Source organism: Balaenoptera musculus, chromosome 11, assembly GCF_009873245.2.
Source record: "Balaenoptera musculus isolate JJ_BM4_2016_0621 chromosome 11, mBalMus1.pri.v3, whole genome shotgun sequence".
Lineage (NCBI taxonomy): Eukaryota > Metazoa > Chordata > Mammalia > Artiodactyla > Balaenopteridae > Balaenoptera > Balaenoptera musculus.
In genome coordinates, this window is record NC_045795.1 from 100563227 (window position 1) to 100705430 (window position 142204).

The 142204-nt window shown below is 54.0% G+C and overlaps 1 protein-coding gene across 4 annotated transcripts; it reads right to left on the minus strand.

The window, feature by feature from the left end:
• Positions 1–9467: 9467 nt before the first annotated feature.
• Positions 9468–89285, minus strand: SLC6A6 (solute carrier family 6 member 6). Of its 4 annotated transcripts, none has more exons than XM_036868341.1 (16): positions 89041–89285; positions 76824–76861; positions 61137–61246; positions 50017–50259; positions 47956–48090; positions 46647–46881; positions 37058–37190; positions 30184–30318; positions 28924–29027; positions 28667–28791; positions 24844–24956; positions 20070–20207; positions 19028–19130; positions 18338–18438; positions 15972–16142; positions 9468–13328 (listed from the first exon to the last, which is right to left on the minus strand). In XM_036868341.1, exons 3-16 carry the CDS (start codon positions 61153–61155, stop codon positions 13188–13190), a joined length of 1896 nt encoding a protein of 631 aa, XP_036724236.1. In that variant the 5' UTR covers positions 61156–61246; positions 76824–76861; positions 89041–89285; the 3' UTR covers positions 9468–13187. The 4 variants fall into 4 exon arrangements, with proteins under 4 accessions (XP_036724236.1, XP_036724235.1, XP_036724238.1 ...); XM_036868340.1 differs by having other exon boundaries at positions 88994–89285; XM_036868343.1 differs by lacking the exon at positions 61137–61246.
• Between the last annotated feature and the right edge of the window lie 52919 nt (positions 89286–142204).

The following is a 142204-nucleotide window of genomic DNA, read 5'->3' on the forward strand; positions in this document are numbered from 1 at the left end:
CATCCCCTTAAAGCTGTAGTGTCTCTTCCTTTCTGGGTGGAATGAAAACTTCAGAATCCAGGTGGGGCATCCCAGAGCTAAAATGAAGCCAAGCGCACCCAAACCATGGGGGACCGTCTGGGCTGCAGGAGCTTCAAAAAGTGACCGAGCCTCCACGGCTGCTGGTGGTGGGGTTCCCACATCCAGCCTCCTTGCCAGGAGTCACCCCACCTACACACCGCAGGAACCCCAGCAGAGTGCTTTAGCCACGGTTCAAAATGTTCGGGTACGTGAGGCTTAACGGGGAAGAGGTAGTGATACACAAGCCCTTGGGTGTTACCTCTGGCAGCTTTCCCTCTAATTGACAGCCCAGTTAGATGAATTTTCCTAAAGCTTTTGGTTGCCGAGGAGCCAGACTTGGGCACGAAGAAATGCTGCCGCCTTGTGGACATTTCCTGTAACAACAACTTTACAACCGGTGCTTCAGGGCACCTCATATTCACGAAGCCTGTGAGGCTTTTAATGACACGTGTCCTCAAAAATCAGCTGGGTTAGGTAACCGTAAAAAAATTCGACAACCACAGACTTTCATTCAGCCAAATTTCAAGACGGAATGTTTACTCACACTGTTTAAACAATGAAAAATACACACCGCGACAAGATGCATAACATGGCTCATTATTGCAGAAATAAAAATCCAAAGTGTAATGAGAGATCGCCTCCCAGCAGGCAGAATGGCCAGAATCGAAAAGTCTACAAACAATCAATGGGGGCGTGAGTGTGGAGAAAAGGGAACCTTCCCACTCGGGGAGTGGACATGTACATTGGTAATCGCCACTAGAAAGCAGTGTATCCCACTTCCTAGAGAACTAAAGAGAAAGCGACCCTATACTTCAGCAGTCCCACTCCTGGTCGTTATTCGAGAAAATCTGTAATTCAAAAAGACACATGCACCCCAACATTCATTGCGGCAATATTTACAACCGCCAAGACACAAAAACAAATAGTCCAGCGAGTGATGAATACATAAAGAGGAGGTGCTACGTGTATACAAGGGACTGTTACTCAGCCAGGAGAAAGAATGAAATAATGCCATTGGAAGCAACATGGATGGGCCTGGGATGCCAAAATACTGAGTGAACTCAGGCAGGCAGAGGAGGACCAAGAGCATATGATATCACTTATAGGAGGAATGGAAACATACATACAACTGAACTAGTTTACAAAACAGAAAGAGACCCACCGACTTTCAACGTAAACAAAGGTTTACCAAAAAAGAAAGGTGGCGAGGAGATGTCAGTTAGGCGGTACACATGAACACATAGAGAGTAAATTACCTAGAAACATATATATAAAACACGCACTCGACAAGGACTACTGTACAACACCAGGACCTCTACTCAACGTTCTGCAATAACCTATATGGAAAAGGAATCCGAAAAACAATTGATATATTACATGTGTAACTGAATCCGTTTGCTGTACACCTACACCAAACACCACACTGTAAATCACCTCTACTGCAACATACTATAAGAATTAAAATAACTATGAACGCAAATGGAAAGAAATGGGTACGCTTTTCGCCTCCGGCCTCGGTGATATGCGCTGGTGACATATCCTGGCAGCCTGAGCAGCCTAGGGTCCCTAGGGAGCACTGAGGTGGAGCGAAGAGAGCTCTGTAGGATGTGCCTGCAAATGCATCCCCTTAAAGCTGTAGTGTCTCTTCCTTTCTGGGTGGAACCAAAACTTCAGAATCCAGGTGGGCCAGCCCAGAGCTAAAAGGAAGCCAAGCGCACCCAAACCATGGGGGACCGTCTGGGCTGCAGGAGCTTCAAAAAGTGACCGAGCCTCCACGGCTGCTGGTGGTGGGGTTCCCACATCCAGCCTCCTTGCCAGGAGTCACCCCACCTACACACCGCAGCAACCCCAGCAGGGTGGTATAGCCAGGGTTTGGTATTTTCTGGGGCGTGAAGCTTAGCACGGAAGAGGTAGTGACACACAAGTCCTTGGGTGTTGTCTCTGGCACCTTCCCCTCTAATTCACAGCCCAGTAAGATGACTCTTCCTGAAGCTTTTGGTTGCCGAGGAACCAGAGTTGGACACGAAGAAATGCTGCCGCCTTGTGGACGTTTCCCATAACAACAACTTTACAACCGGTGCTACAGGGCACCTCATATTCACAAAGTCTGTGGGGCTTTTAATGACACGTGTCCTCAAAAATGATCTGGGTTAGGTAACCGAAAAAAAATTCGAAACACACACACTTTCATTACCCAAATTTCAAGCGGGAAAGTTTACTCACACTGTTTAAAAAATAAAAAATACACACCACGACAAGATGCATAACATCGCTTATTATTGGACAAAGGCAAATCCAAAGTGTAAGGAGAGATTGCCTCCCAGCAGGCAGAAGGGCCAGCATCAAAAAGTCTACAAACAATCGATGCGGCAGTGAGTGTGGAGAAAAGGGAACCTTCCCACTCGGTGAGTGGACATGTACATTGGTAATCGCCACTAGAAAGCACTGTATCCCAGTTCCTAGAATTCTAAAGAGAGAGCGACCCTACACTTCTGCAGTCCCACTCCTGGTCGTTACTCGGGAAAATCCATAATTCAAAAAGACACATGCACCCCAACGTTCATTGAGGCACTATTTACAATCGCCAAGACACAAAAACAAATAGTCCAGCGAGTGATGAACACCTAAAGAAGAGGTGCTACGTGTATACAAGGGACTGTTACTCAGCCAGGAGAAAGAATGAAATAATGCCATTGGAAGCAACATGGATGGACCTGGGATGCACAAACACTGAATGAAGTCAGTCAGGCAGAGGAGGACCAATAGCATATGATATCGCTTATAGGAGGAATGGAAACATACATACAACTGAACTAGTTTACAAAACAGAAACAGACCCACTGACTTTCAAAGTAAACCTAGGGTTTCCAAAAAAGAAAGGTGGTGAGGATATGTAAGTTAGGCAGTTCACATGAACACATACACAGTAAAATACCTATAAATATATATATATATAACACGCACTCGACAAGGACTTCTGTACAACACCAGGACCTCTACTCAACGTTCTGCAATAACCTATATGGAAAAGGAATCCGAAAAACAGTTGATATATTACATGTGTAACTGAATCAGTTTGCTTTGCACCTACACCAAACACCACACTGTAAATCACCTCTACTGCAACATAACATAAGAATTAAAGTAACTATGAACGCAAATGGAAAGAAATGGGTACGCTTTTCGCCTCCGGCCTCGGTGATATGCGCTGGTGTCATATCCCCACAGCCTGAGCAGCCTAGGGTCCCTAGGGAACACTGATGTGGAGAGCAGAGAGGTGAGTAGGAGGTGCCTGCAAATGCATCCCCTTAAAGCTGTAGTGTCTCTTCCTTTCTGGGTGGAAACAAAACTTCAGAATGCAGGTGGGCCATCCTAGAGCTAAAAGGAAGCCAAGTGCACCCAAACCATGGGGGACTGTCTAGGCTGCAGGAGATTCAAAAAGTGACCGAGCCTCCACGGCTGCTGGTGGTGGGGTTCTCACATCCAGCCTCCTTTCCAGGAGTCACCCCACCTACACACCACAGCACTCCCAGCAGGGTGGTATAGCCAGGGTTTGGAATTTTCGGGGGCGTGAGGCTTAATGGGGATGATATAGTGACACACAAGCCCTTGGGTGTTGCCTCTCGCAGCTTCTCCTCTAATTCACAGCCCAGTAAGATGACTCTTCCTAAAGGTTTTGATTGCTTTGGTTGCTTTTGTTTCCTAAAGCTTTTGGTTGGGCACGAAGAAATGCTGCCTCCTTGTGGACGTTTTCCTTAACACAATTTTACAACGGGTGCTACAGATCATGTTTTGTTCACAAAGCCTGTGGGGCTTTTCATGACACGTGTCCTCAAAAAATGACCTGGGGGAGGTAATCAAAAAAAAATTCGAAAGAGTAGACTTTTACATAGCCAGTTTCCAGAGGGAAATTTTACTCACCCTGTTTGTAATAATGCAAACGCATATGACATGCTGGTCAATATTGGTAATTATTACAGAAATGCAAATGAAAACTACACTGAGGTAACTTTGCACTAGTCAGAATGTGTATCATCAAAATGAGTACAAATTATAAATTTGGGAGAGGATATGGATAAAGTGGGAACCTCCTCTGCTGCTGGTCGTAGTGTACATTGGGAACAGCCACTATGGAGAAAAGTGTGTAGGATTTTTAAAAATCCAAAACGTGAGCTACCTAGTGATCCAGAAATCTTAGTCCTGGGCATATATCTGGAGAAAACCATAGTTCGAAAAGACACATGCACCTCAGCCTTCATAGGAGCTATTTTAAAATAGCCAGGACATGGAAGCAACCTAAGTGTCTAGTGAGAGATAAATTGCACAGAAGATGTGGCATGTGTATGTATAGATATATATACATACACACAAAATAGAATACTCAACCATCAAAAAGAATAAAATAATGCCATTTCTGGCAAGATGGATAGACCTAGTGATTATCATACTAAGTGAAAGACGTCAGAGAAAAGAAATATTTTATAATATCACCTACATGTGGAATTTAGAAGAATGATACTCGTGAACTTATTTACAAAACAGAAGTAGACAAGAAACTTACGGTTACCTAAGGAGAGATGTGTGGGGGAAGGATAAATAGGAGGTTGGGTTTAACGGATACAGACGACTATACACATAATGCATAACCAACAGTGTTGTAGTATACACACTGGGAATTATATTCAATATCTTCTAATTACCTATAATGGAAACGAATCTGAAAAAGAATATATATATATTTAAATTTATTTTATTTTTTAATTTTTTTAAAATTTATTTATCTATTTATTTTTGGCTACGTTGGGTCTTCGTTGCTACGTGTGGCTTTCTCTAGTTGCGGCGAGCGGGGGCTACTCTTCGTTGTGGTGCACGGGCTTCTCATTGCAGTGGCTTCTCTTGTTGCAGAGCACGGCCGTAGTCACGCGGGCTCAGTATTTGTGGCACGCGGGCTCTAGAGCGCAGACTCAGTAGTTGTGGCGCACAGGCTTAGTTGCTCCGCGGCACGTGGGATCTTCTGGGACCAGGGCTCGACCCCGTGTCCCCTGCACTGGCAGGCGGATTCTTAACCACTGCGCCACCAGGGAAGCCCTATATTTAAATTTATATATACATATATATCTGAATCACTCCGGTATATTTCAGAACCTAACAGTATTTTACATGAACTATTCATCAATTTAAAATAAAGAAGAAAGAAAATCAGAGGTTGGCAAGAGCCATCTTTCTTTTGGCTCTTGTCACATCTCACCTGCTTCTGATTAATGCATTAATTCAAAAAGCACTAACATAGTATGCATCATTCTAACCCCCTTGGCAAACTTCATGAACAAAACAGATGAGGACCTGTCTGCATGCAGGAGGGTTATATTCTCGTGCAAGACAGAGAACCAGTGAGTGAGTCATAAGGAATTATTCTAAGAGGTAGATAGTGCAGTGGAGAGAACCAGAGGGTCATGGGATAGAGTGACCAGGGGCTTTAGTTCAGGAGTCGGGAAGGTGACATTTGTGCTGGTATCTAGAGGTAGAGTGTCCCAGACAGAGGGCACAGCAAGTGCAAGGGCCCTGAGGTGGAATGAGGTTGGTGGGCTCAGGAAGAGAAAGGAGGCCAGGAAGAGGTGTGGAGCTCGAGGTTGCAGGGCCCAGGTGTGAGGCTTGAGTGGGGACTACGGATTTTGTTCTGTGTGCCGGGGAAGCCACTGAGGCAGGTGAGTGCTGGGTCTGCTGTATGGAGCCCCTTTAGCCTGGGTGGGGGCCCAGTGATGCCCCTGAGTCTCCAAATGGGCTCCAGGCCAGGATAAGTCCAGAGAGCAGGGCTGGGCCTGGCTGGAAGAACCACAGCTCTGTGTGAGCAGAGGAAGAGCCTCTCGCCATCAGCTATGCAGGAGGGAGGGAGCACCTTGTCTTGGAGGGTGTGCAAGCAGGCTCCGGGTCACACCGGGTGCATTTATGTGGCTGGGCCAGAGTCGCTGGGGGCCAGAGCTGTGCACAGGGCACTGCTGCTCTCCCTAGCGCTGGGAGGGGGACAGGCTTGGGGCTTTTCTGAAACAGGACGGAGGTGTGGGGCAGGCCAGGCAAGACAGAAGCAGCACTGGTCCTACAGCCTGGCTGCAAGCCAAGCACTGTTCTGAGTGCTTTGCAAGAATACCCTGTAACAAATAGAAAGATATACTGTGTTCTTGGATTGGAAGACTCAATATTGTTAAGATGACCATACTGTTCAATGCAATCTACAGATTCAATGCAATCCCTCTCAAATTACCAATGGCATTTTTCACAGCACTAGAACAAAATTTTTTAAAATTTGTATGGAAACACAAAAGACTCCAAATAGCCAAAACAATCTTGGGAAAGAACAGTGCTGGAGGAATCAAGCTCCCTGACTTCAGACTATACTACAAAGCTACATAGTGGGCTTCCCTGGTGGCACGGTGGTTAAGAATCCGCCTGCCAAGGCAGGGGACATGGGTTCGATCACTGGTCCAGGAAGATCCCACATGCCGCAGAGCAACTAAGCCTGTGTGCCACAACTACTGAGCCCGCGTGTCACAACTTCTGAAGCCCACGCTCCACAACAAGAGAAGCCACCGCGATGAGAAGCCCATGCACCGCAACGTAGAGGAGCCTCTGCTCGCCGCAACTAGAGAAAGCCCACGCGCAGCAACGAAGACCCAACGCAGCCAAAAATAAATAAATAAATAAATCTATTAAAAACAAAAAAACAAAAAAACAATATGGTACTGGCACAGAAAACAGACATAATGATCAATGGAACAGGATAGAAAGCCCAGAAATAAACCCACACACCTACGGTCGACTAATCTATGACAAAGGAGGCAAGGATATACAATGGAGAAAAGACAGTCTCTTCAATAAGTGGTACAGGGAAAACTGGACAGCTACATGTAAAAGAATGAAATTAGAACACTCTGTAACACCATACACAAAAATAAACTCAAAATGGATTAAAGACCTAAATGTAAGACCAGATACTATAAAACTCCTAGAGGAAAACATAGGCAGAACACTCTTTGACATAAATCGCAGCAATATTTTTTTGGATCTGTCTCCTAGAGTAGTGGAAATAAAAAGAAAAATAAACAAATGGTACCTAACTAAACTTAAAAGCTTTTGCACAGCAAAGGAAACAATAAACAAGCAAACAAAAAGACAACCTATGGACTCGGAGAAAATATTTGCAAACGATGTGACTGACAAAGAATTAATTTCCAAAATATACAAACAGCTCATACAGCTTAATATTGAAAAACAAACAACCCAATCACAAAATGGGCAGAAGACCTAGTCATTTCTCCAAAGAAGACATACAGATGGCCAACAGGCACATGAAAAGATGCTCAACATCGCTAATTATTAGAGAAATGCAAATCAAAATTACAATGAGGTATCACCTCACACCAGTCAGAATGGCCATCATCAAAAAATCTACAAACAATAAATACTGGAGAGGGTGTGGAGAAAAGGGAACCCTCCTACATTGTTGGTGGGAATGTAAATTGATGCAACCACTTTGGAGAACAGTATGGAGGTTCCTTAAAAAACTAAAAACAGAGTTACCATATGATCCAGCAATCCCACTCCTGGGCATATATCCAGAGAAAACCATAATTCGAAAAGACACGTGCACCCCAAGGTTCACAGCATTACCATTTACAATAGCCAAGACATGGAGGCAACCTAAGGGTCCACTGACAGATGAATGGATAAAGAAGATGTGGTACATATATTTAATGGGATATTACTCAGCTTTAGAAAGAATAAAATAAAGCAGTTGGCAGCAACATGGATGGACCTAGAGATTATCATACTAAGCGAAGTAAATCAGAGAACGACAAATACCATATGATACCACTTATTTATGGAGTATAGAAAAATGATACAAATGAACTTATTTACCAAACAGAAATCAACCCACAGACATAGAAAACAAACTTATAATTACAAAAAGGGATGGAGGGGATAAATTAGCAGTTTGGGATTAACATACACACTACGTAAAATAGATAAGCAACAAGGACCTACTGTATAGCAGAGGGAACTCTACTCAGTATCTTATAATAACCTATAATGGAAAATAATCTGAAAAAGTATATATGTATGTACAACTGAACCACATTGCTGTACACTTGAAACTAACACAACTTTGCAAATTAACTATACTTCAATAAAAAAAGAAATCCCCTTATAAATCCTCCCCAACAGCCTCGGAGGGAGCTGTATTATGATCTCAACATCAGAGAGGAGCGAAGGAGGCAAGAGGTTAAGTACTTTACACAGGTAGTCGGGGATGGAACCAGGATGTGAACGCAGGCCAGGAGACCAAGACACCCAGGGAAGAAGGGAGGGAGGGAGACAGACAGAAAGAGTGGGGAGGGAGATTTTACTCTAGCATTGCCTATGTAGAATGAGTTACTGAGAAAGGTTTTTTGGTCTGGGGATTTGGGGAAAAGACCCTGCAAGCCCCCTGACCTAGCACACTCACAAAGGTGGCTGAGCCAGTGGGCCCAAAGGCTGCCTCAAACATGGACCTGCTCAGTGACCCCAGGGAAGCCAGGCCCCTCTCCCAGCCTCCGTTTCCCCATTTGTAACAGCGGGCTGGGCTCATGATTCCCAAGGCCAACCACGTCTGTGCCAACCACTGACCTCTGGGGTCCTGACCGCCCTCGCTTCTGAGGTCCCAGTGTCCGCGGCACCATCCCTCCAGGGCTGGTCTCTTACCAGCGTCCCAGCAGCCTGCGCTCTCTTGGCCGGAAGGTCAGAGCCCTGGTTTGGGTGTAAGTGATACCACCTGGTGCTGGTGCGTGGTGAGCACCACCTCCAATCAGCATGAAGGGGGTGGTGCTTCACTCCAGATCAGGTGATAAGACCTCCCAGTCGCAGGAAATCAGTAGAAGCAGCTGGAGCAGACCCGGAATCTGGGGAGATTCCCCACTCTTTCAGGGACTCATGCGCCCTGAGGCAAACTGTCCCCTCCTGAACCTCTACCTCAGTGTCTCCAACCTCAGAGAATAACACCCCGCTCTGAGGAATGTCCAGGGGCAGAAATGAAAGCCCTTTGTAAACTGTAAAGTGCTTGCCAAACGTAAAGAGAAACAGCTGCATCAGAACAGAACCCACACGTTTCGGATTTTAAAAAGGAAATGTTTATTTTCATGTTATAAGGTGATTACAAACGCCTCTAAAAAAAAAAAAGCAAAGATGAATTTAAAATATAGGTATACATATTTATCTAAAAAGCCAAAGAGGAAGAGAAAACCCCTGCAAAATACAGGGATTCATATCAGAAAACATTTATACATAAAAGCTTGTATACTGCAAGACTGAATTACACACCAAGGATTTTATTCAAATACAAATGCTCCTCCTCAGAAGAGTCTCTTGTTGGTTGATTTTTTTTTTTTTTACAAAAGTTTAAAATATCTTAAAAATATTTTGAAGTTTCAAAAAAAGTTCTGGTGAGCCAGACATATTTCTGGAAGGAAGCAAGACCCACATTCTCAGCATTCTCTTGTGCTAAATACAGTCACAGTTGCTAGGGATTCGAAAATTAATTGGGTTTAAAAAAAAAAAATTAAGCCAACATCTCAATTTGAAGCCAAGTATATAACAAGATGCTCCAATCCCTCAGGGAACATGGCAGAACAGTCTGTAGTGACACCCATAAGAGAACAATGAAAGCCAGCTTCCGAGCTGCAGTCTGAAAGCCTGGCACTGAGAGGGAGCACGGAGGAGGGGGGAATGCTATTTCCTGGCTTCTGGGTACCTACACCCCTCTCCAGGTTTTGATGTCTGAGCTTTGTTGTTTTGTGGGTTTGTGCTTGCTGGATTTTTGCACAGTGATATTCACAGCATCCACGTGGACAGCCTTGCCTGGCCCACCTGACCTTGGGTTTGAGGGCTGGATGGGACCTCTAGCCGCCTTGAGGGGGTTTCTCTTGGGTCCTTTCCCAGACTGTGTCTGAGGCTTGGTGCGGAAGGGAGGCGCGCCTGCCGGAGCACTGGCTGCCCAAAGCATTGCCCCAGCTGGAGGGGTAGTGCTGGGAGACGTTGGCTGGGGCCCTGACCACAGTGCGGTGGCACCTGGGGACACAAGAACACTCTGGGCTAGGCTGAGGGGGGCTCCCTCTCCCCTCTGTCTCCCCACCGTCTTGGGGTGTGCTGGGGATCTGCGGTGAGAATGTGGGGCCCGAGCTAGAGAGGGAGCTGTGTATGGCCCAGAAATCATCCAAGGCCACTTCCGGCCACCTGGGAATTTCCCACGTGGCCTCAGGCTAAATCCTGTCTGAGGGGCTCTGCCTGGACCCCTCAGTTTCCTGTGGTGCAACAGACGTCTCAGTGCCTCGCTTCCAGACGGCTGCTGAGGGGAGGGGGCCGGGTGGACCGCTGCTCCCGTCCCACTAAGCCATAGCTTGGGATCCAGCTGGCCCATGAGCGTGGTCACAGGGTGGGTTGCAGCTCACCGCGTCCCTGAACTCTGGGGACGGAGCATGTCCCTTTTCATAAAGGCTGGTCTTTGGTCTTCAGGGAGAACACGCCCCTTTGACAACGAGGGTGCTGACCGGGGGGCCCAGGAAGCCTCTCTATCAGTGACCGTGCGGTTCCACCATAGGGACTAACAGGGCCCAGGCCCAGCTGGACAGAGCATCTCCCCAGGTGAGATTATCCTGGGGCCATTACCCATTTCCGCATGCTAAAAACATCCTCTAAACCTCTCTCTTGCATCCCTTCCAGATCTGGCTGCGAGCATCAGAATTTCCAACCCATCCCAGGCAGAGCATGGATGGGGGACTGCCCAGAGACAGGCGGACCAGAGTCGTGAGCTCCAATGACAAGTTTCCTTTATGTGGAGACATAGAAGTCACACACCATTACACACTGTACTCATAGAGCAGAGTTCTGCTGATACACAAGAGCTAGGGTATCAGACAGGAGGGTCACAAGTGGAGACAGGTGCTCCGGGAGAAGGGCGAGGAGCAGGCTTGGGAAAATGGCTGACCGTCCTTCCAGGCGGGGCCTGGGGACTTGGTCTGCATGTGTCTTTGGTCTAGAATTTGGTCTGGGAATCTTAGAAGAAGGGGCCTTTTTTGGGCCATTTCCAGAATGTTTCAATTTGCCTACCAACCCGAAACACTGTGGCCCTCCTCGCCCCCGCACGTAAGTAACCTGTCCCCAGTCATCGACAGTGGTTAGTTTACTAAAGTTCCGTAAGACAAAGGAGAACAGGTCACATTGCTACTTGATAAAATTAGGAAAAAAACCAAAAACAATACAATCAAATCAGACACAGTAGCAACCATAAATGCATCATAAAACAGGCACACAGACTTGCTGACGGTTTGGAATAGGATTGGGTGCTGTTTGGCAGGGTATATGTTTTGGAGACAGCGGACTGTGAATGCTTGCTAAAGATGAGAGGTTCAGAATTGTCTCTGCCCCTTGGGAGGGGGACACCCGAGACCCCCCCTGCCCGGATTTGGGGAGGGGGTCCCAGGATTCAGAGAGCTCCTGCTCTGAACGCCAGAGCCAGATCCCGCTCTCCACACCCCCGAGGCAGTCACTGCCGTTTGCGCGTGACCACGTTTCAGTTTACTTTAGACCCTGAACTTGGAAGTTTCTGTTTAAATGGCACAGTTTAGATCCAAATGCGGGCTGGGTGGAGGCGTGTCCGTACTTGGGATTTTAAAGGTGGAGTGCCTTCCGTCCTGGTTCAGGGAGGAACGCCGGTTCTGGGGTGCCTGCCCCCGAACAACCCTGACTCACCTCCTGACCTCGATCCCCACAGAGTGTGTACCCGACCCCAGCTTTTGCGGGGAAGGGGGAATAAAGAGTTTCCTTATCTCCCAGGTTACCAGCGTGGGTCGTACTTGTGCCTGAATTTGCAGGAGAGTTTGGGTAGCACCTGGCCCCAATGAAAGCTCGCTCCTGGCACCCCCTGCTAGGCGCCAGGGCGGCCCCGGGCTGGGGTCTTCAACAAGAGCCTCTGAGAGATGAATACAGAGCTGAGGGTGGAGAGATGAGGAAAGAAGAGCACCGCCCCCTCCGCCAAATCAGGTCCCGGGCGCCTGGGGCCACGTCCTTTGGTCCACTTGCTCACCCCTCGCCCCTCACCAAATACGTCACGCTTCCCCTACAGGCAGCTGCGAGAGAGGTTGGCTGGGGGAACAAGCAGGACCTGATCGGAATCCCCATCCAGGCAACAGCCCCATCTGTGTGAGGTCTGCAGCCCTGAGACCCCCAGCTCCTGCTGGGCGGCCTCCACTCGCTCCCTGGGACGCTCCAGGAAGGACGCCGCTCCCTCGCAGACGGATGCTTCTGACAGTCCTTCTGATGATCCCCCCCTCAATCTCGAAGTAAAAGGGACTCTGCTCTTGATGCAGTGCTTCCCGGCGCTCTTAGCATCAGACTTTTCCTGTTGGGCCTCATCTGTGGGCTTTGAGTCCCTTTATATTTGAGGGCTTGGTTCATTATTTTGGCATCTCTCTTGTTGGCTAAGACAAGTGTCGTGAGGCGTCTCCCGACAGCCTTCCTTTCTCCAGCCCCTCGGGGTCTGGCCAGATAGCTGTTTGCTTCACTTGAACCAGGTTGGTAAGGTACTACACCTTTAAAATGGGTCTGCTGTCCCAGGAAAATTCCACCCTGCATTTTGGGGGCAGAACTGTCTGCCAGCTACACAGCACCGAAGAATTGCTTTTGAAAACAAGATCTATTGCTGGCAAGATCAATTCAAGTGGTAAAAGTGTAGGACAATCTCTACGTGTGTACATAGTTATATGTTAAAAAAAATACGAAGAAAAATTGACCAAGTTCCCATAAAATACATCTAATTCCATATGAAAGCTCTGCCTCACCCCGGACAGCTGCCCGTGGGTTTTCTTTTTGTACAAAATATCCCCAAATCAAAACAAAATACACATACACACAACACCACACACACACACACACACACACACACACACACACACACACATACGCGCACACAGACACACAAACATTTTCTGTGACAATTAAAAAAAAAATCCTAGTGCAAATATAAAGCTCTGTAAACCTGGTCCTATAAGAATCTAATGTTAGTAAACAGCAGGAAAGCAGCCCGTCGACTGGGAGAGAGCTCACATCATGGTCTCCACTATGATGTGGGTTGGTTTCCTGAGCGCGCTGTTAACGGACATGCGAGAGCTGTAGGGCATCGCCCCCTCTCGCTCCACGGCCCAACGGTTGGGTTCCCTCGGGGTCAGCAGGTACTTGAGTCTCTGGAGAAAGAAGAGGACAGGCACGGGGAGGCAAGTCAGCGGGCCTGGTTTCCCTCTTCACCTCGGGTCCTGCCAGTGTGCTGTGTGGCCTTTGCCAAACTAGTACCCTCTCTGGACCACCCATTTCATCCACTGACAAATAGAGGACTTGAACTAAGGTCCCTCCAGGCCCTGAATGAGGGCAGAGTGCCCGCCGGTAGTTTCCTTGGCCAAGCCCTGCTTACACACCTCAGGGACAGGGGGACTCACGCCTCTAAACTCTTTCCCCATTCTTTCTTCCATGGAGCTGAAATACACCTCCTTGTGATTCCCGTTCCCCTATTTCTCTGACTTGCAAAGCAGCTGAGTTTCTGCAATTTGTATGCCTGAGGTTGGGTAAGTGTCTTGAGCCTCCCATGGCTCCCACTTTCCCCGAGGAGAACCTCCGTCTCCCACAAGCTGCATGTCCTGCCTTCTCCATTTCCCCCCTGAGGGCCTGGAGACCACTGCCTGGGTCTGCACTGCCCCTCCCAACAGAGGGGCCAGAGGCTGGACCACTGCCAGGCACGCGGCAGTTTGTCCTCCCCAGGTTGCCAGATAATAGGATCAGTGAGGGAAAGAGCCCTCCCCAGGGCACCCAGAAAAGCAACAGCAGAGCTGGGACTTGAACTCAGAGCTCCCGCCTCCCAGCCCACCTCCCGCCAAGCGTCCACTCAGAGGCTTAAGTAGGAAGCAGGTGCTAACAAGAAACCCTCTATCTCAGCATTTACATTCAATTTAGGTATATAACAATTTTTAAAAGCTGCTTGTTAAAAGCTACGATATTTCATTTGAAAATCCCGACTTCCATCTGCTCTTTAAAAACCACAGGTCTGGCAACCCCAGGCCCACATCTCCTTGAAAACGGGGCCAGAGCTGAGAGCCACACTGCATCCTGCGATGGTGCTCGCCTCCCCCGAGCCCCAGCTCCCCAGTCCCCCTCCCCACCTGGGTTGGCTGCCTGGGCCCTGGAGGAACCAGACCAGAGGCCCCAGGTACAGGGCGAGGGTGGAAGCCAGCCGGAGGGGAGGGCCCTGCTCCCCCTTCATCGCTTTGCCTCTCTCCGGACATCTGTACAATGGGTGTGCGCCCCGAACGGGGGACACGAGGCAAACACCCCCGGGCAGCTACCTGGGGCCCCGTTTCTGCAGGAGGTGCAGACATAATTGGAATCCTCCCAGGATGGAGCTCAGAGAGAAGTTCACGGCTGGGAGGACCCCTTGGCAACCTGTGCAGGTAGGTGGTCGAGGGGCACGTGGTGAAGACAGGTGGATGGCGGCCAGCTGCCTTCAGAGGAGGGGGCTTTGGTTAATGGTCAGGTTTGGGGGTGAAGACCGGTTGTGAATTCGGGGTGGACTCGAATCCTTCCCCTACACCAACCCCACTCTGCCCAAACCTCTAAACTTGGGATGGAACAATATTTTAAAATTAGGCTTTGAAGAGACACAAGTCAGTGATCTGTTGGGTATAGCTGTGGGCACTGAGCAATCAGGACAGACATCCAACACCCCCTGTTGTGCCCTCAATTAACCCTTTGGTTTCTGGGTGGTAGGGACATTCTGGAAATTCCTGTGGGAGGGCCTGGGTCTGTCCCAGGCCCAGTATTTCAGCATTTTGACAAACGATAGGGCCAATCAGCATTCTGGCTGAATACTGGGGTCCTTCCCTGCGTCCTCTGAGAAAATACAATGGGTCCAGTGCTGCAGGAACACCCCAAGGGTCCTCCTGGCTCAGACAGACCCCAGCCTCATGGTTTCCTCCTGGCATACCCCTGCCTACTTCCTCTGTCTCGGGAAGGCTGGTCTGGTCTCCTTCTGCCCGGCCTGGCATCTTTCCCCACCAACAACACCTCCAGGCCAATCCCCTGCCCACAAGGAAACCGGCCCAGCCCAAGAGGAGCCAGGGCCCCAGGACATCCTGGCTCCAGATTTTTAAGAGAATAACAATAAAAACAGCCCAGAACAAAACAGTGCCGTCTTGGAGCCAGCCCAAGCCCAAAGGTTAAGGGAGATTCTAAGAAAAGGATTTCTTGGAAAGAGCCCCGACTTTTGCCAGGGCCTGGAATCTCCAGGATTGTTGGAGGAATTTCTGAGAGGATGGTGGCGGGAGGGAGGCGCAGGGAGGAGACTGGCGGGCACAGGGGCCTGGGAGCTGGAGGGTCTGCTCGGTGCACAGGTGGCTTCTGAGGGTCGGGCAGCAGATGGGGCCACAGGTCTGGCGAGGGGAACACCAGCACAGGCTGGGCTCATCTGAAACTTGGCTCCAGGGCCAGGGAAGGCCTCTGGCTGGAGCTCAGCCTTGCTCATGAGCTCCTGTCTCCTGTCTCACTGCTTGGGAAACCTGGCCCCCACTGCTCCCAGGTGAAGCCTTGGCTCTTATCTTGGCATCCAAAGCCACCACCACCTCTCCGGCCCCCAGCCCAGCCCCTGAATGTGTCACTGCTGCCCATTTTCCCACTACACACTCTCCTGCCCACAATCTCAACCACTCCACAGGGCAGGTGAGGAGTCTGGGGCTCAGAGAGGGCCAGTGACCTGCCCAAGGTCACACAGCAAACTGAGAGCTGGCTGGCCTTCAGCATCCTGCTCCCACCACAAATCCAGACTCGGGGCCCTGAGTGCTTACCACGAGGAATGGCCCTTCCGTCTGGCAGAGGCGGATGACCATGACCAAGGGGACGCACACAATGGAGGACAGGGCCAGGCTCCAGCCCAGCCCGATGGCCCAGTTGGGGTACACGTAGACTTTGTTGTAGGTCAGGGGTATGTACTTGACGAGAGAGAAGATAAAACATCCCTGTGGAGAGACGGGGGTGGTCAGGGGGTTTCTGGGACCAGGGCAGGCTCCACCCAAGGGGCTCATACCCTTCTCCCTCTGGTGCAGGAGGGCCGCCCCCAGGGTAAACCTGATCAAGCCGCCTCCTTGCTCAAAACCCTTCTGCGGTTCCCCAGGACCTTCGCGATGCAAAGTCCTTGTCTGGCCGGCAATTCCCTGTCACCTACCCACTGCCTCTTCCTCCGCAACTATACTCCAGCTACCTGGAATTCCTTTCAGCTTCTCAGCCGCTTGCCCTGGGGCCTCTGGGCAGGCTGTTCCCACTCACTGGGAACCTCTCTTGAGCTCACCTTCTCCTCATCCTAAATTTGCACTAATGGTCCTGCCCAGGCCCCGCCCAGGCTCAGTCAGGTGCCCACACTTCCCTTCTCGGAAAGCGCGATTCTTCGTGGTCACAATTACTCGTTCCCCACCCAGCCTGAGTCAATGAGAGCGGGAGGTGTGTCTGTCTCATTCCCCTGTTTCCCTGACATGTGGTGTAGCTCCAGGGGCACACAGCTTCCCTTCCCCCACTGCCATCCCTCCACCTCCCTCTGAGCCCCAGGCCCAGCCCCCAAGGCAGGGTGTGGACCTGGGCCTTGCTGCCCTGTTGGGGGTCCAGCCTAAGCCACGCGCAAGCCATTTGTCCATCCAGGAACATCGGGGTGGGGTGGGGTGAGCTCTGGCCCCAAAGCCTGCACTCTAGGCTGGCTGGAGGGCTGCTTCTGGTCAGAACTACAGCCTCTCCGTGTAGAACCCAGTGAAAATGACTTAAACCTTCATTATCTAATAAGGGGGGTTTGAAGGGAAGACAAACCTATCTAAACCAGAATTGGTGAGGGGGTGGGGGGAATGCTCTTCATTAGGCACCTACTGTATGCCTGGCCCTGTTGTTGCTGTCCTACGTGTGGGGTGAAGCTTAGTGGGGGAGGGTCCCAAGGGAGGGCAGCTCTGCTCTCCCAACCCAACCCAGGAAGCAGCGTGTCTGCCTGTGTCACGTTCCTCTTCCCGCCACGCCACCTCGGAATGCAGCCTCTCACCTATCCAGTCCCCGAGGGAGGGAGGGAGGAGGAATCGGATGGTCAGACTGGTGAGGGGAGTTGCCCACAAATAAATCATTAAGTGAGGATGAGAACACGGGCTTTGCACCCACCTAAATTCACCTCCAACAATGCACTCCCCGATCGTGGTTATGGGCTGCCACAGTTTCCTTAATTTTGTGGGGGAACTCTGCATCTCAGATGAAAAGGCCGAGACCGCGCTCAGTAATAAAGTAACAACCTAAGACGGTCGCTGCCACTCAGCCCCGCATCAGTCAGTCTCCTTGTTTTACAAATGCAGGAACTGGGGCCCTGAGAGGAAAGGCCTGGAAACAGAGGTCACTGAGGGGAGGGCCCATTTATCTCCCGGTACCTGGTTCCTAAACACAAGGAACATTTCTGCCATCTGTGCTCCCCACGGTCTGAGCTGAGAGCAGCATTGCAGACATCTTTCCTTGCAATTAGCTCCAAGCTCACGATAGGTTTCAAACACCGGCAGGGAAGCAGCTTTTGCTGCAGAGGACCTCCCTTGGGCCAGAGCCTCCTAGTGGAGCCTAACGGGTGCCTGGGCCCCAAGGCCACATCCTGAGAAGGCAGGCGCAGGAACCCCGGTGCGAAGGGGTACGTGCACATCACTGCCCTTGGGTCCTGGCGGCTACTAAGCTTCCTTGTTCCTGGGAGAGCCCAGGGCTCCTCTCTGCTGGGACCTCCCCTCTCCAGGCACGAGCCCCGCCCTCCATGGGAAACACCACATTTCCAGGGTCTATGACGTCTCCATTCAACATTCCCCAAGGCCCCTCAACTTAATCAGGGACCCTGACTGTGCCCATGAACTCTGGAAGGGTTTGGGGAAAGGTCATGTACTCAGTGATGGAGCCCCTGAAATTTCTTGACGTGCCCAACTCACGCTCCTCTGCCAGCAGTGCCCTTCCTGCTCCCTCCTCCTGACAAGCTCCTACTCATGCTTCACAGGGAACCCTCCGGAGTAGCCTGGCCCCCTCCCCGAGCAGAGCTGTCACTAGGCTTGTCAGAGGCCAGCACTAAGCAGATGCTGAGTGAACGATGGGTCAGCAGGTGAAACTGTCAAGCCCCGGAGAGGAATGGCTACTGACCACGGCCGCGCGGAAGGACACTCACAAGACAGAGAAGCGGAGTGACCACGGCCCAGCTGTACTTCATCCAGGGCCCAGGCCGATAGCCGATCATGTCCTCAATACCGTCATAAAAGTTATCACTGCCTGCAAGAGACAGAGGCAGACAGATGTTGACCTGGTGTCCGATGCAGCATCCGCCCCGGGAACAGCACAGCAGGGGCTCAAGGGCCCTGGGGGTGGTGGTGGGGAGGGGGTGTCTCCAGGGCCTCATCCAGGTCCCTGCATCTCCACACCACATAGACCCAAGTGTTGGCAGACGTTTATCTGAAATGATCTAAAATTCACATGTCTCTGGGCACCCGGTATTTTTCTGGCAACTTTACGCAGACCCCCAAATCCCGGTGTGGCCATTCCAAGGTCTCGAGGAAGTCAGAATGGACCATTCCTGGACCCTAGAGTGGTTCACCAAAGACAGACCCCTGCATGGCCAAATTCTGTGTTTGTCAAAGCATCCACTCACACCTCGCACCTTTAGCATGGGGAGAATCTTCGGTGTGGCTACAGTCAGATTATTTGTGCTGGAAGGGGCGGCCTTGAGAGGAAAAGTCCAGGCAGGGAGCGCCTCTGTGTCTGACTCAAAATGAAATTCCCACTAGAATTCTGTTTCTGAAGCTTCTAGATAGAGAAGCCCAAAGGAGAGACTTGAGTAAGATATGCAAACATCTCTACTCACCATATATCCAGGCAATAGCAAAACATTCAAAGAATGCAACCCACAAAAGGCATACACCGCTAGCTGCATAGTAGTCAAAGAGCTGAAACACATACATGCCACCCTGCGAAGAAAAAACCAGAGAAGGTGGATTTGTTATTTGGCATCTCATTCCCTCAATATATAAAGAGATCTGGCCTGTCAATAAGAAATAGAAAACCCAAGGGAAAAAAAAAGTGCAGAGGGTGTGAGGACCAGATGCATGTCTAAAAAGACGCTTAACTTCATGTTTGACAAATTTAATTAAAAAGACACACACACACACAGAGAAAAGAAAGCAAAACATGTCTTTCTTAGCAAAAAATGATGGGTTCTCTGAAGTCTGTTTCCAAAGGAGGGGCTTAACACTCACTGTGGCCAACACAGAAGACTTCACTGAGACCCCGTTGCTCAGTGTGTGAACCTGTGGTCTGCCTTTCAGGGGGTGTTTCTTACAGACACTTCGAGAAAAGCATTTATGTTTACTTCTGGTAAGGACAATCGGTGATGTGAAACCCCAAATTTGGGGGCAATTGTAACCCTGTGCTGGAGAGATGGGTGAGGGGCACAGGGCGGATCAGCCTGGGCCCGGGCTTAGGCTCACACGCTCACACGCCTCCCTTGCAGGCCTGAGAAGGGCCACTGCACACAGTGGGCGGGGGGCGGGGGGACAGAGCTGTGGTTAAAAATGGATTTCGGCTGAAGCACCCCTTCCTCAGGCCTCTGGGGATGAGGAGGGACAGAGGGCAGAGGGTGGCCACTGTGTTGCCAGGGTAACAGGGAAGTGGGGCAGGGAGTCTGGCTCAAGTGCTGGGTCCTGAGCTGCCTCCTGCTGCCCCTGGGTGGGGCAGGACCCCTGAAGTAAGGTGGCCGGGAGTTCAGCAGGCCTGGACCTCTCACCCAGCTGCCTCCACAGGGGGGAGCGGGGAGGTGGCGTGGCCTTGAACTGACCTTTGAAACATATTTAGAGCACCAAGGGCCCTGCCAGGGGAGGCCCCTCATGCCAGGTGAGAGAGCCACCTACCTCCGTCACCATGGTCAGCCCCAGCAGGTAGCTGACACAACATATGGAGGCGATGAAGATTTCCCGGCGGAAACCCTTCCTTAGGAAGGATGGGTGAAGATCAACCAAGGACGTGATCTGTCCTTCCACTTCCACAAACTGGGGAGGAAAGGAGAGGGGTGAGTGGCGGAGGTCCAGCAGCCCCTCAGCTGAGAGACAAGGCCCCGGCGAGGTCGGCTGTGGGGTAGAGTCCACACCGTTGGGCTCCGTGTGGTGACTAGTCCTGCCCGCTGGCCTGCCAGGCCTGGCGGGCCACGTGCAGCTGTCCAAATACTCCACACCTCTGCGGCCCTGAGCGCTTCTCTGAGGCCCGTGCTGACCCTCCACCGGGCGCGCGTGCATCGACGCGGCAACCTCCCACTTTGGTCTGGGTCATCTTTGAAGCCAAGGGCGGTGCCCCATCATTTCTGGGCCTTGAGCGCCCGGCCGGGCCTGGCACAAAGGGCCGCATGGCAGCACGTGACCAATGGGTGGTAACCCAGGCAAGTCTGGGCCTTAGTTCCCCATCCAATTCACATGGTGGTTTTTAACCCTGTGGGGATCGTGGGTCCGTGGGGGGATTTTGCACACGTGCGTGCACGCCCACAGGCCCATGTGTGTGAGCCAAATGCTGCCCGTGACCCCAAGAACCCATCCCTGGGCTCCCAAAGGTAAAACAGCTGATGGAAAAGGCCAGTCCATGGGTAACTTTCTAGGGTGACCCTCAATCTTTCTAAATCTTCTCATCTTTGCACCTAATGATTTATCCCGGAGGTCATCCCACATCAGTCCATGCAGCTGCCTCGGTTCTTAAATGGTGGCATAAAACTCCATCCTGTGGACGCTTATCATCATGGATCTAACCAGTGCCCTGCAGACGGTGTCCAGCCTCCGCGGCTGCTGACCTGGGCAGGACTCTTCCCCCAAGTCTGTCTTTAGGCATGTGTGCACAAGTATCCGTAGCACAGTCTAGAGGTACACTTCAGAGTTAAAGGGCACGCAGACGCACTTATAATTGGGGTGGCTACAGCCAAATTGCTCTGCCAACCAACATACCCTCTGAGGCCATCTGACTCCTTTAAACGTTAAAAAGCTAAAACCTGTCTGCTCTTTCATCTGGGAGAGGCTTTTGGGAAGGAGGTTTCCCCAGCCTTCCTACAAGACATGGCCAACCGCTGACTCCTTTGGGAAGCATCACGGGAGGATCGAGGAACATACACAAGGAGCAAGTCCCTTTCATGTGCCCAAAGGGGCTGGAAATTCAGGGAAAAGATGATCAAGAGGCTCTTGAAAGGGGTCCAAAGAGAACAGGGGGCTGATGATTTGACCTCTGATTGATGTGTCAGCCAAAGGGGTTCTGAGCCTAAACTGCCACTGGATTATAGCAGACCCACAGCTCAAACATTAAGCTTGAAGAGCAGTTAAAAACAAAGGTTCTGGGACTTCCCTGGTGGTGCAGTGGTTAAGAATACGCCTGCCAATGCAGGGGACACGGGTTCGATCCCTGGGCCGGGAAGATCCCACATGCCGCAGAGCAATGAAGCCTGTGCACCACAACTACTGAGCCTGTGCTCTAGAGCCCACGAGCCGCAACTACTGAGCCTGCGTGCCACAACCACTGAAGCCCTCGCGCCTAGAGCCCATGCTCTGCAACAAAAGAAGCCACCGCAATGAGAAGCCCGTGCACCGCAACGAAGAGTAGCCCCCGTTCGCCGCAACTAGAGAAAGCCCGCGCGCAGCAACGAAGACCCAACGCAGCCAAAGGTAAAAAATAAATTAATTAATTAAAAACAGAACAAAACAAAAAAAACAAAGGTTCTTTCCTTTTTTGAGATTGGAAAATTAAAGACAGGAAGATCCAGTGTCACTGAGAGTCAGGGCCAACACCAGCACAAGCTCCTTGTTTCCAAGTTCACTGCACCTGTGGGGGACACCAACCCCAGCCCTCACCCCCTCCACCAGCCTCTCGAGACCTCCCTCACTTAATAGTGGTGTGACCCTGACTTCTCTGAGCCTAGCTTCCTGCTCTGTAAAATGGGAGCATCTTGCCTCCTCAACAGGGGTGATGAGAAAGATGGGAAATCATTAGAGTAGACTGGCAACGGGGTGATTCCTGCTAACGCACGTCAGGGGCTGGATGGGTGAGCTCCTGGGGGAGAGGGAAGCCAGCTCTCTTCTCCTCGTGCTGTTTGTTCACAGACTGTGTCCCCCTCGGGCAGGCCAGCTAGCGACAGGCATCTGCCTCCGTGTGGGTGACGGTCCTACTCCCTCTCCCTGGGAAACACATAGCGGTACGAGGGCCCCTCAGCCCAACAGAGCGCTCCCCCCAAATGCTAGGAACCCTCCCTCCTCTAATGAGCGAGGCTCACGCTCCCCCTGCCTGAGACTGGCTGTGGATCCCTGCATGTCCAAAGAACGGAGTTCTTTGGGGGGAACTCAAAGGAAAGGCCAACTAGCAGGGATGAACTGGCGGGTCTGGGGACAGGCAGCCGTGACTCCAGTCCTTAACCCACTGGGTGCGGCCTCAGCCCAGGTCCAGTTCTCTCTGAGCCTCAGTTTTCTCGGCTCTGGGGAACAGCTGTACCCAGGCATCGTGACCCTGTGTGCATTAAGGAGCTGATGCATAAAAGCTAGGTTAGGGGGGAGGGTTCGTGTTTAGTGGGGACAGCGTTTCAGTTTGGGAAGATGAGAAAGTTCTGGAGATGGATGGTGGGGATGGTTGCACAACAACGTGAGTGTACTTAACGCTCTGAGCTGGGCACTTAAAAATGGTTACGATGGTTGATTTTGTGTTCTGTGTATTTTGCCACACATGACACGTGAAGCCTGGTCCGAGTGGACGGCTCGCAGGGCAGGGCCCCTATCACTGCTGGTGCAGTACGAGGTGGTCGCTGGCATCTGCAAAACCTTCCCCCACATCCCTGACTTCACAGAGCACATAGATGCAAGGGAGAGATCCCAGGGTTCGAATCGCACCGTGCCCTTTCCCGGCACATCAATTAGGCAGGTCTTTCAGTGCCATGAGTTCCATGCTCTGAAGCAGAAGAGCACCGGCTCCCTGCGAGGCTGGCCTTGAGAGCTTTGAGATTCCCTAAATAGCCGCAGTGGGCCTGGCTCAGCGGTGCACACCCTCAACCAGGGGGAATCTAATGAATAACCACCTCCGCCCGTTCACGGCAGTTCCGCAGCCCAAGAGGCCAATTTTGGGCCCATGGAGATGTCATGCTTTCTCATTTATTAACCTCTTTCTGTTTTTGTCTTTGGTTTTCACTGAGAGCTCTGGAAGAAGTTATAAAAGCCATTTGCCTGGGGCCTCTGAAGGCCAAACTCATTAACTAGGAATGATGGATGGAGTCCTCTTGCTGTTTACACAGCTCAAGCCCATCAACAACCACACAAGTATTTTGTTTACAGTCTCCCAAATGTTTTCCTTCCGTCTTCTCTGATAATCCTGGTCCTCTTTCTGCCAAATCCTCCACTCTGCTCTTGACCTTGCTGGCGGACCACCTCCTCTCCGCTGCCTGACCTTCTAAGACTTTCCTCCTACCCTGACTTTCCTCCTCTGAGTCCCCGGGGACCATCTGGGCACGGGCTTTGAGGCTGCTGCCCAGGGGGCAGTGGCAAAGCTCTCTCCTGAACAGGAGCAGGCCCCCACCTCTCACAGGGTGAGACCAGACCTCTGTGAGGCAGCAGGACCCCAGCCTGCAGACGAGGCTGCCTTTCAGTGACTGACCTCAGATGAAGGCCTGTGTGGCCATGCGCACAGGGCCAGCCCACCCTGCACACCTTAACTGCCCACCCCTGGAGCCACACCTGTGCTCTCGAGAAGGCCTCAGAGAAAACACACCTATCTCCAGGGAAGGTGTCCCAGGGGCTCACTCTAAGGTCCTCCGAGCACCACTGACTGCTCCCTACCAGGCACTGTGCCCGGCATTTCCCACAAGGCAATGTAGGTATAATCATACCCATTTACCAGATGAGGAAACTGAGGCTCAGAGGGAGGGAGGAAATGTGTTCCATGACACAGAGCAGTGTGGGGGCTGGGAACAGTGTTACTCCAAAGCCAGATGCAGCCCCCAGCTGGCTCTCATTGACATCCCCAGGGGGTCGGGGGGAGGCCTGAGCCCTGGAGGGATGGGACGTGGGGGTGAAGAAGCACAGGAAATGACCATGGTATACGTGGAGTCCTGCCTGTTGTGGGGCGGGGGCAGAAAGCCGGGGAGGCCGGAGGGCAGGATGGGTGTTGGCAAGGCTCCGGAGGATCAGTTTCCCCGTGGGGGCCAAGCTCGCCGACCCATGTGCCCCAGGAAGCAGAGAACACAACCCGGGTTCCAGCTTCTGCGGCCACACTTAGGACTGCCAGTGATGGCCTGGCCAGTGACCACCTCGTGCCCTAGACAGAGGCGTTGGCCCCTTGCCCGAACGGCCTGTGTGCCATGTCCCTCCTTGGCCTGCCGGGTACACATGGCTCCCTGTGGACCACACCCTGTGGTTGTCCGTTTCCCCTTGCCGAGGTCAAAGACTCGAGCTTTGGGGCAGACAACATCCTGCTGCTGCCCTGGGGCTGTTTCCACTCCTGGGGTCCCAGAGGAACCCTCGCCGGCTGAAGCTGCTGCAGGTCTGCAGAGGGGTGTGAAGGGGTGTGACCAGCTCACTCACAGTACAAAGAGGGAGGCTCTTCCAGAACAAGGTTCGGGGGGGTGGAGGGGGGCGGAGGTGGTCCCACCCAGGGGCCATCCCCTCGCTCTGTACATACCTGGCTATCCAGTCCAAGCAAGAGAAGCATAATAAAAAAAAGGATGGACCAAAACGTGGGCAGCGGCATCATCGTCACAGCTTTCGGGTAGGCAATGAAGGCCAGGCCAGGACCTAACGGAAGAGAAGATGGGGAGGGGCAGAGGGGAGACATCAGCGCCCAAGCCGCCCCGAGCCCCGGAGCCACACAAGACACTCGGGTCTGAGGCGGGTCTCCCAAGCCCCAGATGCAGGGTCCCGCCTGGGGGAAGAGGCCAGGCCTGTCTCACTGTGGGGTGGGACGCACCGGGGCTCAGGCGGGGCCCCGTTTTAGCATCTGTCTCCTATGCAGCAGCACAGGTGGCCTCCTCACACGCCAGGTTCCGAGCGGACACCGGTTATGGGGTGGGAAATAGCACCAAGCCTGGGACTCAGTCTGCCGGCTCGGAAAAGGAGGACCTCCCCCCAAACCAGAGAACCACACCAACGCTTGCTGGAAGGAAGCAACAACAGGGATCATCCTGACTACTAGAGTTATCTGACTACTAACGCCCTGTTTGCAAAGAAAAGCTTTCTACTGAAACACTAAATGAGTGGCCAGAAAAAAGAACACAGAACCACGCCCCGCGGGGCCGATGTCTCTTGGGGGTGCATCTGTGCACCCACTGGAGCACCGTCACAGCCAAGGCCCAAAGCCGGAGGGAGGCGAGTGCAGGGCAAGACCCCAGGCGGAGAGCCCCCCAGGCTGCAGTCCAGTCCTCGGCCCACCACCTCCGCGTCAGGTCACCACACGCCCTCTCGGGGCCTCAGGCTCCCCCCAGAAGTGACGGGCAGGTTCCCGTACGTGAACCCCAACGAGGCTTCTCCTCAGATTCTTGGGTGCTGGTGCCATTTCCCTGGTAAAGGGCTCTGGTCTCTAGAGAGGGCCGGACTATTTGGAGGCAGAAGCCCCACCAGCTCTGGGGGTGCCTCCAACTGGAAACGTCCCCTCTCGCCTCCAGTCGGCCTGAGAGAAGACGCCGGGGGAAAGACGGAGTTGTAACCGAGACCTGTGGGTCCACCAGACGGTCGGGAGCCGCCAAAGAAAGGAGACAGGGAGGGCCTGGGCTGAAAAAAAATAGAGCAAAATCCACAACTCAAAAACAATTAAAAAAAGGCAAGAAACGGGAAATAAGGAGGGCTGGAGGGCAGGATATTTGAAACAGGTTATCAGGAACCAAATGAATGGTCTGAGAATGAAAAAAAAAAAACTTTGAAATAAATTGGAGCCAGAAACCACATCGTACGGCGTTGACCACACGCGTGGCGGCGAGGGCGAGACCCTGTACAGCCAGAGTCCCCCGACGTGAGGAAAGCCCAACGGTGACTGTGACCATGTCCTCGGAGGCGATGGTGGAAAACCCCCGGAAGAGGTGGAAGGGTGCTCGTCCCAACCCCAAAGCCCCAGCTGGAGTAGGACCCGCATCTCCACCTGGCTGGGGCCCCCTGGGCCCCCCAGGGCAGCTCCGGCCTGAGTGGTAGGCGGCACTGGGAGAAATCAATCCAGCCGCTGCGAGACAGATGTAAAATGGGGCCCTCACCCCACCTCTCCCCCGCCCGCCCGCTGGGCCCTGAAGCTTCTCAATGGCTGTTTCTGTATTTCAGTTTTGCCTTTTTCAAGCCAGCCTCCGGGGGAGGGTCTGAGCATCCTTCTCTGAAAGCACGGTAACTAGAGAGAGAAGTCGGGGAGACACGGCAGCCGCTGGAGCCCCTGGGGCAGCAGAGATGCCCCGCTCTACGCTTCATTTGCAATTTGCACTCCGTTCGGCTAAATAATTATCTTGTTCCAACGCACTTCGCTCAATATGGTGCTTGTTAAAAGCTTATTAGCGAAATAATCACCCTTGATGTGTCGGCTGTTCAGACATCACCGTGGGGAATAAATGACAAGGTCTTTGAAGTGGACGGGAATAAGAAACAACTTATCTTGACGATGAATACGTATATAAAAGTATCTAGCTGTCCACAGAGAAAGATCTATTTCATATATTGACAGATCTATTGAAAGATCTATTTCACGTATTTCATAATCTCCCACTGCCAAATTCCCTCCATGCTCCTGGCGATTCCCCATCAATCAGAATTGGTTTGCAAGCCCTCAACCGAAAAAAAAGCCATTTGCAAAGGAGATGTCAACTGTCTCTCCTTCGTCACTCTGCCAAACTCCCACATGGGTGCGGCTATTTCACTTCTGGAACTACTTTCTGTGTCCTCAGGCTCTGGCCTGCCTCTGGGGGCTCTCAGGGAAGGACAACTATGTCTGAAGGTCCGATCTGGGAGCGGGGGCAGTGGAGGCAGCTGTGGGGCTGAGGCGTGGGCTTGTCAGGCCTGTCCTGCAGCACTGGGCATGGGAGGAGGGGGCAGGGCAATGAGCATCTTCACCAAGTAAGGGGGTAAGCGGGGCCTGGGGCTCTGAGAGGCCAGAGGAACCCAGAGGTCGCATGTGTGCACGGTGGGATGGGTAGGCTGCAGGGGGATATCCTCGTGTCAGAGGGGCCTGTCCAGGAGACCCCAGCTCTGACCCTGACCAGCCCAAGCAAGGCCCTAGGTCTCAAGCCGTTGGCCTCATCTGCGGTGGTGACATCTGAAAGCATGACGCTGAGGCACCCAACCCCCCAACACTAGGGTCCCTGGCTGGGGAACCAGGACACCAGCCCGTTTCCAACAAGGGCAAGGGCAGCTCCATACAGGGACTCCAGCTGTGCCTGACCCTGGTCTGTGATCCCTGGAATTAGGACCTCACGCTCTCCTCTGGGCCTGAGAGGGGCCTCAGCCCAGGGCCCTCACCTGCCTCCAAGTGGCCCCTGAGAGGTCGCGGGAAGTCAGGTGGTCAGGCTGTGAAACAGCAACAACTACCTTCCAAGTGACCTGGGCAGGATGGGAGGAGGGCGCAGAGGCTGGAAAGGCAGACCTTGGGGACCCTGGGAATAAGGTTCGCACTCCCACATCGAAGCCCCTGCAGCTGTAGAGCTGGGGTCCAGGACCGGGAGCACCCACGGGCACGTCTTAGAACTGGGACACCTGTGCTTCTGAGGCTCTAGGATTCTAGCAGCTGAAGCCCTCACAATTCTCGGCTTCCAGAACCATCTCGCTGGAACCCCAGGATCCCAGCCTAAGACCCCAGGCTTTGCAGACTCTGATTCTAAGACTCTCTCTCCACTGGCAGGTGTCTTGCAGGAAGTGCCCCACCAATGGGGCCCACACCCCAGGGGGGTGATGGTGTCCCCAACAACCTTCCCCCAAACTGGACCTGTCACCGTCCCAGAGGGTGGCCTGCTACACCCCCTGTCCCTCCCCCACCCGGGCCTACGGTGGTGCCTGACACAGGGCAGAGACTCAGCAAATCAAGAAACAGCGGTGGAATGAATGAATGGGTTCGCTTAGAGGGGGCGTGCTGGGAGCAAAGTGCAAAATACAGAAACCAAAGCTGAGAAGGTGGTGATGGAATGCCGATTGGTGGCTGCCTTGGGCCTGAGTTAGGAAGTGGTTTCTGTTGCTGAAACCAGGAGTTTGCTGGGGAAGGACAGGGAGGGGGAAAGACCACATGAGAAGAGCTGAATATTCCCCAACTTAACCAACCCCCATGTTTCTGCCGCCCCTTGGGCAAAATCGCAATTAGAAGTGTTTAAAATTTAGCTTTTATACTCTTTGATACTTGGGGGACGTCTTGGTGGGGGGGGTCCATTTCAGAAACCAGGCTCATCCCCCCCACAAAGCCCCCTTGGGGGTCTGGCTTCATGCCTGCAGTACTCGGCTTACACACTAGGTGGCAGTGCCCACCACCACTGCCACCGATACCACCATACCTGACTCAGCCACATCAGCAATGTCCACCCCTTGCTCTTGTGCCATGAAGCCCAGGATGGAAAAAATTGCGAAGCCAGACACAAAACTGGTACCACTGTTCAGGCATCCCAGCAGCATACAGTCCCTATGTTACACATATGTCAGGGAGCAAGTTAATTCACAACACAAGGAAGCCACGCTCCCTACTTCTTCTCTTTTTTCTTTAAACATCATCATCATTTCTAAGGCCCACCAGGCCCGCTGGTGCAACACTTGCCTGTACGAGTTGTACTTGTACTTGTTGTAGCTCCCCAGCGAGGTCATGGCCCCCAGGCAGATGGCGTAGGAGAAGAATATTTGGGTCCCAGCATCGATCCATACCTGGGAAGGGTGCGGGGGGAGGGTGGCAAGGAGAAAGAAAAGGAGACATTAGAGCCGGCTGCCTGGAGGAGGTGGCGCGGGTCCCTGGCCACCGGGCCCCGAGGACTGCGCCTCGAAGTATGCAGGTTCTCGATGCAATTGGAGCGTTTGTGCTGGAATCCAAGCTGCAAGGAACCCCAGAAGTCTAAGAAGCCCCCCAGTCACTCAGCATCAGGGTTAAGAGGCTGGCTTTTGAAGCAGAGGGACCTGGATTCCAACTGTGGAATGATGTAAATATGACTCCTGGAGCCTCAGTTTTCACATCTGTAAAATGGGCTCCACTGCCCTGCCCCACAGCACTATTTTGCACGTTCAAAGAGTTAAGATCTAGCCCAGTGCCAGACACATGGTAAGCCTGTAAGTCAAGGCTGCTACCATTATTGTACTTGTTATTGTCTGGGGACCCCCGAGTTGGAAGGGGGAGGAATTCCCGAATGGATTATGCAGGCAAAGCTGTTCTCCAGAACCTTCATCAAGTGGCTCCTGACGGCCAGGAGAGCTGCCTCCCCAGCTGTCCTCTGATGATGGTCAAGCCCCTCCCACCTACCTCCTGCCCAGGGCGAGAGGACAGCGGGGAAGAGACCCGAAGCAGCCCAGGCCCTTGGAGGCAACCTAAAGGCTGAGGACCCTGGGGACAGAAGGTCCCCAGATCCCCAGATGGGCCAATAAACTCTTCAACTGCCTGCGGTCATGCGGCTGAGTGCCTGGAGGTGGACGTTTAGTATTTGCCCCCCCCCCCCGCCACGACCTTCTAAGTGGTCACCAACTCTGAATTCCGTCCTCAGACAAGGAAGCCCAACTCTCCCACCCCCACGATGCAGCCCTCAAGGCCACTGTGGCAGAGGAGGAGAACAGCTCATAGCGACTTCTCTCCCTTACCTGGCGCAATACCTAAAGAAGCTTTATAATTGGCCCGCCTCCGGAGTCCTCGATGTGGAAAGATACACGCAGGCGGAATGGCCCACGAGCACCGTGAACAACCCGCCACAGCCCAGTGGAAAAGTACCAGGGCTGACGGCCCGGCTAGATCTGTGTGCCCAGAACCACGGACACTGCTTCAGCTTCCTTTCCCCACACCGGCCCTGGGTGGGAGGGAGGCCGGGCTGCCCTGCAGTACCTGTGGGTCCTCCAGGCGGCTGATGTCGGGGTACAGATAGAACTTGATGCCTGCGCCTGCACCGGGCAGCGTCAGTCCCCGGACCAGCAGCACCAGGAGCATAGCGAACGGGAAAGTGGCAGTGAAGTAGACGACCTGCAAGGGATGAGAGCGATTTAGGGGGCCCGCTGCTGTGAAACTCGAGCATCCTCTCCAAGGCAGGCATTCTGGAGCTGAGCTTGATGTTTCCCTTGCTGGGTGACTTTGGGCATGCTGCTTACCTTCTCTGGGCCTCAGGTGCCTCACCTGTAACCTGGGTATAATACAAGTACCTACCTCATAGATGTACTGAGATTCAATGAAAAAAATCTATAAATATTTACTAGGCCCGGGAAATACAGAGAACCAATCTCTGCCCTCATGGAACTGACATTCTAGCAAGTGAAGAAGGAAAATGCACAATAAGAGAGTAAACTATTAAGTGTGTATGCCCAGTGGTTGGCCCACAGGATGTAGCACAGATCAGCTAACATTACCACCATTAGTATGACTCATGGTTCAGAACCAGGTTAAGAGTAGGTTCAAATCCCCGCTCTGTCCCCTCACATGCTGCATGAACTTGGGCATGATGCTTAACCTCTCTGGGCCTGTGGCCTCATGTGTAAAATGGAGATAAGAGTAATAGAAGGCCCTCATTAAGGGATAAGGCAAGGATTCAATGGAATGATGCTCGTAACATGGTCAAAACAGTGCGTGGCACTTAGGTGGCCGCTTAGGTGCTTGAGCAAGAAATGCGGCCTGTCGTTGGCCATGCGATTGTGCAGGAAGCACACAGGAACTTCTGGAGAGGGGAAACGAGGATGGGGAAGGCCTCCACTTCCTTGGGGGTGCAGGCAGCCACAGCCTTCCCTGGGTCACGCAGCACGTCCCAGGCAGGCCTAGGTCAATCAAGGTGGGGACCAGAGATGACCCAGGCCAGGCCTTTCCATCCCCAAGGGCCCTGCCCTACTTTCTCTACTCCTCCTGTCCCGAAAGCACCAGCCTTCATACCTCCTGTAGCCTCAGTTCATGGATGGATTTTCCCAACTTTTTTCTTCAACACAGGAAGTTCCCAGGCAGGGTTTACACCTGAGAGGAGCTCGAAGATGCCTGGCTGAATGGACAGTGAAATCCTGATATTTCAGCAGGGCACCAGCTGAGCCAGGCCTCCTCAACACCAGCCCACTTCATGCTCACCACACCCCCAAATCGGTATGTTGGCTAACCTGCCGCTGGAGAAGGAACTGAGGCTGGGCAGGGCTCCCAGACTTCTCCAAGTCACCACCGTGCTCAAGGCCTGCACCCAGCGGGCGGAGGGTCAGCCCCGAGCCAAGGCATGAGGCATCTTACTGTGCGGTGCAGGACATGCAAAAGTCCGTGGTGACCTGTGGAAATGCTAAGACTAGCTCACAGAGCCCCTGACCCCTTCTGAGGGCCTTGGGGCCAGGGGCCCAGGGAGGGACCACTGCATGGCCAACGTACCCATTTTACAGGTGAGGAAACTGAGACCGAGAACAGGATGAAAGGCCCGTGGCATTGTGGGAGGGGGCGGTGCCAGAACACTGCCAGGCACTTCTGGGACTCAGGCAGGTAACAGACACCGACAGGGGGGTGACAGAGCCCTGAACCTTGCCCAGCTGCCATAATGGAGCCCAGTTCTCGGACAGCCGCCATCCCTTTGAGTAGAAACAACTAGCAGGGGGCTTTGGAAAAAGGCAAGAAGGAAGATTTCAGGGCCTGCCGGGCTCAGCTGCCTTCAGTCAATACCACCAGCCAGCATTTATTGAGCGCTTACTGTGTGCCTAGTGCTAATCCAAGTGAAGTGACTTCTACACTCACCTGGTCCTGCCCCAATCCCATCTTGAAAGCAAGGAAACTGACGCCCAGAGAGTCTGTCCCTTGCCCACAGGTCACACAGCATTTAAGCAGCAGAGTGGGGGCAGCCTAGAACCTCCTCCAGTGACAACAGCACGGCAGTAAAAAGCCCTTCAACGTCTGGCAGTTCATTCAATCCTCCCAAAGACCAGAGGGAAGCTGGACTCCCCAAGGGCTCTAGGGCTCAGGTCAGAATTCAGGCTCAGTAACAAGCTTGCTGTGAGACCTTGGGCAAGTTACTGCCCCTCTCTGGGCTCCATTTCCCCACCTGCCAAGTGGGGGGGCTAAAACCAGCTGGGCTCTAAGGTTCCCTCCAGCTCTGCCAGCGGGAGGGGTGGAGTGGCCAAGAGAGTCAGCTGGGGTTGCACAGACTGGGGTCCGTATCCACCTCTGCACCCTCCCAGCGGGCGGCTTCCCCACTCACCCTAGCAGCGGGTCCTCCTGAGGATCCCAGGCTAAAAGGGTCACCCTCCTTCCGCCTCTGCCACACCCTCCCTGGACGCCCTCTCCCCCGGGCCTCAGTTTCCCCAGCCACCTTACTGTCTTCTCCCGAGGCAGAGAGCCCTCCATTTCCCAGGGACCAGAAGGCAGACGCGGAGGGTGGAGGCAGGTCAGGAAGCCACAGAAGGGGTGAGAGAAGAAAGAAGACCAGCCCGCAGGCCGCTCCTCCCTTCCTGCCGACAGGCCTGCCGGCCCCTAGCTCAGGGCCTGGAGAACAATGGCTGCTGACAGCGGGCCGGGTGGAGGGCAGAGGGCGGAGGGCGGAGGGCACCTGCTTCAAAGCCTGAGGGCCCCCTGGGCTGGGCTGGCGTGTGGGCTGTGGCCAGAGGGCTTTGTGTCACCGACACAGGACACCTCCCGGGGTGGGGGTGGCTTCCCTTGTTTCCATGTATTTAATTCGTTTCACAAGCACTTATATAGTGCTTGCTGTGTGCCCGGCGCTACGCCAGAGGTTTATGCGTGTTAACTCACAACTGGAAGAAGTAAGACTATTATCACCTGCATTTTCTAGATGAGGACACGGAGGCCCAGTGAGGTCACGTCAGCTGCCCGGGGGCCCAGGGCCAGTAGGTGGCAGAGGTGGGATGTGGTCCAGGCCAGCTGGCTTGTGTGTGTGTGTGTGTGTGTGTGTGTGTGTGTGTGTGTCCGCTGTCTTCCCCAAACCCAGAACAGGACAGCCCACCTGGTCATGCCACCTCAGCCACCTCTTTGGAAAGACACCCTTGTTTTGCAGAATTTGTCGCTGAGGACAAGCCCCTGAGAGCCATTCTCTCAACTTCTCGGTGACTCTCCGGGGATGCTCGTGGGAGACGCTGGTGCCAGCCGCCACCAGCGGGCCTCTGGCGGGGGCCCAGCAGGCCTTGCCACGGGCTGTGGTATTTTTCCACTCTTGCTGGCAAAGCTCCGTAGCTCCTCTGAGCCCTCGACCCAAAAGCCCTGTGGCCCAACTGCCCTGGAAACTTACAAGGACAACGCTTCCTCATTCCCTAGGGACGGTCGGGAGAGGGTGGCTGGCCAGGCAGCAGGGAGATGGGCTTGTTTCCTGCTGCCCTGGGCTTCCTTTGAGGAGAAGGCCTGGGCAGCATGGGTCACTCATCCCAGAGACCTGGGGCCGAGGGTCTGGGACCAGCGCCTGGGCAGGTCCTGAGGGTCCTCACAGCACTCCTGTTGGGGGGTGGGTACCGCTACTCTTTTCACACAAGGGGAAACCGAGACTCAGAGGGGGAAAAGGACTGGCACCCAGTCATGTAGGCTATGGGGGCAGAGCTGAAATCCCAAACCAGGTCTGGCTCTGCCGGCCGCCCCTGCCTGTTTCTAAGCACTGGACAGAAGAGCTGCCTTGGAGGCTGGTGACGGAGAGGCCAGCGCCTGTGCTCACGTCCGGGACCAAACGGCCATTTGGGTCCACAGAGCTGCACTTCCTGTGTGAGGATCTGGGCCTCTGTGTCACCTCCCTGGACCTTACGTGCTGGGACTCGCATCGGACACGACCGTCAGGCCAGCACAGGGCTGAGGGCGGAGAGCGGGCAACGGGCACGGAGGCTAGGAGCTGGGCTGCCCGAGTTCAAATCCCACCTCGGCCACGACAACCTGTGTGGCCTTGGGCAAGTTCATTAACCTCTCTGCACCTCTGTTTCCGCATCTGTAAAATGGTGGTAAGAGCCACACATACCTCAGGCATCAGGAGATTAAATGAACTAATAACTAATAATCAGCACTGAGAACAGCGCCTGGCACACACGTGCCACAGAGCATTTGCCGCCATTATCCCAATTTCCTGAATGAATGAAGCGGCAGCAAATTCGGGGCCAAGTGTCAGACCCTCAGAAGGCTGAATAGTACAAAAAAGGGAACTGAGACCCAGAGAGGCAAAGTGATTGAACTCAGGTCCTGAGCCTCCCAGGACCCGGCGCTCCCTCCTTCCACCCCCTGCCGCACCAGGGTCAGCCACTGGAGCGAGGCCATGGCCAGGATGAAACCGTCCTGCTGCCCGTGGGCCCAGCCCCCATGGCGGCTGCGAGCCTGGTCTGCAGCCAGGGCTGGAAGTCCCGGCTGGCGGTGGGCGGGCAGGCAGGCGGAGGGGCTTGAGGAAGTCCACTGAGCCTCACTGTGTTTGTCTTGGCTTCTCCGGGCTGGCCCAGGCCCTGCTATTGTTCTGGGAACCACACCCACCCCTGGGGGCCTGGAGCCTCGTCTCTGGGGGTGGGCAGGGGGACCTCTAGCAAGTCACGTCCTTCAGCCCGCCACCGATGCAGCCCTACACCCTCTCCTGCTCGCTCTGACTCTACTCTCCTGCCCCAGCAAGCGTCTCAAGCGCTGCTCACTGATCCTAGTGGACATCAGCTCCTCCATCAGACTGGGGGCTCCCCGAGGGTCTGGTCATTCACACCTCCGGGCCTCTGCACGGCTCACCCTCACTTCCTTCAGATCCTTGCCTCCAAGTGCCCTGCTCGGAGAGCCCTGCCTGGCTAACCCCCCTTGAAACTGCACCCAACACTCCTGTTTTCCTCCATAGCTCTTGTGGCCAACTGACTTCTGTATGGTTTACACCTTCCCCTTGTTGCAGCCAACAAGTCTGTCAGTTCCTGGACAGCAGGGATTTCTGTCTGTTCTGTGCACCCTGGGGCCCATGCCCACGGCAGCGCCCGGCAGACGGCAGAGGCTCAAAGCACGCGTGTGTAAGTGTATCTGCAGCACCGCTCGGGACCAGGGTCCACAGAGCTTCCTGATGGGCTCGCCTCCACATGGGAAGCAGGGACAGAGGGAAGCAGGGACTGGCGCTTACTGCACAGTCTGTGCCGAGCACTGTGCCGGGTGCTGACACAGCTTGCTTTAATCCTCACCCATCTCTGGATGAGGAAACTGAGGCTCAGAGGGAGGGGCGACCTTGGACAAGTCATTAACGTCTCCCAGCTCAGTTCCCTCACTGTTTAAAGAGAGGTGGTAAGGAAACAGCTCGCACACAAGACGGTGGAGGACATGGGACAAGACAGGAGGACGCGCGTCCCAAGGAGAGGCGGGAATACGCCACGTTCCCTCTTCCTGCCTGTCGGGGTGGGTGACGTCAGCGGGGCGTGTGCCCGTGCAGATTTCTGAAGCCTGGCCTGCTTCCTTTCCAGGTTGGGTTTTAGGGTTGCAGGTGGCTCTATTCCGAGAAACAGGCGGAGGGCGTGGGCGTGCAGGCCTCCGTGCTCATTCTGCCTCTACCACCGGGGACCCACCTCTTGCCCGGCGTGTCCCTGAGTACCGTTGGGGTCTCTTCAGATCCATGACTTTGCCTAAGGGCCTCTTTGTCTGGGGTGAATGTGTACAGCAAAGGCCCCTTCTCCAAATGACTTCACCCACTGCCCATCAAATGATGTCCCATTTGATGTCCCTCAAATGCCACCTTAACTTACTCTTTTGACCTTTGAGGGCTTTTTGATCTTAAAGAGATTTTCCCCCTATCGAGATGCAAATGACGGGGGTCGGGGCCTGATAGACGGGGGCACGTAGGGCAGATCAGCCAACACCTTTGCTGTGGCTTAGTTAGTGCCCTGGGTTCACACCTGTGATCCCAACAGAGCCCTCTGCACGGATTTTTGTCATCAGAAAAACTATGATATCGTATCAGCCAGTGTCTTGGTTATCAGGTAATTGCTGTGCTCTGCTAACAGGTAACATTTTTGTTACAGGCTAACATTTTCATATTGACAATATACCAGCTACACCTAAAACCTGAATTATAAGGTAATATTTTAATTATCAGCTACCACCTTTGCTAATAGCTAACATCTTGGTCATCATGTAACATATTAAACAGCAGCAGATACTTTAGTTACAACTAACACTTTGGTTATGAGAGAACGACTTAATCATCAGTGAAAGCTTTCCTTAATAACTAACATCTTAGTTACCAGCTGAATGCAAATCGTAAGATAATTCAGTTAATCTGATTTAGCAGCAAAAATCCCAGTTGGTGCTTCTCAAACCTCAGTGTGCATTTGGATTATCTGGGGAAAGTGTTCAAATGCAGCTTCTGATTCTGTTGGTCTGGGGTCAGCCCACAGGTCTGTGTTTCTAACGAGCCCCCAGGGGATGTTGAGGCTACAAGGGTGCATGTGGTTGGAGAGCAGCTGGTAATTAACAATGCAATTACCAGCTAACTTATCAGTGGCATCTCCAAGGTTTGTTATCTGCTAACATTCACACTGCTGCCCACTGCCTGATGGGGAACCAGTGGTGTGTGGGCGCTTGTGCAGGCTCAGGAGAGCTGACAGCTCAATTTCAGGAATTTTTTGAGCTGGGCGTTGAACCATCAATAACTTGGAATTGGAGCTGGTGGGAATATTTACATCATGAGGTGGGCACATGCCACAAACCAGGGCTCTGTATTTGCTGGGAGGACTGGTTTCGAGCAGGACGGCCTGGGGGCGCGGGAGCCGGTCTCTGCAGAGGGCCAGTCTCCATGAGGCAGGGGAGGGACAGGAGCACAACTTACTTTGCCCGTGGACTTGACGCCCTTCCAGATGCAGAAGAAACAGACCAGCCAGACGAGGAGAAGGCAGAGAGCAAGGTCCCACTTCAGAGCGCCCAGTTCGTCAATTCCAGAAGACAAGCTCAGCACATTACGCCTTCAAGCAAACAGAGCCACAAGTCAGACGGGGCCCGGTCAGGGGCCGAGAGAGCTGATGCCTGGATTCCAACAGGTTGGGGCTCAAATCCTGGCTCCAAGCTGTGGAATCCCATTGGTCTTGGGAAATAGTTAACACCTGTGTCACAGAGTCGTGGTGGAGGCCAACAAGGGGATAGCTTTGGACTCCTGAGTCAGGCGAACCTGGGTTCTACCCAGCCAGGCCTCGGGCAAGTTAAGTTAAACCCCTAAGCCTCAGTTTCCTCATCTGTGAATTGAGTGCTGATTCCTGTGTGATTGATTCTTGGCAGACCCTTCCTCAGTGCCCACTGTGGGCCAAACACTGCGTTCCAACTGGGCTCCACCACGCAACCACTGACTTGGGGCTAGTTACCCAACTGCGCGACCTCAGCCTCCTCATCTCTAAAATGGGAACAACTACCCTCCCCCAACATTCTCTGTCCTGTCCCTCTTTTATTGTACTCGCCCCTGTTTCTTACCTGGATCTCTCACTAAAAGGTAAGCCTCAAGGGGGCAGAGTGTTTGTTCTATCTGTGGCTGTAGGACACTCACACACCTTTTTACAGGGTTAGGAGAAAGCCCACTCGAAGTATTAGCTACTGGCCTGGGATGCAGCCAGCAGTCGGTAAACCTCAGCGGTTGTTACCGTCGTGGCGCAGAGACCCCAGAGCAGCTCCGGACACCTAAGCAGTGCCGTTTCCTCCCCTGCTCCCTGCCAGGGTTGTGAAGGGCTCAGGAGGAGGTGAGTGGACGGTGTGAAGGATAATCAGCACAAGGCAGCCACCAACCCCAACCAGCATCACATGGCAGAGCCTGGCTCTTTGGAGTCCAAGAAATTTGCTGGCCGAGGCAGACGCACACAACACCTACTCAGACACACCCCCGAGGGGCAGGAGCCTTCTGAAGGTGGGTTGGGATGACGCAGGATGCTGGCAGCCAAGAGACCACGAGACCTAATGCCCAGAAAGTGTCCCCATGGTCCCAGAGCTCCGACTGCTGTGGCAGTGACCAAGGGCAGCCACGCCGAGCACAGGGACATCGGTCCACAGGGGTCACTGCCACCGAAGTCACAGGAGTCACAGGAGATGGGGGCTCGTGCTCCCTGGGGAGAAGCTGGGTTCCCTCTAATGAGTCAGCTCCCGGTTCGAGGGCCACAGTCTCAGGCAGGAGAGGCAGGAGGGGCGTGCGACCTTGCCCTCAATTTCCTCTTTTGTAAAACATGAATACTAGCTCCTGCCCCCCAGACCATCCCCAGCTCTCAGTTAGCCTGTGGGATGAGCCCCACGGTCAGGGCTCGGAAGGCCCACTGACCCAGGACACTTTCTCATTGCTTTTTCCTTTTTTCCCAAAGAAGCTTCAACACGAGGACCTTGAATAAATCCAATATTCCCACCTCAACTGGCATTCAAGTGAGGCATTTCTTCCTGGTCACACCGACATCAAGGGGCTCCATCAACGAGCTTTTCTAATTTCTCTCATCTGGTCCAAGGACTAGAAGTCACTTGCCCCATTTTACAGATGGGGAAAACTGAGGTTTGGAGAACCAATCATCCACGGACACACAGGCACCAGGTGGCAGAGCTGCCACCCTACACCCGGGCTGTCTTGATCCCCAACGCCAATGCTCTCTGGACTCCACTACCTTGCCCCTCTGGTTAATAGAGAAAACAGAGCCTAAACTTTAAAAAGAACCTCTCCAGGCCTTGCTTCAACAGGGGTCACTGCAGCCTCAGGGCAGGGGGCCTCCTCACAAGGCAGGCTGTGGGCCAACCACGTCCCGGCTGGGGCCCTGCCAAGCACGTGGGTTTGGCGGCTACGGTAGCTTTAGAACAAAAAGCCCTTCCCTGTGCAGCCTCCAGAGCTCGGCGCCTTCAATGAAAGCCCAGGGCCTGCTGGGCAGCAGCCAAGGCCTCCTTGTGAATGGGCTGCGCCGGGTAGGCACCTCTCCACCGCCAGGCACACCATCCCCGTGCCTCCAGGGAGGCCTCCCATGATGCTCCGGACGACCAGCGTCCTTCTGTCTCCCAGGCCGTCCTCTCACACTGGACGTTGCCCTCAGGTGAGAGTCTGTCTTGCCTACCAGACTCTAGACACACCACGGCAGGCACACAGCAGGCGCTCAGCCAATGCCGAGGGGGTGCCCAGTCACAAGACGGCCTTTCCTTTTCTCCTTTAGGGCAAGTTGGCCAAGAGTTTGAAACCCCAGAGCCCCAATTCTGACCACACCCAGCCCGCGCTCAGGTCACTGGTGCCCTTCTGCATTCTCCCAGCACCGTGCTGGGCAAACCTGTGGTGTCCACTATGGACGGGAGGCTGCCACGTGGCCTTGCTCTGGGCAGCTGACCAGCCACGGAGGCCACAAGAGGGAAACTGAGTCACGCACTTGCTTCTCCACTGCTGGTGGCACTCCCCTTTGCGGTGCCCTCCTGCGACAGTTTAAGGCACGTTTTCTGTGACCCAGCGGTTCTATCCTAAGACTCTCCTACAGTTACATCTGCAGGTGTGGCCAACGACAGGGTCCACCCCCGCCTATTCATCTCCACTCTGTCAGCAGGAGCAAATGATTGGAAACCATCCAGATGGCCATGGGTCGGGGCCCAGCAGGCACGGAGCAGGCTCCTGGCGGAATGTCGCGCAGCCCTTAAGACCTCGGGACTCTCCCTGTGTGCTGATAAGGGGCGACGTCCCAGGGGCGAGATAAGTGAACAGAGAACAGTGCTGAGGCTGCCTCCCTGTGCGGAAGGCGGGCACACGTGCTCAGATTCGCAGACTCCGGCAGGACACACAAGACAATGGTGCAGTCGCTGCCCCGGGGGATGCAGGGGTGGGGGGTGGCGTGGGGACTCACTTGGCATTGAACATGTTTTTTAAACTATTTGAATGTTTTCAACGTGCTCATATCACCTTTATAAAAATTACTTTAAATTCTTAAAAATGCTTGCATGGGGCCATGCAGACATTCTAGGAATGGAGCGAACTTGTCTTATCAAACAGCGGTTGTCATAACAGAGCCCGATGTAGGCTCGGGGCCAAAGTAACCGACATCCTTTCCAAAGTCATCTCAGGGATAGCCGAGGAGGCCGGAGACTGTGTGAGTCCGTCTGAACCCTTTCTTGAAGGGACCCAGTTTGAAGGACACTTCCCTGTCGGGCCCGCACAGTCTCGGCCACAAGGCACAAACCAGGATCTGTTGACCCTTCTCCCTCTGGTGCATGGGAGTGCTCAGTACACTGTAGAGTACTGTGCCCCAGAGGGACTGCCATGGTGCACGGCCCCTCACCAGTGCCTCCTAACCTCGCCTGGAGGCTGCACAAGCTACCCCAAATCTGGCCATATCGCCCCAACATTGCCACCACCCCTGTCCAGGCCCCGTTGCTCCCCAGGGCTGTTTCAGCAGCCTCCTCACTGGTCTTCCGGCCTCCACTCTCACCCCCAGTCGGATTTATCAAGACAGAACCTGGCAATACCCAAGTCAGGTGACACCCCACTTCTGCTCCACAACCCCCATGGCTCCCACCTACCTGCCCCATTCCTTTCTGCCTCCCTGAATAAGGTGACCAAATACTCTATCATTCAGACCCAGACATCTTAAAGAGCGAGGGTGGTGCCTATTAATAAGAGGCTGGGACCATAGGCATAAATGGGACCTGTCCGGGACAAGCTCTGTGTGTAGCGGCCCCATTTCAAACCTCATCCTTGTGGCCCCTTCCCCTCCTCCTTTAGCCACACTGGCTTCTGGAATGTTCCCTGAACAGGTCCAGCACGCTCCTGCCTCAGGACCTTTGAACTGGCTCTTCCCTTGGCCACTCATTACATGACATGCCACCCCACCACCTTCAGGTCTCTGTTCAAATGCCACTTCACCAGGGCAGCCTTTCCTGGCCACCCAACGTAAAAAGCATCCCTGGTCACTCTCCTTCCCCTGCCCTGGCTTTATTTTACGTTACTTATCATCGCTTGTGTATTACAATTTTACTTGTATCATCTGTTTAATGTCTGTCTGTCCTACTAGAATGTCATCTCCATGGAGGCAGGACCTGTGTCTGTCTTGACCACTGCTGGATTCAGAACAGTGCCCGGCACATAGTGAATGCTCAACAGACATTAGTTGAGTAAATTAATTATACCCATTTGCTTGATGGGGAAACTGAGGCTCAGAGAGGTTCAGGAATTCACCTGAAATTACCCAGATAAAAATAATCAACCCTAGGCCTGGTTTCTTTTTCTGATCCCACCCTGGGGAGCAGCCACCCATGCGCTGGGTACCATGCTACCCTTCGAGAGGGGCCCCAGCTTCCCAGGCTTCCCTGCATCTCTCATACAGAGAGAAGGAGACCTAGAGGTGAGCTGCATTCTTGTCCAAGAATAGTAATGATTCATTCCAGGGTGGGATCCAAAAAAGAATCGCCTGGACGTCTGTTTTGAGTCGGCCGCCCCGCTGCCGTCCAGCCGGCACTCAGAGATGTAAATACGTCCTCCGAGTGGGCCAAATCGTTTCCTTTTGACTGCCGGCCAGCCATTTATTGGCGATGGCTCTTCCCTAGAGACTGGCGGAGGCAACAATTATAAAAGAGCCCATCCGCCCCAAGCATGGGGCCGCACAGGGCTCTCTCCGCCGTCTCTCCCTTCCGATAGCTGCAGGGGAAGATTGGCTGAGCAGGGCTTGTTTGCAAATATGACTCATTTCTTTGATTCTAATAAAGTCTAATGATATGTGCTGAGCTCCCAGGGGGCTCTGGAGGAACCGGGGAGGAAGGCATGGCTCCAGGATGATGGAGGGCATTTAGCCAGATCTGGCCCCGCCCGTCTTCCAGGGCTGGGGGCGAAGCAGGACCCTCGGGACTGAGGTGACCTCAGAGCAGCGGCGAGCAGGATGAGGCTGACTGGGGGCAGAAGCTCTGCTTCCCCATCACAGAGTGATTCAGAGTTAAATTATAAAGCCAGCGTGAAATGACTGTCTCAGGGGCCTGGGCGGCTTTCAAGGGAGGGGCATCTCACCAGCTCCCGCTGAGGATGGTGCTTTAGCGTTGCACACGGGGTAGGCGTGGGGATCCAGGCCAAGAGAAGACCCCATGCATAACCTGACAGTGGGGTCACACACACACGGCACAACGTTACCTGTGACCGTGGACTTGTCCTGGACTTACGGCTGGTGGGGATGTAGACCCTGGAGGTGGCGTCCAGTACTGGAGATCAGGGCTGAGCTCTCTGCTATGTCTAGCTGCCTATGTAACCTTGGGTAAGTCACTTAACCATTCTGGTCCTCAGCATTCCACCTAATAAGCCACGCCCAGAGGCTCCATCCTCAGCATATCGCTTGTTTTAGCACTTTAACACTCAGCCAGGCTGTGAGGTGTTAGGACCACGCTACCTCTGAGCTCTGGAGAGGTGGTGACTGCACCGAGGCCATGCAGCTGGGACGCCGGGCCAGAGTCAGTGTCCCTGCTCTAGGAGACGGGAGCATGGCCCATGGCTCTCCACTAGCTCCTCTTGTAAAACCAGAGGGGGCAGAGGGGCTGGCAGGGATGATCAACCAGGTCCTTTCCTGTCCAGAGCCAGGAGGAAGGCTTAGCTCCGTGGTGTCTTGTTATCTGGAACCCCAGGTGGCTCCCGAGCACTGTCAGGCCTCTTCTGCAGAAAGAAGGGCCAGCTCAGGGACCCACGTGTCTGGTGCAGATGAGAGAGGTGAAGGAAGTGATGGCCGGGGCTGGGCTTTGGCTCGAGGGGCCCGGAGACCAGCCTTGAGAGGATGCTTACTGCTCGGCAGCCCAGTGGGTACCAGCCAGGGACACCTCAGTCACTTCCCAGCAATTCTCTCTCAGTGGAAATCCCAGAGTTAGTCACTGCCGGGCTGGTGGCTATTTTCAGGGGAAATCATATAAGCTAAGTTTCACCTTAAAGGGAACCCACATACTGATGGCTGAGCCCTCTGAGGCCCTGTATACAGTAGGCGCTTAATATATGTCCCAGCCTCTCTCTCACCAGTGTGTTCCTTGAGCAAGTCTAGAAAACACAAATTCAATCGCATGACTCCCCTTCCCTTCTCCTTAGCTTCCGTGGCTCCCCCTCTTAGAGAACAAAGCCCAAATTTATCTGCCTAACATCCAAGGCCTCCAGCCTTCTTCCTGGCCCCATGTGTCCTATCCTCCGGCCAAACCAATGACTCGTTGCTACTCATGTGCTTTACGAACGCTGAGCCTCAGCATGGCTGTTCCTTCTGTCCAGGATGTCTTTTCCTCTCTCTTTTCCAGCCTAGTGAACTCCTACTCATCCCTCAAAGCCCAGCTCACATGGCCCCTCCATTTGCAGATGGGGAAATGAGGCCAGAGGGGTAGTGACTTGTTGCTCCAAGCTACACAGCCAGGTGGATGCAAACATGGAATGAATAAGAATCAGCACTCAGTGAGCACTTACTCAGTGTTGAAACACTCTCACTTAATCCTCCCTGGCTGGGCAAGATTATGATCATGGAAAAAGCCATGAGAGGGTTCTAAGCTGAGAAATGACGTGTTTGGATTCACAGCTGACTGCAGAGATGCAAAGGTAAGGTGGAGAGAGCAATTAAGAGGCCATGCTGGGTCTGGGAGAGGGATGAGGGGGTCCTGTGGGGGAAGGGCGGCAGTGCAAGTGGGGAGGGTGGCCAGGCTCTGGATATACTTTAAACGGAGAGCCAAGAGGACCGCGAATTGGATGTGGGGTTTGAGGCAGAAAGGAGTTTGGGATGATTCTTAGATATGTTCCCTACTTAAAGGGCCTCTGCAAAGATGGGAAGAAATGACAGGGGCAAGTCCCTGGGACGATGCTCACGGGAGTCAGTTATTCCACACGAGTTCTCTTTCCTTCCCCCTCTTTCATGCCCAAGAGAAGGGAAGGCCCTTGAAGGCAGGTGGCCTCAGCCTCTCCGCTCTCACAGGTGGCAGGCAGGTCCTCTCCTCTCCTCTGTGGACCCCAGTCCTCCCTAGGGTTCTAAAAAGAGGGAAGGTTATGCGTGAATGTTCAGGTGGGCTCACAGAGCCCTGCCGGGGCCCAGGGGAGGGTGTGAAGGCTAGAGCGGGAGGGGAGGCCAGGTGGGCGGCCGACATTCTCTGGACTGAGCAAGTCTATGTGGACCATGCGAGGCTTGGGAAGGTGCCTGCAAGCACCAGGATGTTTCCAAAGATTAATCCTGTCAATGTCTTCTGGCCCAGGAAAGGGAGCTCGGGCACTCAGAATGGGGGTTCTGGAAGGCAGGAGGCCTAGAACCCCCCAGGAGGGCCCAGGCTGGGGGACAGGCAGGAGAGGAGGCACGGGTAAGGACCTCACGGCTCACATGAGCTCCTTCCCAAGAGCCCTCGGGCCCGAGATAGAGGGCACAGCCCCTTTGTAAGAGCGGGACCATACGGGCACCTGAGAATGGGCCATTCTTAGTCCCTCTGAAGTTGAGTTTCAAATGTCCCCAGGGGGCAGTTTTATCCACAATGAGGACACTAAATTAATAGTAATGGCCCACATTTATCAAGTAGGCTCTCAGGGCTGGCCATACACGATCTTGTTCCATTAGGGCGGCTCTACAACCCTAGGAGGGCAGGGTTAAGATCTCCCCAAGTATAGCTGAGGACCCTGAGGCCCAGAGAGGAAAAGGCACCTGCCTGAGTTAGAAGTGGCAGAACAAGGGTTTCAACCCAGGTAGCCAAACCATGCCTGAGGCAACGAAGTCCCGGCGGGCACCTGAGTTAGCTGGGTGAATGCCAGGGCCCTGGGTGGTCAGGCTGTGCCAGGCACGGCAGAGAACGGACAGGGCTGTGGTCTCGGGCCCCATTCAAGCGAGAAGAATGAAGTGCCTGCATTTCTTTGTCTGTAAACTCAGCTGTCCAGAGGGTGGGGAGCAAGGGTGGGGGATGAATGTGTCTGTAACGGTTTTTGTCTGCAAGTGGGAAATATGTCCATGGAAAAGAGCCCCAGTTCCAGGAGCCCGGGTACTTGTGAGCACATACTGAAGGTCCGCGTGTCAGGAGACGGATGTGGACCACCTGGGTGAGGCCGACTGACCCTTTCTGGCCTAAGATTCCCCAGCCCTGGTCCTAACGCTTGGCTGGGACCAGCCAGCAGTTAACTCCCTCTTCCGTGGGCCTGATCCTGGGCCAGGTTCTAAGAGGTGGAGAGACACCTTGAAGCAGCAAATCCACACACAAAAGAGAGGGAGTCTCATCTTGTGATCGTGAGGGGCCACCCCCTTCCTTAACACCGTCCCCTGCCCCTGGCTCTCAACCCCACGCAAGGACTCATCTGTTATTTCCAGGATCGAAGGGACTACTGAGCACCCAATTTAATAGCTCATGGAGAGCAGGAAAAGCAATGCACTAATACATTTTTGATGCATCTCCAAGCACTGTGTTAGAAGGACTTCCCGGTATGTCAGCTAAGAGCTACCCAAACTTCAGGCCTCCATGTTCTGCCTTTCTGATGTTTGGCCTATGTGTATACTTCTGCAGTTATTGACTATATTGTGGAAAACTGCAAACATGCCCATAATTCTCCATTCCTCTCATCAAGAGACAGAGCCTATTTCCCCACCTCTTGAGTCTGAGTTAGTCTTGTGGTTCTTTTTGGCCAATGGGACATTAACAAAAATGCTGCAAACAGAGGCTTGAAAAGTGCTCCTGCACTGGGGCTTCCCCATCTGTTGTTTTTGGAATGCTGAGCCACCTAGGAACCAGCCCAGGCTAGCCTGCAGGGTAATGAGACCATAGGGACCAGTTGCCTGTGGCACCCCAGCCAATAGCCAGCCAATTTCCAGAAGAGCTACCCTGATGCCCTACAGCTGACCTACTAGTGAGGGAGCCCAGCAAAGACCAGAAGAACTGCCCAGCCAAGCTCAGCCCAAACTGCCAAACAGCAGAACCATGAGCCAAATAAAATAAATGGCTGTTTGAATTTGGGGATGGGTGTTACCCGGCAAATGCTAACTGATACATATTTTTCACTCTAGCTACTCACCTCTTGACTTGAGTAACTACTTCAGCTTCATATATGCATTTTTCTCTGTGCAATAACAGGTTTGATGTGCTAACTATTATTTTTTCTAAAATACATTAAGAAAACTATATCATTTTCAGACAACATAAGAACATATACCTGCCTTTGGGAAACAATCCTCACAGAGATCCCATGGGTGTAGGAACGATTCACTCCCCTCATTTGACAGTTAAAGAAACTGAGGCTCAGAAAGGGGCAGTGACTTGCTGGAGGTCAAACAGCCAGTAAAATGGCAGAACTGAGGTTCGATTCCAGGCCTGTCTGAGACCAAAGGCATGGATTTATCTCCAGATCTGTACCCCTCCTTCCACCCACCCCACCCCAAGAGAGTGGCTCCCCTATCCCTGGGGAGAAGACGAGGGAGCGGGCTGCCCACTGCCTCCTCCCCTGCCCCCTCCGTCCTCCACGAGGCCAGCCTTACTCCCAGAACTCGGTGACGGGGGAGGTGAAGTTGGCGGTGCTGAGGGAGATCCACAGGCTCTTGTTCCTGCGCAAGGTATCTTCCAAGCACTGGGGCGTGTTCCAGCTGTGGTTGCAGTTCGCCCAGGGCAGCTCCGACTGGAAGGACTGGAACAGGTAGTACGTGGCCCAGGCCAGGATGATGATGTAGTATATGTTCAGGAGGGACACAATCACAATGGAGGCATAGCCGATGCCTGCAAGTGCGGGTAAGCGAGACGAGCATCAGAGAGAGGCCAGACCCACCACGGCCACACCCGCCACCAGAAAACCCTGGAATCTGCAGGCCTGGGGCCAGAAGGGGCCCTTCAACAGTGCCCAGCAAATATGTGTAGGATGAATGGATGACTGGATGGATGGATAGGTGAAGGAACGGGTGCTTAGATAAATCAGATAGTTGGATGAATCGAAGGATGTATGAAAGAGGGATAGATTGATGGATGGGTGGACGGATGGATGGTTAGATGGACTCATAGATGAACGGATGGATGTTGGAATGATGGATATTCACTTTGTTGGATGGATGTACGGATGGTGGTTGAAGGGAAGGTTAGGCAGATGAACGGACGGATGAACGAGTGGATGGGTAGAGGGAGGATGGTTGGATGGATAGATGGATTGCCTAACTATTGACTAGTTTAATGAAAGAAAGGTTTAATGGATAGATGGATGGGTAGATTTACATGGATGACTGAGTGAAGAGACTCACACATTCTCCCGCCCCTGCCAATTATAATCATGACAGTATTATCTTATGAGGGCATACTAGGAACTAGGCACAGGACTAAATGTTACAATAATAATAAAGCTACCACTGGTTTGGGGCTTACTATGTGCACAAAGCACTTTTACATGGCTATGTCGTTTTGTCTTCATAGCAATCCTTGAAGTAAGCATATTATTTCCATGTTACAGATGTGGAAACTGAGGCACAAAGAGATTAAGTGACTTATCCAAAGTCACAAGAATTAGCAAAACGAGGAATTGGGACTTGAAGCCAGACAGAACGGTTCCTGAAAGGCTTCTCTTCTGCACTCTACTGCTTAGCAGCTACCGGCTCCCTTATCCTTTAACAACCCAGAGAGGCGGGAACAGCTACGTGGAATGAGTAGCAGCGTCACGTGTACAATGTGCTGGCCGTGACCTGCATCAGGCACGGTGCCAAGCGGCCTGCATGAGGCTCCACTGTACCCGGCAAACAGTAGGTGCTCAATAAAAATTTGCTGAACCAATGAACACCAGGCCCCAGGTGACCTTTGTCCCACACTCACCGGCAAACAAGGGGCAGATCTTCTCCCAGCAGGTGATGCCCCCTTCAGAGGTGTACTGGCCTATGATTACCTCCAGGAAAAACACAGGCAGGCCGCCCCCAAACAGGAAAATGAAATATGGTATGAGAAATGCACCTGCAGAGAGAGAAGAGCGGGGTGAGGCTCAGGCAGCGGCTGTCATGGGGCTGAGGCTGTAGGTCTCCTTCCCAAGCCCTCCCGGCCAATGGAATCAGAGGGCATGGGTGAGGGACATGAGGGTAAAGGCCAAACTCCTGGACCTGGCTGAAACTTCTCCAGGCCCTCCCCACCTGTCCAGCCGGCATCACCCTTCCCGGGTGCCCTCTTGCCTTCTGCAAATCTACCAGGTGCTTGAAGTCCCTGAGCCTTTGTTTAAGCTGCGTGCCTGCCCACCTGCCTGCCTACCCCACGTCCGTCCACCCGAAGAAGGAATGCTCAGCCCTTAACACCCGTCTCAGATGGGCCTCCTCGTTAAAGCCTTCAGCTAGCCTTCCCTGGCCCGCCCGGGGCAGGAAGCTGAGAAGAACTAGTTAGGAAGGGTGATGGGAAGCGAGAGGTGGGCCTCTCCAGCCGGAGGTGGGAGCCAGGGGACGAGGGAGGGGCAAAGAATCGGGCAAGGGTTCCTACCTGGTGTCCACTAATGGCTTCAGCGGGTCCATAAACCCTTTGAAACTGTGGGCAACTTGGGTCTACGTGTATGTACTTTGTTCTGGGGAGCGTCTAGGGTACTCATCAGAGTCCCAGAGGCACCTGAGACCTACAAAAGGTTAAGAAACCAGGCTCGAAGGCAGAATTTCCCGAAAGGTGGTTCTCCTGACGGGAGCAACACGCGCATGCCCGGCTCTGCCGGCGCGCCAGCCCTCGGTCATGGGCTGCCACGGGGAGCTGGGAGTGAGTTCTCACTGCGTCAGCCAGAAAGTCTCCATCGTGTCTGACCAACTTGAACTTCTCCAACAGGAGAGGATTCTAGCTCAGAGCCTTCAACAGGTAAAAAAACAAAACCCAAAAAACTCAGACCAACCAACTAACCAACTGACCAAACAGAGAATGTACACTTAAAAAACACCTTCACCTAAGTGAAGGGGTCTTAAAGGGACAAACTTCCGGTTATAAGATAAATCGGTCCTGGGCGTGTCATGTATAGCATCGTGACGCCAGTAACAACATACTGGACTGTGCATTTGAAAGTTGCTAAGGGACTTCCCTGGCGGTCCAGTGGTTGAGACTCTGTACTCCCAACGCAGGGGGCACGGGTCTGATCCCTGGTCAGGGAACTAAGATCCCGCATGCCGCACGGCGCGGCCAGAAAAAAACAAAAAAAAAAAAATGGAAGCTGCTAAGAGAGCAAAATCTTAACAGTTCTCATCACAAGAAAAAAAAAATCTGTAACTATGTGAGGTGACGGATGTTAACTAGACTTACTGTGGTGATCATTTCTCAATATAGACATAAATCATATTGTATCCCTTAAATTAAAACAAGGTTTCGTGTCAATTCTATCTCAATAAAACTGGAAAAAAGTAAAAATTAAAAATTTAAAAAATCTTCACTGTATTTTTTTTTTTCCTGGATACCACCTTTCCATTATGGCAAATGATACTGGCTTTTTACATTTAAGGTGGGAAACCAAGCTTGCTTTTCAACTACATTTGGTTTAAGTTAGAAAAGCAAAGGTTAAAAAAGTTATAAAGTAAGGAAGAGTGGGGAAGTGCAGAGCTGTGAGGGAATTTACAAAGGGGGCGTGTGAATATCTGAGGCTCGGGGGACTCCGGCCTGTCCTCATGGCACTCTTCAGAGATGGTAAACTGGAGGATCAGAGAGGGTAAGGGATCTGCTCAAGGTAACACAGTAAGGCCCTGAAAGAACACCACCTGATTCCCAGTCATGCTCATCTCCTGCTTCTGAGGAGTGGGCTGGGGGCTAAAGCAGGCTGACCCGGGGGAAGTCAAGGTGGGAGCCTGGAAAGCCAGGCATGGGGAGGCCACCCACGCTCTGGCCCGACCCTTCTCCTCCAGTGCCACTCTCTGCCCAACCCAGGCTCACCTCCACCATTTTTGTAGCAGAGGTACGGGAACCGCCAGACGTTGCCCAAGCCGACGAAGCCGCCAGCCACGGAGAGCACAAAGTCAATCTTGCTGGCCCACTTCTCCCTCTGCGGAGGCTTCCCCTCAGCCTCATCCTCAGGCCGTGTGCCTGGGCTCTTCCCTGGGGATGGCTTCAGGATATCCTTGTGGAAGTCTTTGAGACACTGCAGCTTCTCCTTGGTGGCCATGTCCTTCTCGCTTTCTGTGGGGGACAGAACAGAGCGCAACGTGCGTCAGTAAGGGACACCCTGTGTGTCTTAACACAACCCGGCTGGCCGGCTCTGGCCTGCCGCCGCCTCGTCTGTCCACTCCTCTGACCCCCTAGGGGATCGGGGACCTAGTGATCCAGGGACTGACAGGTGCCATTCCCAACAGAAGCAGCGGGGCCCACGCCCGGCGTCCCTGAATGTCACACCCCACCCTCCACGGTGCAGGGAGATAAGCATGAAGCCACCCAGCCCTGGCAGCATCTCTGCAGAATACCGCACCCTCCAGGCAAGTCTAGGGCAGCTTCCGAATAACAGCCTGCCTGCATTTTCTAGAAATGATCTCCAAATTTCAGATTTGCACAGAAAGCGATGCCTCCCGTTTCACTCACACCTCAGCACAGGGCCTGGCCCACAGGAGGTGCTCGTTCCTCACTGTTTAAAGAATGGATAAACACAAACAAGTGAGGAATGGGGTTTCAGGCTGGAATGGAAACGATATTTGAAAACAGGGTTTCCATCACATACAGAAAATGGATGCTTATAAAATATATTTGCAACTTATTAACCAGTCACATCTCTGCGGCATAAGAAATAAGGGATTTGCACTGGTCAGGATTATGGAAGAATGCCGGTTAATCCCCACGTGTCCAGCCCTCTCTCTGCATGCTCTGGCCTGCTCTGACCCCTGTATCATCCAGGGCCCTGGCCCTCTGACTACCCTGTGGGTTTCGCAAGGGGAGGCCCCAGGGGATATCAAATCTCTAAGCCCCCAGGAGCCGTTCACAGTCACCCTCAGCCCACCCCTGCTGGGACCCCATTCTAGAGGAAGTCGGCCACCGGCCAGTGCAGCGCCCCTGCTCTCTGTACTTCCTCAGGTCCCCGAGCCCTCGCTGTCCCTGGCAGAGGACCATGAAGACAGATGAGCCTTAGTTTTCCCACGTGCAGAATGAAAAGGATGATGGCAGAGGTGACCGACTCATAGCCAAGCAGCTCTGAACACAACCTGCTTGTTTTCGTGATCCAAATCGGTGGCCAACACTGAAATATCAGATTCCAGAGAAAAGTCAAGATTCCTAGGTTTTCTTACAAAATCGGAAGGGGGGCCACGTTGGGTTCATGCTCCCCACAATGACCATCAGCTGGACCAGAGGCGGCCATCACCCCGGCACACCGGGGCCAGGGCACCACCCGGCTCACGGGACCTGTCCAGGGGCGTCTGAGTCCGCCTGTCACAATGGCACTAGCTGAAAATGCCTTCCTTGCTTCCTTGTTAATGGTCTCCTCCACAACTAGAACAGAGGCTCCGTGGCACCGGGACCTGCCTTGTCCACTGCTGGGTGCCCCGAGCTGGCGCACAGTAGGTCGTCAGGCAAGGACTGTTGGGTAGATGGTTCCCAGAGTGTGTCTACAAGCAGCTGGGGCCAAGTACCAACCCCAGCTCTGCCGCTTCCCAACCCCATGACACTGGCAGGTCCTCGGCGTGTGGCCCAGAGGCATCGGGGGCAGGGCCAGGTGAGGGCGGCCGAGGACGGGGGCGGGGGGGGGGGGGTGTTGGCGAGGGGACGCGCTGGCCTGGCCCCAGCAGTGGGCCCTCCAGGGCCGTGCTCTGAGGAGCAGAGGCACGCAGCACAACAGAACCCCCGCTCCCCCACGCCTCCTTCCTCTCCTGGCTGGGGGTGGGGGACCCCGATTGTTTCGCTATCTGGCGGTGAGCAGACCAAGAAAAGGCTTCCTGGAGCCGCCGGGCGGCTCACTGGGCCTTCCTCTGTCTCCCGGCGACGGCATCCGCAGGCCTTTCTTTGCCCGCTCCCTCGGGGCGACGCGGGGTTCTGCCGAGCGCACGGCTGCTGTAAAAATAGCCCGGGCGGCCAGCATTGTTCCAGCGCTGATCCGTGCAGCCCCCGATGGTTATCTGAGCGGCCCATTGTGGGCCGGCTGGATGGGAGCATAATTGGAGGATGTGGGACTCCACTCCCTCCTAGTGGGGATGTTTTCCAGGGAATGACCCCTGAGTCTCCTCACCAAGAAGGGCCGGTGCCGCCCTTTCGGGCCCTCCTTGGATCTCGGGGCCGGAAGGCACTTCACCAGGTCAGCCAGATGGAGGAGGGGGGAGGTGGCCGGCTTCTGCTCACATAGGCTGGGGGCACTGGCGAAAGCTACCCTGAGCCCTGGCTCTGCCCTCTGGGCCCCAGGCCCACTTGCCACTCTGGCCCTCAGAGAACTCTCTAGAAACATGAGGCAGGGAGCAGCCACAAGCTCCCTGAGACCCTCGGCTCCAGGTTCTGGTTCCATATAAGATGAGACCTCTAGCCCCCTTTTCCGCACTCAGGACCCCATCTTCCCGACGCCTGTACCTGAACCAGGATCGGGGGTGAGGCCTGTCATGTCCTGGTGTTGTAGTGGTCTCCTCACTGCTCATTGCCAAGGTGTACCTGGAGATGTGTTCCTGCATCACTGACACCTGTCCCACCTGTGGCTGCTGCCATCACAGGCTCGCCTGGCCATTGAGAACACATAGCCCAGTGATGTCCATGGCCTCGCTCAAGACGCACGCCTGGATGAGGTCTGACCCACGTGCAGACACCCCAACTCCCTCTCAGGGGGGCTCCTTCCAAGCTCCTCTGGGGTGTCCGAGGAAGCCCCAGCAGCAAGATCTGCGGATTCTGCCTCCTGTACATTCCTGGCATCCACCCACTTCTCCATCACCATGGCAACTGCCTGGCTCCGGGCTCGACAGCCCTCCACGGGCATCCCCTGCAGCCTCCTCCTGGGTCTCCCTGCTGCTACTCTGCCCACCCCACCCCTACAATCTGTTCTCAAACCAGCAGCTGAAGGCAACTTACAAAGCAGACTCAGATCATAATGCCCTCCCACCGCAACCCTCCGTCCCTCCCAGAAGAAAACACAAGCTCCTCACCACAGCTACTGGGTCTCAGCACAGGCCCCTTTTCCTTGGGACCCTGGTCCCACGTAACTGCTTTAGTTCAGCCCACCCCTCAGGCTCGGGCTCCCTGCATGGCGGCTCCAGGCCCTCTGGTGGCAGCCTGGCCCCTGCAGGAATCAAAGGGGGAGCCCCGGCCTAGGAGCTGAGAGCCACTTCCTGGCTGAGTGACCTCAAGCAAGTTACTCCACCCTCTGGCCCCCCGTGTTCTCGTGTGTAAAGAGGGATAACTGTGGCCACCTCATGGGGATGTTATGAGGACTGAACGAGGGGGTGCCCATGGCAAGTGCTCCTGAGCTAGTATCTGCCAGTACTACTCTGCTGTTACTGCTCTAATTATTACGGGGTCCACGCTGACCATGCGGTACGGAAGGCCTCAGTCCTACTCAGGGGGAGATCAGCAAGACCCAGAGAGGCCAAGTGACACTGCTGAGGTCACGTAGCTGGGAGTGACAGCGACCATGGTGTTCTGGAACCCCCAGCTCCGCCTCCACTGTCCCGTGGCCAGTCCAGCCCGTCCAACTCTGCAGGCCCCCGAGAGACTCACTAACTCTCTCTCGCCCGTCACTCACCAACATCGCGCCCCCTGGTGCAGCCAGCACTTGGGAACGAGCTCCCTCCGAGGTGTCCCAGACACCCGCTGCCTTGCAGGCCGCCGCTGAGCGCTGTTTTCCTTGGCGCCAGGCCCAGGGCTATTTTGTAGCGACCGTGATGCATTATTCCCCATTTTAAGAGCTTCCTATTTGCTTATTACAGCTACAAGTGATTAGAATGGGCTCCAATACAGAGGCTCCACGACGAAGGCTCCCTTCTTGCCCAGTTGAAACTCCTACTCTGTTCCTGGGGTGGAGGTCACGGCCAGGGCCTGGTTCTGGTGCCTGAAGACCAACGTGCAGATCACCTGGTCGGCTTGTGACATGTACTCAGACAGAGTCAACCTAGTGCCAGCGATGCCGTGGGTTGACAAGATGTTCCTTTGCTTCCTCCCAATGTAAAACTACCAAATTTTTGAGTACTTTAATTCTGTGCTGAGCTGTCTGTACACAGTTTTCTATGCACTCTTCAAACACCCTCAACACTGCACAAGGGATTTTTAGGACCGTTTTACGGAAGGGGGAGTTGAGGCTGAAGCAGGGAAGAGGGTGGCCTGGCTGAGGATACACAGGTGGGAAGGAGACTAGAGGCAGAATTCCCAGCTGGTCTGCCCAACGCTGAAAGCACTGGAGCGAAGGTTAGAGAGCAGCCTCTGCAGGGTTTGCAGATGGGGACACTGAGGCCAGAGGGAAAGGACTGCAGAGGTACAGAGCCAGCAGCAGGGCAGGGCTGGGGACCCCAGGTGCCCACGCACCAGCCAGCTGGGTCTTGAAATTGAGATTCTACTGAGGCTCCTCCCCCACACCTGCCACCTCAGCCCAAGGCTTTGGGGGAACCAAGCCCAGAAGCTGGGGGGCTCTCTGCCTTGCCCTCCCCTGCAGAACTTGAACTTTCTCAAGTAAGCGGTTTCCCATGTGGCTCTCTCCTGTCGAGAACAATGACTCAAGTCCCCTGTTGTCACTCAGGAGTCCCTACAAGGTTTTTAAACAAGAGGGCAGGTACTTCTTCTGTTTCCTTTTTGGAATACTGTCCCCACCCCAAAAGGGCGTAGCCCACAGCTGGGCTATAGGATCAGTCTCCGGGCCTGACATCTGGGGTTTGGCAAGCGACTCCCAGAATCCCCGAACTGGGGCAGGAGGACAGCTGGACGACAGCTCCATTCATTTCACAGGTAGGGAGGCTGCAGCCTGCACGGCCCCCAGCCCGCTGGGCCTGCTATGGAAACAAGCAAGCGGCTGGACCCCTTGTCTGCCCTTTCCAGAGCAGGGGTCCCTCCTCCTCTCTCCTTTCCTTGTCCCCCATCTCCACTCCAGAGCCAGTGTTCTGGGCTCACAGAGGCCACAACTAAGCTGAGTGGCCTGGTCCAAGTGACAACCCACTCTGTGCCTCAGTTTCCTCACTGGTTAAAAAAATGGGGGTAAAAGTAAAACTCCCCTTATAGGGATCAAATAGGATGATGCCTGTAAAATATTGAGCACAGTGCCTGGTACATACAAGTGATTAATAAATATTAGCTATTATTGAAGAAAACATCTGATCACATTGGGATTTTACTACACTATGTGGCAGGCATCGTATCCTGAGCGTTTAAAAAAAAGAAAAAGAAAGCAAGCTGCATTTATTGGGCGCTGGCTGCATGCGCACTTATTTAGCACTGTGCTAAGCGCTTTGCAAGCATTTTCTGAATTAACCCTGTCCATGGGTGGCCATTACCATCTGCCTTTTGCTGACAAGGCACAGAGTGGTGAAGTTACTTGCCCAGGGTCACATAGCAAGCAAAAGGCCGCTGAAGCTTCGAACGGCTCCCAGGTCTATTTTGGCCTCTCAATTCCATGTTCTCAGCCACTCGGCTGTTTTGGATCACTTGCTCTAGATATGTCACAAAGTGAAATCAGGTCTGGCGCCTTTATGCCAGCTTCAAGCTACTGGGCTGTGCTGACAAATTAGGGAAGTAGGTGAAGGCAAACAGGGAAGTGAGGGGCCACATGACAGAGACAGACAGGGCAGGGCCTGGGGACCCGTGCAGCAGTCAGTGCCCGGGGCCACAGGGGTGGGCTGAGCAGGCCGACGGAACGCACTGACTGGGGCATGACAGGTGGAGCCATGGACCTGAGGCTTCCTCTAGCGAACAGGAAGAGTTTCTCCCAAACTTCTCTGATAGCCCTGGAGGGGCTCCTTCGAGCACTGTCCCCACAGACTGCAGGTGAGGGACAGGCTCAGTAAGGAGGAGGGCCAGGACCAATTAGTAATGTCTATCCCAGGCACGCTGCTTAAATACAATCCTGGCCCTAGAGAGCATTTAACAGTTAAGCACCAAAGGAAAAAAAAAACGTGCGTTAAGAGCACTATTTCACTATCTAGGGCAGCTGATTTTGAAAAGAAAGCAGGAATTAATTTTTAAAAAGGGTTTTTTATTCTTTTTCATGAAAAGGTACACCTTTAAAAGATTTGATCATTTGATTGAATCATTTGATCATTTGATTGACCTTCAATCAGAAGATCTGTATCCTTCTGTCTTGGTTATCTATTCCTAACTCAGGCTAACTCAAGCATGACAAGCTCAAAGGCCTCCAGGGACCTGGCAGGCAAAGAATGGACGCCAGTGGGGAAGGGCCTGCAGAATATGCCACGGGCAGCTCTCCTCAGCTCCAGCTGCTGTGGTTGCCTTTGGGACCGAGGCCACTGAGACCAGGTCCTCCAATTTCTGGAGAGGTATTGAAATCTGAGATGTATGTGCACATACAACTTCCAATTTCTACAACATCGTGTGGGCCAAATACCCAGTTTGTCCTCTTTGGTCAGACCATTGTCTCAGGTCACCCAAGGCAGTCACAGCAAAGGGCAGGACAGGCTCGGCTGGAGATGCTGACCAGCCCAGCCTCCAAGGTCCGATGGCTCGCCCCCGTGAGGTCATCCAGGAAGCCCGGCATTGTTTTGCCAGGAACAAAGTCGAAACAATGAGCGACAATTCTGTGGTCCTAGTGAAAGTGAGTTCTGTTTGGGGAATTGTTTTCAGCACGGCAGCTCTGGGGACAGGGTTTGTTATCTCCTGGGCTCAGCGTCCGTGGGCAAGGCCCTCCCCTCCCCCCCACGAAGGCTTATGTCTACCCCCATTCTGCTGAGAGCACCCTGCCTGGCTCAGGCTTGGCCTTCAACCTACAAGAGCGCTGACTTCGCCCCAAGCCTCACGGAGCCTTCCTTTTCACAGATCAGGAAGCTGAGGCTCGAAGAAGGGGAGGGTCTGGCCCAGGTCACACAGCCACCAGGCGAGGCCAAGATTTACACCTAGATCCTGACTCCATGCAGTTGGTGCCACCCCAGGGTAAGGTGGCCTCTGTACAGGGACCTAACAGAGCAGGTCGTACTTCTTGATCTATGGTTCGCGGAGGAGAAAGTGGGTGAAGGTGAGCAGGTTTTGCAAAGAACTGGCCTCTAGGACAACGCCGGGGCGGGGGGCAGGATGTGGGCCCAATGTACAGCCTTCTCCTCTCCCCAGCACCAAACCTGCAGGCGGGCGGGGGGAGGAAGGCGCGAGCAGGCTGCTCTGTGGCCGCGTGGCCCGGGGATGGGCGGGCAGCAGGTGCAGGAAGGCCGGCACTGCCCTCGAGGGGAACGCGAGCTGGGCACACAACACGCCCAAAACAGAGGTGCCCCAGGCCCTGGCCCAGTAGGCCACCGAGTCAGGGGACAGGGCAGTAGGTGAAGAGGCAGAAAGCTGGGTCTGCTTCCAGTTCCAGTTCTGCAGGCCAAGCACTTCCCCTGTGCCTCTTGGATATTTGGGGATAAGACGGAGAGAGGGCAGCTCCGGCGAGCAGTGAGTACCGAATAAATATTTACTGAGAGCATCCTCTACTAGGTGCCAGGCCCTGCTGTAGGGACTGGGGACTCGGAGGTGAGCCCTGGAGCTGACATTCCAGAAGGGGAGACAGACACTAAGTACATACATGAATAAATATTTACGACTGGGACCGGTGAGCAGAAGACAACCAAGCAAGATGAGGGCACAGGGAGTCAGAGGACCCTCTGAGGTGACGTTTCATAGCGGCAGACGCTCACTAAAGACTGGTTCTGGGGGCTTCCCTGGTGGCGCAGTGGTTGAGAATCTGCCTGCCAATGCAGGGGACACGGGTTCGAGCCCTGGTCTGGGAAGATCCCACGTGCCGCGGAGCAGCTGGGCCCGTGAGCCACAATTACTGAGCCTGCGCGTCTGGAGCCTGTGCTCCACGACAAGAGAGGCCGCGATAGTGAGAGGCCCGCGCACCGCGATGAAGAGTGGCCCCCGCTTGCCACAACTAGAGAAAGCCCTCGCACACAAACGAAGACCCAACACAGCCATAAATAAATAAATAAATACTTTAAAAAAAAAAAAGACTGGTTCTGGGCAGGCCCTGTGCTAAGCCCTTGCAGGTACCAATTCATCTATTCCTCTCACCAGCCTGGATGAAGGAATGAGGCCCAGAGAGGTGAAGTCGCTTGCCCAAAGTCACACAGCAATGGGCTTCAGGGTCTGTGCTTTCAACCACCTTGAAGCTGGGATCTGCATGGCAAACATCTGGGGGAACGGTATTCTCAGAGCAGGGACAGTGTGTGTGAAGAAGGCCACACTGGGCACGGCAAAGGAACAGAGGGAAGGCCAGTGTGGGACAGAGCAAGGGGGACAGGGCATGGGGCGACCCGGAGAGGAAGCCAGGCCTGGAGGCCAGGTCAGAACCTGGATTTATCTAGCGGGTGGTGAGGGCCCCTGGAGAGCTTTGTGCTGCCCCAAGGAGTGCTCAACTCAGGCTATCCTTGACCACCTGGCTCCCTCCCACCCTGAAGGGATTCGAGGGCCCATGTTGGGCTTTCCTCTGTAAGCTGTTGCCAGTAGGGACTTTCTAGTGGGGCCTGCAGAGCCCAAGTCCTGAACCCCGACACCTCAGAGCCGCCGGCCTCCTCACTGTGAGCCGAGCAGCTGTGGGACAGGCTGAAGTGACCGTCATCTTTTGCAAAGAGGGACCAGCCAAGGATGGGCGGCCAGAACGGCTGTCCCTTGGCCAAGGACCATAACATGGGTGACCGAGAGAAGAAAATGTCCTTGTGAGTCTAGACCCCTGGCCCTTCCGTGGATAAAACCCATGGGTTTTGGAAAGAACAGGGTCAGTCTTTGACGCTATACGATCTGGGACACGTCACTTCCCTCGGACTGGTTCCATGAAAAACCCCACCTGCCCTACCTGGACCGAGCACCTACAGCCTTCCTGCCCTCAGGGTACTAATATCTGGGGGTGGGGGGCTCATTTCGTCACAATATCACAAAAATGGTTCTCAGTTCAGGAGGAGGACAGGAGTCACGCGTCTGGTTGGAGTGAGGCTTCAAGGAGCAGGTCCCGTGACACCCCCTGGGCTGGGCCCGCGGCCAGGCTGGACCTGGTCCCTGGGGGAAGGCGGAGGTCCAGGAACAGTCAGGCTGCACGAATCTGTTTGAGGGCGCTTGGACCCCAAATGCCACTGAGATTGCCAGCACGCGCCGTAACCACCAATCAGGTGAAAGAGAGGAAGCAGGGAGCCGGGAGGGCGCCGTGGCTGCGGGGGACTCAGGGGGCCTGTTTTCACGTACAGGGTGGTGAGTCAGCAGGCAACGGCCTCCTGCCACTGACTCACCAGCCGCAAGCCTGTCACTCTTCTCCCCGCCTGCTTCCCCACCGCCCCGGCCCCAGCCGGGCTCTGCCGGAAGTGTGGGTAGAGTAGGTCAACCATGATCCTGAGACAGGCTCTGCAGAACCCAGGATTATTTCTGGAGGCCACAAAAAAAAGAGACATGAGAAAAAAGAAAGGCTCGGTTTCTGTTTCCTCAAACTTCCCCTTTCAAGCTGTACGAACCCGAATGCTCCTCACTCCTCTAGCTGACTGTGAAAAGCAAACAGAGGGCAGCCCCTCCCTCCCTCTACAGAAACTGGAGAGAGACAGGCCCCCGGGGCAGGGCCAGCTAAGGGCAGGCGTGTGGCCCAGCGCTCGCTCAGAGCCGGCCATCCCCAACTCTGTCACCAGGGCTCTGCTGGAAGTTACAGCTCCAGGGAAACCAGCCAGGGCAGCCATTGCAGTAGGGCCTTGAGCAAGTCACTGCTCTCAGCCTCGGTGTCACCTTCCGTAAGATGGGCATCACATCCTGTCTACACTGTGACAACTCCTAGCTCATTAGTGTTTGTAAACAAGCTCCCTGTTCTCACCGTTCCTCTTTTAATCATGTTTCTTCTCAAAGAGGAAGGACTTTCTTTTTCCTGCCCAGCTCCACGCTTACCTCTCCCTCACTTAGAAATTTAGCTCAAGGAGAGTTTGGTGCCTGTGGAGTGAAACAGCCTGGGATTCAGCAAGGAAGAGGGGGTGATCCACTGGCACGGGCTGCCACTGCGCCCACCGCAGAGCAGAGGGGCTTGTTGCCTGGGCTTTTACTCCATTTGTCTGGAAGTCAAGTTTCAAGCATCCTCCACCATCCAGAGCCCACCCAAGATGCCCAGGGGCCTCTGAACCACACAGCCCGTGCTTTCCCATGCCTCCCTCCACACCTCGGCTCCTGCTGTTCCCTTAGCCCAGCACGCTGCTCCCCGAGTAACTCACAGGCAATCCCCCAGGATGGTGGCCCCGAGGACCCCCCAGTGCCTTCCCTGGGCTCCACAGGCCACACCACCTCCACCTCTGCCCCATAGTCCCCGGGCCTGCTTCCCGACACCCAGTACAAGACCTGGCACTATGAGTATTTGTCAGAGGGAACATTTAGGGCTCAGGACTCTGGGGACACTCAGTGCCAGAGAAAGTCTCTTCCACTTCGCAGCTGTGAGGCCCCTCGATGAGGGTGATGGAGCAAAGAGCAAAAGATGTAACTCTGTTACATGTATCCCTGGCATCTGAGCACAGTTCCCCCCAAAGGGTCAAAACTCCACAAAGCTTTGCCTTTTATTGAGAGATGAGCCCCAAATCTTTAGGAAATCAATTTTCATTAAATGTGTTCCCCAAGCATCTTCCAAAAATGAGTTTGAAGTGAATTCTCTCTGGTTCCCTAAAGGTTTGCCCAGTGCTGGAGATCCCAGTGGATCCTGCACAAAAGTTGAAGGCTCCAGCTGGGGTCTTAGAGGTCTTGGCACGTGTGAATGCAAGCCCACTTTCTAGATGGAAAAACCGAGGCCCTGGACCCACGGCGGATCAACAAAGAGGATCAGCCTCTTTCACAGACAGACCATCAGAGCTGGAGGGGAAACTGAGGCTGGAAGGAGCTGATGGAGGGCGGGGATGCTCCCGACACCCCCACCCAGTGGAGCACAGTGGGCGCCAGAGGCGGAAAGTAAAGGTCTTATTCCAAACCTGAGTGGACCGGATTCATATCTAACTCCGTCAGGTTGGTGAATGTTGGTGCAGCAGCAGCGGCGACTTCCAGGGCTACAAGATGGTGCCTAACAGCAGCTACTGCTTGGCTAGAAGAAAAACTCAGCATTAAAATCCACCCCGGGGGTGCGGGGCGGGCTCCAGGGATGGCTGACATTCCTCAACTGTGGTCTTCCTACACGTGCAGACCACCTCCCAGGCAGCCCCACACAGCCTCCATGACCCCTAACCTTTCACTGCGATCCACTTATGCCTCCGTGGTGCCTGCCAAGAGCACGGTGTTGGGGATTTGGCACGGCCTGCCACTCACGCAGCGCCACAAGACGAGGCCGACCCAGCCACTGGAAACTCCCCAGAGGCGCGCCCTGAACTCTGCTCCCACCAGCTTAGCCAAGCTTGTTTCTGGCAGACCCCACTGCCTGCCATGTCGCCCTTAGCTCAAGAACTATCAGTGGAACTATCCCAGCTGTTTGGAGACTAATCATCTCAATTTCCCCACCTGGAAACCAAGGCTCATTCTACATGTCTGGCCCTGTCCGCAGTCCCTGCCGCCTTATTTCTCCTCTTGCCCTGCATGAATCCTGGGGCCTCCTCGTTCTCCCCAGTATTATCCCCTTCCGCCCTGTGCTTTGCTTGTGGGCTCCCTTATATTTAGGTGGATCCCACCACCCACCTTGAAGACCTGGCCCAAGTGTCGCTTCCTTCAGGAAGCCCTTCATGCCCACCCCACTCTTTCCCGCACCTCCTCTGTCCAGTGTCACCCCCCCACCCCCATCTCCCAGGTGCTGGGCTCTTGTTCAGAACTGTGCAACTTTGGACAAAGTTCAAAGTTCTTTTTGGGAAACCTCAGTTTCTTCTCCTGTAAAATGGGCCTCCCAATCTATAAAGCCATCCCTGGCTGAAGTCTCTGGGCTCTCGGGCAGAGCTAGTAGATGCCCAAGACCCTCACACGGGCCTCAACACCAGCATCACCTGGGGCTCTGGCTGAACCTGCAGACGCCTCCCCCAACACCCACCTCTCCTGACTGAATCTTCAAAGCTGTTAAACGAGCCCCCAAGCGAACCTCAGCATCAGGTGAGGCCAGGGACAGTGGTGCTAATGCACTGGGAGACTCTTGGTAAAATGCAAAAGAAAACCAACCAGTGAAAAGGACTCTTGTTGGTGATGACAATGCACGTGAGCATGTGAGTGTGTGTGTGTGAGTGCACGTGCGTGGCCTCCTCCGCCAGACTGTGAGTAGCTGGAGGCTGGGCCGGCTGGGTTTCAGGTCTGCCAGCCCTGGTGAGCCCAGGGCCACCCCAGACTTGACCTTCCCCATTGCCACTGCTCCTTGCAGTACCCCGGGGCACGGGCGCTTTTGCCCCGTTCTATAGATAAGGAAACTGAGGCTCTGCGAGGAGACAGGACCTGGCCCAAGGTTACCCAGTGAGTGAGTGACAGAGCCAGGACTGAACCCAGGACAAGGCCAGCGCTCCTTGTTATCCGCTTACTAAAGTGAAAAGGGGGCTGAGAACTGAAGGTGAGGGCTGGCAGGTGCATTACCTGGGGCCTCTGGGGCAGGGAGTTGAGTGGGTATATGTGATCCTGGAGGGACAAGCATCAGAGAGAGCCCCCTACCCTGGGAGGGGGACACACAAAGGAAGCCAGGACCTGGTTTTGAAGCCTGGTAAAGGGCAGAGTCCAGCTGAGCAGACCTCAGGCAGCTTCTCCAAGGACAGGGACGAGGCGCACGGCACAGCGCCTGGGACTCGGGGATCCCCTGGTTGTCACCCCGGCAGTCATTTTTTTCTAAGGTGGAGGCAGCAGGTGGGGCCTTCCCAAAAGAAACCCCTGTCCCTTAAATGCCAGCCGCCCAAGCACAAGGCCCTGGTGGGGTCAGCTCTGCCAGTGACAGCTGCTTGACCAAGGCAAGGCCTGCCCTCTCTGGGCTATGGCTTAGACCCTCCGACCAGGAGACCCCAAGCTTGGAGATGCAGTGTCCTGTCCCTCCCCACACACGTGTACACACAGCCCTCTCTCCCTCAGCGAAGGCAGTCTCCCCAGCAGAAGAAAATGTACGTCAGCAATAAACCCTGTGTGCCTCAGTTTCCTCAAATGTAGAATGGGGACAGTAATAGTGAATGGGGACCTGCCTCTTAGGGCTGCTGAGATTAAATAAGCGAGTATGTACAGACCGCTTAGAACAGCACCTGGACGACGTGTGTGCTATCAGCATCAGGATGGTGAGCAAACTCACGCACGTTCTCCCTGAGACCAGCGGCAGCCTGGACTCACAGCCAAGGCCCTGCTGGGCACCTCCTGTGTGCCAGGCCTACTGGGAACGTGACAGATACCCCACAGAGCCAGGACCAGGGTCAACCAGCTATGAGACTCGGGGCGTCACCCTAACACCCCTGCATCCTCTTATTCCAACTTCCTGTCCTCTTCCACAGTGGGTGGGACTGGTGGACCCTGGGGTCCCCTGGGGTCCCCTGGGTTGGTACTCCCTGGGGATCTGAGCTTGGATATGGAAACCTTCCTCACCTCCCTGGCCTAGTCTTGGGGTGGGATTGGAGAGCACTTCAGGCGGCTCCCCGTACAAGGTGCTGGTACCCTTCGGGCCCCTGGGTGGTGGCACCTGTCAAGCAGGGGAGGCGGAAGTTACAGGGGCTGGACCTGAACTTGAGAGCAGACAAAAGCTTTGCCGCTGGGAAATGGGGCTACAGAGCGGCCGTGACAACCCATGGCGTGAACTACAGACCAGCTAATCGAAGAGCGACCAAGCAGCCTCCCTCCATCCCCCTGGTCACAGCCAGAGACCCTGGGCAGCAGTGAAGAAAACCTTCATGAGGGGAAGGTGGTCTCGCTGGTGTCCCCCAGGATGGCTGAAGCTGCAGAAATCAGATTCTGTGACCCCTCAACTCCTGGCAGCCTCGAAAGCCCAAGGATCCTAGCTGGAGGTCCCTGGGTATCTGAGACCCCTCTCTCCTGGCCATCACTGAGTGACAGATCAAGCCAGGAGCCCAATGCCCAGAGTTTACAGATAAGGAGACTGAGGCCTGAAAGGGAAGGGGGCTTGCCAGGAGGCTCAGTTGACCCTGCTTCCTGAGCTGTAAGTCGTGGCCAAGAGCAGCGCCGACCTCCCAGGGTGGAAGGGCCCCCGCGTGAGCTGATGCAGGCGGGCCGTTCTGCACGGGGCGGGCGCACAGACAGGGGATATCACCATGTCCTGCGTGAGGACGAGCGTCTGTTCACACTGAGGCTGGTCTTGGGGAAGGGCCGAGCAGCAGGAAGGCGAGTCACAGCGAGGGCTGGGGTGGTTCTCAGAGCTTCTGCTCCGAGCTGCCCAACACCAGGCGGGGCCAACTGGGATGAAACCTCCTCCAGGCTAAGCCTGGAGGCTGCCAGGGCTCTTTCTTAGACACATGTGCCCCCACCTACTGAAACTGCAGCCTTCCCATTTGGAGGGGAGGTTAAAATTGTCTTTCTTTCACAACATCGGAGTGAGACCAGATGGTCACTTTTATAGAACTGCTGTGAAGGGGTAAAATGACAGGTGTACGGTCCGACGGTGGGCCACTCCGCTCCTCAACCCCAATTTGATTTTTGAACATGTACTAGTTCATGAAATTCAGCACCATCATCTGGCCTAATGTGCCCATTTTACAGGTGGGGAAACTGAGGCCCAGGTGCACAACAAGCTTCAGTCTCCAAGGTTTCAGCTCTGAGCTCTGCACAGCCAGTGCCCCTTCCCACTAGCTCCTGCTGTTTGGATGCCTTGGACCAGATCGACCCCTTACTTATTTGAGGACCCTTTCCCAGGCTCAGGAAATCCAGAGCCTCAAGTTCCATGGAGGCCCCTGACCCCAAGGGAATGCCGTGTCTCTTCACCCGGCGACCTACCTGCAGTCAGCTCAGGGGCTGAGAGGCTCCATCAAGCAAGGATTTGGGCTGAGGAGGTGGGTAAACAGAGGGTCCCACTGGTGGTCTGGGGTGGGTGACCTGGTAGAGCAGTTCCAGCCAGGGGAGCCATGGCCTGCTCCAAGCTGGATGCCTCTGAGCAATACCTTCCTCCCACCAGGCCCCCAGCGGGACCACTGGGTCAGAACTTGTAAGCACTGAAGGGCTCCCACATTTGTCTCCTGCTCCCCCTCCGGGGCAGTCTCCCTGAACACCGTCTCCTAGGCGACTGCAGCTGTTGGAGACCTCACAAGCTTGAATCATAGAAGACAGCCCAGGGTGGTTCTCTAAGGGGACAGAGGCTCTGTGAGCAAACAGAGACACGGGTGGACAAGCAAATGTGACTTACCCCAGGCACTGGGAAATGGGATGCCATCAGAGGCCAGAGAGAGTACAGAAGATGCCCAGCCCCTCGGCTCTGGGTCTCAGAATATTTGCTCATGAGGTCACAATGCCCCTTCCAACACAGCCCAGGTGCCCAGAGACTTCGTTCTCCAGAAAAATGCCACCAATTAGGAACATCCCTTAGCAGAACTAAAGCCAGAGAGAGGGTTCCTTGATCACAGAGCTTACCGTCTCTACATACCATTGCCTGCAAGACCCTAGGCTGTCACAGCTTGGTGCATTTTTACAGGCCATTCCAGGCCCTGGAATGCACATCTCCACTCTTCTCCATCCTCAAATGCCACCTCCTCCAGGAAGACTTCCCTGACCATCCCCTCCCCGCCCATCTCCCAGCAGAACAAGGTGCTCATTCCTCAGCTGTAATCCTCGTGTCTTCTTCCTCCCCTGGTCTGGGTGCTCTAGGGCAGGGGTCCCGGCTTCCTCCCAGGCGGCAGCGAATGAGGAGCCTGGTCTACCACTGTCATAGCAACCCTTTGTTCTAATTCCAGCTGTTCTTACATCCTGGAAACAATAATAATTGCGGCTGACATTATGTACCTGGCACTGTGTTGGCCACTTGATATGATTCTAGCTAATAGTAACTTTGTAAAAACATGCTAAATATTTTTATTTCCTTAAATCACTTTTCACTGATTATGGCTGCTCACATTTTTCCTATAACCAGTCCAGAGGTAATGAGACTTTACAGAATTTTCAGAGAGTCTGACAGAAGAAAAAGCACACTTGAAATGCCTTAAATGTATGGAAAAATCCTCCAGCTGCACAGTCAGTTCCAGAGAGGAATACCAGCTCCCTGGGCTGAGCGCCCAAGTGTGCCTGGGGCACCACCTGGCACCTGGGTTCCCTATTTTACCCAGTCCTTACCAACCACCCTATGAGAGAGATGACGGATCTTACCCATCTGTGGCTCAGAGAGATCAATCGACTTAACCAGCACAGCCAGGAAGAGGCAAGACTTGAGGGTCCTGGGTCCTCGACCACAGGGCTCTGGGGCATCTCCTGGCCATGACCTTGGATACCAGGAAGTCCCCCTCTTCACTTGACACAGGAGGAAACTGAGGCCAGCAGGAGGTAGGGGTGTCATTTGGCAAATTCACCAGCTAGGATTAGAATCTCCTGAGTGGGCCCACATCACACACAACTTCATGGACTAGGACCCAGCGGCCTCAACCACAGAACAGCAGCAACCAAAAGAATCCACCTCACTGAGGCTGTGTGCTCTACAGGACCTTCCCATTTAATTATGTACACCTGCTGGGATGGCTAAATACTGGCCCCTTAGGCCAGCAAGAGCTTTTAACCCTTCAAATTCAGCCTGCCCAGAGCTAATGTCCAGGGATGCGGCTAATCTCAGTGAACTGATGAAAGGAAGGGAGGGGTGTGGGGTCTGCTAGCCTGCACCGCTTTTGGAAATGGGGTACCCGCCTGTCTGCACCCTCTCAGCCCCAGAAGCATCCCCTCGCCCCTACCTCCTCTGACCTTTCTCACCCTGACCCCCCTCACAGTGTCCCATCCACTGCAGCCTGGGACTTAATCAGCTTATTCACCCTGTGCAGAGCCCGGGCCATCTGAAAAAGTCTCCTTTTACTCCGTGGGGGCAAGGATACCTGAGATCTAGGCCACAACTTTAAATAGTCGAGAAATCCGTTGTCCTTTTTAACTGACTCATCTATTTATTTGGTCAGTCAGTTACGGCTGACCCCCAGATGGCCGAGTTGTACAAAATTCCCTCCTCCCCATAATGTCAGTGGAGAGGAAAGACCCTCCTGGCCTCTCCAGCTTCGTTCTCTGAATTCCCCAAGAGTGAGCCTCCCGCCCCCAAACCCGCCCATGAGACTCTGTTCCCCAAATACCCTTTGCCTGGTTCCGCTTTTGCCTGTTCTGCGTCACCATATGAGATTTTAGTGGGAACCTAACTCTGCCACTTGTCAGCGGCAAATAGTAACCTCAGGCATGTCTCTTCCCCTCGGGGCCTCAGTTGCACCATCTGTAAAATGGGCCACCTCACATTACACAAGGGAAGGTACAAGGAAGTGCCCCAATACAAGCCTGGCTTTGCTCTCAGGAGAAACAGTTTGCCCCTGAACCAGAGAGATCAGCCACCTTGCATTTCATGCAGTTAAATCAACAAACACGGACTCCACCCGTTGTTAGCATCACCCAGCTAAGTGCTGGGAGAGGCAGAAGCAAACACCCAGGGCTGATCTGTCATGCAGGGAAAATACCAAATAAACAGTTTCTCCATCCGGCGTTCTGTGTCAAACCAGCAGCCGAGTCCGCTGGCACCGCCATCCCCTCCCAAGGCACTTCGTGTGCTCCCAAAACCACGTGAATCAGCAAAACTAGGTTAGACATCTCATTAGAGTGGGTTTCCTCTTGGGACCTCTGGCCGCGCCTGTGATTCTCCTACAAGTCTGGGTGGTGAGGGCTGGGCTTGTGTGTTTTTCTTCCTGAGCAGAAGCCAGTTGTCAAAACAACTGAACAGTTACTACCTTTAAGGGACACCTGGAAGCATTAAATAAGGACTCTGATTCCAGGCTGGTTCCCCAAAGTGAATCAAGACGAAGCACTCAGCAGGGCACTTGGGGGCACCAGGCTACACCAACACCCATCCGGCTCCTCCTCCTGCCCCAGAACACAGCACCCCAGCCACCCAGGCTCCTTCGGCCCCAGGGTCCTCGCTCCACGCTTTCACGCTCTGCCGGCCCTTCCACGGGCTGCTTCCTCACCAGTAATGCCCTTCCCCTTTTGTGCCCAGCTGGCATGCTTTGCCATTCAAGGCCTCTGGGAAAGTGCTTTGAACTTTGGGTGCCCAAGCATCTTCAAGAGACCCCGCCAATGGACGCCCGATTTGCAGCATCCCGACTTGCTGGCCAGGCAGTTCCCAGGCTGGACAGAGCGAGGCTCATCTCTGGGTCCCCAGGGCCCAGCGGGGGGCCTGAGCCACAGGACAAGTCCATAACTCCCCGATGACTGAATGAGCAGACTTTCAATTCTCAGTTTTCAGATGCTTACAGGTTTTCCCCAAACTTCCCCTGACATCAAATGTTCTTGCCTGGGCCTTTCCCCCACTCAGCAGAGCTGGAAAGGGTTTGAAAACACGCGAATTTCTCAATGGACTGGAAAGGCCCAAGGGAAGACAAAGGTCTGCCCCCCATGACCTTAAGTTGGGGGCTGTTGTATCTACACAAGGTGATGGACGTTAACAGAACCTATTGTGGTAATCGTTTTCACAATATGTGCAAATCAAGCCATTATGCCGTACATCTGGAATTCATACAGTGATGTATGTCATTTATTCTCAATAAAACTGGAAAAAAAACCACCAAAATTTAATGTAATTTACAGGTTCACACAGTCTCACCTACTAGACTGTAAAATTCTAAAACATTGACACTATCTTGCTTATATTTGTATCACCAGCACCTATCATAACGTTTATGAATATGAGATAAAATTAATTTAATAAAGTTAGGGGGGACCCTTCTCCCCAGAAGCACTTCAGGCCAGGTGCCCAGCCGTGGCGCTCTCAGGCCTGGCCACATGGGGATCAGCTAGCCCAGGGGTCCGAGGTGTCGGGTATCCGTGCCCAGAAGCAGCCACCCGGCACCTTCCAAGCTTTTCTAGTTTTGTCTCTTTTAGGGCGAGAGACTTCACTCAATGTCTGGTATGTTTAGTGTGACTAACCCTTCCCTGAAGGCACTTTATTACAGCTATTATTCATAAGCCACATTAATAAGAAATCAGCTCATCAACTTTTCAGTACACCAAGCTGCTTTCTCCTACGTGCGCCAGTTCACCCGCTGGGCATCTTGATCTCGGTCCCCATTTAACAGATGCGGCAACTGAGGCCCAGGCAGCGGATGGGACTCACCTGAGGTCACACAGGCAGGAAGCAGCAGAGGAGAGATGCCCAACGTCAAGGTGCTGTGTGACCTTGGGCAGGTCGCTGCACCTCTCAGGTGCACCTGCATTTTACCTGGCAACCTCATCCAGAGGGTCCTGATGTGTTATCACCCTGCCATCCCATATCTAGCAAGAATATGAGACCCAGAAAATAAGAGGAATCAAATACTCTGGGTGCCTAGTCTGAAAACCTCCACCTAAATATGAATTAAATAATTTGGGACTTGAGGGTCACCCTCTCCCATAGTCGTGTTCCTTTCTTTCTTCCCACCCAGAAGAAGCCTCTTGCCTGATGGCTGCACAGAACTTTCACGGTCCGCTCAGCTCCTCCTTTTTTCCAAAGCAGGTGTCTGCTACCAAGGGGGTCGTGTGCCACCCACATGCCACCTTCTCCTATCCCGTGCCCCCAACAGACATTGCTAATCGATCACGGCATCCTTCCCACCGATCATCAGGACTCAGCCTTAGATTCCTCATCAGAACTCAGCCTTAGATTCCTCATCAGAACCCCGTCTCTCTGGACCTCCGGAACTTAACAGACAAGAGAATGCGCTCACACGAGGGAGATGGTCAGGGGCAGGCAGGATGCCCAGAAAAGACTAGGGGGGCAGCAAGACAAGCAGAAGCTCACGGCACGGGACCCCCAAAACAGAAATAAGAGCCACGTCCCCCCTCACGGTGGCAGGAGGGAGGGAGGGAGGCGTGGGCCTTCATGGACCCACAGAGCAGGAGCTCGGGGAGGAGGAGAGGAGTGAGGAAGGGGCCTTGGGGGTGAGGAGGGTGGGAATGAGGGGCAGGAGGGCGGGCCGATCCCAAATTCCCTCTGGGGGAGGAGCAATGAGGGGATGCCAGGTGTCCCCGTGTAAGGCCCCACAGAGGGTGTGCCAGCAGCGGCCAGGCTGCGGTGGGGGCGGCCCCTTTCCTAAAACTACAGACCCCGGGGGGGTACGTGCACTTTCGCCCCTTTTACAGAGAACACCCAGCTCAGGGAGGGAGACCCTTTACACTAGGGCACCTGACTCTGAAATGGCAGAGCTGACATTCGTAGCCAAAGCTCGGCACTGTCACGCCAGCAGCCACCCCAGGGAGATGATTCCAGACCCTTGTTTTACACGTGAGGAAGCCCTAGGGCCCAGAGAAGGGAAGTGACTTGTCCAAGGTCCCCCAGCAAATGGGTAAATAAAGGAGGTGCTAAAGGGAACTGCCCCAGGGAGCCAGGCCCTCCGAGGCCAGAGGCCAACCGCAGCCCCAGGGGTTGGGAGGTGCCTGCTTTGCTTTAGGAGCCCAGGTTTCTGGACTTGCAGTCTGGTGGCTGAGCACAGGCTAACAGTTAGCAGTATCCTTCAGAAACCTCTCAGGTTTCACCACTGTGGGAAGCTCTGGTATTTGAAAAGCCCTGTCAGTTTCAAAAACTGGGCGGGGGCGGGGGGGGGAACTGTGATATTGTGATTTATGATAAAAAAGATAAAGTTGGTCTTCATCCGTGTTTCCAGCACAGACTTCTTAAACCCTTGGAATTTCCTAAGTGGTGAGAGGGATCGAGGTGTCTTTTGTTATGTTAATGAGGCGACTTAGGAGGGAGCTAAGGAAGGGGACTGGTTGCCAGGAGAACCCACCAGTGATTTGAGGGCTGGAACTTTCAGTCCCACTACCCCCCAGCCCTGGGAAAGGGAGAGGGGCTGGAGGTTGAATCGATCACGCCTAGGTAACGAAGCCTCCGTAAAATCCCGAAAGGACAGGGTTTGGGGAGGTTCCAGTTGGTGAACACGTGGAGATTCAGGGACAGGGGTGCCTGAAGAGGGCACGAAAGCTCCTCGCTTTCCCCACACCTCGCCCTGTGTGTCTCTGCCATCTGGTTCCTGAGTTATATCGTTCTGTCATAAACCGGTGATCTAGTAAGTAAAATGTTTCTCTGAGTTCTGTGAGCTGCTCTAGCAAATTAATCCAACCCGAGGAGGGGGTCGTGGGACCCTCCGATTCATAGCCATTCGGGCTGAAGTCGGGGGTGGGGGCAGTCTTGTGGGACTGAGCCCTTCACCTGGGGAACCTGAGAGTACCTCCTCACCAACAGCGTCAGTATTGACTTAAGTCGTAGGATGCCCAGCTGGTGCTGGGCATTGCTTGGTGGTGTGGGGAAAGAACCACACACATTAGAATAATAATCTCTCTCCTTCAAGAAATCCCTGTGTGACCCCCGTTGGGATAAGAGCCAAGACAGGAAGATACACCCAAGGAATCTTCTCTCCACCTGAGGCCCAAGCTTTCCCGCCACAGGTTAGGCCAGAAGAGGAGGCTCCTGCTTGGCCTGGTGGTCCAGAGGCCCCGTCTCCCAGCACCTTTGACTTCAAGGCTAGAAGCCAAAGACGTGGCTCACCCCAGGTCCCGTCCTGAAACACGGCTGACCTCAAGCTGGCCACTGCCTTCTTGAGCCTCACATCTCTCACCTGTTAGGTGGCGACAGTAATAACTACGCTATACGATAATGCAAGTATGAAAGATGGGAGACCTTTTTGAGAATTGCAAAGAGCTGTGCACGCTATTATTGTCCATATGTTCAGCCTACCCTGATAGAGGTATCAAAAGTATTAACAGTAATAGTAGCAATAGGAAGACCAATTACAGTGACAAGTACCACTTTCAGTAATTGCTATGGGCTAGTCACTGTACTGAGAAGGTTCATAGTTTTTCTTCCCTGATCCTCACAACAACCACAGAAGGGAGATTCTACAACATGTCTATTTTGACAGAAGACTCTGGGGCCCAGAGAGGTTAAGTGGCATGCCCTGGGTCACACAGCAAGGCAGAGGCCAAAAGACATTTACACCCAGACTCATGGTGAGATTAGGTCTTAAACACACCTCTCCTCTCTCTAAAGGGTGTATTTATCAGCCTCGGAGGAGGCCTAGAATTCATAGCATTTTATACTTCCTGAGTTTTTATGTTCTTCCCAAAAAAGGAAGGCTGGCAGACTGGGAGCAGCTCCTCTGGGATGGATTGTTTTAAATCTTCTGCCCCCTAAGACCCTGAAAGCACATTCACCAGGAACGTGCCACCTCTCTCTCAAGGACTGAGGACTGTCACTGATGACATTAGGGCAATTTCTGGAGGGTCAATAATTTGGCAACAAGTGCCAGCATCTTAAAAATGCACACTCCCTTCATGCTAGCGATTCCAGTTTCCTGACCAGACCAATATGTAATTTACTGCATACAGTTTTGCAAGATGAAAAAGTTCCGGAGATTGACTGCACAACAATGTGAATACATTTAACACGACTAAACTGTAGACTTAAAAATGGTTAGGACAGCAAATTTTATGTTATGTGTATTTTACCATAATTAAAAATAGAAAAAAAAATGTTCACAGCAGAGTGGTTTTCAAGAAAGAAAAACTACACACAGCCAATCTCTCCTCACTAGGGAATTACTTAAATAAATGATGGTTTACTCAAACAAATCAAAACAAACTAGAACAGGGGGTCAGCAAACTGTGGCCCCTGGGCTAGGTTCAGCACTGTTTTTGTAAATAAAGTTTTATTGGCCCATAGCTCCATCCATCATTTGCCTATTGTCTTGGACTGGGTTCTAGCTGCAATAGCAGAGGTGAGAGCCCATGGCCCACAAGCCCAAAATACATACTATCCAACCCTTTAAGAAGTTTGCCAACCCTGGACTTGGAAGACCCAAGACCCCAAAGCGCTATCAGAAATAGGTTGGAGGGTGTGCTGGGAGAAATTGGCTCCTAAAGAGCCATGCTACGAGTTCAATTTGGAGAGGAAAATTTTAAATAAGGTATATGACCCACACGTGTATAAATGTACCATTAGGTGCTTATCTCTGGATGGTAGGAATAGAGATGAATTTTATTTTCTTGTTTTGACTTTTCTGTGCTCTCCAAATTTTCTGTATGAAAAACATATTACTTCTCAACACTAGAAGAAATCATTAAGTGACTGGATGGCGGTGTTAACTAATGCTACGGTGACACTCATACCGCAATAGCAATGGACCAAATCAACACACTGTACACCTTAAATTTACACCAGCGTTGTATGCCAACCCTATCTCAATTTTTGAAAAATTGTATGACTTTTATAAGCAGGGTAAACAAACAATAAATACCATTTTCTCACTGTCTTGGCCCTTCCAGGCAGCGAGTGCTTTGGTGGATGGTCAGAGGTCGTACTGACACCCCCTCCCTTGCCAGAGTTTACAAGCTGGGGAGGGAGGGCGGTGAGGTCGGGGGAGGCACAGGTGGAGAAGGCCGCACAGGAATTCTCACGACAAGCCCAGAGAGGTTCCCCCTCCCTAAAATTCCTGGGCACCCAGGAGGGTGGACCTGATTTTCAGGTGGGGGGGAGTTGCTCAGGGGATCCCACCTAGGAGATGAGATAAGAAATGCTACTGGGGGGACTCCCCTGGTGGCGCAGTGGTTAAGAACGCGCCTGCCCGTGCAGGGGATATGGGTTCGATCCCTGGTCCGGGAAGATCCCACATGCCGTGGAGGGACTAAGCCGGTGCGCCACAACTACTGAGCCTGCGTGCCACAACTACTGAGCCCGCGAGCCACAACTACTGAAGCTCGTGCGCCTAGAGCCTGTGCTCCGCAACAAGAGAAGCCACCGCAATGAGAAGCCCACGCACAGCAACAAAGAGTAGCCCCTGCTCACCACAATTAGAAAAAGCCCGCGCGCAGCAACGAAGACCCAATGCAGCCAAAAATAAAGAAATAAAATAAATAAATTTATAAAAAATAAATAAATAAAAGAAATGCTATTGGGTGCGGGGCACTGACTTTGTTAGGCCTCTTGCGCGCTTCCAAACCCCACCGTGATGACTGGTCGTTACCCCTGATCCCATACTCACTTTCTGCTCCTCCCGGGGCTGTTATTGTTTCATTTCACAGGTGGGGAAGAGGAGGCTGCGAGAGGCTCTGACTGCCCTCTCAAGGTCATACAGCTGGCCAGGGATGGAGCCAGGATTTGAACCTGGGCTGTCTGACTCTCCAGCTCCAAGGACTTTCTACTATCCAGGTTGCCCCCAGCTCAGGAATACTATTTTTGGCTGGTTCATTAATACCCCAGGGTCTGCTGAACACCCGACGGACATGCACACATCTGTCATCTCTGCAGGGGCTCCTGAGTGATCACCATCCCCTTTCGCAGGTGGGAACTGAAGGCCGCACACCCAGCAGGGCTCAGACTTCAGAGATGACAGCTGTTCTCTAAAGACACCTCCCTCCAAATCCCACTGCCTGCCATGTCAGGGAGCAGTGAGCACTTTTGGCAAGACTAAACCAAAAGGGCTGCTTGGAGGAGGCGTCAGACAGGCCTCTCAGCCTCAGCGGCCTCTCTAGTAAAATGGGCTCCCACCAAGTATGGACGGATCAGCAAGACTTGGGGAGAGGAACCTTGGCCGGCCTCTGTTTATTGCCTCTAAAGGCCAAGCCCCTTGCACAAGATTCTCTTTATCTGGAAGCAGAACTCACATTCCAGCTTCACAGCGGCAGGCACCTGGCTTCCTGGCTGCCCTGGGCTACTCATTAACCAGTGAGAGGCCTCAGGAAGGGGCTGGACCAGAGTCTGCTCCAGCCTGGGGGAGGGGGAGGGGAGGGCTATGCTGGATGGTGTGGGCACCAGGGTCAGATCAACCACGTTCAAATCCTGTGTGACCCGGGGGTGAGGGGGCAGGCAGTTCACCACCTTTGAGCCTCAGTATCCCCATCTGTACAATGGGGACCACCATTGTACAGCGCCCACCTGACAGGGCTACTGTGAGGACTGCAGGCGACTAAGGTGCTAGCACTGCCTGAGACAGAGCAAGCGCTCAATAAATGGTGGAACCACAGCGCCCATCACAGGACAGGTGCAGGATAAAATCTGCTGCTATCATTAAACCCTCGGCAGCATTGTGAACGTTGTTAAAGAGTTCCGTAAATGTTCGCCATTATTCCTTTTGCTATTTATGACAGTGGTGACTCTGGAGGCTGACCCGGAGCGGGGCATCTCCTGACCACCAGGGATATGCCAGCCTGATTCTCCGCAACTGATGTCACAGCATGAAGAACAGGTGTTGGGTGGTTCCGGAGGCCTGTGGCTGCCGGTGACAGAGACCCAGGGCTGGGAGCTTGATGACTGGGGTGGAATCGGGTCCACCACCGGCAGCAAGAGGCCAAGGGTCTTCAGGCTTTTCTCCCAGTCCTGGCTTCCTAGGGGACCCCAATCAACCAAACCCGGCCCCGGACCCGTGGGAGCGTGATCCCGAGAAGTGTCTGCCCAGGTAGCCAGGTTTTTCAAATTCCAGAGCAGGGTGTACTAGTGGGTCATGCAATCAACTTAGAGGGTGAGGGTGATCATTTTTATAAAAGAGAACAGAACAGAACAGAGCCCTGCAGACGGTGAGACTACGAGTTTTATTTTGTGAAACTTTCGTTTCAGTTTCACGCGTGTTAAGTACGCGCAGCATGCTGTTGTAAAGTATACTTCTTACTGAATGTCTCGAGTCCAAGACTTCTTTGAAAGCCCCTATAGTGAGGATGTTTAAATCAAGGTGTAGAAGGCAGCTGCAGAAAAGTGACTGAGTCAGGTTCCTGCCCCATTAAACCCCTTTTAAAAATGCTACTGTGATCCTGAACTGGAGTGGAGGCGGGGGAGGTTCTATAAATACTAGACAATCAGCAAAACGTCATTAAGTTCTTAGATTAGATAACAGAATTGTGTCAATGTTAAATGTTCCAGGGCTGATCATTGTGTACTTATATAAGAGAATGAATGGCCTTGCTCTTACAAAACGCATGCTGAAGGATTAGAGGTAAAGGGGCATCATGCCTGAAACTCCCCAGTGATTCAGAATATCAATGTGACTGTTTTTATAGCATATATTAAAGCGAGGAAGCAAAGGAGGCAAATGTTAACAATGGGAAAAGCTAAGTGAAGGACTTACAGGAGTTCATTGTAACATTCGTGCAACTTTCTTGAAGGTTTTCAATTTTTTAAAAATAAAACGTTCAATAAAGAGATAGCTGCGACAGCAGCCCGATTCCCAGAGCATCCTGTCTGCTGGGAGCCAAGGAGCTCACCCTTTCACACGCTTCTGACCCCAAACCTTAGACTCAACTCCACAAAGTCCCCCTCACCTTCATGAGGCCCCCTCACCACCTCACCAGCAGAGCCAGGCTGGGGTCCAGGCGAGGACTTCGAAATCAGTGCTCAGCCCATTTGCAGGGCTACCTCCCTGCCACCGATGTGCACAGGTGGCCAAGGCAGGCCGTGGACCTGCCACCCAGAGGTGACCTGTGGACAAGGTCCTGGGGCCTCGGGGGTTCTGTCTCTTCCTCTGAGATCCTGAGCGCCCACCGTGGGTCACTGCCACCCGTGGCGAGACACCGAGACCATGGGGAGGTCAAATGCCACTTACGTTTTGGAGGCTCCTCACAAAGCGCTGTTGTTCTGGACCTATTGCAAGGAAAGGAAGCAGAGAAGGAAAGAAGAGATCTGGTCAGGGTGTGATGTACTCAGGACCCAGAGTCTATTCCGTGTGACCACCCAGCACACACAACTGGGAGGGGCCCCGTCCACACCCAATGGGGCCAGGCGCCCGGGTGCTCCTGCACACACTCGCACAAGCATGCACACACACACACACCACGTGTTCACACACAGGCACACGCTCACACACCCCTCGCCTGCGTGCAGCATCCCTGAAACTGTCAGTGGCAAGAACCAGAGCTGGGAGGGGTGGGTGGCCCAGACTGCACTCAGGAGGGGAAAGGCTCTTCTTGCTGGCTGAGAACAGGTAAGCATCTCCCCAGCCCTAAACCCAAAGTCTGCGCTCCCCCAAGCCCCCCACGAGCTCAGCCACTTGCCCGGGTCTGTGAGTGACCGTCCCCTGTGAGCACAGGGATGCGCCAAAGCCAGATGGAGAAGCTGATACGCATCACCTGGTTAGAGGTTGAGCGTCACTGTGCCAAGGAAGTCTGCTGACCTGTGCTGAGCCAAGCACTCCCCAGGTGTGACTGACCCCTGAAGCCTTTTTTTTTTTCTAAATAGACCACCTCCGTTCTTTTGGACTCGGTTTGGGAAACAATGCAAGTGGGGGCAGATCACCTCTGCCTCATTCCACCAGCAGAGCTGTGCTGGAAGGCTCTCCTGGTTTCCTGGAATAAAAAATGCAGAAAACCAGGAAATGCTTCCTTATCAAGGAAGATCTTACACTTCAATGAACAGTTAAACAGATTAGCAGGGAAGGAAGGGGGTTGTGATGGAAGAGCAGAGAGGCCTCCAGGGCTGCTCACTCCTTTCCTCTTTGTACCTGCAGCCCTGCCCTTGGAGCCTCTTCCCCAGACTCAGAACTGGGTTCCAGCAGTCTACAGAGCCCCCTGTCCCCCAGATTAGACCACCTCATTGCCGTGTTTGGACTTCCATGTTCACCAGGCTCACATGGGCACCCACTGTGTCTGCGGCACTGCGTGTAGGAATGCTGAGTCAATTATTTATTGAGCATCTACTATATGCCAGGCACTGTTCTAGGCACTGGAACCCGGCAGTGAACAAGACAGCTGAGGTCGCCACTCTCCTGGAGCCTGGAATCACATAGGAGGGGCTGACATGGATGCCATCGAGGCTTCATTCTCTGGGTGGACGCACAGCTCTGTGAAGTCTGGGTGGATTAGTAATGTCTGCAGCAGGTGGTGGAAGTGGCAATGTGTTCCTGGTTATCCAGGACCATACCAAGGGAAGAGGGACAAAGGGGAAATGGAGGTAGTATGTTCAATGCACAATTACAGGCACAATGTTAAAGGAACCAGAGGAACGAGAGTACAATTTTATCTGAGGTGAGACATTAGCAGTTGCATGAGTCCAACTCAGAGGAGAATAAAAATGGCAACAAGTCCCTGTATGTCTAGCTACTGTGCTGGCACCTGGACCCTTTTTTCTGGGCACAGCCTGCATCTATTCCCCCTGGAGACCCCCACATGCCACTCCCAGCCCATGGGGTTCTGGGTGGGCTGAGCCCACCTCCTATTTCCAGGGTTGGGTGTTTGAGCCAGGCTGAGCCAATCAGGGCTGTCATGATTGGCTCCAGGACAGGCACATGACCAAGACTGGACACTGAGAGTGACAACAGGGACTTGTGCTGAAAACATTGGGAAAAAAGAAAGCTCTTTCTAGGCTGGGATGGCTTTGCTGGGGGTGGGGGTGGGCAACACCCTGTGCAGCTGGGGGCACCCCAAGGAGAATGGGGCCAACAGAGGAGGGACATGGAGCCAGAAAGGGAGAGAAAGGAACTAAGCCCCAGTGACATCTCTCAGCATCTGGATCCAGCCATACCTGAAGTACGACTCTGGGCTTTTCCGTTAAAGGAGTCAGTAAATGTTTGAACTGATTATTGCCACTTGCAACCCTAAGAACCCAGACCCAAATCTGCCTTGAATTTGCGGTGTAAGTTCATGCATGTCTCTTTATCTCTCTGACACTCAGGCCATCAGAAAAGGGAGGCACAGATGAAATGACATCTGCGGTCCTCCTGCTGCCCTGGCACTCTAGCCAACTGCAAAGGCTAGGACTGATCCTCCCCTACCCCTGGGCATCTGGCTGGAGATGGAGAAATCAGCCCTTCTCAGAGTTAATCCTGGAGGGTTTGTTAAAACACAGAGAACTGGGTACTACCCCCAGGGTCTGAGTCAGCAGGGCTGGGGTGGGGACCCAGATTCTGCATTCTAACCAACTCCCAATGATGCTGAGACTGCTCGCCCAGTGACCACATTTTGAGGACCCAGACTCTAAATCTACTCTACTCTTCCCAGTTGCTTGGGGCAGGTGCCTAGTGTAGAAATGAAGGCCCAGCCAGGCAGGAGACCACAGCCCCTCAGTCCCCAGAGCAGACCCCCAATTAAGGGAAAGCGCCCATGTGATTGCAAGGATGAGCCAGCCTTTAAACAACTAAAGCACCAGGTCCCAGCTTCCGTCCCGTTGCTGACCCTTCCAGCCAGCCCTGCATCCTGGGAGTTATCTAAATAACGGGGAGGCGGTAAGTGTGACTTGGTGCCTCTGGGCTCCAGGCAGGCCCCACACCGGTCGTACAGGAGCTGTGGGCATCCCCCAGCTGCTCCCCCAACCAGGCCGCACGCCAGCACCAAATCCCACAGCGGGCCTGGTCCTGACACACTGCCTTGGGCCACCCTGCTGTCAACGCGCGGCCTGGCTGGCCCCTGGCTCTCCTTGATTTACATCCGACTTGGCTGCCTTGAAAAGCCTCCTGTGGCTTTTGGACCACGGACACCATTCAGCAGAAAAGGGCTTCCCCACCAGCAGCCTTTCCAAGGTGGCACTGGCCCAGAGAGCTTGGCCTGGCTCAGCCGCCTCCCGGCTGTGTGACCTCGGGCAAGTTACCTGCTCTCTCTGGGGCCTCAGCTTTTCACATGCAAAATGGGAACGATGGTACCTTTTGTGATGATTAGGAAGATGATGCTTACAAGGCACAGGGCCTGGCTTACAGAGTGTGGCAAAAGCTATGATTAACCTCCTTTACTCAGAGTGTGCCCCGCCCACACAGACCAGCAGCCTCGGCAGCTCCTGAGAGCTGGTGAGAAATGCAGAATCTCAACTCCACCTTAGCCCTCCTGCCGGGGAAGGGGCACTTTAACAAGATCGCAAGTGAGGCCTACATCTTCCAAGTCTGAGGAGTGCTGGTATATGTCATAATTACTACTGTCGTTCTTGCCACGTCCCAGGGCAGAGCCAAGATACACCCACACCCCCCAGGCCTGGGGGAATGGCAGGCAGGGGTCAAAGGTAATGAAATGTTGAGAGAGGGAAGAAAAATCCTCCAGCTTCCCCAGCCTCCCAACTAACGACAAGCCCCCGGACGGCTCAGGAGAGGGGAGGGGACACAGGGCTTAGCGAGTAGGCGCGGACCATCGGACTTAACTCATGGCTCAGCCAAGGTGACAAAATACACCGAAAAAATTACAGATCTCAGATGTATGGGTTTTGGCAGAGACCGGCTGCCTGGTCCGCTCTCCAGAAGGCTGAGTGCTTTACATTCAAGGAGGCAAATCACCCTCTCTGCCTGCAGCGCCACCCGGAACTCCCAGCAGAGGTTGGCAGAAGGGGGCTGCCCTGGGAGGTGCGTGCTGCAGCCAGGCCACCCCCCCCCAGCCCCCCACAGAGCAGTGCGCAGGCAGGGGTGGCTGGATTTCTCCTGCTCCAGCCCTGAAATGCCCCTTGAAAGCACTACGGGTCCCCTGAAAGGGGGAGGAATCCCTCTTCCCTATGCTGCACCATCAGTCCTGCTGAAGGAACACAGCAGGAAGGCCCCCACCTGCCCAGGATCCACCGGCAGCATGTCCCTGCCTCGAGGCAGCCGGGTCCCAACCAACGGAGGGCCGTTCAGAGAAACCAAGTGGCCAGAGGCAGATGCAAAAAACAAACAAAACCCACATTGAAGAAACACTGGCTCAATTTTATAAAACTCTGAGTGGACCACACAAACCATACGGGACGCCCGGAGCTGCCCGTGGGGGACGATTTTGCAGCGACTAGTACTGTTTTCTCAGGCCTGGGATGCAATCCTTTGCAAACAACCCACACCTTGCATTGGTGAGAAGTGGAAGCAGAAACAGATTCTGCTCAGTCCCGGCGACAGAGGCTGGCAGGTTGGGTCTTTTTTTTTTTTTTTTAAAGGTCTATTCTGATCTATACTCTTCTACCAATGACGGAATAAAAACCCACTTTCTGGGACTTCCCTGGTGGCGCAGTGGTTAAGACTCCACGCTCCCAATGCAGGGGACACGGGTTCCATCCCTGGTCCGGGAACTAGATCCCACACGCATGCCACAACTAAGAGTTCACCTGCTGCAGCTGAGGAGCCCACGTGCCGCAACTAAGACCCAGCACAACCAAATAAATAAATATTTTTAAAAGAAACCCCACTTTCTTCTCCAAGGAAGTGTTTTCCACTAAAATCCTGTTGCTACAGCTCTGCTCAGAGCATCCCTGAACTCCAGTCCCCAAATCGGGTGCCCCCTTTCAGAGCGAGGGCTAAAACATCCTGAAAACCAATGGGACTACAATCAAATCCCACAGGACCATCACCCATGTAGTGACATGTGCTCCCCAACAGAGAGAAACAAGAGTCTTTCCCCCCTTCACTCAGCAGGTATTTCCCTCAAACATGAAGCTTCCTTACAGGTTAGGACAGAGCAGGGAAAGGACTTGCCTAGGTCACACAGCAAGCCAGTGGCCAAGGGCATCCAGTGCGCCTGTAACAATTCACTTAACCCTTGTGGTCAGCTCCCTGAGGGCATGAGTTGGTCCATCCTGTTCAACTGCCACATCCCCAGGGCCTACGACAGGCTCTAGAACAAACATTTGTTGGAAGGATGGATAGTGATGGGTGGATATAATTTCCAAGCTTGGACCCACTCAGATGCTCAAATCATAGGCTCTCATTTCAGGACAGGGGGAATCAGACGGCCTCTATTTCTGTGCCGGGCACCTACTGTGCGCCAGGCCCCGTGCTGGCTGGCTGCTGGGGCATCTGTCACTCCCCTGATGTGCCTCTGGTCAGGTGGCTGGAAAAAAGGTAAGACCACACAGGTCTGGGTTCCAGCCAGAGAAAAGGTCCACAGGGGCTCAGAGCAGGGCGAGGTTAAGTCCACTTTGACTCCGAGAATCTTTGTTGGGTGCTTACAATGTGTCACGCACCTTTAAGGGGTTCCAGGAAGACTTCATGAAGTAGGTGGCCTCAAGCTGGCCCTCGAAGAGTGGGAATTCGGAGGGAAGGGAGGAAGAGCCTTTCGGGCTGAGGTCTGGGCAGGGCTGAGAGCCTGAGGCTCAGGCTGAGAGCAGAAAGCAGCCAGGTCACAGGGAGCAGAGAGAAGTGGTGGCAGATGAGAATAAACACTGGCCAGGAGCCAGATCAGGAAGGGCGCTGAATGCCAGGCTAAGGAGTTTGGACTTGATTTCACAAAGCACTAGGGAGCCACAGAAGGCTTGGGAGCAGGAGAGTGACATGCTGAGAGCTGGCCCCCGACGCTATAGAGCCCAGGAGGCATGGAGGCTGGGGAGGAGTTTGCTGTCTTGAGCTGTGGTGGCATCCACCCAGAGAGGAGACACCAGGTGCCATGTGGTGATAGAATGAACGTTCTTAAAATCACGGCCTGAGTCCACCATCAGGGCTGAGCAGCCCTCTGTCTCCAGGTGCCGAATGGCCATGGGGCAAAAGGGCAGAGCCTTCAGGACCGCCCCCTTCCGAAGCCCTTCCCCCAGGAAGCATGACTCTGCTGAAACCCAAGGCCAACCACACCCCTCCACCGCCACCAGGTGACAGCAACCTGGCTATGTTAAGGACTTTCTGCAGGAAAGTGGATGGTAGAATTCTTTCATCGTGTGCAAAGGGGAGCGGTGGGAAGGAAAAAACTCTCAGAACGTCCACACTAGGGACCCCACAGAGATGTGGTCCCAGCCTCCGCTCAGTGGAGGAGGGCGGGGCAAAGCTGGGGGCTGGTGTCTGTCCAGTGAGGACCCAAGGTGAGCGGAACAAGAAGGCAGCTGCCCCGCCCTCCAGCAGGGACACTCGCCAGCCCTCTCACAACTGCCTCCATTCTGTCCCACACAGTGGCCAGAGCTGCCCACCAGGGCCAGGCTCCCCGCTCCTCCCTGAGCAGGTGGTCCCGCTGCCCAGGAAGCCCTGTTCCAGACGCTGCAGGTGTCTCCTGCACGGCCAAGCCCAAGGAATCCTTCGGATCAGTATGGCTTGGCCCTTCCATCCCCCTTCCCACCGCTGTGACACAATCAGGATCGGAGAGCTGTGAAGAGAGTCATCGAAAGTTTGAGACAGAAGTAGAAACACTGTGCTTAACTTCATCAGCACTGAATGGCAGGTGGGCCGGGGTGCGGAGGGGGAGAACCTTAAGTCTGTGAATAATGGCCCTCTTGTTGATCTAGGCCTCACTCGGACCTCAGTCTCCTCATCCATTAAGTGGGTGGGCAGGGAGGCTTAACTCCATGACCCCAAAGTCCCCACACTCCCAGCCAGTGGACCGCGCACCCTCCCTGACACCTTCCCTGGGTTCCCTGCCCTTGGCATAATCTGCTGGGATTGTTCATTAACCTCTTCCCGATACAGATCTTCTCCCCTCCTGTGAGACTGTGAGCTACTTGAGCCCAGGGGCTGTTTTATCTGTTTATCCCTCCCTCTGGCGTTGGCCCTATGCCAGACACCTTGTAGGTGCTCAGTAAAAAGCATGCGCAGTGGAACGATGATGGGCAGTGGTTCTGGTTCTCTCCTTCCCAGGTCCCAGCTGTGTGAGGGGCGGTAAGTCACTTTTCTGAGACTGGATGAACTCTTCTAGAAGATGGAGGTAAGAACCCCCAAGTCAGGCACAGGGCTTAAATGCAGGAAGGGAGATAGGACCTAGCGGTGCTGAAAAAGTATTGGTTCCTTCCCATCTCAGACTACTGAGCTGCCTTGGGCTGCTTCTCTGCCCACCTTCAGATTAAGTTCAAAGCCATTGGGTGGAAGCGTTTCATTCACTAAGGTGGCAGTACTCGGGGTGATTAAGACAGGCCAGACTCGGTCAGTGATTCCCACATGCAGACTAGCTGTTCAGAATGGCCTGGAGATCTGTATGTTCTAACAAGCGACCGTTCCACAATGGTCTGTTGTTTGAATAGTGTTAAGTGGCAGAACCAAGAACGGTATGATGTCATTTTCGTTAACAACAAAACGGAACTACAGCTAGCTTGCTGAACAGATGATCCTAAATAACCCTGGGTCAAAGAGGAAATCAAAACTGAAATGAAAACTGATCTAAAAAGAATAAAAAGGAATATATGTACATCTAGATATCTGAGGGGTACAGTCAAAGCTGTACGCAGAGGAAAACGTATAATCTTAAAGGCTTTTATTGTTATTATAGGAAGATAGAGACGATGGACAGACGACTGAAGACTAGATTGCACTTTTTTAAAAAACGATCTTTAAGAATCACCTTTTGTTTGTACAGTGCTGTATTGCTTGAGGTCTCTTGTTTTCGTAATTAAAAGAGACCCTTTTGGCAGTTTCTCATAAAGTTAACAAATATCTACCCTATGCCCCAGCAGTTCCACTCCTAGAGAAATGAAAACATACGCCCACAAAGAGACTTGTACATGAAGGCTCATAGAAGCTTCATTCATAATCACCCCAAACTGGAAACAAGCCAAATGTCCATCCACAGGAGAGTGCATAAACAACCTGTGAGGCATCCATATGATGGTTTACTCCTCAGCAATGAAAGGACTGAACTACTGATATACTCAACAGCATGAACGGATCTTAAAATCATCAGGCAGAAAGAAGCCAGACACAAAAGAGTATATACCATACAAATCCATCCAGTTCTAGGCTTGGCAAAACTAATGGTGATAGAAATCAGAAACTGGTTGTCTCTGGGAGGGGAAGGGCACAAGTCAACTTTCCAGGGGAGCTGGAAATTTTCTATATCTTGATCTGGATGATGGTTACACGGGTGTATCAAGACTCAACAAACTGTAACAGAATCTTTGCATTTCACTGAATGCAAATTATATCTCAATTTTCATATACATATTTCTAACAGTCACAGTTGAAAACTTTTAAACATACAGATTCCTAGGCTCCACCCCCTGGGGATTCAGATTCCATATGTCCAGGCCTGGGAACCTGAATTTGTACAAAGTCACTCAGGTAATTCTGATGCCTGACTAGAGTTAAGGCGACCTGCCCCCTCCCCACACACCCCCTCCCCCTTTGACTGTGTTGGGTGATTTGTTGTTTCTATGTTGGTTTTTAGACACAGAAGAGCAATTTCCATTCTCTCTGCCCTCTCCCCACCACCCCTAATCCCTGCCCCTCAGCTTAGGTTTCCAAAGGGAGCCTCTGAGCAGGTGAGGTGGGCAGGGAAACCCCGAAAGAAGCCTTGTCCAGGACAGACGTAATTCACCCAAGGCGCCAGGGCTGTGTGCTCCGGGGAGGTCAGAGGCACAGTTAATGGCCTGTGTACTTGTTAGACAGCATGTCCGGGCCTTCACCCCATGTTTACAAAAAGAGCTCAGGGCAAGATTCGCTGGCATGGAAAATGCTTTGTGCCCTGACTAGCAGTGGCCTGGCCACCTTCGGTCCTGAACCTCAGCCTAGTTCCTCACTCACCATGAGGGTCTCCTGGACTCCTGGGTTTAACTGGCTTCGACACTGCTGTCCCCAAACCCAGCCTGATGCAATTTCTATCTCTGCTGCCTTCAGAATAAAGGCTAACCCCATCTACCCAGCGCTCAAGGCCCGCCACACCTGGCTCTTGTTCCTCTCTCCAGCTGGGTCCCTGTGAGGCTTGTTCTACAAACACGCTTGTCTATTTCATGCCCTGTCCCTTTGCACCTGTTATGCCCCCTGCCCGGAATGCCAGCGCACCCAGTTCCTCTGCCCACAGAAGCTGCCAGCTCCGGCATCACCTCCTCTAAGAAGCTGAAATGCCTCCTGCCTGCGACCCTGCCACCTAGGCACACTCAGCGCCGGCACCCACATGCAGCATGGTCACAGCGGCTGCTGCGCTGCCCATCTCCCTCTGGGCTATGAGCTCCTCGAAAGCCAGTATTCTACCCCAAATCCAGTGCCTGGCCAGAACTGACAACAGCAAAGAAACAAGGCATGTTATAAAAGATCTCCCATTCACACTTGAAGGCCACCCTGGGCATTTCCACACCCAGGGCTCCTCCCCAGAACCCGTAAATTCAAACAAACACTTTGGCCAAGATAAGTTAGCCAACATGGAGATTGGAGACGGGATTGCAACATGGGATTGCATTCTTCGGAGATGCAGCCCCGAAGAATCCGACCCTCACTTATGACCTTCGGCAGAAGTTGGTGGGGGTGGTCAGACCACACCTGGCGGGTGGCCCTGGGGTTCCAACGCCAACCCGAATTCCCACCCAGACCCCTTCCAGCTGTGACCAGGCTGCATCCCAGGTGTTCCTTGTAATTTATTTTTCACCTCTTTCCTATATACAGGAATGTGTTGAATGACTCACGAGTGTCTTATCATTTCGGGACCTTTGGAAAGACTTCCAGATAAAGTCTCACAGGCTCCCAAATCCTTTGACAAGCTGATAGGCGGTGAGTTAGAAAACACCATCCCCAGAGCCCACACTGCCTCGTGGGGGGCTGACACTTGAGTAGGAAGAGTGGCAGTGCTCCCTGAGAGGCACAGAGAAGGGAGAATGAGTAACCAGGGGTGGAATCCAGGTGCCAATGGGGCCCACGCACTCACCCTCCAACCCTGAAGACCCGGAGCCTTTGTCCCTTGTTCTCCCCAGGTCCTGGTCCAATTTCAACTCCCCAGGACATCAGTGACTAAAGCCCCACAGAGTCCAAACTCGCGGCTGGCCCAGGGAAGGCCTTTGAAGCCCAATCCTGCCGCTGTCCAATCAAGGCAAAGTCCTCTGGGCGGCTCTCAGTTTGCCCATCTGTAAAAGAGGCACTACCCGCTCGCTAGGGCCTCCCGACTCCACAAAGCAGATGGGACCGGATCTCCGCAGGATGAGATGGGAGGGAAGGGGCAGGGGAGGTGACTGTGGCTGCGCCACAGGTCAGTACAAGGGCATCCCCGAAGGACAAGAGCTCGAGAGTGAGCCTTGGCCCTTGCCGCATACCACAGTGACCTAGGACCTCGTGACACCCTCTAATCGGCAGCTCCAAAGCCGAGCCCGGCTTTACAGCTTACCACAGGCTTATTCAGCCTCATCTCCCTCAATCCCCTCAAGGACGCAGTGAGGCCGGCTTTGGCGTCCTTGCTGCCCAGACAGCGAAGCTGAGGTTCAAAGCGGCTGAGGGAATCACCCAAGGTCGCCTGCAGACTAAGAGGCACAGTGCTTGGACTCAGCTCCCTGGGGAAGAGCTCCTGCCTTTCGTCTCAGCTTACCCCATAGCCACTTTACTCCACCCATTTTACAGATGAGGAAACAGAGGACAAAAAAGTTTGCCCAAGGTCAACAGGGGACTGAGCCAGGCCCACGACCTCTAGCCAGTCCTCCACTACTACGCTATGGTGGGTTCTCAGCCAGTGCCCTCGGGCCCCCTCCAAACGCCCCCAAAACCATCCTGATGAAATTCCTCCCCCCACTCCGCCCCCACACCACACCTCCCTTGTGCCCACCCCACACTCCCCGGATGACTCCCTGGTCGAGAGGGAGGCAAGCGGTTGCTAAGCGCTCACCCGCTCTTTCTCATAAAAATAAACTCCTTCTGGCTGGGAGACTCTGGATGAGATCCTCTCCTTTCCAGCCAAGAAAAAATTAAAAAGAAATTTAAAAAAGGTCTCCCCCATGACATTTATTTGAACATCAGCGGTGCCAAAGCATGGGCCAATTCACCCAAGTCCAAATGGAGCCACGTGCCTCGTAACCTCAGCCCCAAGACCCTCCGTTCAAGTGTCCAGGCGGTTACTGAGCTGATTTATTTCTCCAGGCAGGAAATGGGGGTCCAGGCTGCCTCCCAAGCTTTTGGGGCTGGTCTTGGGGGAGGCCAGGATCTGGCAGAGGCTGGGCAGTGACCAAAATAGCCAGGCCGGTGGCCCTGCCCAGCACACACCTCCCTCTGAGTGCCAGGGAGGGTAGCCCAGAGGTCCCCCTCCGGTCCAGGACAAAACCTCAGCGGTTGGAGGATGAAATCCCTGAGATCCTCTCTCTGGCTTTCCTAGTGGGAGGGGGACGAGAACCTCCAGCTCAAAAGAGGAACCCCCAGAAGGAAGGGAAAGGTCTCGAGATGGATGCATCCTGCCCTCCCTGCCCACTGTCCACTTGGCTCCCAGCTGTCCCTCGGGGCCTGGATCCTGCCACTGAAGGCTGCTGGACGTTGGCACTGCCACCTGCACGCTGCACACAGGCAGCACCCTTGGAGCCATGTCGCCCTATCACCTCTACCCACTCAGCGCCTGCCCTGGAGAACCAGCTCTGGCTGTGTGGCCCTCTAGGCACCGGGGACACTCCCTCGGGTACAGTCGAGGGCACATGAGTGTCCGAAACCAGGGACCCAGAGACAGAGCCACACTCTGGGACACACACGTGCACAGCCAGGTACTCGGAGATACAGTCACACACACACAGGTTCACACAGACACACTCCAGGACACACAAGAGCAAACATCTGAAGACACAGCCACACAGGTATCACAGACACACACCAGAACACACACACGCACAGCCCAGGTCACAGAACAGCAGGCACACATTGGGACACACAAGTGCATGCTGCTGGGAACATGGAGAAACAGCCACCCTCAGAAACACACAGACACACACGGAGATACATGTAGACCCCCAGAGAGATCGAGACACCAGAACAGACACACACAAACACACACACCTGGCTCCCGCACGAGAAGCCCGAGCCCCTTCGCCCGAGAAACAATAACAGCCCCGCGGGGGGACTGAGCGCGCGACCCTCCGTCCGTCCCTGGGTGGTGAAAGGGGCGCCGGAACGGGGTCCCTGGGCGGGGAGGAGGTCGGGGCTAGCTGGGGCGCGGGGATGGGGAGGGGGCTCCGCGCGCCCGGCTCCCTCTCCCTCGGTACCTGGGGCGGCCGCGGCGCTGCACTCGGCTGCGCTCGGTTCCGCTCACCGAGGGCTGCCAGCCGGCTCGATCTCTGGCCCGCGGGGTCCGCGCTCGGCGCTCCCTCTAGGCTGGGCTCGGCCTCTGAGCTCGCGGTCCTCGGGACTCGGCGCCGGCCAGCGAGCTGTGCTGCAGCCAGGACCCGAAGCTCGGCGCTGGCGGCGGCGCGGAGGAAGCGGTAATTTATAAGCGGCTTCTTCCTGACCTCGCGTGTCTGTTGTCTGAGCAGGCAGCTCTCAGCATCACCCATCCTGCTGGGTGGAAAAATACCAGCTTGGCCGGGGCGGGGGCGGGGCGGGGGCGGGGCCGGGGCGCGAGCCCCGCCCCACACGCGGACACACATACACACACACACACGCACACACACGCACGCACACACACCGCACACGCACGCGCGCTCGGGCTCGGACACAAAGAGCCCGGGCTCGCCGAGCGCGCGTGCACACACCCTCATGCGGCGGGCGAGCACTCGGTCCCCTGCCTACCCCCTTAGAGCGCTCTTTTCGAGGAAGCCCTTTACTTCCAAACCCTGGAGCCAAGGAGTGAGTGCGGCGGGTCCTCAGCCCCCTCCTGTCTTCCGATTAGGAACGAGAGAGCCCTCGACGCCTACTCGCTCCCTCCCAACACGAGCCACCAAGCTCACCACTCGGCACCCCCACCTGGCTCGTGGGGTGGGGCCAGGGCTCCTTGAGTGGTGAGGTCTGAAGCACTCCACTGCGTCTTCCTGGGCGGCATCCAGGTTCTCTGAGCCTCTGTATGCAGCCCCCAACCCCCCCCTCACAAAACCAGGCACAGCCACTCCACCCTCCCGCCTCCCCCAGGTCAGAGGGTGACCTGAGAAAGTGATGTGAAACCACCCCGGCTTCTTGGCTTTGCCCTGGCTGGGTGACCTTGGGGGACTACTCAGGCTCTCTTCCTTACCTCAGTTTCCTCATCTGTAAAATGGAAATATGAATAATGGAATTTATCTTCTCTGGCTGCTATGAAGACCCAAGGTTAACAGTGCAAAGAGCTCAGAAGAGCTCCTGGCACATAAGTGCCAAGTGAGAGTCTATTTTTAAATGAAAATGGGGAACGTGGGACTTCCCTGGTGGCACAGTGGTTAAGAATCCGCCTGCCAATGCAGGGGACATGGGTTCGAGCCCTGGTCCGGGAAGATCCCACATGCAGAGGAGCAACTAAACCCGTGCGCCACAACTACTGAGCCTATGCTCTGGAGCCCGCGAGCCACAGCTACCGAGCCCAAGTGCCACAACTACTGAAGCCCGCGCGCCTAGAGCCAGTGCTCTGCAACAAGAGAAGCCACCACAGTGAGAAGCCCGTGCACCGCAATGAAGTGTAGCCCCCCTCTCGTCGCAACTAGAGAAAGCCCGCGTGCAGCAAGGAAGACCCAACACAGCCAAAAATAAATAAAATTTTTTTAAAATGGGGAATGTGCCATTATTCTTGTCCTTATTTGCATGAGCAGGTCCTCAGAGACCACGTTCCACATCCACACCCTGGCCAGGCCTGAGGGAAGTGCTGTGGAACTTCCAGCATGCCCTTCCCCTCTCTGAGCCCTGTGCTGGTCTCACTTTCTCTCACTCCGTCTCTGCACCTGGGAGGCTGTGTGCAGAGAACCTTTTAGATTGAGGTTGAAAGAAGAAATGCCAAACAGGCCCCATAGAGAGCCATCCCCGTTGCCAGACCTGGCCCAGCCTGTATCCACCTCCTGAAAGCGCTGGGTAACACCCTCTTTGGAGCGGCCCCAGAAGGCATACAGGCATGCGAGGGGCAGGATTCCGTGGGTGACCCTTCATCTCTCCCCGGTTTCCTCACTGAGGCTCCTGCTCTCTGGCGCCATCTTGACTTTCTAGAGGCTCTGCCCCCACGGCAGCTCCAGCCAAGCCAGACACTGGCACATACCCTCCTGCACCTTCCTCCAGAGCCTTCCCTGCCCTTCTCTGCTGGCCCAGGCGCCCCTTCCTCCAGGAAGCACCGAGGGACCAGCAGTGCCTCTAGCACCCCAGCCACCCCGGGTGGCATCTACTCTGGGCACCTCAGCTCTCTCCTTTGCGTTCAGGGTACCTGCCCCCCTTTTACAGGTGAGGAAACCAAAGCTGGAGATCGAGAGACTGCGTCCCCACCCCTGTCCCCTTCTCCTGATGTGCGTGAGGCTCCCCCGTGAGCTGAAGGAGCAGATGGCAAGCAAAAACTCCCCCGACCCCCTGTGTGTCACTGCACACAGCGCCAAGTGGCAGGTCACAGTGCAGGGAAGTGACCCTGGAGTTGAGGTTTGAACCACCAGGAGGCTGTGACTAAGCCCGAGGGTTGAGGGGAGGGGAGAGGGAGCATGTTCTAGGAAGAGGAATCTGCTGTGCGTAGTCCTGCTGGCAGGAGTGGGGGGCCCTAAGCAAAGGTAACGTGGGCCTGAGCGTCGCAGGGAGTGAGCAAGGGCAGTGAAGGCCACTGGACCTGTGATGGGGAGTGGCATGTCCAGGGCTGCCGTTTGGAAGGCCTGTTGGATCGGCTGACCTCCAGGTGGGCCAGTGCAGTGCAGACGCTATCGGTGCAGGACCACGGATGAGGCCCTTTCAACCATCTGCCTTCTTCCTCTAGACCATCAACTCCAGGAGGGACAGGACCTTGTCCTTTGTACCTCCATCGAGACCTGGGCCTGGCACACAGCAGGTACTCAACAAATGTTCATTGCATTTATTTTAACGAACACTTGTATGGCACTTAGCTACATGCCGGGCGCTGTACAATGCATTTAAATATCTTAACCTGCCGAATCCTTGCAACCACCCTGTGAGGTTGGTACTATTAATCTCCCCCATTTTACAGAAAGGAAAACTGAGCCACAGAGAAATTAAGTAACTTGCCCAAGGTCACTCAGCAGGCCATCTAGTTCCAGAGGCCACACACTCTTAACTGAAGGGATTCTGGGGCCTTTAGTGGTTGCCAGACCACAACCCAACCCCAGAGGGCAGGAGAGGGAGAGGGAGAGGAGGAGGAGGAGGAGGAGGAGGAAAGGCACCAGGAAATGCTCCAACCTCCACCCCAAGGCGAAGCAGCAAGAGGCAGAGAAGGGCCGGGTGAGGTGGGGAGAGCCAGCATGGAGGCCAGAGACCCCCAGGTTCCAACCCCCTTCTGCTGGGACTTGGGCCTGCATGCCGGCTCTCTGGGCCTCAGTTTCCTCATCCATAATAGGAGATCATAGTCCGGACTCATTGAGCCATTGTGACAAGAGGTCTCAAACTTGCGGGGGCTGGTGTTTCTGCACTGAATCCGGCTCCCAGATGTACTTCTTTGGCCTCCACTGCGCTTTAAAATATTTTGAGTTAATTGCCGTGAATGAAAGTTTGGAAGAGTTGACATTTTACAGACTTGAATGTCTGCTTTCTCTGGAAAAGGTGGCAAGATGGAGCCACCTCAGGGCACTTACCTACTGTCACTTGGAGCCGAGAGGCATCAACCACCCCCTCACATGGGGATGCGGCTCCCCAGGGGCCAGTCCCCACCCGGCCAGTTCCCTGCGAAGGGCTGAGTGTGAGACCCGGGTGTCCTTTGTGCACGTCCCTGTCCCCCTGCCACGGTGGGGTGTCTGAAGCTCCAGGACAAGGCTGTGAGCACCAAGGAAGTGAACATGTTGGCAGGAGGAGGGACCTTCAAGGAAACCCAGGCAGAGGTTTCCTTCAGAAGCGGCATCCTGGCCTGAAATTCCGTGGGGACTAACTCCTCCCATTCCAAGAACAGAAATCGATTGCGGGGAGAGCTCACGGAAGGCCCTGGACTCAAAGGCAGTGAATGAGATTTTGAAAAGGCTGCCCGATGATGCTTTTCTCAGCAGCTGGCAATAATAACGTAAAATCGATCCAGGGCTTTGAACAAAACCCTTCGTCCCTTGCCAGGGAATAGTTCGTCTCATCCATCTATCAGGCAACCAACAAGAGTTGCTGAAATACTGCTAGGATCCAGCCATGCTGGGCCATCTGGCCATTGCAGGGAGGCCCTGGCACCAGCCCTGCCGAGGGTCATCTGGCCGGCCTCCATGCCTCTCAGAACCTCATTCCCTGAAGAGAGGAAGGGATGGTGATGGAGTGGCCGAGTGGCCCCATCCTGGTCACTTTCTCCTGGGCACGGCCGTGTCCACATCTCTGGACGTGGACGGACAGATGGTGGCAACCACAGAGGCTTTATCGGCACATCTAGCCTCAGGAATCTGCTTCCCGCCCACCCACCCTCCTCCTATCTGTTGCCAAACCCCACCCTCATCTCTCAGGGGCTGTGTGACCCAGAGGGAATCGTGTAACCTCTCTGTGCCTCAGTTTCCCCATTTGTAAAACCAGACTGGTCAGACCCCCTATGCCATGTTGTTGTGAGGAGTAAGTGGAGACTCACACAGAGCGCTGCACACAGTCTCGCCTTTGGTTAACCGGACGCTCGCCCACCCTCCCGCCTGCGTGTCTTGGGCTTTTCTACCTCCTGGCCTTCACCCACGCCTTTCCCTCCCCCATGCTGTTCCTTCTCCCAAAGCACTTTGCCCATTGCCCTCCAGCAGCCTGGATCTCAGCCCGACTGGGAGCACCCAGTAGGCAGGGGTCCCTGGCAGTGCCCAGCACAAGGCTGGAGCACAGAGGATCCCAGGAAGCCCTTGCCTTGATGTGGTGGCAGTGGGTGGCAGGCCGTCAGGGTGCCCTTCCCCCTCTCCCTTGGTGGGAACAGCAGATCTGCCCCAGGGAAGGGGACAGTGTCAGTGCAGGAGACAAACCTGTGGGGAGGGAACACGTGCGCCTGTGTATTCACTCACCACGCAGCTCAGCTGTCCAGGTCCTCAGCTCCCCAGGCCAGGCCACCCTCATCTCCCTCTGGTGACTGCAGGTCTCCTCCCTGTGTCCCCTCCTGCCCGGCCCATCTCCACTCGGCAGCTGGAGGGATCCAGGACTCTCCTCCATGGCTGGTGAGGCAGGAATGGCACAGAGGCTGCAGAAAACAGTTCAGCAATTTCTCATAAGGTTAAAAATCCACTTAAACGATCTGCCAGCAATTCTACGCCTCGGCATCGACCGAAGAGAAATGAAAACAGACGCCCACACAGGACTGTACAAGCATGCGAATGGCAGCACTATTCCCAGGAACCAAAAGACGGAACATCCATAGGAGGACTATGCAAAACAGACAAACAGATGGAGGACTCCTGAGATGCCCCAAACCAGGGGCGATCGCCGAAACACCAGGCACCACAGACCACCGTTTAAATGGCCATTTATATGGACTCTAAATCAGGAGTGCGAATCTATGGTCTTGGAAATAGGAGCAGTGGTTGCCCCTGGGGCGGCGGAGGGGCTGGCTGGAAGGACCACCTTCTGGGTTGGAATGGTGCCATCTCCTGATCTGGTGAAGCCTCCTCAGGTGTGTACATCTGCAAACACCCATACACGTTAGATCTGAACGTATCACTCAATGCGATGAATACCTCAGTAAAAATCTAATGGAAGAGCCCCAGAGCCCCTGAGTTCTTCCTGCTTTGAACCAGCCCACACACTGCCCGCTGGCCCCATGCCCACACTCCTCACAGCCTCTGATAACCCCCCCACACCCCCCGCCCCCCGCTCTGTCACTCACCTCTTCCTCCCCTCCAGCCACACACACAGCCCTGCAGGCTTCCCTCGAACCCCAGACTCCTTCGCTCAGGGTCTTCGCTGGAAGTATTCCCCATCCGGAGTACTTTCCCCCCAGCCCTTCCCGGACTGGCTCCTTCACATCATTTAGGCCAATGTCTCCTCCCTGGTTATATTTTCACCCTGACTCAGAGAACCATGTCAGTGTACCTTGATCGCTTTTATGTCCACCTGTTCATATCTGCTTCCACATCTGGGCTGCCCGCTTCACACAGCAGGGCTGAGTCAGCTGGGTCCCAGGGCCTAGAGCAGTGCCTGGCCCTTGGTAGGTGCCCCCAGACCTCTGCCGAACGAATGAATGGGACCGCAGCCACCTACAGGTGCCTCGCCACCCCTGTGCTGGGTACCCCCTCTTACACACTCAGGTCCACAAACTGTAAAACTAACCGTTTGTGTAGCTGGGGTTAAAGCCCCTCCCTCCCCCATCTTCAAGACTGTGCTTTCAACCCCACGTGGAAGCTCCTCCCCGGAGAGAACTGGATCCAAGCACCGAGGGGTCTTTAAGGGCTCTGTAGCCCTGAGGGCCTCTGCTTCTCAGTGCCTCGGTCTCCCCATCTGTGGCACGAATGGCTAGCCAAGGTGACCTAGGTTGGACCCTCAACTGCGAAGTGCATACAGTCTCCTGGGAACGGGCTCACAGGCAGATTCGACGGCACTGTCCGGCATGGGGCCTGACGCTCTGAATTTCTGATGTGCTCAGATGCCCCTGCTCCCCAGACCACGCTTGGAGTCATAAGAGTACAGAGAGGAGGCTCTCAAAGTGTGGCCCCCAGACCAGCAGCAATGCCTGGAAACCTGTGAGGAATGCCCGGTCCCAGGCCCCACCCAGCCCTCCCGAATCTGGAACTCTGGGTCAGGGCCAGCAATCATGTCTCCCCAGCCCTCCGACGGGCACTGCCGTGAGCAGATCCACATCACCTGGGAAGCTTAAACAATCCTTCTATCTGGGTCCCACCCTCCCCCCAAAATCCTCATCTAATAGGAAATGAGGCTTCTTTTTTTTTTTTTAAATGACGTTCTCCAGGCAATCTGAATGTCTCGTCAGGGTGGAGGATCCTTGACCCAGAGGGTGCTGGGCCTCTGGGAGCATCACCGTCTCCGAGACATACCCAGGCAGGCCTAATTCCTCTGCATTCCTGCCTAGGCCTCTCGCTGGCTGTCTTCTTATATTTGGTTATTTTTCCCTCCCTCCCCAAACACAACAATTCAAAATATTCCCAGCTCCCAGACAATAAACAAAGCTGAGGAGGCAAGCTCCCTGACTGTTTTGTTCCCACTTATGGCCTGATCCAAGACTGGCCTGATTGGGCCCTCAGGACTGGTCATCTGAGCCAGACGGGGTGGGCCCCTGGCATGCCAGCCGCCCCAGCTCCACTCCTGGAATCCCAGAATCCGTCAGCTCTAGGTGACCCCAGGCGCCCTCCGTGGCCACTTCTCCGGGGAAATGGAGGCTCAGAAAGGACAAGTGATTTGTCCCAGGACACACAGCAGTGCCGAGAAGGCCCCTCTTCTCTGTGATTTCTGGCTGTAGGGCAGATGTGTGGGCTCTGGGGGTCAGAGAGACGTGTGTTTGGTTCTAGGCTCTGCCCCTTACCAGCTGTGACCTTAGGCAAGGGACCAGTCCCTAACTGGACCTCGGTTTGTCCATCTGTAAAATGAGGATGGCACTAGAGCCCCTTCCAGGGTTACTGTGAAGGTCAGGGCTTGTACAAGGTGAGTCCTTCATTCTGATTGTTTTTGCCAAGTTGACAAAGCCAGCTGGCATGAGCAAGTGAGAAGACCATGTGGAGGACGGTGGGAAAGGGGGATATAGGAGGTTATCTGTCAGATCTCAGATGCCTGACCTGGGGTAAGAGGCTCGTTTTAGAGGATGGGAAGGGAAGAGACAGGTCTAGGTCTAGGTTACCAAGGGGGATCCTAGTCAGGCCCTGGGGTAGGAGAGAAGCCAATGCCCTTCTTGTGCAAGTGGGGAAACCGAGGCAGTGAGGGCAGAGGTGGCTGCCACATGGGCCCTGAACCTGGTCTCCAGGGGTGTTATCATCGCTTGTGCTTAGACGCTATTTGCTGTTTTTGAGCCTGGTCTTCTCCACTTGTGTACAGAAAGCCTTGGGCCCAGCACATTCCTTAATTTGACAAATGCATTGTCCTCTATGGGTCGGGAGTTGAGAAAACAGAGATGACACCAGGCCATTCCTCACACTGGTGGGGCTGCCCCCAGGCTTCAAAGAGACCCACATGTATCTGTCTTGATATTGACAAATTACACATCAAGCTACTGCGCTGTTAACTAGAAGCTATCCTGCTCTCTCACCTTGGCAGGTGTATTTTCATGGCGAGCCAGGGGCCAGGTTTGAATGAAAATTTCTCAGTCTCCTTGGAGTTCTATACCTCAAGTGGGGGCAGGGGAGAACCCGTCCTCCGCCTGTGGCCATGGCTGGTGGCCCCCTCACCCCTCTCTTGCCACCCCTGGCTCCGCCCTCGCCCTTGAGCAGCTTTGCACACGCACCTATATGGACAACCCCGCCTCCCATTCCAGCTCAGCCACACCCGCACTCCCTCGCGGAGCCCCGCTTGTCCACCCTCGGGCTTGGTGCACACCGTGGACCTCTCCACCCTCAGGTGGATGGATGCGGGAGGGGCTGACAGTGGAGCACTCGGGGCTGGGGTACTGTAGAGTGCCGGCTCTGTATGTACACCTCCCTTTGACCCTGCAGAACCCTCATTCTGGGGGAAGGTGAGCAGCAGGGGAGGGTCCCAGAGAGGTCCTCTGAGGTGTGTGCCCCTCTGTCTGGGGCAGGAACGGTATGGCCTGCACACAGTTGTTGGGAAGATGAAATGGGTTAATGCAGGAACAGGACTCGGCTCATAAAAAGGCACAATTAGCGTTATGGCTGGCGATGTTGAAAACTCCCATGGCAGTTGAGGTTTGGCAGAGAAAGCAGGAGCTTGCAGCCTGGCAGGTGGAGAAAATCATTGTTTACTGAGCTTCTGCCATGTGCCAGGCGCTGAGGCAAACACTCACAGACATGACCTCAGAGGAAGGGACCCATTTCACAGATGAGGAAACTGAGGCTCAGAGATGATGAGCCACCCACCCAAGGCCACACAGTGGAGCTGGGATTTGAACTCAAGTGTATCAGATTCTATGTTCTAAGCCTTGCTCCTTCACAGGGGCCATAGCAGGCAATGGAAGCTAAGAGATGAAGAGAGAGAAGCAGAGGGAGAGGGAAGAGGGTGGCCACCTGGTCAGACGAAGGGGAAGGAGATGCCTGGTTTGGGGATGGGCCCCATGACCTCCATTGTTTAGCATGTGACTATATGTAACAGGACAAGGACGGCTGCCCGCATCGACCCTGATTTTCGATATGGACAGTCTAATGAGTCAAGAAGTAAAAAAATCTTGTGATCATCACTTGAATTATAACCCTTGGTGTGAGCCAAGTTTCGCTCAGGTCCAATTGCCTTGAAGCATAGTAATAATTCTGCATGGCCTTCACTTGGCTACAACTGCTATGGGATTAGGACACACAGGCTGAGTCTGCTTGCTTGGCCTTCAGAGCTTATTGCCCCTACTCTGTGTCCCTGTGCTTGGTCCATGGCCACCCGAGCATGACCCGGGGCTGCTGGATGGGACCAAGAAGTCTCTCACATGTAATTTCCTGGAAAGCACATAGGAGTTCGGTTCAAATCCAGCCTTGGCCACCAACACTGTGTGACCTTGGGTAAATCACTGAAGCTTTCTGGGCCTCAGTTTCCTCAAACATAAGAGGAGGATGGGCTTGGTGGGGGATGGCCACTCCTGAAATCCTAATCATTGGACACATCTCAGGATGAGACATTTTCGGGTAATAAGGGAGTTTTCTCTCTTCAATTCTCATTTTCTCCCTCTGATACATGGAGAGGTCTCTGCTGGGCGCTTGTGTGTCTTCAATGCCCTCTGTCACCTGTTCATCTTCTTTTCCAACAAAGATATCCCCAGATCAGAGACGTCAGGCAACTTCCTCCAGCTAGATTAGCCAGTTTTCATTGTCTTTACTTTTAAGGCACCTACTATTTATGGAAAGGATCGTGGTCTTCCATTTCTAGCAGCGATGGGAGATTTACTTTTTAGCAAAATGTGTGCTTCTTAGCAAAATGTGTTGTTTAAAAACGAGTCTGTTTGAAGGAAAAAAATTAAATGAGTAATGATTTAGGAGGTATATTAGTTTCCTAAGGTTGCCGTAACAAAGTACCACAAACTGGATGGCTTAAAAACCACTAAAATGTTTTCTTTCACATTTCTGGAGGCCAGAAGTCTGAGATCAAGGTGTCGGCAGGGCTGTGCTCCCTCTGAGGCTCTGGGCAGAAACCTTCCTTGCCACTTCCTAGCTTCTGGTTGTTCCCATCAATCTTTGCCGTTTCTTGGTTTGCCGCTGTATTGCTCCCATCTCTGCTTCGGGGGTCACCTGGCCTTCTTTCCATGTGTCTCTGAGCTCACATGGCCACCCTCCTCTGCAGCCAAATATCCCTCTTCTTCTTCCTCTTTTTTTTTTTTTTTAAATGTATTTATTTATTTATTTAGCCTGCACCGGGTCTTAGTTGCAGCATGCAGGCTTCTTAGTTGTGGCGTGCGGGACCTTTAGTTGCGGCATGCATGTGGGACCTAGTTCCTTGACCAGGTATGGAACCGGGCCCCCTGCATTGGGAGTGTGGAGTCTTACCCACTGGACCACCAGGGAAGTCCCCAAATTTCCCTCTTCTTATAAGGACCCTGGTCACATTGGATAAAGGCCACCCTAATGTCCTCATCTTAAACTTGATGACATCTGCACAGACTCTATTTCTGAATAAGGTACTGAGGGTTAGGATTTCAACATATCTTTTTTGGGGACATAGTTCAACCCATAAGTGAGTTGTAGCAAAAGAAAAACTTGTACAGGGAGACCTACTTGACAAAGATTTGGGGAACTCTGCCCAGGACAAAGGAGCAGAGGAAAGGGAGCCAGGGGGCCAGGGTCCTGCCCCAGCCCTGCCCTCGTGACTGGGGGCACCTTGGGCAATCCCATCATCCCTCTCTGAGCCTCGGTTCCCTGGGGTTTTCAAACTGGGTTCCTCAGAGTCCCAAGGGGACCTGGGGAGGGTTGGTGGTGAAGGTCAAAGGGGGCAGGACCCCAGATCCCCTACATCACCATCACTTTGCTCCAACCATTACAGGGACAGTGGCAAAATATTTTGTTTGACAAAAAGCCACCAAAATAACTTAAAAACACTTAAAACCCATTGGGTTATCGGATTGTGGGATGCCTCCCAGCCCGACACATGCTGATTTGATTTGATTTGATTTTTTATAAATTTATTTATTTATTTATTTTTGGCTGCGTTGGGTCTTCGTTGCTTCGCACGGGCTTTCTCCAGTTGCGGCGAGCGGGGGCTACTCTTTGTTGCGGTGCGCGGGCTTCTCATTGTGGTGGCTTCTCTTGTTGCGGAGCATGGGCTCTAGGCACGTGGGCTTCAGTAGTTGTGGCACGTGGGCTCAGTAGTTGTGGCGCACGGGCTTAGTTGCTCCGCGGCATGTGGGATCTTCCCGGACCAGGGCTCGAACCCGTGTCCCCTGCATTGGCAGGCGGATTCTTAACCACTGTGCCACCAGGGAAGTCCTCACGTGCTGATTTTAATTTATTCCCCTCCCCTGGCCTTGCTGCTCCCTTTTCTCTGGGGAGAAAGAGCCTCTTTGCACAGATTTCGCCCTCAGGAAGGTCCCGGTCTCAAATCTCCCCCCTTAACCCCACCAAAGAAGAACCCAAGGAGGCAGCTCGCCCTTGCTCCAGCCCACCCGGGACCTTTCTGTTCCCTTAACTTGCTGTTGAGTGTCTTCCTGCCTTGAGGAGTTGGTGCCCACTGTCCCCTCTGCTGGGAACCTTCTTCCTCCCCTTTCTTACCCAGTCAGTTTGCTCAAGCTTGGTCCCGCTCTCGGAGAAGTCTTCCCTGACCCTCCTAAACCAGCAAAGCCCCTCCCCTGTTTTATAATCTCTAGAATACGGTTCATCCCTGCCTATGCATCAGACTCACCTCGGAAGCATTTTTTAAATGCTGTTCCCCGGGACCCACTTCCTGAAACTTGATTCCTTTGGTCTGGTGTCAGGCCCAAGAATCTGCATTTTAACCTGCTCCCCACCTCATTCTAATACACAGCCAAGACTGAGAGCTGCTGAGTAATAATTACGATGATCCAAAGAATCCCTTATCTGTGCTTCTCATAGCCAACAATTTGTTGAAAAATGAAATTGAAAAAAAAAAAACTGATTTAGTGGGAAAACTTGAAATTCTATGAAGCTGTCTGGAAACTTGAGCCCAGGTGCCTTGAATAGTCAAGCTCCACCATAGAAAAATCAGTCTGATGGATGGGGGCTGCTCTAGCCCCGAGGGGTGACGTGTACTATGTGGTATATGCATCACGTCGCTTTTCTAATCCCCAGTCACATTGGGACTCGGCCCTTGGAGAGAGGACTGAGGGCCCTAGGCTATAGTTGGTGATGGCTACCATTTCTGGACAATGTTGCATCTGCCCAGCCCAGAGAGAAGCACTTTATGTGCTTGTCTTCCTGAATCTCTGTCACCTTCCTGTGAGGAAAGCATCATCTTCAATCCCATCTTACAGAGGAGGAAACCGAGGCCCAGAGAGAGCAGCAGCTTGCCCAAGGCCTGACCCTTACTGGGAAGCAGGAAGGCTGGGCTCTACACAGGCAGGCTCCAAAGGCTCATTTTTCTCAGCCTTGGCCCTTAGGACACCCCCAGGGGAAACACCGAGGGCTCTTGTCGGTGGCACCTGTGTGCCCTGCTAGTCTGGGCAGGAACCATTGCCGGTCATCGGATGCCTGGGCCTGGCACATGCTGGCTGCTCAGACTCCCAGTGGGCTGGGCCAGCAAGGCTGGAGCCAGGCAGTCGGGTGGGGAGGCCACTGTGCTCCCCTCTCTTGGAGGGAGGCCTGCACTTGGAGCGGCGCCCTGCTGCTTTGGCCACCCTTCAAACCTCAGGGACGGATTTAGTGTCCTTAATCCTCCTCTTGAGTCAAGCGCCTGCTTGTCACCGGCCTGCCTGGGACCCCTCTGAACAGCCTCTTCGGTGAGGCCTGCCTTTCCGAGCTCGAAGGCCCACAGGTCTGGGTCTGTGGGAGGGTCAGTGGGCTGGAGTCCACCTGGCTGTTTTGTCACTACCAGCCTCCTTTGTAAAATGAAGACTGTCTCCTCAGCAGATTGGAAGATGACCTTGATGCTTTGCGGTCCTCCCCATTAAGAGGTGGGGTCTGCTGCTACCACTGTCATGCGGGGCTGCCCTGTGACTTGCTCAGGCTAACAGAATGCAGCGGGAGTGACGAAGTGCCGGTTTCAAGTCTGGGCCACGAGAGGCCTTGCAGCTTCTGCTCTTGCTGTCTCAGAACCTTTCCCCTGCCACGTGAAAAAGCCCAGCTAGCCCACTGGCAGATGAGAGGCCATGTGGAGAAGCCCACCAGCTGACCATAGACTCAGGCCAGCAGAGAACCACCCAGCTGAGCCAAGTCCAAATTGCTAACCCATGGGATTGTGAGCCAAATAAGTCGCTACTATTTTAAGTCACTTAGTTTCCAGATGTTTGTTACGCAGCTAGAGCTAACTAATACCTCCTCTTCCAATCCTCTTTGGCTGGGGAGGAGTAAGGAACACTTTGGACAGTGCCTGCCACAGAGAGGAGGCCCACTAAGTGCTGGTCTTCTCCTGCTCCTGTGTCAAAGGTGAAAGAAAGAAGGTGAGGCCTCTTGTGGGGTTGGTGATTTTTACCACCAATTTTATCTCACCTGAGATTGGTTCCCTTCTCCATGTCTTAGTTATAGAGGGTCTCCTGTTGGTGGCTCAGGGTTAGGTACCCTTCAGGCCCTTCTTGACTAGTGTTTTAGATCCCAGGGAATCCATGGGAACACCCAGGAGAGAGCATGTTGAGGGAGAAGGGAACCCCAGCCTTGAAGGAGTGGACCTCAGAAGAGGAGCTCATAAAGGGGCCTGAAGACGAGTGGGGGGATTGAGGGAAGAGGGCATGTCCTGGGAGCCCAGGGAAGAGCATGGGAATCATGAAGGAGGAGGAGGGGTTAACCGAGTCAGTGGAAGAGGACTGACAGTGACAACTGGATGTGTCCACCTGGAGGCCAGCCATCAGTGGCCCTGGAGATGGGATTCCGTGGAGTGCAGGGGATGGAAGTCTGAGCACAGTGGCTCAGGGAGTGAGCTGGTGAGCAAGGGAAGGCATGCAGTGTGGACATATTATGTTCCCAAATATTCTCTTATGTATGCATTTCTTCAGTTCCATTAGGAGCACCTCCTATGCCCCGAGGGTCTGGGGGACACAGAAGTAAACAAACAGTACAGTCTACATCTTCAAGAAACTTGAGATCCATGAGGAGACACAGAGACCATGGATGAATGAATAAATGAACCAATGAGTGAGTGAAATGTTCTTGGGTAAGTGCCCCCAAGGGCTAGCCTTTCGCCCCAGCATAGCACTGGGGCCTAGCACACAGGCTCTGGAGTAGGACAGCCCCAGCTCTCATACGTCCAAGGTGTGTGACCTTGGGCAAACGACCTCACCTCTCTGGGCTATGGCCTCTTCACCTGTGCAGTGGAGCTGTGGTAGCTTCAGGCTCTTTGGTGAGAAGGAGCAGGGGGACCTCGAGGAGGGAGGGCTCCGTGATCAGCACGTGGGTGGGAGAGGCTCCCCTTGGCTGGCGGATCCCCCAGGGAGCTGTGAGTTTGATCTTTTTGTTTTTGTGAAACACACCTGACCAGGTGAACGCCTGTTTTTTTTTTTGTTTGTTTGTTTTTAAGAAGGGGAAAAGAAAATGGGGGAAGGGTTGTGTGTGGAGTGGAGGAAGGACGGTGAGGGGCAGGAGGGACACGGGACAGGGTAACGGTGGCGGGAAGGCTCCTGAGCCCTGCCCTAGTGCAGCTCCTATTCTCAGCTCTCCGACCGCGTTAGTTCATTTAATCCTCACGGAAGCCCAGTGAGGCAGGTGCTGCGATCATCTGCACTTTGCCAACAGGGAAATGAAGCAATCCACCCCATGTGACAGAACCTGGGAGGAGAGCAGGACTGGAATCCTGGCGGCCTGATTCCAGAGCGGTTGGGGAAGGGGGTGGCTGTCTGAGCAGACAGAGCCTGGGATCAGGAGCTCACAGCCTTGGGTTGGGGCCCGGAACTGCCACAGACTTGCTATGGGACCCTGGCCCTCTTCGGACCTTGGTTACCCTATCTGTGCCAGAAAGGGGCTAAGCCCAGCCATCTTGAATTCCTAGAGGGTCCCCTCTCTTGGCCTCTTCCTGATCTTCACTGGGGCTTAAATGCCCCACCCAGTCAGCCCCCCGCCGCGTCAGTCCCTGTCCCCAGGCCATGGGGATGTAATGCCAAGGCCCGTCCCTGACTCAGGCCCTGCCTCCTGCCTGGCCTCTGCCAGAACCCTCCTCACTGGCTCACTTCCACTTGAGCCCCCGGGGAAAAGCCAACTCACATGTCACTCTCTTGCTAAAGAACCTTCAGGGGCTCCTTATTGCCCTTCGAATGATCAAATCCCTCAGCCCAGCCCTCAAGTTCTCACAAGCCTACCTCTCCACCAGGACTGCCAGCTGCCTCCCCTAAACTCTTCTGACCAGCCACATGAAAGGATTCTCTTTCCTTTAGGTTTTTCCCACTGTTACGCCTTTGCTTGAGCAGCCCCTCTGTGGGTCCATCCCCCCATTCCCCAGGCCAAGCAGAGGGCTCCTTCTGAATTAGGGGGCAGAGCTCGGTAATTTGTCTCACCATTGTGCATTTTGCGCAATTACCCCTGAGCTCCTTGAGGCTGGGCGCAGAGTCTGACCCTCTGTGTACCCCCTGCACCCCTGCACCACCTCCCCAGGCTCACGGGGAGGATGGAACAGTGGTGGGCTCTCAGCCCAAGAAGCCACAGGAGGTAAGCCTCAGTGGAATCCCAGTGTCCTAACAGGGGACTATCAGGCAGCAGAGACTTAGCATCTAGGGCTAAGGGGCCTCCAAACCTGAGCGAACCTGAGAAGCCGGCAAGCCCCCCCATCCTGCACCCAAAGCATCTCAGAAGATGCCAGCCAGAGGCTTACCTGAGGCCGTTGTTGCCAACGGTGGTTCTGCTGCGAAGAGCTGTACGCTGTGCCAACTTCCATGATGGATAGAACTGCACCAGTCAGCAGTGGAAGGGAATCCTCAGCTCCCTGCCGGCTCCAGGTACTTCTTCCAAGTGGGAGGTTTCCTTGAGACCAAAATTGCTGTGTCCCGGGGTTGGCAGGAGGCGCCTGGCACCGAGCCTGTCTTCTTGGCCTCCAGGAGGCTCAGATCCCTCTGCCTGGCCCGAGGGCAGAGGCACTTTCAGGAGGGAGCCGGGGCTGGGAGATGAGGCTGGGACAGAGGCAGGGATGGGGACCCGAGAGGTGGCCCAGAGGTGGGCTGGAGGTGGGTGAGGTCATCAGAGGACACTGCAGGTTCCGGGACCCCTTGAGCTGGGCTGGCCTGACTCAGTGGGGCTTCAGGCAGGCGGTCACAGGGCAGCTGGGGCAAAGGCCCCGATTTCCAGGACACCGCGGCCAGGCCCCTTCCCTAGCTGTGTGTGGTGGATGAGGCTTTTCAAATAACGTGACCCTCGCAGGGGGCTGCAGGAATTCAGCGCGACGAGAAGCAAGTGCAGTTCTCAGTACAGGGCCCAGGGCAGGGGAGGCCCCCATGAGCAGGCGCTGTTAGAACTTCAGTCCTCGTGAGAGCCCCACAAGGCGGGGGCCGCTGCAGATGCCACTTCACAGATGAGGCCCAACCCCCCGGAAGTCGAGACTTTCTCCCCAAAGCAGTGGGCCCCGATTGTCCTCTCCACGTGCGCAGCTCTGTGCCAGCCTCCTCCACAGTCTCCTGGCCTCCATCTCACCCCTCCAGTCCTCCTCTCTCAGCTCGCTCTGCAAGGCTCAGCCCCCAGAACCTTCAGTGGCTCCCCGCTACCTGCAGAACAAAGAACAGCCCCTCCTTTGGTGCTCTAGGAGGCCTTGACATCTGGCCACACCCTCCTCCCAGCTCTCCCCCTCCATCCTTGGTGCCCAGATGTGCCCTGTGCTCTGCCCCTCCTTGCCCTGGTCACTCTGTTCCCTCCATCTGACACTTTGTCCAGTCCCTGCTGAACCCCCTCCATTCTCCAGGCACCATTGAGGGCCACCCCCTCCAGGAAGCCTGCTGCATTTCCCAGTCCCATGGAACCCCCAGCTCCTGGACGTCCGTGACATTTTTCCCACCCTGCCCTTGCAGCCTCTGTACTTACAGGGGATTTGGAGTTGGACCAGCCAAGACTAAGTAAGTCATTCTGCCTCTCTGATCCTCCATTTGCCTGTCTGTAAAATGGGACTTGAGACTACCAGCTGCTCCCTTGGCCTGTTGGAAGAATGAAAGGAAGGCACAGATGCAAAATGAGCTTTGTCATCTCCAAGTTCCAGACATGTGGGAGAACCACCCTGGTGTGGTCTCCCTGGTCGCCACCCCCTGCGGCCAAGAGGACGCTGCTTTAGGGGGAGGGAGCACCAGCCTTCCCATTGCCCATGGCCAGCGACAGGTCTGGGGTGGGTGTGCCACCAGGTTCTGGCCAATAAAACGTAAGAGAGAGTCTGCTGAGGGGCTTTCGGGAAAGGTTTTCCTCATGGAGAGAAGAGAAGGACACCTCACTGCTCAGGGGAGGAAGTTGTTGCCCCGTCTCTCGCAGCTGAGGGCACTTGGTAACTGGAGCTGGAGCCGTCTTCCGTGTCCATGAGGGAAGGTGTCTCTGACATGCTGAGGAAGGTGTCATCGCCGAGGGTGGGAAGTCAGAAAGTGCTGGGGTTCCTGGGACAGCACTGAGCTACTGAGTCCCCCTGGGATCAGAGCTGAGACCTGAGTGACAAGAGCCAGCCGTGTGGCAATTGAGGGGAAGGGTGTTGCAGGCACAGGGAACAGCCAGTGCAAAGGCCCAGGCAGGAAGGAGCTTGGTGTATTCTGGACCAGTGTGTGTGCGTGTGTGCATATGTGTGCGTGTGTGCGCACGTGTGTGTGTGTGCATATGTGCATTGTGTGCACGTGCGTGTGTGCATGTGCATGTGTGTGCTTGTGCGTGTGCACGTGTCCTTGTGCGTGTGTGTGCGTGTGTGCATGTGTGTGCTTGTGCGTGTGCGCGTGTGCTTGTGCGTGTGTGTGTGCGTGTGTGGCTGGAGCAGGGAGAGTGAGGGGCAGAGTGATAGGGGATGAGATCAGGGATGGCAGGGGCAGGATGACACAGGACCACACAGGCCACAGCCAGACCTTTAGATTTTATTCATTGTACCCCAACTTTTATTATAAAAATGTCCTAAAATTTGAAACATTTGAAAGAATATAGAATAAACACTCATATATTCCACCTAGGTTCAACCACTAGGTTGTTTTTTTTTTTTTTAATATTTATTTATTTATTTTGGCTGCACTGGGTCTTAGTCGCAGCATGCAAACGCTTAGTTGAGGCTTACATGCGGGATCTAGTTCCCCGACCAGGGATAGAAACCTGGGCCCCCTGCACTGGGAGCACAGAGCCTTACCCACTGGACCACCAGGGAAGTCCCACAACCACTGTTAATATCTTGGCATATTTGCCTTATCTTCACATAGGTGCGCTTTTTTCTTTTTCTTTTTTTTTTTTGGCTTGCAGGATCTTAGTTGTCCAAGCAGGGACTGAACCCGGGCCACAGCAGTGAATGCCGGGAATTCTAACCACTAGGCCACCGGGGAACTCGTCCCCCTGCCGCCCGCCACACACACGCACTTTCATTTTCCCCTTAGCATCTGAAGAAAACTTGAGAACTCTATGCCTTCTGACTCCTGAATACTTGATCATATGTCTCCTAAGAGCGAGAACGCTCCTCTGCATAAGTACGTTACCATTATTACTAGAGAAAATTAAAATGATTCCCTTATTCTCAATCCATACTCAAGTTGACCCCGAATGTCTCATGTGGCTGGGTCTTCCCTCCTTCCTTCTTTTCTTTCCTGGACCCAGGATCTAATGAAGGATTATATGTCGCACTTGACGACTATGTCAAATTCTTTTAAGCTAGAACAGTCTCCCGCCTGCTTCCCCTGACACTGACTTTGTAAAAAGATTATTCATTCAATTGCCTTATTAAATTGAGGTTTGTCGCACATTCAGTGAACAGATCTTCAGGATGCAGCTTGGTGAATCTGTACACATACAATCACCACCCAGATCAAGATAGAGAACATTCCCACCCTCCCAGAAGGTTCCCTTCACGCTTCCAGGCGATCCCCACCCCGCCCAAGGCAGCCAAGGATCCATCCATTGCTGCAGGCCGGTTCGGGTGTCCTGGAGCTCTGTGGACATGGGGCCAGACAGCGTTCTTGGGCAGGGCTGCTTCTACTCAGCCTGACACCCGCAGGAAGTGCCAGGATGCAGGCGCCTCAGCTCCGGGCGGAACAGACTTTACACACTTTCCTGTTGTCCTGTCGGGGGGCGTTTGGGGTGTGTCTGGCGACACTGAGTATGGGGTCCAGGACAGCTGTGGTGTCTGCCGGTTTCCTCGTGGTGTCACCTAATGTGTCCTCATGTCGTACGAACCAAAACACCTCGAATTCACCAAGTCAAGATTTTGCAGGTAGGGCTGTGCCCCGCATATCACATCCCACCCAGAGATGCCCAGGATGGCAGGTGGTCCCACCGTCTATGATCTCAGGTGGGTCAGGTAGTGGCCCCAGAGCTTTCCACCGTTAAGGTAAGTTTTCGTTTTTCTGTCAGGGTCAGTGGAGGGTTTTGAGCAGGAGAGTGACGTGGTCTGATTTACGTTTGTAAAGACCACTTTGAGTTCCATTTGGAGGAGAAGAGACTGCAGGGGGCAAGGACAGAGCACGGAGACCAGTGAGGGGGCTACTGCAACAGTCCAGGCGAGTGAGCAGTGCTACAGCGGTGGGAGTGGAGGGGATGGTTGTGTCTGCAGCCCCTGCATGGACTGGGCCCTCCTTCAATGTCGGCTGGTCCGGGCTGAGCTCTCAGAGGGCAGAGGCTCACGCACCTCTGCGTGATCAGCACCCATTGCCCAGCTTGCGGCCTGGCAGAGAGGACATCCTAGTCATACCTGGGTGTGCCTGAATTCGGGGAAACTGTGACTTTTGTTTTTGTTTTTTTTTTTAAGATTTTTTTTTTTTAAAGAGATTGGAGTTTGTTTTTGTTTATTTATTTATTTATTTATTTATGGCTGTGTTGGGTCTTCGTTTCTGTGCGAGGGCTTTCTCTAGTTGCGGCAAGTGGGGGCCACTCTTCATTGCGGTGCGTGGGCCTCTCACCATCGCGGCCTCTCCTGTTGCGGAGCACGGGGTCCAGACGCGCAGGCTCAGTAGGTGTGGCTCACGGGCTTAGCTGCTCTGCGGCATGTGGGATCTTCCCAGACCAGGGCTCGAACCCATGTCCCCTGCATTGGCAGGCAGATTCTCAACCACTGCGCCACCAGGGAAGCCCTAAGATTTTTTTTTTGATGTGGACTATTTTTAAAGTCTAATATTGTTTCTGTTTCACGTTTTGGTTTTTTGGCCGTGAGGCATGTGGGATCTTAGCTCCCTGACCAGGGATCCAACCCGCACCCCCTGCATTGGAAGGTGAAGTCTTAACCACTGGACTGCCAGGGAAGTCCTGACTTTTGGGGTTTGATGCTGCAAAAAAACAAAAACAAAAACAAAAAACCCCAAAACACAGAACAAGAGTCTGACCTGGTTACCCAGCAGGCCTTGCAGCAGTTCTGATTAATTACACTCTCAGTCCTCTGCCCCGGACACCAGGGAGGCCTCTCTGCTTTTGGGGAGCTCCATTCACATTGCCCCAGAGGGACAAACAGTGTTGACAACAGTCAGATCTGCCTCCTGGCGACAGAAAGTTCCCAGCTGAGGCCTGGGACAGAGAGCTCTCCCGGCCTCCTCAGTCCTCAGGCTCATGCCTCCCCACCATGGTCCAGGGTGGGAGGGTCAGGCCCCTGCCTGTCATCTGTACCTGGCAAGTCGTCTCCCAGTGCCCTGGGGGCAGCTCCTGCATGAATCCTTCTGGCCCCAGTTTGCGTGTGTCAGTTACCCATCACTGTGTAACACATTACCCCAAACAACAACAAACATTGGTTACAGCTCGTGTTTTCTGTGGGTCAGGAATTCAGAAGTGGCTTAGCTGGGTGCTCTGGTCTAGGGGGGTGTCTCTCATGAGATCGCTGTCATCAGAAGGCTTGACTGGGCCTGGAGGCCCTGCTTTCCCAGTGGCCGACTCACAGGGCCAGCTGTCGGTGCTGGCTGCTGGTGGGAGGCCTCGGGCCCTCTGCAAGGGCTGCTGCCCTCATGGCAGCTGCCTCCCCCCGAGTAGGACGGAAGCTGCAACGCTGTGTGACTCAACCACGGAAGTCACACACCGTCATTTCTGCAATATCCTATGGGTTACACAGCCCTGCTTGGTGGGAGGGGCTGCACAAGGGTGTGACTATCAGGAGGAGAGAATCTCTGGGACCCACCTTGGAGGCACGCAGGCAGTCGATTGCAATTAACAGGGAAGAACTTCTGTCTATTTGCCCACCCTCCAGTCATCCTGTGTGCCAGGCCCTGTGCTAGGCCTTGGTGTGCAGGGGTGAGGTAAGCAGTGAAAGAACTCCATCCATTCAGAGGGTTCATTAGGTGGGCAAGCCCTGTGGGCCACGCAGGATGAACAAGCTGCCGAACCTGGACAGAGCCTCCTTAGCCAGGGCCTCGCACACCAGCCAAGGCCTCACATACACGGCCGATGTGTCAGGAGTACTGGGACAAAGGGCAAAAGGACCTAGGAGAGAGAGAAAGCTCCCGGCCCAGCAATCAGGGAAGGCCCCAGGAGGAGGTGGTGTTTGAGCTGGTGTGGACGTCCAGGAGAACTAGGCAGGTGGGGGACAGCGTCACACAGGGGTCAGGGCAGATGGGGGGCTCAAGCCCACGCCTCCTGAGACACACTCCCCAACTCCTACTTGACACAAAGCAATTGTTCACACACTGTGTTGTGTGCCATGGCCTGAGCTGGCCACTGGGATCCAGCAGTGGATGAAACAGCCCTCACCGTGCTTCAAAGTATGGTCCTGTGTCAGGGACAGGGTCTGGAGATGCCCTTGAGATGATTACTAGTAGTAAAAGTAGCTCTATTCCGGTCAAGCAATGTCCACCCATCATCTGATTGCAGTGGGCACGATCATATCCCCATTTGACAGATGAGGAAACCAAGGCTCAGGGCTGGAAAGACTGGCCAAGGACACGGAACAAGGCCTACTCCCAGGCCTTGAAAGTGCGTGCCCGGGGCCCAGACAGATGCGGGTGCAGCAGCCCTTGGCCTGGCTTTCTGGGATGCACTGGGCTGCAGGTGCTGGCCCTCCTTCACCACCAGCAGGAGATCCCTGCAGGCCCAGGGCTTCACGACATGGGAGGAGGGCGGTTTGGAGTCGTGTGGCTCAGCCTCTGTGCTCAAGGTCAACCTTATGACCAATTAGTGGGGCCCGTGAGTCACATGGGGAGGGATTTTTGGGGATTGCAGTGGAGCAAAACGTCCCTGGGCCTGACCTCCTTCCACAGGGAGAGCTGCAGAGGCCCTGGGCTACTGGGGGGCTCCTGGGGGTCTGCCCCAGCTTCAGAGCCCCAAGTTCCAGAGGCCCACACAGATTCTCCCCTCTTCCACACCCCCACACTTGCACAGACGACAGTGGCTAAGGCCATCACGGCTGAATGAGCACCTTGGCGAGGCAGGCATCATGCTGAGTGCCTTACGGGCATTACTGCACTGAGCCCCCACGGCCCTCCATGCAGGTGTGTCCCCATTTCACAGACAAGGGGACTGAGCTCAGTAAGGTCAAGTCAGTTGCCCAAAGGCACAGGCAACCCAGAGGCAATGCCTGTCAAAATATACCTGCAAAACACCCGCTCTCCCCGTCCTTGCCACCATGCTGGTCCCATCTTCTTGCATCACTCGCCTGGACGAGGCACAGGTGGGACAAAGGATGCTGAGACATATGGGTACGTTGGACAAGTTGAACACACACCTCTGGGCGCCTCTCAGTCTTCGCAAAGGTAACCAAGTCTTGAACTTGGTGTTTCTCGTTCAAATGTATTTTTATTCTTTTACTATTAATACTTATGTATGTATCTACAAACAACATGTACCAAAGGTCGTGTGTGTCTTTAATCTTTCTATAAAGAGGACCAGGGGCTTCCCTGGTGGTGCAGTCGTTGAGAATCTGCCTGTCAATGCAGGGGACACAGGTTTGAGCCCTGGTCTGGGAAGATCCCACATGCCGCGGAGCAACTAGGCCCGTGAGCCACAGCTACTGAGCCTGCGCGTCTGGAGCCTGTGCTCCGCAACAAGAGAGGCCACGATAGTGAGAGGCCCGCGCACCGCGATGAAGAGCGGCCCCCGCTTGCCGCAACTGGAGAAAGCCCTAGCGCAGAAACGAAGACCCAACACAGCCATAAAATAAAAATAAAATAAAATAAATAAATAAATAAGCAAATATGGTTAAGAAAAATATTAAAAAAAAAAAAAAAAGAGGACCACACGAACACTCTCTTCTGGAACTTGCCTTTTCTCCCTCCGCAGTGTATTTCTGAGGTTCAGCAAGTTGGTGCATGTAGCTGCAGGACACTGATTCTTCACTGATGTGTAGTGATCCATGGAAAGGCTCTTACTTAAACTGTTGTTCCTGTTTTACTCCCAGTGGTTCAGGCAGGTGTGATTTTGGTTCTCATACTACAGATGAGAAAGCAGGCTCAGAGAGATCAAGGAGTTTGTCTGGGATTAGCCAGCTTCTAAGGGGCAGAAACCCCCCTACTGAGTCCCAAATGATGTGGCTCACAGCCTCCTTTATATTAAGATCCACGAACAGAGGGGAAGAGACCACGCAGCCGGGCCAGCACTGAGGCCATCTCAGCCCTCGGGGGGCAGCCAGGAGGGGGCCTTGACATGATGTCCACTGGGAAGGTAGCCCAGGGGCCAGGAACCACCCTCGCACCAACCGCATCTGTGGGCCTCTCTCCAGCCCAGGGGGAGCCCAGGGACACAGCACACAGGTCACAGGAGGACTGCCTGTCTGCCCGGGCTGCTGCAGAAGCCGGTCCCGAGCGAGACTCCACTCGAAGCCTCAGTTTCCTCAACTGTAATTTGGGGATAATCATGGTACCTGCTCAGAGGGAGGCTTGAACGTTGTTTAGAGCATCTGATATTTAATGATCCCGAGGGGCTTCTACTCCAGTTTTGTCCAGATTGATTGACTGATTCATTCATTCATTCAACAAGCATGTGCTGGGCCCCTGCCCTGGGACAGGGGCTCAGTGCGGCCCTGAGGGCCCAGCGTCTATGAGAATGAGGAGTCAGGAGGACACAGCCGCAAGCCATGGCAGACGGAGCTTTAGCCACAGACCGTGCGCTGGCTGTGCGACCCTGGGCCGCCCGGCTCTCTCGGCTCCTGTGGGAGAAGATGTGGGAGGTGCCCTGACCTGCATCTCCCCTCCCCGGTGTGGGCAGGGCACAGCCGGCAAGGGCACCAGGGAGCATCCTGGAGCCCAGGGCCGCTGGCTGCTGGCGCTGTCCCCACACTGGGAGGGCCCTGGGGTGCGGCGCGGACACAGCCGGCGGTCAGCTCACGCACCAGACACGGGGTCACGTCGCCCCAAGGATGGGGCTGAGGAAAACCCCTCCCCTGCCGTCTCCTCCGCCCTCCGCCTCCCCAGGAGAGGCAGCTGCTTCTCGCCGAGTTTCCACAGCCCGCACCCCACACCCACCCACCGAAACCTTCAGCCCTTGGTGTCTGGCACAGGCCCCGCCCACCCTGCCAGGGGCGGCCGCTGTCAGGGGAGCCTGCCCACCCTCACGTCGTCACTCGGGCAGGAGACACCGGCTTGACACAAGCACGCATCGGGCACAAGAGCCAATTCAGGTCACCCTCAGAGACAGCTCAGGGCTCAGACCACAGCAGGCCCTGCTGGAAATCTTATCTGGCGTGTCACCAAGTGCCAAGGGCCCTGTTGGTCCCTTCCACCCTACCCTGTTGCTTTATCTATTTCAACCTCCATCTTTCTCTGCCTCCCATGTCCCCAGCGGCTTCAGAGTGACCCATCGTGAGGCGATTCAAGGGGCCCACCCTCGAGGGAGATACGGCAGGCTGATGCAAGAGCTTGGGAATTGGGTCAGACAGCCTGGGTCTGATCTTGGCACTGCTACTCTCGGGCCAGGATGGTGGTCTGCCCAACAGTTCACATTGAATAGGTGGGCTGAGCCTTCTGCCAAAATTTCCCAGATTTGATTCGTGTCAGAGCTGGAAGAAGCTTTGGAGTGAAATCATGTCCCAGATGGAGAAACTGAGGCACAGGGTGAGTCAGGGATTGCCTGTGGTCACCCGGCAGAGCTGGGGCGAGTGTCCAGGCCTCCTGCCCTCTGGGTGGCCCTGGTAGCAAGATCGCAGCATCAGCCATTTCTCCAGAGCGGACACACACGTAATCGGCATCTTCTCTGTCTTGCCCTGCCACTGGTCGGGCGGGAACAGGGATTGTAACAGTGCCAACAGGGAGAGGAGGAGGGCCATGGCCCCTGCTCTGTGCGGCACTGTTCTAGGCACTTCTACCTTGAACTCACTCGATTTCACAGCAGCTCTAGGAAGGAGATGCCACTCTCCCCATTTTACAGATCAGAAAAGCGAGGCACACGGAGACTAATGCCAGGAACTTGGCACCTGGTTGTCCCCAGAGCCCTGCTCAGGAGGGGGATTAGCTCCATTCCTACAAGGAGGGGGCTTGCCTCACCCAGAGCCACATAGCTTGAACTCCATGCTCCTGGGCCTCAGACCTTGGGTTTGAGGAGGACAGAAGAGCGGGATGTGTGGGGCCTCTGAGGGTGCAGGCCAGAGAGGGGCTGGGTCGTGGACGTCCCAACCAGGCCCCAGCCTTGGCCTCCAAGGATGGGCGGGGTCACGGAGGCCGAGAGACGGAGGCCCACATGTGGCGCCGCCCCTGACCTCCTCCCCTGGAGGCCGGCGTGTTCTCTTGCCCTAAGACTTGCAAGGAGCCTGTTCTTCACCAAGCGGAGTCCTAGGCCCTCGGTGACCAGCCCCTCCTGCAAGCCTTGGGTCTGACTGCTGTTTCAAGGTTCTGCTGTTCTTTCTAGGTTTAGCTGCTGTGGGAGCTGGAGAGGAGGAGAGGGGGTCCCAGACCCCAGAAGCCCTGTGGATGGCCCGCCCCTGAGTCAGTGGCAGTGGGAGGCATTTCTTACCCCCTCGCACCTGCTGAGTGATTTTGGGCAGGACTCAGAGGCCTCAGTTGTCCCGGCTGTTGGAAAGGTGGTCTCTGAGATGTTTCCAGCTGGCTATTCTCTGTATTTGGGATGCTTGAATGTCTGGGAGGGAAAGAGCCATTGATATATGCCTCACTTATCTCAGAGATGGAGAGATAGAGAGAGGGGGGGGGCGGGGCGCAGACACAGCCGGGGACAAAAGTAGAACAGAGGAGGCACACAGGTAGAGGCGTGGAGGTGGGGGTGAGAGAAATCAGAGTTTGGAGAGGGGGGCACAAGTGAACCCGGCCAGGCCTGCCCCTCCCCGAGAGCAGACACAGGGCCCCTAACCCAGGGGCAGCTGGAGGCAGCCCGGCCTGCCAGGCCCTCTTCCCTGCCCACCACATCCGGCTTGGGCCTGGCAAGACCTTGGGGTGGGAGGAAGGGAATAGAGGGGCAGTGTCAGCTGTGAACCACCCCATTTCCCCCAGATCTGCCTGGGGAGTCAGAATTCAGCAACTGCTCCCTTCTGCGTGTCAGCACAGGACCACCTACTCACTGCCCTTGCTGCCCATATTCTCTGCCCTTAGCGGAATCCACTGTCTGAAAGCTGTGTCCTATCTCTGGACCAACGTAAGGATGGTTTTCACTGCCTAGAATGCTTTGAACCCCTGTTCCTCCTTATGTCAGATGCTGTCATGGTTCATTTTACATGTCAATTTGGCTGGGCCACAGTGCCCAAATATATGGTCAAATGTTATACTAGATGTTTCTGTGAGAGGGTTTTTGGATGAGATTCACATTTAAATTGATGGACCATGAGTAAAGCAGATTTCCCTCCATAATGTGGGTGGGCCTCATCCAATCAGTTGAAGGCCTGAATAGAACAAAAAGACTGACCTCCCCTGAGCAAGAGGGAATTCTGCAGCAGATAGTTTTCGGACTTGAACTGTAACACTAGCTCTTCCTGGGACTCCAGCCTGCTGGCCCACTCTGTAGATTTAGGACTTGCCAGCTTCCATAATCACATGAGCCAATTCCTTAAAATAAATCTTTCTCTCTATATATACTTTCTATTGGTTCTGTTTCTCTAGAGAGCCCTGGCTAATACAGATGCCCTTCAAAGGACACCTCCTCCAGGAAGTCTTCCTTGATCCCTAAGCAGAGTCTTCTGCTTTCCTGGTGTATCGTAGCCCTTCCTGCTGCCTCAGTTACATAGCATTTGTCACACCATATCCCACTGAATTGTAAGTCCCCGTCTCCCTTACTGGGGGGTGAGTCCTGGATATTAGGGACTGGAGACAATTCACCCAGGTTCTCAGCACAGCCCAGCACCGGGTCTAGCACAGAAGAGATGGATAGAAAGATGAATGGATGAATGCATGATGGAAGGAAGGTAGGAAAGAAGGAAGGAAAAATGGATGAATAGATGGAAAGACAGGTGGGCGGGTGGATACAAGGTGGAGTGTGGGTAGGTGGATGGATGTGTGAATGGATGGAAAGATGGAAGGAAGGATGGGTGATGGGTGGATAGATGGGTAGATAGGTCCGTGGATGGATTGACGGATGGATGGATGGGTGGATGGATGGATGGATGGATGGGTGGATGGATGGACAGATGGATGGATGGGTGGATGGATGGGGTATGTGTGTGGATGGGTGGAAGGATGAGTGGGTAGGTAGGTGGATGGGTGAATGAGGTCAAGTCCCTATAGTCAAGGAGCTCTCAAGTGGGTAGGAGGGTTACCCTTGTTCACAGCTCACTTCCACCCCAAGCAGAAAGGGGCCCTTGAGAGCCCTTGAGAAGAGCCTGCAGATTCCCCAGGAAGTGATCTTCCCTTAGTCAGTGGGAGTCCCATTCAATCCCTTCTACAGAGACTCTATTAGGTGGCTGGCCTTGTGGGTGTAGGGTTTGGAGTGTTCCATCCTTGGACTCAGTTCTTTGTCCCAGCTGTGTGGACTTGGACAAGTCACTCTTGCTCTCTGGGTCTCCTCAGAGATCATATCACCCAGTGGCCAAGTGCATGAGTTCTGAAGCCTGACTGCCCAGCTCTGTCACTCCACCTTCCCCTGCCTCGGTCTCCCCATAAGTAAGCGGGGATAATGCCAGTCCCTTGCCTATGGCACTGTTTTGAGGAGTAAATGAGTGAATACACATAACGTGCTTGGAACAGTGCTTGGCACACAGTTGTTACCTACGTCACAGTGCAGCTGGGAAGGGAAAATGAGATCATGTGGGTGAAATGCTTGGCTGGGTGCCTGGACTGTGGGAACCACACCATAAATTATGTTTCCTTGATCTCTAACATGATCCTGTTTTCCGGGTAGGGAAACCGAGGCTGTGAGAGGACAAGCAGCTTGGCCAAGACCAGGCAGCATGTCAGTGGTAGAAGCCAGGACCCAGACCAGGCCCGGCCGAGCCCCGCCGCCCGGTCTGTCCAGAAAGCCTGAAGCTGTGAAGTAGGAGAAAGATCTCAGCGGGTGACGGCCTGGGGCTAGCCCAAGAGGCCTCCGGGCTGGAGGCCCAGCCAGGAAGGCAGGAGGCATATCTGGGGAACCACACGTCACAGGGCCTGGCCAGGGGACCAGGGGGGCAGTGGGAGGGCGTTGGGAGGGGCGAGGGCAGGGGAGGAGCCGCTCAGAGGTGGGGTCTGGAAGCCGTGCTCCAGGGCTTGGCCTCGGTGGAGGTGGGATGCGGGGCGCGGCTCTCAGCTGTGGAGATGGGCACGTGGTGGTGGGCAGGTGAGAGGCACCGGGCCACCCTGCCAAGGTAGCTGTGTGCAGAGAGCGAGAGATGAGGTGAATTTTTCCATACGTGCTTAGACTGAATACAGTGTCAGAAACGACATGCAAAAGGCAGGATCGTCTCCCGTTTCATTCTCAAACAGATGATGATGCCAGTAATACAGTCATGGGGGCATGAGGGTGCACCAGGCCTGTGGCTCAGGGCACCACCAGGATAACCCCGTGAGGAAGCAACGGTTACTCTTCCCACTTTGTAGATGCAGAAACCGAGGCACGCAGGGTCGAATGAGTGGGTAGCCCAGGTCTGGCCTACCTCTGCTAGCCTTCCTTGCCCCAGTCGACCTGCCAGGTAGCAGGTGATGCCCTTGGTTCCATACTGTGGCATGTCAGGGGGCTGGGAAAGATGGGTGGGCAGGAAGGAGTGGGAGGGTATTCTGGGTGAGGGTCCCAGCTGAGGAAAAGGCTGAGCACCGGGGGAGTGAGCAGAGGAGGGTGCAGGGCACAGTGGAATCTTCTGGGGCCCTGCCGTCAAGCATTTGAGCCATTTCTCAGCACAGCGTGATGCCCATTTCCGGGATGAGAGCTAGGTATCTTGCCCACCTCACAGATGAGGGAACTGAGGCATGGGTGAGGGTCAGAGGGAACCGGGGGTTTTGGAGTCAGGGTGGGGGCAGTGCTGGTGGGAGGAGGGTGGTGGGAGGAGAGTGAAGGGCCTGAGAACTGCTCCAAGTAACAGGACAAAGGCTGGGAAACCTGATCGCTTGTTTACCAGCCTGGAGATTAAAATCGATGCTGCCAGGGGGCTTACCAGGGAGGCGGGCAGGTAGCAGCAGGCCTGCCGGAGCGGGGCAGGCTGGCGTTTTCCAGGCCGTGCGTGATGGCTGCAGTCACTAGCCCCAAGCGTGCTCTATGTCAACTTACTTCTTAAACTGTCTTCACAGCAAGAGGTAACCCCGACCGTGCCCCGGGCCCGGCCCTGGGCACTGCATACACATCAACCGTCATAACAGCCCTCGGGCCAGACAGGGGTCCTGGGGTTATCCTCGTGCTGTACACGTGGGGCAACTGAGGCGAGAGCTGCCTGAAAGCACAGGGCAACGGAGGAGCGCAGCTGGGATTCCAACCAGGACCACCTGGCCCCAGGGTCCCTGAGCTCAACCCCTCTGCTGCCCGACACTATTGCTTAGGTCAGCATATTTAGAAAGGAAAAGCCACGTCACATGTGAGAAACGGCTGCTATGAACGGAAGGTACCAGAAACACAAATAAAGTCAAGACAGAATAAGGTCTTGTAATCATTTTCTCTAGACTCTGTTACCTGGGGGAGCTCAGAGCCAGAGACCGGCTTTCCGTTCGCTGAGGACAGAATAGCCAGTGGCAGAGAGGCACCCAGGACGCCCCGCCCCGCGCCGAGCCCTCAACTTGGTCAGAAGGACCGAAGGCATTAGACTAGCACAGGGAAGGGCTCTCACACAGTGAGATTCTTCTCGAGGGCCATGCCCGGATCTGAATCCATAGCTCTTTTAACCTTTGAGACAGCCCTGAACATCTCCACTTAACAGGTGACAAAATGGAGGCTCACAGTTGTTGGTCACTTGCTTGAGGTTGCCCGGCCCGGGTGGGGTGAACAGGGGCTGCCCAGCCTGCCTGGATTTCTGCTCAGACTCCCACAGGCTGGCACCTCGTCAGGACCTGTCCTTTCCGCAGGTGCCTGTGGGGTGACCGTCCCTTGCTCAGTGCGGGGGGCTAGGCCAGTGCAGCCTAACCCTAACTCTAACCCTAACCCTAACCCTGTGTGTGAGGCAGGGCCGGCCTGGTGTCGGGAAGCCAGTGAGGCAGGGAGGGTTCTGGGGAGCCCATGCCAGAAGAGGGGACACAGAAACCCACTGAGCATGGACCCTTCAGAACCACACACACACCATCTCCAGGATCTCGGGGAACCAGGCTTCCATGTGGGCCTGCCTGAGAGGCAACGAGGATTGCCTGCTTGTGACAGATGAGGAAACTGAGGTTCGCGGAGGGGAAGTTTGCCCAGTTAGGACAGAGCAGAGCCAGATTTAGATCCTGATCTGTGTGGCTCCTGATTCTTGGCCTTTTTCTCAGCATCATCCCATCCCTTCAGGCGGACAGTGTTGAAGATCTCGTCCTTCCACGACTAGAGCCTTCGGTGGCCTCCACTCCTTTCCTTCCTTCCTACCTTCCTTCCTTCATTCCTTTCTCCCTCCCTCCCTTCTTTCATTCATCAAGGACTCCCTGTGCCTACATGGCTGGCACTCCATGGTGCCAGGGACACAGCACAGGTCAGACACAGCCCCTGCCCTCCAAGAGCTGTCTGGTAGAGAGATGAACCCCCAACTCCATCTTCTCATGAGAGAAGGCCATGAGTTGGCCCAGGGAGGTAACTAACTCAGCCTGAGTCAAGGAAGGCTTCTTGGAGGAGGTGGAGCCGACCTGAGTGTGGAAGGAGGAGGGAGAGCTGGCTTGGTACCAAAAGGCTGGAGCTTTGCACACCAGGGAGAGAGCGTGGACCTCAGCCTGCCAGGGATTGGGAGGATGCGCACGGGGAAACCAAAAAGCCAGCAAGACCCAATCCCCCCTCCTCAGAAAACAAGCATCCCTCCAAGGGACTGGGAGCCCAGAGGTCCCGAGCCCCCTCCAAATCTTATATCAAGTCCTCACCAAGCACGTGGCCCTGGGCTGGGCCGACAGCAGGTGCCCATAAAAAGTCTAGTCACAGAGCCGCAGAGCTGGGAGGACCTTCGTGTATGTCTGCACGTGAACAAAGGGGAGATGGAGGTCCAGAGAGGGCACTGGACTTGCCCAAGGTCACACAGCAAGATGGTGACTGACATGGGCTCATACCCTTCAGGCCCCAGCCCCCACTACCACCTCAAGGAGGTTGGCTGTCACTGTGTTTCTCCACAGAATTACTGGGCACCTGCTCAGGTCCACATGGATCTTGAAGACTCAGGGATGAATGATGATGATGATGATGATGATGATGAAATACTAATAATACTAATAGTAATAGTACTACTATTGCCCTCCTGGGCACCTACCGTGCTAAATGTTTCACATGTATACTACCCACCATACTCACAAACTTTATGAGGTGGATACTATTACTCCTCCCTCTTCACCTGGAAAGAGGTGCAGAGAGGTAAAGTAACTGCCCCGAGGCCCCACAGCAGGTAAGTGGCCGAGCCAGGATCTGAGCTCAGGCTGTCTGGCTCTGGAGCCCCCCATGGAATCATGACTCTCTTTGTCCTCCTAAGCCACAGCAGCCTCTTAGAGACTCCACAGTACATCAGGACAGACAGACGCATCTACTCTCTAATTATGTGGAAGATTTCCCATTGGAGAAGAGAGTGGCTCAGGTGATGACGGCCAGCCCCACCTCCTGGAGCTTGGCGTCACCTCCCGGTATTGACGGTGCCGTTTCCTCAGTTTTACCTTTTCCTTAATAAGTCTTGGCCCTGAACTTGCAGAGGAGAGAAGAGACTGACAACCTTGGCCAGGCAGGGCCAGCCCCCAGCCAGCGCCCGGCTCTCAACGTCGTTGCATGCACCCCTCCAAACTTCCCACCTGGTGATGGCCTGGGGGTTGGCAGGCGGGGCTCTCAGCCTGCAGGTTTGCTCTGCCCACACCTTTCTCTACCAGCCTGTCAGAATGTAGAGCCTGGCAGGGCCAGGAGGCCCAGGTGTGGTGGGTGAGGCCTGGGCAGGGTGGGGAGGGAGGTGTCCAGTGGGGAGCTGGGGGTGGCACTGGAATAGGTGACCGCTGTGTTTGAACCCTGGTGCTAAACTTCCTAACTGGGAAATTCTGGACCAGTGTCCATACCTCTCAGAGCCTCAGTTTCCTCATCTGTGAAATGGGGATGCTGATGCCAACCACAGAGTGTATGTTGTGAGTATTGAAATGAGAGAATGTGAAAAACAAGCAGCATATGTCAATTAGATCTCAATAAAGGTGGAACTTAATTACTTAACTAATTTGAAAATTATAATAAATAAAGAGAAAAGCAACTAGCTAGTGCCAGGCATGTGGTAGATGTCCCAAAATAATGGTTTCCATCCCTGTGTGAACCTAGACTGCTTTCCAACCTCATTCAGTATTCAATCTTGATTAGTGGGAATAATGGCTTGTAGGTTTGGGTTGAGGAGGAGTCTGAGGACCAATCTGGGATCAACGGGGAAAAGGTCTCAGTTAATGATGTCTGTCATGGACCCAGGAGGGAACAGAGGTGTGTGTGCCATGGATTTTCCATTCTCTTTTCCCCCTCCCCTCCCCTCTTCATGCCTCTCTTCTCTCTCTCTCTCCAGTTTCTGTTGGCTCTACTTTCGAAACACATCCAGAAACCCATCACTTCTTGCCACACCTACTGCTGCCACCTGGTCCAGCCACCATAATCTCTCTCGCTTCCTCCCTTGTTCCTTCCTTGCTCTTTCAGCCTCTTCTCACAGAGCCCAAAGGGATATTGTTAAAGACAACCCTCATCCTTCCTCTGTTCAGCCGCCCCCCCGCATGGCTCCCAATTCATTTGGGATAACAGCCAAAGTCCTCATAGTGGCCCACAAAGCCTGTGCAGTCTGAGCCCTGTTATCGCCAAGACCTCACCTTCCATCATGCTCCCCTGGTCTCTCTGTTCCAGCTGCACTGGCTCCTGGTTATTCCTCCCAAGTGCAGGGACATCCCTGCCTCAGGACTTTTGCACTTGCTTCCCCCAGCCTGGAATGCCCTTTCTCCAAATACTCACGTGACTCTCACTTCCTTGGCTCTGTTCAGTGCAGCCTTCCCCCTTTTTAAAATGGCACCCCCATCCCTACCCCCTACACACTCTCAGCCTCTTTCCTGATTTATTTTTCTCTTTAGCGCTTACCAAATCCTAACATGCCATATATTTTATTTATTCATTTTTCTTACTATTTATCCCCCTCTAGCTCCACCTCTGTGCTGAAACTCTACCTTCCAGAAGCCCTTCTTCTCTCTGGACCCTGGGCTCTCACATACACTGTTCCATCTATCAGGAAAGCAACCCTTCCCACCTCCCATCCGGATGGTTCTCCATCTTTCAGGTCTCTGCTTAGACCTCACGTTCTGTTTCTGGAACAGTCCAGATAGTGAGCCCTCAAGGGCAGGGGCCACATACATCATGTGCATCATTGTGTCCATGGTGCTTCCTGGGCCCTGGTATACAGGTGGTGCTCAGTAAATGCTCAGTGAAAGGTTCACTCACACTTGGAAGCAAAAGAGCTCCTAAATCCCTCCTTTCTCTGTCTGCACCCTTGCTCTCACCTTGGGATGGAGTTCCATTATTATTAACCATGAGTGCTAACTGTACAGCCTGTCAGAGTCTCTTCATGAATCACTTTTGTCTGGTGATTCCCTAACTGCTCCGTGAGACCAGCAGCTCAGGGTGCTATTGGGAGTGGCTCAGAGAAGTGAGGGAACATGATTCAAGTCACACAGCTTCACCTTTCCTGGCCAAGGAGACAGAGCAGGTGTCAATGCTGGAGGCCCAGGGAGACCCACATGGCACAGCCGAACGCTCAAGGGTGAGGGAGCCCCACAGCTGTAACAGCCAAAATAGGGTGTCACTGGCTAAACCATGGGGTCTGAAGATTCCTCACATTCTGGAAATCTGAATTATCTGGGCCCAACTGGCAAAAGGAAAGAGGAAGCAGAACCCAGGGTGAAAGACAAGAGAGGAAATCTGGGTTGGTTCTGCTCACACCAGCACCCTCAGCCCCATCTTACAATTTCCTTCTGTAACCTCTGCATGGAGTGTGTGCATGCCAGAACCAATTGGACATCCCCCCAGAATATTCCAGGCCTTTCCTGTGGTTGGAAAGATGGATGCCAGGTAGATCCTTTTCTCCCAACAGCCCTCAGAGGACGTGATCCTTAGTGGGCCAGGTGTACTTGGAAAATTTCCCGTCTCTCCTGCCCCAGACCTCTTTGAAATCACTTGTGGCCCATCTTACTTTTTCAGCAACACAGGGGAATTTTCAAGATCACTAACATTTAGAGCTTTAAATTGTAAATGTTTCCAATATACACAGAAATCTTCCCCTGACACCTCATGCGCTTTGCAGAGGAGACTAGCATTGCTAAACTTTCCTGACTGAGTCAGAGCCATACCGCCTACCGAAGCACTAGCTGTAGGTCAGTGAGGTAATGGACATCAGACCCCGCACTGGTGGCCCCAGCTGTGTGCTGAGTTCTTACATTTTCCTTCCCCCTCTTTTTGTTTTTTGTTTTCCAAGAATAGCCACAACATCTTCCATTGCACGGGCTCTTCTTACGATATGGCTCTGACACTCCTCTCTTTGGGGGGTAAAGTCCACATGTTCTCTTCCCTGGGGTCTGGGTGGCCTGTGGCAAAGACAGAGTGATGCTGAATGGCTTCCAGTGCTAGGTCACAAAGGCAAGGCACCATCCATCTGGTCTTCTGGGACACTTGCTCTTGGAATCCAGCCACCATGCTGACAGGAAGCCCAAGTCATCTGTGGAGACCCACATAGGGAAGATCGAAGGCTCCAGCCACTTCAGCTGAAGGATGAACTGGAGTTGACCAGCAGAGAGGATGGGGAAAGGGCATTCCAGCAGGAAAAGGGAACAGCATGTGCAAAGGCTCAGACTCAGAGGCAAGAGAGAGCTTGGCACACCTGGGCAGCACCAAGAGGTGCAGGGTGGGTGGAGCATACAGTGGAGACTGGAGGTGACGGAGAGTCTGTGGCCAGGTCACAAAAGGACTCCAGAGGCTGGCTGAGATGGAGGGACTGGGGAGCCATGGAGGATGGTGACAGATGATCACAATGCTTTAAAACGATCTACCTGGCTTCGGCTGGGTGGAGAATCCACTCAAGGGGCTGAGCCCGGAGACAGGGTGGGAGGGAGGAAATGAGCACCACTGGGGGCCTGGACTACGGTGGTGGCAGTGGGGGTGGAGCGAGAGAGCTTTAGAGGGCGGTGTGAGGGGCAGTGGCACCCAGTGGGTCTCTTGGCCAGGGCCAGGCTCATTGTGTTAATTACTAAAGCTGGTGTGGTGGCCTGGGGGGAGGGGAAGGGAGTGCATCAGTGGGTGTGATGGCCTCTGACCCATAGGATGGCCACCTGGAGTCAGCCTCTGGCAGCAGGACAATGACTCAGGGTCAGAGCTGTGGGCCACATGGAGTATGAATCCCAGAGGCCTGCAGTCTAGGCTGCTTGCTGTCCCTCCCCTATCACAATCAGGCTGACAACAAGTGTCATTATTGAGTGCCTCCTGCATGTTAGGCACTGGCAAAGGGTGTTACACTGTTCTGTCTTGCAATCTTGGCGGCCTTTCTATGAATATGAGGTAGGTGCCCATTTTACAGATGAGGAAACTGAGACTCACAGAAGTTAAGCGACCATCCCAAGGCCTCTCAGTTCGGAAACAGTAGAACCAGGATTGGAAGCCAGCATCTTACAGGGGCTGTGGAATCCTCCAGCCTCGGGGAAGGTGGATGAGCAACCAAGACCTGCGTTTGTGGATTTGGGGGGGGCTTTTGGAGGGAGGATGCAGGCTCAGAGATATTTCATTGGAATGTCAAAAGGAATGGGCCTGAGTCAAAGTCTGGACAAGACAAATTCCCCAGATTTTGTTTGAAGAAATGATCCCATTGCTGAAACAGGAATAAAAGGTCAGAGAGCCACGCCTGTGCTGAGCTGTGAGCTGGGGAGGGGCCCAGGCCAGATCAGGGGGACGCAGCCAAGCCTCCAGCCCAAGAGCGGCTCCTGGAAGAAGTTCTGCCCCAGCACCTGCTGCCTCCTTACTGGCTACTGGTGGAGTTGCAGCTTTCTGGAAGTTCTCAGCCTGGGGTTTGGTCTCGAATGATTACATTGTTCCTGTGGGGCTGAGGGGAGCTGAGGGAGCAAGGGTTAGAGCTGCATGGGTTGCATCTCTCCCGTCAGATGCATCTCCCCTGGGTATGAGCCCCCATCCCCTGTACCTGTCCTGCCAACATGGCTGCCTGGCGGATCTCCTGGGGAGCTTTTTTTTTCTTTATAAATTTATTTTTTTTGGCTGCGTTGGGTCTTCGTTGCTGCGCGCGGGCTTTCTCTAGTTGCGGCGAGTGGGGGCCACTCTTCATTGTGGTGCGTGGGCTTCTCATCGCGGTGGCTTCTCTTGTTCTGGAGCACAGGCTCTAGGCGCGCGGGCTTCAGTAGTTGCAGCAGGTGGGCTCAGTAGTTGTGGCTCGCAGGCTCTAGAGCGCAGGCTCAGTAGTTGTGGTGCACAGGCTTAGTTGCTCCGCGGCATGCAGGATCTTCCCAGACCAAGGCTCCAACCCGTGTCCCCTGCATTGGCAGGAGGATTCTTAACCACTGTGCCACCAGGGAAGCCCCCTTCTGGGGAGCTTTATAAAACCTGATGCACAGGCCATATGCCAGAACCAGCATTTTCAAAGTTCCTCATTTGATTCTTTTTCTTATTTTTTATTTTTATTTTTTTGGCTGCATTGGGTCTTCATTGCTGTACGCGGGCTTTCTCTAGTTGCAACGAGCGCGGGCTACTCTTCATTGCAGTGCGCGGGCTTCTCATTGCGGTGGCTTCTCTTGTTGCAGAGCACGGGCTCTAGGCGCGCAGGCTTCAGTAGTTGTGGCTCACGGGCTCTAGGGCGCAGGCTCAGTAGTTGTGGCGCACGGGCTTATTTGCTCAACGGCATGTGGGATCTTCCCAGACTAGGGATCGAACCCGTGTCCCCTGCATTGGCAGGCAGATTCTTTTTTTTTTTTTTTTTTTAATTTTTATTTATTTACTTATTTATTTATGGCTGTGTTGGGTCTTCGTTTCTGTGCGAGGGCCTTCTCCAGTTGCGGCAAGCAGGGGCCACTCTTCATCGCGGTGCGCGGGCCTCTCACTATCGCGGCCTCTCTTGTTGTGGAGCACAGGCTCCAGACGCGCAGGCTCAGCAATTGTGGCTCACGGGCCTAGTTGCTCCGCGGCATGTGGGATCCTCCCAGACCAGGGCTCGAACCCGTGTCCCCTGCATTGGCAGGCAGATTCTCAACCACTGCGTCACCAGGGGAAGTCCCTCCTCATTTGATTCTGATGTGTGGCCAGCACTAAGAACCAGTGTGAAGAGCACTGCCTTTGGAGTCAGATACGTGTAGGCTCAACTCCTGACCCTGCTTCCGTGCTGGGTGACCTTGGGCTCGTTTGGCAACCTCTCTGAGCCTTCGTCTCCTCCTTCTATCAGGAATGACACTCCATTATGGGGCTGAAGGGATTAATCACATAATTTGGGCGCATCACCTAGTACTTAGAGCTCAAAAAAAACGGCAGCTAGGGACTTCCCTGGTGGTCCAGTGGGTAAGACTCTGCGCTCCCAAGGCAGGGGGCCCGGGTCCAATGCCTGGTTGGGAACTAGATCCCGCATGCCTGCCACAACTAAGAGTTTGCATGCCGCAACGAAGATCCCGTGTGCCGCAACTGAGACCCGACGCAGCCTAAATAAATAAATCGTTTTTTTAAAAGGCAAGTAAAATAATCATGCTGATAGTAACATCGACCTTGCTGAGTAGAATGGAACAGTTTGGGATTTAAAAGGAGCATGTTAAAAAGGCACTTCTGGAGCGGAGCTCAGAGGCTGAAACCATTAAGTTGAAGTCCCATCACAGCAAGACGTGCTTCATATTTTCCTCCTCCTTGAAGTTTCTGAAATGAATGCCATTATTGCTGACGTGGGCGGTTAATTTGATGTCTATGTGGGGTTTCTGTCTGGAGAAGCAGCAGATCCTGCAGTGTTTGACCCACTGATGTTTCCGCAGAGACAGGCTGAGGCTTTGACAGCTAATCAGAGCCCGCTCTGGCCCAGCTGTGTCCCCGCAGCACCCTCCTGGGCCGCAGGATGGAGGAGAGGGGGTGGGAGAGCAGGACCCTCGCCTGTCAGGCACACACCACGTGTCAGGCGTGTCATGAACAACCACATGTAACAAGCCCGTGTCTGGCACTCACTACTCTCCACATTCTGTTGTAAACATGTTACATGCATTTCCTCATCTGATCCTCAAAATAACCTTACAAGGTGAGCATTGTTATTCTCCATTTTGCAGATGGGGAAACTGAGGCACAGAGCAGTCAAGCATGTTGTCCAAACTCACGCACATTAAGTGGCAGAGGCAAGATTTGGGCCCAGGCCTGCTGGCTTCATGGAGCACATGCTCAAGCGCTCCTCTGGGCTGTCTGGCATCAGTGTGTTCCCAAACTTGCTCATCAGGCTGCACACCAAGGGCGACTGCCAACACTCCACGGAGGAGGAAGCCAAGGTTTGGGGGCTGAAGCCCCAGGGCCACTGGCCCGCAAGACGCAGAGCTAGGATTTGTCCAGGCCTGTCTGACTTCAAAACCTGTCTTTGATTAGTTATCTATTTTATACACAGTAGTGTGTATATATCAGTCCCAGTCTCCCAATTTTCTCCCCCCGCCCCGCTTTCCCCCCTGGTAACCATAAGTTTGTTTTCTACATCTGTGACTCTATTTCTGTTTTGTAAATAAGTTCATTTGTACCATATTTTTAGATTCCACATAAGGACCTACTGTATAGCACAGGGAACTTGCCTCAGTACTCTGTAATGACCTACATGGGAAAAGAATCTAAAAAAGAGTGGATATATGTATATGTATAGCTGATTCACTTTGCTGTACACCTGAAACTAACAGAACATTGTAAATCAACTACACTTCAATGAAAATTAAAAAAAAAAAACAAAAAAAAAACCACCTGTCTTTGACCATCTGTGCTCCTGAGTGTATGTGTTATCGTTCTTTCATTCACTCACTTGTTTGTTCCTTCATCTCTCTCTAATTGACAGTTATTGAGTACCTACTGTATACTGGCCTTGGTCTGGGTGCTGGGAAGACAGAGATGAGATAGGCCCTCTGCCCACAAGGCCCTCCCAGGCAGTGGGACAGACAAACTTCCCAGAGTTTGTCTGTCCCAAGAAAGAGACTGATTCTGTTTGCAGCAGTCTGAGAGGGCAACCTTAAGGAGGTGGGCATCAAGGGATGAATAGGAGTTCACCAGGGCCTGGCTAGGGGGAGTGAATCACCTCGCAAATCACGGCCACAGGTGGCAAAGGTGGTGAACTTTGCTAAGGGGGATGCAGTAGAGAGAGACAGCGCTGTACTTGGATCTATGGTGCTGGTTCCATCACTCCCTAGAGGAGTGACCATGGGCAAGTCACTTCCTTCTAAGCCTCAGTTTCCTTTTCTGTATAATGCGGGCCCTAATGTCCACATGTCAGGCCCACAACCAGCTGATCACCTGGCCCTGCCTTTCTTGTTTGGAAGTGCTTGTCTGGTCTCTTCCTCTGTACCATGCTTGGGCTGGGCTCTCAGTCTGGTTCCCTCCCCAATCTCCCAGCTTCCATGCTCTCACCTGTCCAATCTATTGGCAGCTTTCTGGGACACATTTCTGACCATGGCACTCCCCTGCTCAACTTCTGGGGCTCCCCATCAAGATTTGAGCCCAGGATAAAACACAGGTCCTTAGTGCTCTGGGCCTTGGAAAGCTGGTCAAACCTGCCTATCTGTCTCCTCACCCATGCAGCAGGAGGCTCGTGCTTCAGCCACAGAGCACATGTGCCCTTCTCTGAGGAGGCCACACTGTTGTCATGCCTCTGGGCTACAGCACATGCTGTTCCCTTGCCCAAGATGCTTGTCCTTGCTGTGTCTGATGCAACACCAACCACCCAGGTTAACAGCTATGGAGATGAGATCTGAGGGGAGGGACCACGGAGCCTGGAAGGATGGGGAAAAAGGAGAGGCAGTGAATTTTGCCAACACCTTTTGCCACAAGCAGGGTTCTCATACAAGCTGGCAGCCAGACCCCAGGCCTCAGGGGTGGGCACTAGGTCACCAGGACGAAGCGAGGTGACCGGGCAGGACCCACAGTAGTTTCCCAAGCTGCCAGAAATCTGGAATGGGCAGTTCTGTCCTGTCTTGTCTGCAGTCGGGAAGATATTCAGCCAAAAACAAACACTCTCATTCCTGATTAAGGGCGACGTCAAGGACCCTCTAACCCAAAGAGAGGGCCTCGCCCAGAGGGTTGAGCCTGGCCACATCCCTTCTCCAGGAGGCCCACCTGGACCATGCTGTGTGATGCCCCATCGGTCACTCCTCTTCTCTGTGCTACTGCGTCTGTTGCCTCCTGCTCAAGGGAGACAGGACCCCACAGAGAGTTCTCTGCACACTAAGGACCTCTCCTTCAGGTTCTATTCAGGGACTGCTTTCAAGGTACTGGAGACGTCTGAAGAGGGAAACACTCTGGAAGCAAATGGATCCCTCGGGTGGGAGTAGCCACTTCCTGGAGCTTCATTTGATGACATCCCTCAGTTGCCAACAGCCAGGAAGGGCTTTTCCCAGGAGAAGTGGGGGCTCCTGAGAGCTCAGATGAGCAGATTTGGGAGGGATCTGATCCAGGACTGCCTTTTCCTGCCTCCCTGTCCATCCTCTGCCTACATACCTCCTGGGATGGGATGCTCACTTCCTGGCCAGGAAGCCCACAGTTCATTTGGAACCGGCTTCCCCATAATTCCCCCCTTCCCTGCCGCCATGCGTCTTGGGCTTCCTCACCCTGGAGACGGCTCTGCAGAGGCTTGAGGCTGACAGCCAGCTCCCTGCCGCTGCCCTGCCCTTGGGCGAGCGGTTTCCTCTCTTTTCCCTCTTCCTGGAGATCCTGATGGTTTTCCACCCTGGCCTGAGCAACTTCATGCCTTGGTACCCGGGCTGAGCTGAACTAGGAAGCCGGGAGAGTTGGGAGCGGTGAAGCATGGTTAAGGGGGCAGTTTTGAGCCCTACAGCCATGGGTTCTAATTCCTGGCTGTGTGTCTTAAACTCCCTGAGCCTCCACTTACTCATCCGTCAGATGGGAACAATGAAGCATCTCGCTCACAGGGTCATTGTCAGGATTAAAGAAGACAAGCTGTGGGAGACCTTTCAGTGACTCCCCCTGCTTCTGGGCCTCTTGGCCAGCCCACCTCAACCCCCTCTCCAGCCCAGCCCTCCACCGGCACTCAGCCCGAGGGGACGATCACTTCCTCCCAACATGCTCTGCTCTTTCCAGCCCCCATGCTGTTTCCTCTGCCTGGTACACTCCTCCCCCTTCTCGGCCCGCCAACCCCCACTCATACTTAAAGGAGGGCACCAGTTCCAGAGCCTTCCTTTCCTCTCTCTCAGGCAGAGCAAGTCTCCCTCTGTCCTGCTCACCCACAGTCTCCACACTGCAGAGGTTTCCAGGCAGGATAACTGGGATCTGGGACTTGAAGATTGTCCTATGTCCAGATCACATGACTCTGCACGAGACGCTTCTAACCCCTGAGCCTCGTTTGGCCTCATCTGAGAAATGGGGTCGAGAACCAAGTTCTTGTTCTGTGCTCTTGCACGTCCTGTGAGCCACAGAGGTGACCCTGGTGTGCAGGTGCAGCTGTGCAATAGTGAATTTCCTGGAAAAGAAAAGCAATTTGGGCCTAACCCTCAGGGCCTGAGCAGTGGGGTTACGTAAGTTCTGAAACTTATTTTTCCCTGTAATTATGACAAACTCCTGGAGCTCCGAGTGAATGGGCCCTGGCCTCAGTTCTCGCTTCTGCGCTTGTTGGGACATACCCCAGAATTAATTTAATTACTATCCTGGGCCTCCTTCCAGGTGGGCCCTGCCAGGGCACCTCCCTCTGGATTTCATTAAGTCTCTTGTCAACATCGCCCGCTCAGTGCCGCTGGCTTCCCTTGGAGTCAGCCCACGGAGCCACAGCAGGGACGGGCGCCTGCCCCAGCCCCACATCATGAATTTTGTTTACCCTCTTCTTCACACAGATTCCTCCCTTAATAGCCCTGGAGCCAGGAGGCTCTCTGGCAGGGAAGCGGGAGGCTGGGGTCTGGGTGGAGGCACGGAGGCAGCTCCCCTGGCAGTGTGGGCAGTGGCAGGACAGTGCCCACTAGAAAGAAGCTAGGGTTTTAAGGAATAGAATGCAAATTCAGCTGGCGCCAGGAAGGGAGGGAGCTAAATGGTTCTGGAAGCTCTGTTCACTCTTCTGTGTCAGCAGGAATCCATGGAGGAGCTTCTGAACACAGATGTAGGCTGAGCCCTGATCGTGGTCTCACACAACTCCTCATCCCAGACACAGCCTGGTTATAACGTAGCCTCAGACATAAACTAAGCTCTGATCCTGGTCATGACCTGGGCCTTGACCCCAGTCACAGACTGAGCTCTGGTTCTGGCTCCAGAATGAGCCCTGACCCTAGTCACAGTCTAAGGCCTGAACTCGTTCCCAAACTAAGCCCTAGTTCTGTTCATAGACTTACCCCTCATCCCAGTCATGAACTGAGCCCTGACCCTAAGTTGTAGCCTAGGCTCTGATCCTGAAAGCAGACTGAGCCCTGATCTTAGTTCCAGGCTGAGCCCTGATCCTGGTCATAACCTGGGCCTTGACTCTGGTCATAGATGGAACTGGGTTTCAGGTTGATGCCTCATCCTGGTCACAGACTGAGTCCTAGCTCCGGCCATAGACTTAGGCCTGACCCTTACCTTGGATACAGCCCTGATCCTAACCACAGACTCATCCATAATCCTGGTTCTCAGAATGAACTAAGCTCTGATCCTGACTGGATACTCAACCCTGATCTTGCTTCTTGCCTGAGCCCAAACATTAACCCTACTGAATCCTAACCCAAGTTATAGACTGAGTCCTCAGTCCTGTCCCTGATCCCCTGACCCCTAGATGACCTCTGACCCTAGCTCCTAACTGAGCCCTGATCCCGGTCATAGACTGAGCCCTGACTGTGTTTCCAGACTGAGCTCTAATTCTGTTTCTAGACAGGGCGTGAACTCGATCTCTGGACGACTCCCAGTTCTGGCTTCAGACTGAGCCCTAGCTCCAGCCCCACGCTGAGCCCCAGTCCTGGATGCTGCCAGACCACACCAAGTTCTCAGAATCTACCTTCTCAAGACTACGCCTTCCAAAGTGCAAACCTGCCCCTAGAAGGAACCGAGGCAGACCTTAGTGCTCATCCCTCAGTCAAGAAAAGGATGTCCCTGAAGAATGGACCATGAAAGCAGCTTTGAGAGGCGAGAGACAGAGGGAGGCAGAGACAAGTACTTCCCAACAAGAAACTGAGCTGGGCAGGTGGCTCTCCTGGAAGAGTAGGAAGCGGGGAAAGAGAAAATAAGGTGTTGGGGGCAGGGGATCAGACTGCTCCAGGCCTCCACTCTAATAAGGACAGGGGCCGGGAGTCTTTTAATGTATCCAATTGAGAATTTTCCACTCACCCATCCACCCATTCACTCGACAAACACTTACAGGGCACCCAATGAGTCTGGGGTTCATCCGTTCCACCATGGACTCAGGAAGCACGTGTTATGTGCAGTAGAGCCCACATTCTGTTTGGTGGGTGTCTCCAGGGTTGTAAATCACCCTCTGCCCTCTCGCTTACACCAGCGCTCCTATGGTGTGTCCCTGCGGCTTTGGGAAATGAGTCTGAGAGTCAGGGAGAGGTGGCAAGTCACCTTCCCTCTCCGGGTCCCCTTCCACTAGATGAGCAGTTGTGTGGGGTGAAAAAGATGACAGGAACACGCCTAAAGCAGTATTACACATACAGTCAGAGCTTAATTAATGCTGCCCCTTCCTTGACTGCTGGGGTTCCTGGGAGGATGCAGTCGCTAACGTTACCCATAAAACTGTGAAATAATGGCGACAGAGGTTGCCCAGTGGAAGGCTGCAAGGCTGAGCCTCAGTCTCCCCATCTGCAAACATTAGGGTTAGTCTTGACAGTCCCTCCATTCTGGCCACCTTTGGATGCTGGTAGCTGGATTTCAGGGTGAAAGGCGATGGCAACCTTCAGGCCCCAGACACCCTACATGTGGCTGTGGTTTCAGTGCTCTAGATGTTAATCTGCTGCCTGGCAGAGTCCAGGACAGTATAAACCCTGCCCAGCAAACTCTCCCCATGCCGGGGGCCCACAGACAGTATCGGCATAGCACAGCTGACCAGCCTGGAAGTCACCAAGGTCATGCTGGCCTTGACCCACGTTCAGCAGATTTTGGGGTAGCCTCGGGAAGTCGCTACTCCCACCCGGCCCCGGGCCGGGGTTTCTCCATGCTCTCTGGGGCAGTGGAAGGAGCACAGCCCTCAAGGGGCTGACGGCCTCGGGGTGAATCCTGGACGCTGCAAACCAGCTGGGTGACCCCGGCTGACTTAGTCTCTCTTAGTCTTACTCTTCTCACAGGGAAGCGGGTGGATGAGATGTCACTTTAGGACTGTGATTGACAAGTGGAGGGAATGGAGACCCCCGGCTCAGGCAGTGCAGAGTACACAGCAGGCGCACTATTAATGCAGGCAGGCGTCATCACTACTGGGCTCAGATTTATACACTGTGGTTCATGGGGGTATGCGTGGGCGGCTGGGGGCAGAGGGAGGAGGACGGGCTGACAGGATTGGGATCTTGTGCTGCTTTTTCCCCAATGGGCTGCTTTGTAAGAATTTATTTGAAGAAAGAGGACGGAAGCTAAAAGTTATTGTCACAAAAAAGGCCAAGACCACTGGGTTAGATGACTTTCCAGGTCTGACATACCATGATTGACAAAGGACCTACTGCATGCAGGCTTGGGGGGCGAGGAGAGCCTCCCCCGGACTTGACTGCGCTCAGGGTGCTTTGGGGCCACAGCAGCGAAACGCCTCCCCACGGTGCCCACCTGGGATGGGACAACACTGACGGCCGCCCCCTAAAAAGCCTTCTCTGCCTCAGCCCCTTCTCCACGCTCCACTTGATGGGCAGACTGGAGGATTACCAGCCAGAAGGGCCTGCTCCTTCTCCCCACATCTCACAGACGGGGAAGCAGGCACAGCGGGGGTTTGGGGGGTGGGAGGGGAGGGCGTGATGGGACGCGATGATGGACGATCAGAACCTGGACTCACCGGCAGGGCTGGCAGCTCCAGAACCCTGCGCTGGCCCCTGACCCGCTCGACCCCTGATAGCTGGGCGGCCCCTGGACGGTCACCTCTGTCCCTGTACGCCAACCTCACATGTCACTCAGAGGCATCCAGGCTCAGGCGCTTGTTTGTTCTGAGTTTTGTTTTTTTTTTCTTGCAGATGTTTTGTTCTTAATTGTGGCCAACTCCAACTTGCCGTGGTTAAGCCAAAGCGGGAAGAGATCTGTGGCCGGTGTTTGACCCAGGAAATGGGGGGAGCAGCCATGAATGAGGAGGAAGGGAGACCAGGGTGGGTGGGGGTCAGGGGAACTCATGTTTATTGAGCACTTACTGTGTGCCAGGCACTTGGCACTGTGCCCTCAGGTGGGTATGACTGTCCTCATTATATGGATGAGAAAAATGAGAAGTGCCTCGCTAGCTGTAGAGCCAAGACTGGCATCGAGGTGTGTGTGGCTCCCTGTCCAGGACTTTTTGCAGGGCCTGTGAGTCCCTGTGGGCCTGGAGCCACTTCCCCCAGCCTAACGTGGTGGGAGGGGTGTGGAAACAGACACCCAATTCAGTCTAAGAAGGGAAATGAACACTCCATCCATTTTAGGGTGGTGGACCCTGTAGAACAAGGCAGCTTAAATTTAGTATATCTGCAGTGGCTCAGAGTGCAGGGTGTGGACCTGAGGACACAGGTATCCCTATGATTGGACAACGATTTATAAGGCACCTACTATGTGCCTGGCCTCCTGCCAGGTACCAGATGGATGAATGGTGAGCTGCAGCCTTTGAGGGTAGTTGGGTGCTTTGGAAATAGACAGTGAGGTGGGAGGCTAGGACACTCTATGGGGTCCAGAATTCAGAGGGGGCTGGAACCCCTGACCCCTCCTCACAGGGTTGCAGATGTCAGCGAACCAGAGCCCCAGAATTACCCCTTTGGTCCCTTCTCCCATGATGCTCCCCACGAGGACACCGTATAGTCGCCTGCTATGTCACATTGCTCAGCACTGCCTGTCTCTCTCTATTTAGGCACTGACACTTGGAAAAATGTCTCAGTGATCTATTGATGAATCACAACCACCCCAAAACCTAGTGGCTTAAAATAGCATCCACTTTTTTAGCTCTACTCTCTGATCTGGGTTCAACTGGGCACTTCCGCTGCTCTCATTTGTCTCTCTCAGGCAGCGGCAGACCCTTGGGGCCTCATGGTGGAAGATGGGGTCCCTTAGGTTGGGGCAGTGGCTATTGGCCAAGCCACACATCTCCAGGAGGACAACCTGGGCTGCTCATTGGATGCAGCCTTCCCAGAGCAAGCCTTAATGTGCAACCATCTTCTAAATTTCTGAGGTCCCATTGGCCAAAGCAATTCACACTTGTTATCTCTTGTCTTTTTGACGATAGCCGTCCTAACAGGTGTGAGGTGATATCTCATTGTGGTTTTGATTTGCACTTCCCTGATGATTAGTGATGCTGAGCATCTTTTCACGTACCCGCTGGACGTTTGTGTGTCTTCTTTGGAAAAATGTCTATTCAGATCTCATTTTAACGTAATTATCTCTCTCAAGGCCCTACCTCCAAACATAGTCAACATTCTGTGGTACTGGGGTTTAGGACTGTAGCATATGAATTTGGGGGCACACAATACCCCTTTTAAGCTTACAATCTGACGAGTTTTAACACATGTATACACCCATGTAGTAAATGCCACAGAGATACGAAACACCCATCCCCCCAAAGACATCACCCTCAGGTTCCTTTGCAGACAGCTCCCACCTCCCACCCCTTGGACCACTATCCATTCCATTTGCCTTTTCTAGAGTTTAAGATAAATGGGATCATGTGGTGTATACTATTTGGGGTCTGGCTTCTCCCCCTCAGCAGAATGATTTTGGGGTTCACCCGTGTCATGCACATCAATGATCTGTTCCTTACTGCTTGGTAGTGATACTTTGGGTAGATGGACCACTGTGTGACCACTCACCATCTGAGGGATATCTGGATGGTTTCCAGATTGGGGTTATTTTATTTTATTTTTTTTTATAGAGACTGCAGCTTTAAATTTATTTTATTTTTATTTATTTATGGCTGTGTTGGGTCTTCGTTTGTGTGCGAGGGCTTTCTCTAGTTGCGGCAAGCGGGGGCCACTCTTCATCACGGTGCACGGGCCTCTCACTATCGCGGCCTCTCTTGTTGCGGAGCACAGGCTCCAGACGCGCAGGCTCAGCAATTGTGGTTCACGGGCCCAGTTGCTCCGCGGCGTGTGGGATCTTCCCAGACCAGGGCTCGAACCCGTGTCCCCTGCATTGGCAGGCAGATTCTCAACCACTGCGCCACCAGGGAAGCCCCAGATTGGGGTTATTAAGAATAAAGCATCTAGTGAGACTTCCCTGGTGGTCCAGTTGGTAAGACTCCATGCTCCCAATGCAAGGGGTCCGGGTTTGATCCCTGGTCGGGGAACTAGATCCCGCATGCATGCCGCAAGTACAGATCCTGCATGCTGCAACTAAGACCTGGCACAGCGAGAATGAATAAATTTAAAAAAAAAAAAAAGAATAAAGCATCTATAAACATTTGGGTCTAGGTCTTGTGTGGCCATATACTTTCATTTCTCTTGGGGATCCCCACCTACGACAGGCTGAATTGCTAGACTGAACGGTAGCCAACGTTTAACTTTATACTGTTCTCAGGGTGACTGTGTCGTTTCACGCTCCCACCAGCAGTGTTTGGGAATTCCAATCGCTCTGCCTCCTGGCCAGCACTTGACGTGGTCAGTCTTTTCACTTTAGTTCCAAAAGTACTAGTACCTCGTTGGGGCTTAATTTGCATTTCCTGGATGACTAGTGATGTTCAGCATCTTTCCATGTGCTTATTGGCCATCATATACCTTTTGTTTTGTGCATTTTTTAACTGGGTTGACTTTTTAAAATTGTGGTAAGAGATACATAACATAAAATTTACAATTGTAACCATTTTTAGGTGTGCAATTCAGTGGCCTTAAGTACATTCACACTGTTGTGCAGCCATCACCACCATCATCTCCAGAACCTTTTCATCTTCCCAAACTGAAACTCTGTCCCCATTAAACACCAAGTCTCCCTCCCCCTCCCCCATCCCCAGGCACCCGCCATTCTGCTTTCTGTCTCTATGAATCTGACTGCTCTAGGGACCTCCTATAAGTGGAATCCTACAGTATTTGTCTTTTATGACCAGCTTATTTCACTGAGCACAATGTCCTCCAGGTTCATCCGTGTTGTAACAGGTGTCAGAACTTGCTTCTGGGCTTCCCTGGTGGCGCAGTGGTTGAGAACCTGCCTGCCAATGCAGGGGACACGGGTTCAAGCACTGGTCTGGGAAGATCCCACATGCCACGGAGCAACTAGGCCCGTGAGCCACAACTACTGAGCCTGCGCATCTGGAGCCTGTGCTCCGCAACGGGAGAGGCCGCGATAGTGAGAGGCCCGCGCACCGTGATGAAGAGTGGCCCCCGCTCGCCGCAACTAGAGAAAGCCCTCGCACAGAAACGAAGACCCAACACAGCCAAAAATAAATAAATAAATAAATTAAAAAAAAAAAAGAACTTGCTTCCTTTTTAGGGCTGAATTCTATCCCATTGGATGTATGACCACATTTTGTTTACCCAGCCATCTGTCAATGGACACGTTTTACCTATTGCGAATAATGCTGTGATGAACATGAACATATAAATATCTCTTAGAGTTTATGCTAATTGGGTAGTCATTTCATTATCGAGTTATAGAAACCTTAGTCTCTAATTAACATCCTAGTTATCAACTATCACCTTAGTTATCTATTAACTGCTTAGTGTTTCAGCCAACACCTTAGTTATCAGCTAATATTTAGTTATTAGCCAACCCTAACTTTTAGCCAAGATCTTGAAGATGGGCTCACACCTTGATGGTAGTTAACTCCTGGTTTTTTAGCAAATGTTTTTATTAGCAACTAACATCTTTTTTTCTTTTTTTTTTTAAATTGAAGCATAGTTGACATACAATATCATATTAGTTTCAGGGGTACAACATAGTGATTCGACATTTATACATTATAAATTGATCACCATGATTAACATTTGTTTCCAGCTAAAGCCCTTACTTTTCAAGTGAATGTTTTCAGCTGCCATCCTCTTTTTCAGCTAACACTGCAGCTGGGGTGAGACCCGGCTGAACTGGGAAAGGAGCACGAGGGGCTCAGTAAGAAAACGTGAGGACTTTGAAGGCAAAGCCTCCATGTTGATGAGGGAGGTCCTCGGCATGTTCTTTCCTCACGTGAACTATAAACCAGGGAGAGGATGAACCCTGTCTTGTCCTCTTGACGCTGTCTGTGGCTATTGAGCCCCTCGAGGGGCCCAGCCCCTGTTCAGTACATATTTAATGACCCAACTATAGGCCCGTCCCTAGCTCTGCTGTGGAAGGATGGGTAGGAGAGCGCTGAGCACCTCAGGCTTCCATGTCTCCTTCCAGCAAATGGGTGGCTGCAGCAGCCCCACAGCGAAACCCTAACTCAGGGTGAGCAGGGGGACACACGTGGGCCCAGCCTTGGAGCTCACGGGAGGGCGGGAGGGAAAGACAGAAGCGGCAGAGCTGCCGAAGCGGGTGAGGATCCCAGGGGCTCCGGCCAGCTGGGCCATCAGTCAGGCATCCATAACACTGGCTTCCTCGGTGGCTCTGCAGGGGCCAGGGAACAAAGTCCCCCCAGACCTGTCGCACCCCTGTCTCCCCCTCCCTCCCCTCCACATCCCTGCACCCTGTAATGCTGTCATGCCCTAGCCCCCGCCACTAACACCACTCTGGGGCACAGCTCTGTGCCTTTGCAGTCAGTACCCAATGCCCGGAATGCTCTTTCCTTTTCTCCAAAAGCCCTTCTGCAGCCTTAGTTCAAACGTCATTATCACCTCTGGGGACCCTTTCCTGGGGCCAAGTCTCTCTTGGGAATTTTTTTTTTGGTAAAGGCCTTGATGGGGTCTGAGGCTCTGTGGCTATAAATAGGATCTGACTCCAGACTGCTCTCCATTAAACTTTTTTAATGAATGAATAAGTGAGTGAATATGTGAATGAACGAATGAATGAGTGGTGAGTGAGTAGGTGGTGGGTGTAAGGCCACATGCCTTCTCCCAGGCACAGCAGACCTTGCTCTGTCCCAGAAGCACATCTTGCTGACACGCCACATGTTACACGGAAATACCTGGAACCCAGTCCCCAGGACCAAAAGTTCAGCTGGCCCTTCTGATGCTTCTGTCCTGCCAGTCCCCAGGATCTGGGGTCTGCTCCCTGCTCTGGCCACCCTCCCAAGGCTGCATCTTGCCGGGGTCAGATCCGGGCTCACCTAACAGGGCGTTGGGGGATCACGCCTCGGACCCTGACATCCTCTGGCCATGGGCATCAGGACAACAGCATCCTCCGCTGGGCCCAGTCTGCAGGGGCCCCGAGGGTGGCTCTGAGGACCCAGCCCAGCCTTGCACGGCTCCCACCACAGCCTTGCATTCCAGAGTTTGCTGTGTGAGCCTGGGCGGCTCATGTGACCTCTCTAGACCTACATCTGCTTCACTCACACATCTGCATGACCTGCCCGCGCGTGCGGGGCTCCCTGACCTCCTCTCCTACCATTGCCCCATTGGCCTAGGGAAACATCCCACTGGTTCCCACTTCAGGGCCCTTACACTGGCTGTTCCCTCTGCCTGGCACGCTCTTCCCAGATCTTGGTCCCTTCCCGTCTTTCTGTCTCAGTCCAAAGATCACCTCCTCAGAATGGCCTTTCCTGATGGCTCCAGAAGGCGAGAGGTCAGCCCAGCACTGCTGTACCTTCACTCCCTGGGTGGTCTCGGGGCCTGGGAGGGGACCTCTCCGCTCTGTCGGGCCCAGAGTCTCACATCCTGAGCATGTGGGGAGCACAGGGCACTGGGCTGCAGGACCCTGGACCCTCCATCGGCCGAGGGCTGATGGTTCAACCCCGTAATGAGACTATCTGCCATTTACTGATGCCCCTAAAAGGATAGCACTGTTAGCCTGGTTTACAGTTGAGGACACTGGACTCAGAGAGGGGTGTGGATTGTCCAAGGCCACCCGGCAGTGGGGGCAGAAGACCGCACGTCCACGCTCTGCCCGCACCCCCGGCCACCTCTCCTTGCCAAGTCTCTGTCCCTCAGGCTTCCCAAAGACTTGGCCTTTCCTCCATAAAATAGGCCCCAGACTCCATGAAGCAAGGCAATGGGCAGCAGAGGACAGAGCCTGTGCCCAGGAGGAGGTCGTGTGACCGTGAATCAAGGACCTAGACCAAGGTCCCCTTAGGTTGGCTGGACTGAATTTCTATTCCATTCTGTGTCTGTGTCCCCCTCCATCTGGGAGTGCTGGGGGCCTGGATACGGTGTGGACAGAGTGCGACAGGAAGACCGTCTTGCCCTGTTTGTCCCAAACACTTCCCTCCTGGACATTCACAGTCCCAGCAAAGGCTAGGAGGCGGGAAGGAAAGCGTGCGAGTGGCGGACATGGCTGCTTTGGCTCGTGGAAGCCCTGCTGGGCTTGAGGAGCAGGGATGAGAGAGAGGAAAGAGGAGGAATGGGGGATTCCAGGGGCCTCAAAGGCCAAGCACAGGATGTGGGCTTCGGGAACCATTGTGACTTCTTGGTAGCTGCTCCCTGGAGGAAGGAGACCTTGGGAAAAGAAAACTAAGGCCCCGGAACTCTCTCCCCTCAGCAAGCAGTCAGCAGGAGGGGAAAGGGGGTTGACCCTCCTGTGCTGGCAGCCTCCAGGCATTGCCGACACAGTGGGTTCTTTCTTCGGGAAGAATTCGGTAACAGAACACCGAACACCACCCCCCGTACAGCCCCTGCCTGAGGGGTTTTGTAAGGGGTGGGCAGAGAAATAAGCAAGGCCCAGGCAGCCACTGCTCTGGGAGGCTCTGTAATTGGAAATATTCTCCGGCCTGTCCCAAAGCCAGAGGGCAGGGATCCTGGGGGCCGAAATAGCCCTGGTCTGCTCCTCCCCACTGGGGGTGGCACATGCCTGTGGTTTGGGGCACTGGAGTGCCGAGTCCTGCTGGATTCTTGGCTATAAGCACCAGAAGCTAATGCACTTGCCCAAGGATGTAGGGAGCGTTCCTGACAACAGACATGCTGCTTGCACCCCCAAGGCAGCCGCTTCCTTCTCGCTCACTCACGGTAACAACCCATTTCACAGATAGGGAAATGGAGGCCCAGAGAGGGCCTGCACGTCTGCACCCTGTTGACGTCCCCGTGCCTGACCTGGGGCTGCTTCAGCCCATGTTCTTGGGACGAAGGAGGAAGAACATACAGCGGCAGTTAACACGCCAGCTAAGGGGTGATGCTCTCAGCGCTCCACATCGCGCCCCCATAGGAGGTCAGGAAGACAGGTTATGGGGTTAAAACAAGGCTCGAAAATCATTACTCCAGTCTATTGCTCTCAAAGTGGGGTCCTGGGACCACCACCTGCAGCATCTGGAACTTGCTGGAAATGCTCCTTCCTGGGCCCGCCTACCCCTCGGAGTCAGTGCCCTGG

Coding starts and splice junctions, on each gene's coding strand:
- SLC6A6 (XM_036868341.1), bottom strand. Junction 29,028..30,183: donor GCCGCCTGGAGGACCCACAG/GTACTGCAGGGC, acceptor CACCCTTCCCAG/GTATGGATCGATGCTGGGAC. Junction 28,792..28,923: donor TACAAGTACAACTCGTACAG/GCAAGTGTTGCA, acceptor TGTGTAACATAG/GGACTGTATGCTGCTGGGAT.